This window comes from Lichenostomus cassidix, chromosome 3 (assembly GCF_008360975.1).
Source record: "Lichenostomus cassidix isolate B80296 chromosome 3, HeHo_3.0, whole genome shotgun sequence".
Taxonomy (NCBI): domain Eukaryota; kingdom Metazoa; phylum Chordata; class Aves; order Passeriformes; family Meliphagidae; genus Lichenostomus; species Lichenostomus cassidix.
In genome coordinates, this window is record NC_139483.1 from 69,328,335 (window position 1) to 69,459,147 (window position 130,813).

General features: G+C 39.2%; 1 protein-coding gene across 1 annotated transcript; it reads left to right on the top strand.

Moving 5' to 3' along the window:
• The first annotated feature begins 32,286 nt into the window (after positions 1 to 32,286).
• On the top strand, positions 32,287 to 117,773 carry PREP (prolyl endopeptidase). Its single transcript, XM_085056256.1, has 15 exons — positions 32,287 to 32,531; positions 33,811 to 33,885; positions 40,236 to 40,369; positions 43,220 to 43,350; positions 44,949 to 45,158; positions 46,396 to 46,517; positions 56,151 to 56,256; positions 70,481 to 70,672; positions 78,750 to 78,947; positions 82,538 to 82,641; positions 102,780 to 102,916; positions 107,432 to 107,526; positions 110,639 to 110,770; positions 114,976 to 115,132; positions 115,918 to 117,773. Exons 1-15 carry the CDS (start codon positions 32,313 to 32,315, stop codon positions 116,210 to 116,212), a joined length of 2,307 nt encoding a protein of 768 aa, XP_084912382.1. The 5' UTR covers positions 32,287 to 32,312; the 3' UTR covers positions 116,213 to 117,773.
• The last annotated feature ends 13,040 nt before the right edge of the window (positions 117,774 to 130,813 follow it).

The following is a 130,813-nucleotide window of genomic DNA, read 5'->3' on the forward strand; positions in this document are numbered from 1 at the left end:
CCTTACGGCATGCATTTACCTGAAGAAACTTTGGTTTGATCTGGTCGGACATACTATACCTGGCTAAACAGCAGCTGTCAAAATAAATGCAACTTCTTCTGAAGGATTTGGTGAAATTAGGGGTGAAATTTGTTGCCAAGCTGTCAAACAGAGACTAAACACTAGCTTATTTGTACGTAGCTGGGTCAAAGATTTATTAGCTTAGCCCCCTGGGCTATGTTCCTCACTGTCCTTTCAAACCTGGGTGAACAAATGTCTGAGGGCAAGAAGAGCAGTGTGGAGAGTTACACCATTTTAAATGACATGAAATTGTATTCTTTGACTTACGTAATCCTACTGTAGTGATCCCTATGACATTTACTTGTGATACTGATGAAGAGTTGTTCAAAAACTGCAAGACTGCTATTAAAAAGTCGGGCAGGTCCAGGGTACATAAAGTGGCCTTAGGAGAGAGAATTAATGAAGGGAAAACATGTATCCTATACAGAAAAGAGTTTCTGCTAAGTAGCCTTAGGTTAAAGTGTAGAAGTTGCATGTAGTGCTTAGAGTCCTTCTTACTGTGCATTGTCAGTCTGAAAAGCCTGGGGTATTTTTAAAAATGCTATCCCTCTTCATCAGGAAAATAACCTGCTGTTTGCATTAAGAGACTGAATTGTGAGCACTTTGAAAAATCTTTCCACAGGTGAATGAAATAAATCAGAGGTAAGCAGGCTGCTGATTTGGACTCGATTACCTTTATGTGCACATATTCTGGTGGTGGTTATCCAGGAAGCCAAACAAGACAGGAGAGATTGTTGAATAATACACCTCATTCAAATTTATATGAATAAACTTCTTTGACCTCTATATATTGTAACGAGAAAGATTTATTAAACAGACTTTAACACTTGCAGATTAAAAGAGCCCCGACTTTGAAAGATGCTGGGTATTAGGATTGTCTGGTCACCAGTGAGCCTGAACAATTCCACCCCAAAAACTGTTTTCCAGGGAAAACAGGGAAATAAATTGAAAATTAAAGGGAAATAGGAGGTACCTTTACAACATGAAGGTATATCTAGAAATCAAATATACATCAAAGTGTTGCTGGCACCTTCTAAAGCCATCTATTTGTTTGTTCCCATGCAGCTGAGATCTGTTAAAAGTATTACCTCAGAATAAAATAAACCCCTCCTTCAGCAGATTTAGTCCTTAAAGATGCACTAGGTTAACTTGTCTGAACCACTGACAAAAACTGCTGTAGATCAAATGAATTTACTTAACAGGCTGTTTCACAGAAGAGATGTGCTAATTACCAGATATGGAACTATGCAGTGTGAACAGGCTTTTAAAATGTTTTTCTTGCAAACTCGGTGAGGAGTGTCTCACACATCACAATCAGCTTATTCATTTGGAAGGCTTACATCTCATAGCTGCTGAAAGCCTGCAAATGTTTTCTAACCTAAGGTTGTGCTAGCCATTTTCCTGCAAATGGTCTGATTAAGTAAGACATTGGCTGCTGACACAGCTGTCCTCCATTTCACTGGAGCTCCATGCAGGAAGAAGACCTCAGTATCTAGGACCTCTTCATCACCAAGAATATAATTTGCCTTTGCCATTACTCTCTCTCATTACCTTCATGACCAGTAACAGGACCTGAGGAAACAACACAAAGCTGAGTCAGGGGAGGTTTAGGTTGGATATCAGTAAAAGCTTTTCACCCAGAGGGTGGCTGAGCACTGGAACAGGCTCCCCAGGGGAGTAGTCACAGCACCAACATAATGATTTGATGCGTCTCAAAAAAAGAATTTTGTAGAAGTGTCCTTGAAAATACTAGGCTTTACGTTCCATGGGCACACATCTCCACTTTGTACCATGGCCGTAGCTCCACATGGCTATAGCATCTCTCTTCAACCAGTGCAACTTCCATGCATTCTCAAGCCCAAGCTGCAGCCATTTATGAGGGTGGCTGGAGATCACTCCACCTAAGTTTGCAAATCTGCACACGTAATTCTTCTGACTTTATACACACACCTGCAAATGAGAGGAACTGAACCCCAGATGTGCCTGTTTCTCTTTACTGCTTCTAAAAATAGCCTTGAGAACTACCTTGGGCATAGATGCCTACATGGTAGACCTCTAACTTTGGACCAGAAGTCCCAATGCAGCAGATTTCTGCATGGCTCCATTCTGAGCTAGCCAGACAGACACCAGGTCTACTTTGGAAGTCATGTGGCTGTGCTATCATGGCAGCAAGCCCAGGCTAATAAACCACATTGCTAGAAGAGTATGTGGCAATAATAAAGTGGCTACCTGACTTCTGGAACAGAGTGAGCTAGGTAGGGTGCTGTCTGCTCTAATTATAAACAGAGGGAAAAGGCAGCTGTCTGCACTTGTTTGTGTACCTTTTCTGCATTGTTTAGTCTTTATAAGAACTTGTGATTGGCACTGGATCTGTTATGGATGCAAAATTTTGATTTAAGCGTCTGAACTAAGTGCCTTCTTCAGTGTGCTCATTAGGTAAATTCTACTGTATCATCTTAGTGTAGAGCAAGTCAAGAAGCTTACACCTTGCCAACTAAAATGTTATCCAGCCTACGACTTAATAACCCTTAAAAGTCTTGCCAACTTTGCTATGATGTGTGAAAAATTCACCTGAAGCACATAGTCATGCCAAAAGCACTCTAATGTAGATATAATTATATCAACAAAAAAATATCCTTCAGCGAGTGTTGTTTATTTACGTCAATAAAAATTATAGTTGCTTATAGGTATATTTAATATGCATCCTTGTGTGCACACTCTTTTACATATCATACATACATCAGCTGCTGTGGTGTAGGTAGACACACAGCAGACTGTCATTAGTGAACTCTGAGATTCTGCTGAAGGAAGATTCCTGGGTATGCTTCTTTCCATGTTTGAAATGTGCATTGTGTCTATGGAAAGATTGTACACTTTTCCTATTCCTTCTTAACACAATGTAGGTATAGTGTTCCCAGGGCAGGTTTTTAACTGTTGGGGGCTTTTTATATAAACTAGTTCAGGTAAATTTTCCTAAATGAAAGGATCTCAGTCATTCATATCTTTTCTAACGTGGAATGAAAACAAAGTATGGTTTGACGCTCAACATACAACAATTTAAGTATTTGAGTTTATTGGTTTGTCCTAGACTAATTAAGACCTGATCCAAAGCCCATTTGTGGACAGTGGGAGTCTTTCCACTGGCTTTAGAAGATTTTGGATCAGGCTTTGAGTGCTATAGAAAAAAAAAAAGAATGTTGTCACAATTCAGCCAAATAAATGAAAGCATCTGTCACTTATCATGATTTGAAACTAATTGCATGGAAAATTAGATTTATGCTCCTTAGAGATCTGTTATTGCTTGAATCTGGGTTCCAGCATTTTCTTTCTCTTGTAGTTTAAAATATTTTATTTTCACTTTGTCTTCTCATTTTCAAGAAATTATCTTCACCCCTTCCTGTAAAAAGAACAGCTTTATCCTATACGAGCCAAAACCAGAGCTGATATTCAAGGTTTTCTAGAAAAGAAATTCAACTGCAGCTTTGTTGTTGTGATAATTGCAAGCTTGGGTTTGCGTGTGAAGAAAGAGAGAGGAGAGAGCTGAGTAAACAATGGGCGGGGGTGGGCTTTTGCTGCTCTTGCGTGCAGTGGCACAGCACTGGCCCTTCTGGCGCCTGTGTCTGAGCCCCTGTCCCCTCTTGCTGTGCCGTGGGCAGGGACCCTTCTGGTCTGGGGACACACGGCTGCTCTCTGCTGTCGAGGAGCACCCACATCGAGGGTCCCTTGCTGCTGCCTGCAGCCTCGACACGCTGGGGGCACAGGGGAAAGTACCTCCTCTGGATGCCACAGACCCCAGAACCCTGGCTTTGCTCATACTGACGCTGTTTAAACTACTTGCTAAGTGAATAAAATACGTTTTGGACCTGGCTTGGATATAATTGTTGAAGACAATGAAGGGATGGCATGTGCCTTTCTTAGGCAGCCTTAAGAAATGGTTTATAAAAAACAAGAAAATTAAAACTGGGGAGTCCTTTTAATTTTATTTTCTTGCTCAAGAAAACAAAGCTCTGTTTGGTTGTTTGGGATAGATTTTCAACTTGGGCCAAGAAGATTTGCCAACTAGTCTATTCATTACCCTAAAAAATTACTCCACTTGAGCAATCAACAAGACTCATCCTGCCATTTCCATGTGCTCACTATCAAAGAAGGTGAGCTGAAAAGCCTTGCATATGAGATGCGTGTGGGGAATCCAGGGTGTCCTTCTAACAAACCATGTTGCAACAGGCTTTTTGGTACCCAGCCACATTCCAGTGTTTCCCTTATGAAAGGGAGACATGCAGCAGCACATCCTTCTGCACACTAACCCAGGAGCAACAGCAAGCTGCTCATCAGGGTCCTAAACAAGGGATGGGTAAAATTGTTTTGTTTAATTTCCAACCCACTTGAATGTCATGGGTTTTAAAGTTCACCAGTCTTGAATGGTTATTTGGTTTGCATTCCTCTGAGGTGAGGCTGCAAGGGTGGGGTGAAGCAGAGAGAGGTCCTAGATGAAAAATGGGGCAGAGAAGACAAACAAAAACAGAGAGACAATGAAAACAGGAGCAGAGAAGAGGAAGGAAAACAGTTTTAAAAATGAAACATAGCCTATAGGTATCCTCTGTATGGCATCTTATTGTATGGGGCTGATGAGTGCTTCAAAGCCAAATGCAGTTGTATTTATGTTTATAAGACTCAGGGCCTTAGGGGCAGTTAGGGGGTGAGAGAGGGAAAGAAAAGAGGTGAAAGAGACTTAGAATAGAAACAGGGAATAATGGGCTTTTCCCACCTCAACAGATTAGGGTTTTTTAATATATGTAAACAATCTACAGCTGGGGTAAGGGAAAACTAAAACATAAAACCAGGGAGAGAAGTGATTAATGGATTTGGAACTTTGGTTCTTAGGATAGGGTTTAATTAGGAAGAGATTAGTTATGTAGAAAGACTACATAAGGGAGAATTAGTTATGTAGAAAGACTATACAAGGAAGGGAGAGGAATCAGAGGAGAAACTCCAAAGACAAGGGAAAGAATGGGAGGGAAGAAGGAGGTAAAAATAGTGAGGACACTGGCTGAAGGTGGATTGCCTGGACTGGCAGCAAATTGCCAATGAGCTGGACTAGTAATTAATTGACCGCCAGTCAATTACAGTGTCCCCATTTCTCCTGCAAATTCTACTGTTGCAAATTATTACTACTGTCATGTAATAATTGCTACCAGTTTGGGGGCAACATAAGGACTCTTCCATGGATGCTTTTTTGCTCTGGATCTTCTTCCTCATCTTCTGCAGAAGGAATGAAAGTCTGTGCTTAACCAGATGAACAAACATGGTCAATCTGTGCATGCAGAAATAGTTTCAAATTCTAGGAAAGAAAAGCTCTAACTCAGTTTCCTGAACAAGCCCCAAGAACTAGCTCCCAGTGGCTCTTGTTTTCCTGCCACCCTGACTGTGATTCTCCAGAAAAAAGCCTTGGAGAGCAGCAAAATGCATTTCTCCTGTTCCGGGGGGTCTCTGGAGAGCTCCGGCAGAGCTGGGGATATAACAGAGCTGTCCTATTGTCATCTTCCCCTTTGACTTTCGTGCTCTGGAAGACCCATGCAACCTGAGTGAGGGACACAGCTGCAGACCCTGTCAGGTCACCCTAGGCCCCTCCTGCAGCCCGGGAGTCTTGGGAGGATCCTCACTCACCTGTCTCTCTTCCCGGTGCCAGCATAGCTCTGCACCACCCTTGTTGTCAGCCCGTGTTTAATGAGTACATTGAGTTCCAAGGTATTAGAGAGGGGTCTGTGGGTGTTGTGTGTTCTCAGGGACACGTGCATCATGCTAAATCACTTTTAAATAGAAGAAGTGCCATTAGCAGCTGAATGGGAGGTGTGAGGCAATGAAACACTGGAAGAATGTACACTTTTTTGGTAGGACCCGAGCAGAGCTCTTGCATCACCGGCAGCATTTGGCTGTGCTGACAAGGACGTATCAGGCACCTCTGCAGCCTCACCTGCAGCGTGCACTTTTCCCTGGCATGTGACTGCCCTCACTGACATGGAGCCGTCAGCACCTTTCCTCACTCTGCAGGAGTGGCTGGCTACACAGAGGTGCTGGAGTCACCAGCTAGTCTGCAGCTTTCTGGTAGGATGCTAATGAGAACTGACAGCAAAGTGGGTGCAGTAACAGAACAAATGTTAATGGGATAATATCCTACTTTCATTATCTCCACCTGCCTTCTATATTCACTTACCTTCAGAGATAATCCCTAGCATTTAATTTAATGAGCTTTGGTGTACGCTTGGTAGATTTCCATTGTATTTTTAAAGCAGAAAAGCACGCTTATCAGGCAGGATTTTTCAGTCTCTTGCAGCTGCAGTTAAAATGTTTACAGAAAAAAAGAATAACCATGTGGTAAGTTTCTGATTATATAGTTGTGGTCTGCATTGTTTTCTGGATTCAAAAAAACCACCACTCTCACCTCACAGCATAAAACCTGACAGACAAGAATGCCTATACACAATATCTCCCATAAATTCTCCAGAGCAGAGGTTTGAAAGCACTTCATTGTTTCTTTATTTAGCCTTTTGAATGAAAGTTTTTAGATTACCTTCACCTACTTGAAACATTTTAGGAGGCACAAAAAATGACACTAGAGGAACTCTTTCTTATCTTTGTCCTTCTTATCAATGGATATTTGGGTAATATATCTGTTGGGCTCCTGGCACTTTCCGTTTGTGACGTTTCCGTGCCATCAACAAAGGCCTTTGTTTTCTTAATCATTACCTTTCAACTAGACATCAGAGAGCCTGAAAAATCTCTGTCACTAAAAATGAAACTGATTATTTTACTGATCTAGGTTTTGATAGATAAGTTCATTAATTAGCAGTAAGGCAGATGGATTCATGATTCTCTGTTGTTGTTATGGTAGTGTGAAACCTATCATTGCTGTGCCATGTGAAGTATTAACACCCAATGTGTGACGGTGCCTGCCACAAACCCCTTGAGCTGAATGTATCATTCAAAGGACAAGGAGAAAACAAAAATTGTTGTCACAGGTGGAAAGCTGAGCATTCCAAGGATGCAGTCAGTGTAATTGTGTCAACACAAAAACCAGGATAAGTTGTCTAAGTTCCCAGTTGGTGCATTTGGCTTAAGGTCATGTCTCTTTTGTTCCCCACCAATTAATATTGCTTTAATGATTTGGGGGTATGGCAGCAAGAGTACTATCAAACACTTTGACATCCTGAAAGCAGACCTGGGCAACCATGAAGGTTATCTGACAATGTTTTCTGCAGTCCATGATCCCTCCTGGAGTTATTTTTTGACCAAAGGCGTTGCCTCAGACAACCCAGAGAGAGGAAAGTGCTTGCTGCTCCTCAAAGGAGCAAATGTCACTTACTGCTGCCCTCTTTGCCTGCTTCCGATTTCTCACAGCAACTGCGGAGGATTGCTCCTGACCTATCAGGATGTGTCTGTGGCACTGTTCCAGGCAAGTAAACAACACTGGACAGTTTGGGAATATCAGACCGGGAAGGGTTTAGAAGTACCATCACGGGCTGTCTCCTTCATTGTGTTAGCGACTGAACCACCCAGTGCTTGTTTCCTCCAAATAGCAGCCCTATAATTGTTTCCTCTTGTCTAGTTCATTTTTAGAACTGTTTTAATTTCGCCTATTGTTGACCCTCCTAGTTTAGTCTATTAAGCTTTACATACACATGGAAAAAAATAACTGCACCTAACTTCCTGCCTTCCACTAGCCTCAAGAGTAACTCTCAGGGTAGCAAACATAAGGAACAGGGAAGTATATATTTTAAGCTGTGATATGACCATTGTGGCAATTTAAAAGGTTGAGATGGGCAGGATTTAAGGTATGAAAAGGCAGCTCACCACGTGTGTTGTTGACTTGTGTCACACATTCTTGTGGGGTAATGCACCTGGGCTCAGTAACTGCAATTGTAGATGCTGCCCAAAGATTGGCTTGCTGCAGCATTATATTACAGATTTTTCAGTTTGCTATAGGTTTTTTTCACACTTCCTTTTTCCCCAAGACAAAAACATCCAGGGTCTTGGTGAAATTCTTGGAAGATGCTGCCTATTTCAAAATGTTACAATTCTCAATATTTTATCCAAGCTCTCTTAAAATTTCCCATAATATGTATTCTTATCTCTAGTGTAGTGTAGAAATTTCTAAAGATTTTCTTTTGATTTCCCAATAATCTTCATGTTAGTCTGTTCTAAAGTTTTAACAGTGAAGTGGCTTAATGTTGCTTTTGCAGAGATGGCCTGTGCTGGAAAGAAGAGTTCAGTTTTTTCATGCTCCTTCATGGTGAAAATAGCAATATCTGTTTTGACTCCTATAGGCTTTGGGTTGGATTCTGATTGCTACAGATCTGAGATTGTCTCTTGATAGAACTCTGTGACCAAATGCATCCATGCCTGGACTCATCCATACCCGAATGCCCTTCTGGGTGACCTGCTGGTGACCTTCAGCTCTTGATGGCATGCGTTGTCCATGATAGAACGAGAATGTACTGAAGCAGCTGGCTCCACCAATGCTGAGTGTCTATTACTCAAGAAGAACCTTGTTAAGGCCAAGGTGCCAGAAGGAATTTTGGCCTTGCAATAACCCACACCACAGGCTGGAACGCCTGGCTGTGGACGGGGATTTCTGGGTGAGGTACCTAGCAGGCTGAATGGAGAGGGGTGAGCACCCAAGAAGTCCTGTCTGAGTGTTTTACTCATCATTATAGGACTTTCAAAACAAACTACAGTGAGCCCTGAAAAAGAGAGGTATTAGGAATATTCTTCCCTTGCTTGCATTTGGCACCCTTGTGAAATGGCTTCAGAGATTCAAATGCTTTTCTGTGCTCGGGGAAGCAATGTTTCACCCTATATTTACTTAAGCTTGGATGAAGAAGAAAGTACCCATGCTCACATTGTGCATGATGCCATAGTCCCTTCATCCAGGAAGCAGGAAATCTGGCTTGTATCTTCAGCCTCAGAGAGTTTGGCTCCAGAATTCCCACATCCCAAAAGAACCATGTAACCACCGGATCCATTCTTCTGGGACAGATAAACCTTCAGCCTTCCTGCTGGAGGTGAGTTAGGGTGAGCAATGGCAGGTCAAGCCAAAGGTCCAAAAGGAGAGTAAATAAGCAAACACCTGATGCTGTGCTCTCCTGAAGAGGACATGCACAACTGACAGGGGGTGTTCCCATCTGCCAAAGAGCCTTATGTACAGAGTCCCACAGCAGAGAGACCCAGCAGCAGTGGTTCACTGAGAACCTTCACTGTTCAGAGAACTGATTCCAAAGCAGAAGCATTTCAGCTGCAGACATTATAGTGGGTTTTGTTTCCTTTTCCCAAGTAAAATCTGTTTTCAGTTAACTTCACATAAAAATCCTAGAAGAAGCTGTAAATTTTAGTGGTTTATTATACTCAAATGAGCAAGCATATAATATATAGACAGAAAGAGCAGGAGATGAAATATGATACATTAATATACTTAGCCCTTTTGTTGTCAAAGCAATTTTATCATCAAGAAGAACTCTCATGACTTGTAACTGTAATGACTTTCTTTTTGTATACAGTAGGGTGACAAGAAATATACACAAACCCCTGACTTTGGTTTTTTATGTATGTTTCTCTTTTTATCATTTAATGTCTTGTTGCTTTCCCAAAACCAGAAAGTGAAGTCTCCAGTTGTTTTTAACTTCATTTTCCTGATTCAAATTTAATTTCTGATTTTATTTTTAAAAGCCATCACAAAAAAAAGGACCATAAATGTATAAAAGTAATCGAGGTCAAATTAAGGTGCACTCTGTGAGCAAAGGCACAGACAGAAAAGAGAGACATGTCTCTCTTTCCTCTGACATACCCAGTGCTGGAAGTGTGGTTCAGGGGCAGTGGGAAGGAGGCTTAGCACCATTAACTGGCAAGAGGAACAGAGAAAATATTGTGTCACTGCTTTGATTAGGAAATGCAGCAAGTTTCATTCATGGCTATATTAGCTACCTAGCACAGTTTGGTTTGCTGCAGCTACTACAGTAGTTTCAAAGCTCTACAGTAGTTTCACAGCTCTACAGTAGTTTCAAAGCACAGTTCCAAAAATATTCATGTAGAAGAAAAAAGGACACTTTTTTCTTGTGTTCCATTGGTATTGATGCCAAAATCTGATTCAACAGTAATACAGGCACATTTCTGAGAACTGGAGCCCTGTTTATTTCTATTTCAGGGTGCTGCATTAATTATCATAAAATATGAATCATATGACACCAACATTTACTTGAAGTTTAATAGTTCCCAAGTGCATTGAGCTATCTTCTCTTTTCTTTTTTCCTGTGTTTATCTCACAAAATACTTCTAAATGCTACTGAATACTTCTTCCACAATTTTGACTTGAATGAAACATAGCACTCAATATAACAATGAATTCTAAGCCATATTCTCTGATACATATTTTGCTGTTATTAAACCACATGCTAGCAACAATAGCAAAGCATCTAAAAAATTAAATAAAAACCTGGAACTTTGAAGTGTTTTAAAACTTAATTCATGAGGCCTTACATTAAAATAGGGACATATGGTTTCTCTACTCACCAAGAATGCTTTTAGCTTCATTGTAACTACATAGCTCCTAAGAAATCAAGGCCTCTTGATCTCATCGTAAAGACAGTTTATAATAGGTAGATACTTCATCTGTTTGAAAAATTGCAAACACTTGCAAACGCTAACTGAATTGCAACTTGTTAGCACTTCTGAAACTCCAGTGCCTTATCTATTACCCTGAAAAATGTGAGTGATGTATCAACAGTGACAGTGTTTGCTGACATTCCCATTTGTAGAAAGCAAGAGGAAACCTAATCCTAAAAAGATCCTGACAATACAGGTTGCCACACTTCTTAATTTTCAAGGAAGGGAGAGCTAGGAGGTGTTAAATTGCACATGCCTGCATGCTGCTCCTTAGAGAGTAATGCATGGGAGAAAATCCATTTATCAAGACTCCAGCTGCAGGTTGGTGTGCCCTGAAAATAAATACATGACAGCTTGTCTCTGCTCTCTGTGCCAGTTGGTACAACTACAATACTGTTTATCCATCTGCACGTGGCTCAGCATGTTATATAGCCTATGCCATGGTATCATAGCTGGTGCTGTGTCACTTGAATGGCTTTCAGTGCATTAAATGACACAATGAAGTGAAGCAGAAAGACTGATGTGACATTTCTCAATAGGAAGTGTTTATCTCTGTTCCATCAGTGATTTAATTGACTTGCAAACCACTCAGGACTCTACAAACATTTAGTGAAGAGATCTTTAGCACACAGTAACACTTTACACTAAAGTGTCTTTAAGTACACTTATTCATAGTACAAATGGTCAACAAATAACATATTTTAGATACACATGCTGTGAATATTAACAATTATATTTACCTTTGAGTTCCCCTATCTATGCAATTGAAGGTAATTTATGCTTAGCATGCTAAAAATGCTTATGGTGTTATACAGTGAAATCTCTGCTTGTCCATCTTACTTTCCCTTACTTAATTCCAATCTGTGCTTTAGAGTCTTACAGCTCAATCACCAGAAGTTTGCCAGTAATGGTTATTAATGCATTAAGTAGCACAGGTAGTGTCCTTCGTATATGCATAAAATGTTTGTTTTCTTGTCCTCTTCCCAAGAGGAGAGGCACACAGTGCATTGCTTGGGTTTGGTACAGACTCCTGGGCTTCTTTTACCTTCCATTCTTTTTTTTTTTTCCTTCTTTTTAATATACTGTGGAATCTAAGACTATCACACAGACTGGGGCCCAGAGAGCAGGCCTAAAAGGATGCTGAGCACATGTATTCCACATGTCTCCATCTACAAGAAGTCGTGTAATTCCCAGCATACCACAGAGAAAAGATTAGTGAAGATTCTTGCAGGACTGTGTAGTACCATGAGAAGGGAGCAAGAGAAATCAATATAGCTGGCAGTGTCCTCTTTATGTTTACTGTTTGTTTTGCTCATTGATTTATGTGCACCTTTGTAGAGAAGCCCTCACTGCCTTCCAGACACCTATGGGCGTCACCAACTGGGCATGAAGGAAAATGTGGTCCTGATCCCAAATCTGGTGATTACTTTATGCACCCAAGAGTGCAGATAGGAGCCCCAGCACATCCTATGTGATATCCTTGTTCTTACTGTAGGCAGTTTATTGCTGCAGAAGGAAGCAAGAAGAAATTGTCTTCAAACAAGAAATTGTCTTCAAAATCTGGAGTCAAGTTTAATGTCAAGAGGAAAAAAAATCTTTGGTCTCTTCTAGTGGCCAGCAGAAATGTGAAACCTTTCATTAATGTGACACAACTCATCTCATGAGATGAGAGCACATCTACTTTTAGTGCTGATCAGAAAGTCCAGACATGAAACTAACAAAGCCTCATGGCTTAAACATTAATGCCCATGCTTAGAGATCATCATATCTTGCTATTTAATCCAATTAATTAATAGTTGTAATTTTGTATTCTTTCTCCATCAACTCTGGCAACTATTTCAAAACCTGCTGTTTCAATGATTGAAAAATGTGTTCTGATTTCTGTTCTAAATATGATTATGTAAGGCAAGCAAGTCCAAAAAATTGGCCCCAGGGTGCCAGGCCCTAGGAAGGCAAGTTGATGGAATTTATGATATTCTTTAGACAGGAGTTCATTCATGAATCTGATCATTTGTCTTCTGCAAAGATCATAACCCTTATTACACTTAGTTTCATTACAGCAGAAGAAGGCTTTTGCTGCCCATGGTCTTCACCCAAGAGCATGGAGATCTCTTGGTTTGCACATGTAAGGGTTCGTAGAAGCTGAAAAGGAAAATAGCTTGCCATTTGAAGTTTTTTCAGCTTCAAAAGCCTGTATATATCACATTGCTGTACCCCAGCAAAAGGACATAAATAAGCAAAGCCAGGTCATCATCTACTGAGATTAAATAGAAATGCTTCACTGGCAAGAGATGACAGAAAAGTAGCAGCTGTGACGCCATGTAGGATGAGTAGGACTTATAACAATATTTCTAGATTGCACTCTAAATCAACCAATCAAAGCCAAGAGAATTATTTGCTATGGCTACAAAACCATCAAGTACTTTCTACCATTCACTCACACAATTTCTGTCATGACTTTATTTCAAATGAATTGCTCTTTACTGTAATTTTACCTGTCAAATAAATGGACTATTCTGGTAGTAATAGTGCAAAAAAAAGGTGGAAGACATGCAAAGACTAGGACTTTCTCTAGTGAGTTACTAGTTTAATAAATTACCCTGAAATCCTACCATTTATCTTAATGGAGACAACAATGTATTGGCCATCATTTTAAAAAAATAAACACAGGGTTTGGGGGACAGAAATGTATGTATTTTCCTATAAGTATGTCTGTTCACTGGAGTTATGGAATAATCCATAATTTTAAGAAATTGCCATTTGAAAAAGTTTTTTTCTGGATCTAAAATATTACTTTTCAGTAGATGTTCTTGTAAATGGCATATAATTCCACCAGATTTATGAAAGGGGCATTTATCTAATGGCATTTGATGATAGTATAGTCAGATGTCGATGCATGTGTTAGGGGCAAGGAATACTTGTTGTCTGTGGGAAAACTGACAGTTTCCTTTCAGAGGTCTCCCAGTGAAACTTTCAGGAAGGATACACCACATCTGTAAGTCTTGATCTTAGATTTGCCTTGGGTGTTAGGAGCTTCAAAAGTAAATTGAATTGAACAAACAATTAAAAAAACCCCACTGATTGATAGGTACCATGTTGTTTGAGAAGGCAACATGTACATGTATAGCATTATTTACAAATATGCTTATATATGTGTTCAGAGCACTCCTTCAATGCTCGGTCCTGAAATAGGCTGCCGGTACTTGGGGTTGAGGAAGACATTTGTTATCCTCAGTAGAATGGATATAAGGATGATCCTAAATTGTAATGTAGCTTCAGCAATCAGAGTTTATTTTGATTCCTCTGTCTGTACAAGCTGATATGTCTCTTTAAAACCAGGAACAGCATTGTGGCAAAGTGCATGGAAGTTTTCAGAAATGATCTGTTATTCTTAGGAACATTTTCAAGCTATTTTACTACAAATATATTCCTTTTAAATAGGCCTTACTGTCTTTTTTACTTAGTCATAACTGAATTTCCCTGGAGAGTCTGGTCAAATATTTCAGCAGGCACTGGGGAACAATTAATGACAAAGTCTGTTAAATTCTGTGCACTTCTCATCATTATTTCTATTGTGCTGAGAATCTTCACTTGGTTTGCTTGCTTTTTTTCAAATGAGAAATGTTCTTCAGGTAGGAAAATTATTTGGATGTCACACACTGTTCTTTGTGTTCATGCTATATTGCAGCAAAACAATTTAGCAATGCAAGGAAGAGAAGAGATTGCTATTACTCCTCAATACCATCAGTGTGGTGGTGTGACAGTACACAGGATACTTTCTCTGTTACATGTACCGTAGAGAGAAGGGACTCAGGTACTCACCAATGTATCTCTCTGCAGACAGCTGTTTAATTTGCACAGGATTGATGTCTGTGAACAGCAAAGCCTGTCTCCCCCTCCCGTGCCAGTTACCAGAAGACCCACTGCTGGTACTCTGTGAGAAACACGTGGGGAAAAGGAGCCGCAGGTGACCCCGCAGCCTCAAGCAGAGCTCTTGCCGCAGGGACAGTTTCTTAATTTCAGAAGAAAATTTAAGCAAGCCTTTATGTCTTAAAAGGACATAAGAAATTAATTTTCTACCCAAAGTTCCAGTTCCAGGTTAGTAAAGATTCTTAGTACAGTATATGTATTTTTAGTTCCTGATCTATTGCATGTTAAAGAAGCAATCTTATTGTTTCAAATACACGTCACTCTGAAATAATTTGCACTGTAAACTTAAACAATTACTTTCTTATTGCTTAAAACACCCTTTTCCACTTTCATTGTCACCAAGGCAAAATGGCTTCAATCAAAAAAATCCCTTTAAAACAAACAAACTAATGAAGGGTCACAAATACTCAAAAATAACAATGCAGGTCTATTTCGGTAATCCTCTTGGCAGAGTAGTATGGAAGCTTCTCTCAAATGAACTGCTTCCAAGTTTCAAGGGTACAGATCATAAATAGATTGTTCAGGAAATTCACAAAGTTTGGGTATGACAAGGAGAGAGTAGATAATTAAGGGCAATTTTTGAATTTACCTATGTAACTAAATAACAGAGAGTGGATGTGTCCCCAAAACAGGACACCAGCATGTTTCTTTCTCTTAACCCTTTATGTTGTTTTTCTTTCCAAATTAAATCTCCATCTTTTTCTTAGTGGAGCCTTTATCTCCAAAGCCAGAGATAGCCTTTGAGCCAGGCAACGAGAGGACACAGTACAATAAAGGACACAGAGGTCTTTGTGATGACAACAGGAAAAGCTCAAGGAAGAAAAGAGAGCTGCGCTGAAGGATGTGTGCCAGAGAAGGACTGGGGAGGGAAGGGGTGCCGGGGCCAGAGAGGGAAGAAGGTGAAGGAGTCCTGGAAGTCGCTGTTATTTCAAGAGATGGCACAGATAGGCAGAAAGCAGACTACAGAGCGCGGCGCTGACCTTTCCCGAGCTTCATGTTACAGCAGCCGTGGGCTGCGAACAGCGACAGCGCAGGTCCGTCTTCAGCCCCTCGCTCCGCTCTCCCTGCAGGACACTCGCCCTCTAAAGCAGCCTGAGCTACACCCCTGTGAACCTCCCGATTTTCATGCAGGTTGCGTTTGCTCAGCATAGAGATGGCAAAAAATTTGACACCACAGGATAAGAGGAGGAAAGGACGTTTTGATTCCTTTACCAAAACATTCCAGTTTAGCTTTAAACATTGTCAAAGAAATAACAATGGATATCCGAAGCACTTCCAACTTTTCTTATCAAGGTGAAAACACACATAGAAATTATTCCATCCTCAGTGAATAACATAAAATGGACAGAAATTATTTGGGAATACTTTCCCTTTTTCAAGACATTTTTTCTGCTGAGGAAAAGTCTACAGGGATTTTTTTTTGTTTGTTTTTTTTTGGGGTAAAATCCAGAAAATAGGCATTGCTTTATTTCTCTGCTTTAACTAACTAACTAACTAACTTTCTTTTGGCCATTTCTCCCTATATAGGCATATTAAATTGGGAACATACACAACATGATTTGCATTGTAAAAATGTTTTCATTAGTAATAAAAAGAAAAGGGCAGATTCAAACTTGTCATTTTATTAATAAAGAAAAAAAGTTACATAAACCAACCCACTTTCTCCTAAAGGATCCTAAACCATTTTAGAAAAAAATCTTTAAAGGAAAAAGGATGTGCTATTGATAGTCAATCATTCTTCTGTTGAAAGTCAGCACCTTGTTGGCAGCAGTACTACCCAGTTATTTAAGACAGGAAGTGAAATATATTTAATTTAATTGCAGGAACAATGTATGTGGCTAGAGCAGTACTTTGACATGGCATTTGGTCACGTCACACATTTAATAGCTGTGTTATTGTGACAAGTGCTGTGCCATTCTTCACAGCCCAAGTGGTCAACATCATTACATCTCAATGAAACAGTATGGCACTCCCCTAAACATCAGCTGGGACACTGATTCAGTGCTGACTCAGAGGGGATATGCTAACATGGCAAATTACAAACATTGTTCTCTGCACAGTGGTTACATGGATGTTTTCTCATTCAAGCAGAATCTTTGTTACACTTATTAGTTTTGAGAACTGAAAGGTATGTAGAGTATGAAAGCTTCCTTCAGAGAACTTGAGTTACCACTCAGTTTGCTCTTCTGATCAGGTAGGCTGCAAAACAAAACCTGAATAGAGGAAGAGTGCAAGTTCTGTGAGATTTCAGCATAGTTTTCACTGAGGTCTGGATAGATCCTCAAAACAACTTTCACTCTGTTTTCCAGAAATGAGTTATTTAGAGAACTTGCTTTCATCAAAAGTGGGATAAGCAGGAAGCTAAATCCTGCAGCTCAACTTGTTCAAACTTGCATGCAACTGATCATCTCCAATAAATACACACACCAGCACCACAGAAGGTATCACATCAAGAAGCTGCAGTACAGCTTCTTTTCTCAATAGAAAGCCTGTTGTGCTTGTTGTTAAGAAGCTTTTTGTGTCTTTTGGGAATCTCCTTGTCCTGGAACTGTTTTCCAGGTATGTGAAGAAGTATTGCCTCTTAGCTACTTCCCCCAGCCCATTTTGTGAGAGTAAGACAAGTTAATTGTGCTTGACGATATGGATGACCCTTTCAAGTCATGTAAAATGATACTGCTCTGCTTATCACAGGTAGATAACCATTATGTGTACTGTCTATGGGAAGAGAAAGGGTCTTGTTTGTTTTGAATGTTTTCAAAGGTGGGAAACAAAGGGTCCTGTGGGGATACAGCTCACAGCAGACAGTGCAGCCATACAAATCAAAGTTAAAAGACAGAAACCTGCAATAAAAAATAGGTGAAAGACAAAAATCTGGCTGTTTGTTTATAATAAAGCTAACTCATTTCACTGAGGTGTAAAGCAGTGAAGAACTAAAATATCATATTTAACTCAAGCAGAACTCCTAACTGGAGCTCACTCCTGGTCAGTCACCATTTTTACTGAATGAATTCCCCAGTTCTTACTGATTTTTAACCAGGTTCATGTGTGTTAATAAAATGCCTTAAAAAATGGGCATCTCTCAGACTATGGGTCAGAAAACACTTTGTCATTTTGTCCATACAGGACCCAAAGAAAAGGGGGTCTAGAGCCTGAAACCTTTGCATTATTGTATCATTAATCATTACAGCTTAGGAGCACAGGTCACAGTTCTTAAATCTAACTATAAACAACCTGCCTCAGTACAAACGTCTTTCTTTGCAAATATGGGTACCACTCAGCTTATATTCAATAGAAGGGCAAAGCAGGATGTGGAAGAATCTAGTCAGCTGGGTAAGTGATGGGTGTATTTATGCGCTGAATTCTCCCTTGGTGAAATATTTAATAGCTGTAGAACAGAATTTGCAGCTTGATTCAGCCTTCTGAGACCAGTGGACATTGGAGCTAGCCTTTAAACTGTTTGTTTAAAAAAACTCCAAATCACAACTCCCTAAAAAGCCTGAGAGTAAAGTGCATCTATTTCTTTGTAACACAGAACATGTATTGCACTCTGAGGAATCACATTTTTAAGTCAGTGGAAAATGTCTCATTAGCTTGAGCTGGCTTTGGATCAAGCTCCTGAAGGTTTCCAAAAAACATTGCCAACATCTGAGGGCTTTGGACAGCCTCAGTTTTGCAAGCAGAATATAATAGTTTCTAGAGCTATTTTAAAATTGTATACCATGCACTGCATCGTTTGTGGTAAAACAATATGATAACCAAGATCGAGTATATGTTTCATTTGACAGATTTTGTGTTATCTGTAAAACAAGAATGTAAAGTATAGAGTTGCTGGGCAGGCAAAGAGCTGATTGAGGAAAGGGATCTCTCAACAGAGCTCAGTGGAAACACCACATTTCAGAGAATAATGAAGATCCCAGATCCCCAGTGCCTCAGTAGTTTGGAATAATTAGGGGTTCACTTACTAAGGGTCAGATCATCTCATTGACCTCTAAACTTTCTGATCTTTAAGAACCTCCTCAAAAGAAGAAAAAAATCAAACAAGAAGGTACTCTCTGGCTTTTAAAAGGAGTTTTCAGGAAATCAAAAATATATGATTTCTCTGAAGTTAATTAAAACTATTCTAAATATTTTGGGTTTGAAGCCTTTCAAAAAGGCAACTATTGTCACAGCTGAGCGAAAACTTAATTTATTTCTTGTATGTTACAGAGGAGAAATGCATTTTTGAAATTACTCCAAATCAAAACTACCATTGCTAGATATAAAACATTTTTAGGACAATTGTTTTTTACATTTTGATACTTGTTTTTTACTGTGGATAAGCTGTTAATTTGAAATTTCTTGGAAAAGCAGAAATTTAGGGGAAAGCAATTAAATTATCTGGGCTGAAAATCCTGCTGTTTTGAAAATCCTGCTGAAATATCACAGTGCTAGTCAGTAGATTTGAAATAGTAGGCACATATGAAATGTATGGTTAATAAAATATGCCATATAATGAAAATGGATTAAGATGGTGTAGTGGGAACAAATGGGTGAGTCAAAAGATTCAGTACAACATTTCTCTTGCAAATACATTCATTTAAATGCTCTGAATCCCATTGATTTCAACAAAAGACCTACAATTTCTTTTTACCAATAACAGAAAACCTCAACATTGTGGTGATTGAAATACTTTAGTAGCATGTCTGTGAGCAAAGAGACCTAAAAAATTATGTTGTTGAATATGGATGTTTTGTTAATGCTACAAATGCATACAGAAAATTATGTACTAATTAATGAATAGTATGTGTTCACTTTATTTACATAAGGTTGCAAGAAGAAACTATCAAAAAGGATCTACAGGGCAATAAAATTCAATAGTGATACCACTGTGTTGTATTTGAGCATTAATTTACTACAATGGCCACACAATTTTAGTTCACTTGTAGCACGAGACACTAAAGATTTTAATTAGGAAGAAAATAATACCTCTGTGTGCCTATATTTTTTCCTGTGTTTCACAGAACAAGTTGATCTTCTGACTTTCATCTGACCCTTCATACTGCCATGAAACATCTCTTTAAAATATTGCATGAAAACTTCCTTCTTTTCAAAACAAATCTTACCATTTTACTAATTGCTGTAACAATGTGCTTACCTTCCTCTGCTGTTAAAACAGAATTTAAGCTACCAACTTCAGGCATATTAACAACTTCTCCGCTACTCAGAGAAAATCTCTCACAAAAAGGAGAAGTGTCAGAACCATCACAAAAACCTCTTGACCTTGCTACTGCCTTGATTTTATGTAGAGGACAGTATGATTTCAAAGATGCTCATGTACCCAGTCTCTTTGGAATCACAATACTTGTCAGGTACTTAAATACTTTGAAGTATTCAGACTTTACACTGCAGTGATAGGCTGTAGTGTGCAATTCTTAGGCAAACAGCACTGCTCTTCCAGATTCAATTCAACAGTGACAGGAATAATTGATCACTTTGGTATTCTGAAGGAAAACTCCTCCTTATAGGAGTTTTCATGTAAGGTTTCATTTTATCTACATGACAATCATCAGATATTTTGCTGAATTCTTTAGGAAAGGCTCTATTGACCTACATGGAAAATAATTTGCAAGAAAACAGTGCAAGCATAAGTTTTAGAGCTCTCATAAAACATCATGCATGGGACAAGTGAGGCCATGCTACATAGAAGAGTGGACTCTGTCCATAGAGTTATCAGTTAGGTTAGTGGTTAATGTGTAATCTTCAGTCTACAAAACCTGAAAACTAACTCTCTGCACTCCATATCAGCTCAAAAAATGTGTGGGTATAGTCACTTTCCATGATCTCATAACTTAATTACTGATTTTGTTAACTTCATGCTATTAAGCAGAGCCAAAGTTCTCCTTACATATATTTTTCTGCCCCAGAGAAAATTTTCATGTTGAAAAGCTACTTTAAAATGCTCCTGATAGATGTAGTTTTTTTATAGAATTTTTTACCTAGACAGACCATTAAAACTATTTTAGGTTTTCCTAAGTTATATGATCCAGATCTGTAACACATAACTATATAAACATCTAGAAGAGGCATTTTAATTAGCTCATTCAAGGATCTACTACACCATTTCATATAAGACCTTTGCCATTCTAATAAAATTGATCAAGCAAGGTGCCACTAACTTTAAAATTTGAATGTTTTTGTGAGCATCTTTTAAAAATCTGTGTTATTCCAGCCAAGCTTCTATGTCAAGTAAATGCAGATTTTTTTTTTACTGCATTCTCTTCTCACAAGCTATGAGATAGGCACAGAGTGCAGAGTTATAAAGATACCTTTGTTACTATTTTATTTGTTGCTACTGCACACTAGAACTAGAAATCCCACAGAAATACTATTTGTGCAAGGCAAGAAAGGATTTGGCTGTGTTATTTTCCTTTAGTGTCATCCATACCCAGAGGAAACCTACTCAAATAGACATGAGATTCAGGGGGACAGTGTGTTTCCTAAAAACCCTAAATAAAGTAATTTTCCCTAAATTAAGAACCTGTTCCCTAAATAAAAATCCAGCCTTCGGAAGTGACTGAACTTTTATTGAACCCCAAAGTTTTGGCTTATCTCTTAGGCAATGGCCAGGCTGGTCCTTATTTATATCCCTATTTAAAACAAGCTGGTTAATTCTTGGGTTTGCTTTCAAATTTAGTCACACATGGAATGTCTTAATTGTTTGTTAAAGGAACAGCAGGTTGTGGTCAGGGTCAAATGCCCTTGTGCTCAACAGATTTTAACTTTGCATAGTACTTACTCTCGAGACTGCGATAAGCAAACCTAGAGGCAGATCACACTTTATGTGAGGGAAGTGCTGAGTGTGCAGGTATGCAAGGGCAGGGGAAAGGAGTGGGGGACCTGAGTTCATGGGACTGGGCATTTTTTACCATACCAGACAGCATAGTAAACAGCATACTGGTAAATGAGCTTTCAGAGCATGCTTTTGGACAGCACTGGATTCTGCAAGATCAGTAGCAAAACAGTGCAAGATGTCTCCACTGCACAGTTAACTTGGATGTTGGCAGAAAGATTTGGGTATATGGGCTGGAGAGTCGGCTATGAGTTCACTCCTGATAGCTACTCATCACCTGCTTTGTAGGTGCAAGCTGGACACCACACCTGCTGATGGTCCTCCAGTGGTGCCATTCCAGAATTCCCTGTTTTCTTAGACCAGACCTCAGGGGTCCTCCCTGAGTCAATGCAGAAGTATCTTCAAGTAGTTTAGTCAACACAGCATGAGATAAAATGAGATTTCTGCTCAGAGATGGTGAAGATGTCCTTCGATGTACTTGAGGTAAGGTGAGGACCTGGTGGAGTGACAGAACTATGAGGTTCCACAGAAGAGCTGCCTAAAATCATGAGCCCAACAATTTGACTAGTGCAGCCGTGAGCTGTGGGCCAGTCGAGAGATTTCTAATGCAGACTCACAGGGAACCAAGGAATTAAAGTTCTCCTCATTTCCTTCCTGTCCTTCCAAACCTGATCTTGCCCACCTAGGGACTGATTATGAGATGGATTAGAGTGGTTGAATGGCAATGGGGAAGACATGGATAAATCTCTTTAATGTGACTTGTGAAGTGTCAGGCTCAGGTGCACCCTCTGATCATAGAGTGTCTCTTCCCAGTAGTGAGCAAATGCTCCTGAAAAGGAGAAGTTAAGTGGAATAAATCAGGGGGAGTTGACCTCCCCTGGCTATGGTGGAAGTGGATGGCTCAGCAGGCAAGCCACCTGCTCCAGGCTGGTGGTTGGCGTAGTGTCTATTTTGCATATCAGGCAGCCTCCAGGGAATAAAAACGGTTAACACAGACAACCATGGTTTCAGCTGTGTTTTCTGCAAAGAGAAAAGGGATGGCTACCCTGTGTTTGCAACCAAGTGACTAGTTTTGTTTGGTTTCCCTTGGTGAAAACTAATTGCCAAATTTTCCCCTCCCTGGAATAAGGGGTCTGGCTGAATTTATTTTCAGCACCCTCCAGGAAATGAGGCTGTTAGGTTTATTATCCTGAAACTAGAAGACAAATTCAGTTTCTTTAGTAGGTGTAGGGGCACGGTTACTAAATTTACTGTGCTTTTTCCGAAGCTTTGAGTCTTGGAGCAAATCTGTTATTCCATAACTACCTGATGCCCCAATGTGTCTTTGGCTGAAACCACCCAGCTCAGAGCTGCCAGCATGAGCAAAGATCTTGCGTAGGCAGCTGCTTTCAGTTAGCTCTGGTAAAAGAGAAATCCTAAGAGCTGTGTGGAAATATGTGTTTCTCCATGTGAGTGGTATCAGTAAAAGGGCAGTGAGTGTACAAGTGATTAAGAAGGCTGGTTTACAGCAACATGCCAGTCTCCCACAAGACAAAAAGAAAATCCAGGTGTCATTACACAAGAGAAAGGTACATTTCTTTCTCTGATCTCTTTAGTGCTTACAAGGTCTAGATAACGTGCTTATCATGAAGCAAACGGAGATATTTTGCAAGTTTTACTTGGTGTGGTAACAACTGTTACCCTTTATACCTTCGTAAATACCCTGAAGTTCGCAAGAGTAAGCGCATAAGTAAAGTGAACAAACACAACCTAACTCCAAATAGCTCTTGGCTTTTCACATACATCTCTAATTAAGTGATGAGGATGAATTTTTGTGAGGCAGTAATAAAATAAAATTATTTAAATAAATAACTGACAAAATAGTCATACGGTCAGAATAAATTACCATGATATTTTTAATTACTAAAGTAAGTTTTGGTAGGAGGGAATGAATAATATTAAAAGATTTAATTAGTGAATTCAGAGAGGTATTATTTAGAGCACTAACATCAACAACATAACATCTAACATAATTAGAGATCAAAGAAAGTCTACCAGGCAAGCAAGACCCTTCTTGCAGAAGATGTGGTGTCTTAATCTTTAATTCTTGTTTTTCTCTTATTTAGGTTTCTTTCCCAAGTACTTTTATTTCCTCTAGAATATTTAACTGTAGATAATTGAATAATATCTGTAAAGGATCAAATAACCTGCAGCGGCTGTCTGTTGGTTCTAGAGAAGCTAAACATCAGACATGGCTGAAGAATATTGACTTCACAATTCCACTACATGTGAGAGGAGCAGGGAAAAAGGGAGCTAAATAACATCACTGTTATTTAGAACAAATGCTTGTTTAAATTTTTTTCTTAAGATTCATAAAGGGTTCTTCTGACCTGGGTAATTTCAGCAGTGCTTTGGAATAGTTGGTCTATGAAATTATAGGGCAGAGGTCTTCTTTTACCTTGGCCCTGTCCTGTGCATTTTGATGACTCTCAGGCATGTGCAGAGTTTAGAATGTGAGACCTGCCAAGAGGGAAAAATTAATTAGATTAATTAGATGCACTGAATTAGAGGGAAGTTAGTCAGGATTTTTCTGGTGGAATTTTCTTCCACCCAAATGTCCCATACTTATTTCTGCAATTTTTCTGATTTGCTCTATGTTTTCTGGCTGTACTCAGTAACCAGTTCCAGTCACTGAAAATGGTATCTCCTCTATCTAGACTGAAGGCAAAGGGAGAACAACTAACAAAAATATTCAGAAGAGGAATTTATTTCCATGAAATTTGCCTCAATTTCTCCTTACCCACATTTTCTGCCAGAACTTGAAACCATAGGGATAGAAGACCTAAAAAAAATTTGTAAAAATTTTATCAAAATTTCCAGTTGAAGAAAAATGTTTAACTTGTTCTTATATGTATTGGATCATTGAAATTCCCACACATTTGTCCAAGAAAAGGCAATAACAAAATTCATGAAAGACATTCATTTTCAGTAATATTGTTGTAACTTGACAAACTTCAAATCCTTCTACAAAAGTGACTATTTACTGAATAAATCACATAGGGCTTCTGTACCAGTCCCACACTTACATTAGAATGTGTCTCTTTAAAAGTTTTGGTGGTAGGGTTTAAAATTAGATATTAAAAGCTTTTCTTTTCAATAAATCACATATTGGAACAGGAGAATAACATGCCCTCCTTTTTCTCCAGCTTTCTGTGGGCTCCAAAGGGCTCTGTCCTTGGTCGGCTTCCCTCCTCCCACTGGAAAGGGCACCTCCTCTCCAGGGAAGGTCGTCTGTAAACACAAGCCCAACTGCTCACACTGATGACTCAAATCCACCCGTCTGCTCCCTTCTGTCCAAGCCCAAAGCTCAGCCTGCTTCTCTCTGAATGTCTCGCCATCGGCTCAAGCTCAGTATGGCTCACCAGAGATCTTAATCTGTCTTCTAAGCTCTCTTTGCTACTACTTTTTCCAGTCACTGTGGTTAACATCACTGGCTGTTCTGGTGCTTGGGCCTTGAGCTTGTCCAATACCTTCAGTCTAGGACTCTAGAGGCTCTCTGTAAATTTTGATTCACAAAACTTCAAAGCTTTGACCTTCCTCATACTTCCACACAGCTAAAATTACCAGTCCAGCTTTCATCCTTTCACCACAAGATGTTTCTCCCTGATTTTGACAGACCCCATTTCCTGCTCATTCCTCCATGCCCACAGCTGTAAGCAGGTTTCCCCTCTCCTCCCATGTTCTCATCCATTCCCCTGACATCAAGCACAACATAATTCTCCTCCGTGCAGATTGCAGCCACGCTGCCCTCTTGAACAACCCATGGCACCAGCTGTCATCACACATTCGGGAATACTTCACATCAGTAATGTCCTCTTTCTACATGGCTCTGCCAGTCAAGGTGAAGCTCTCTGTAAAAACATACATAATTTTGTCATTATGCACCTTCAGCACTTCCCCAGGAGCTTTCCTTTCTCACAGGCTGCAAAACACCAGATTGTGAGCATGCTGCAAGTGTTACATGCACGATGACATGTAACATCATACCATTTTCCTCCATGTCTCTGAATGCAAGCTACCTGTTTTTTGTGTTCTTCACTTTGATTGAAAGCAGTAGATCATAAATGCATCGAGCATCTCTATCACCTGGCCATGTATGGAAAATGGGACAGTGAAGCCCTGGTCCACATCTGAATTACACAGAGTCTGCAGTACTCAAAATACAGAGAGTTAATATTCAGGATCTTCGGAATGTGTTATTCAGTTTCAGGACTAGCTTTGAGTCACAATCCTTTAGAGAAGAGGCTAAAGTTTTCCCTAAATGTTAAAAAAATGAATTATAATTATTATTATTATTTAGCATCTACTGAAATCTGGTGCTTTTTTAAAAGGCACTTCTGTAATTGAATTTTTTTCATTCTTCTGATTTTTTTCTTCATTGTGGAATTGTACTGGCAATATTTTAAATGAATTGCTATACAGGGTGGCTAAAGCACTACTGTGTTTGATAACTTTTCCCAGTGTCCAATTTAGTTTGAAATTCAGATTTGGAGGTCACTGAATTGCATATAGTTTTCCTTCTTTTTCTTTCCCACATATTGAGAAATTCTTCTCAAAAGCATGTGCAAGTCTGTCTTGGAATCACATTTCTGGTGCTCTGACTCCAAAGTTTATTCTTTATGCAAGGATCTATACTTTCTATAGTATTATAGCCCAAGCCAAATATTTTATGAGGCATAACAGAAAGCTTCATTTCTAAGCCATTTAAACACATGCATTCAAAATGTATTAAACACGGGTAGATGATGACTGCAGAAGAAGATATTTCTAGATGTGGAGTATTTTAAAAGGAGCTAAAACTGCTTTCCTTTCCAAGAAAAATAGATCAGATTCCCTATGTTTAGTGTATTTAAAATTCTGTCAACATGTCATAATCTGTTAACAGGAAGCTGCCTTCTGGTTTGCTCACTGCCAAGATGAGGAGTGACATTCCTACACTCTTGAAATCAGTGACAAAACTTCCTTTGACTTCAATAGGCAGAAGATTTCATCCAAAGCAAGAAAATTTTTATCCTTACATTTTCAGAATGGAAAAGAATGAAAAGTCTTCTTCCAATTCATACTTATCTCCATTTTCAGATACTACCATGTAAGAATTATTTATACTGTCATCCTTTTCAATATAAAGGTTATCTCAGTTGCTTTTGATGCTGAAAGCAGGAGTTTGCATATTAAGTCTTTTTGCAGCACACAATAACAAAAACAACAAAAGATAATTCAGAAAGGCAAAAGCAAACACTGAAAATTAACACTTATATTTCCATTTTACTAATATGGATTTGCTACCTTTCCACACAAAATAATTAATAGAATTTCTTTAGATAGAAAATGATATTTATGAAGATAGTTCTTTTTTCAGAGTGATGTTGGGTGGGAGAAGGTGGAGGAAAGGCTGATTCAAGATTCAGTGAAATAAGCAGAAAAGTAGACACAAAAGTTTCTATTGACTTTTTAGACTTTATGTCACACTCTTCTCCCCTGTTAAATACTGTGTAGCAAGAAAAGTTCAACTCCTTCTACATTCTTCTGCAAGAGCCTTCTTAAGAAGAATTTGGCAAAATCCTTGAGCCACAAGTCCCAGCTCAATTGTAGAAGATTAGGATTCATTTCCAGAAATGCTAAAATAAGTATAATCTAGGTGTCAGGAACACACAGTGATTTGGTGCATAAGTAGGCACCAGATATACAAACCTGGCAAACACTGAAGGTCTCTGTGAAAACTTATTAAATGACACAAGCACACCACATGCAGTGAGACCTGTGTATTGACTATCCACCCAGGGACACAAGGGCAGAGATTTTACTGTGTGATATCTGGTTTTCAGTAAATCCTTATTTTAATGGCAAATTATATGTTAAAATTTAATAACTAAAAAAAAAAGTTAATTAAAAATTTTGGTCATCAGCCTTGGTCATCATTCTACAATTAGAATTTTGTTCATTCCTCACCTCAGGTCACTGCACAAGGAAAAGATGAACCTAAAACACCTTAACTTTCATGTGTCTGAAAAAGTTCCTTCAAAGAAAAGTTATTTTTGATTGGGTGTAGTTATACTGTGATCTGTCTGTTTTTCCTCCTACATCAGTTTAGATCTGTTGCTTTAGATTGCCTACCTGATTAAATACTTTTTGATACTACTCTGTAATTGCAATGCCATAATAATGCTTTGTGGACATCACTACATCACTGAATTTACTTCACAGAACCAGCAGTGTAAGCACATGTAAACACATCAATGCACAAGCCCAGGGCAAGCTAGAATATGATTCTGCAGCATGACACTGACTTCAATGCACCCATCCTGTCCCATGGTGTACAGAGAAGTTTACCACAATGACATATTGTTTTGCTTGATTGTACACTCAAATATTCACCAGACCTATGTCATGTAGAAGTATCTGTAATTGAGATAATAAAACCATATTTTGTTATGTAAGCCACTTCATAATTCAGCTCAAAAGCAAGCAATCTTTCAATTACCCACAAACAATACACCATGACCATAATTAACATTTAGAGTAGATGAATATAATTTAGGAATCAAAGAATCACTGAAAATCAACAGGACTTAGGCTCGAGTCAGTGCTTCCAAAACAGAGACCCATCAGGGCAGACACTTTGAGAGTCACAATCTGCAGGAACTGGAGATATTTGTATACCTCAGCATAGGCGCATCATAGCACAAGACTGAGCTTCTGCTGACACCTGTTGGTAAACGTCTGAACAGCAGAATTCATGTCACACAATTAAGTAAATGAAATAAAAAGCATATATAAGAAAACAGGAGTAAAGGTACAGACGTGTCTTCATTCTGTAACAGAAAAGTTTCCAGTTATTGCTAAGTCATAATGTGAGTGAGGTTGGGGAAAGGGCGACAAAGAAAGGTAAAAACAAAATTTGCTGCTAGATTTTTTGTCAGATCTTCCCTAACCAGGATGATGAGTTCACTTCCTACTGAGTCAATATACTACTTGCAGTGAGTCATTGTGGAGATGCTGACTAAGCTGAAAGAGATTTGCTAATGACTGGATGATCAGCAGAATTATAATTAATATCAGCAGAGACCAGTATCTGTTTTGCAAATTATCAGAATCGTGCTAACATGGGAGTGTGATAAGATGACAAAGACTACTTAGAGATTTTCAAACTTTTTGTTTTAATTATAGGAAGATAATTTTTTGCTTACTCAGCAATTTATCGTCAAAACACAGCAAATATCAAGGCTGAACTCTGCTGGTGTTGGTTAGGCCCAAGAAAAGCTAAAAAAGCTTTAGTAGAAATTTACTTTTTGCTACAACACTAAACAATTGTTACATGCTTCAGATTTTCAGTCATGGCACAGTCCTAATGTGAATCACTTTTTATTTTGTGTTAAGTGAACATACTGAAAAAGGGAGAAGATTACTACACCTTTCATTATAACGATATCTGTGAGCAGACTGCACACTGCGCTTCCTTTCTTTTGTGCAGGGGGTGCATGGTGTCGCTGTTGGGCAGCTAGCAGAGTAATGAAGGCACTAGTTTTCAGTGGCAAGAAGGAATGATTTTTATTATTTTGATTTCATAATATATATAGAGTATTCAAAAGTCACCCAGATTGGTCGGTTAGAAGCCTTCCCCCAGGCCTGATTGGCCAGGTTTGCACTGTCCAAGTTCTGGGACACTGTTCCAATAACATCCAAACTTTATTTATAAAACACAAGAAAAATTCTCATAGGAAAAACCTGTGCTAGCCACAGCATGGTGTCAGGTAAGAAAGACATATTTTGGGCATTGTTTTAGACACTATGTAAACCTGTATTAACACTGCTTTTCTGATAAGAAAAGATCGGACAGTGTAGATTTGCTCCTCCTCCTGTTGATCACTTCCTTTTCCCCCACTACCACCGAAAAACAAGGGAGAAATTTACAGAAAAGAGAAAATTCACTTTCTGTCCCTGGTGCTCATCTTTGAAAGAAAATTACTGCTTGTAAAATTACAGGTACAAAGATCTTATCTTGGACAACTATGTACTCGGGGGGGGGCGGGGCGGTTTGTATATTCCCACCTTCTCTGTATCCAAGACGAATTGAAAGGTATTGTGATGCATAATTGCTGTGCTTCCTGGATGCTTGCCAGCCCGTTCAGGAATTACCCTGCCCTGCTCTGAAAGGAGCCTGTGGAACTACGGAGCAGCCGTGTGGCCAGACTGCCCTCTCCCGCCAGCTCAGGGAGCTCCAGCTGTGTGGAGGAAGCACAGCTACGCAAAACTTCCACTATACCTTATACTGGCTGCTTTTACAGCATGAAGCTGCTCTTCAGAGATGCTGTGGAAATGCCCAGGATATTGGGATATATGGCTGCTCAATCAGAGGTACTCACAAGCCTCGCTTGAGCTGCTAAACATTCAAGCGTTCTGGACAAACATAAATACATGCATCCTGGACAACTCCTGTGGGCTGAAAAAGACATTTTCACAAGGCAAACTGCAGCTCTGAATCATGCATGGCCTCTGCTGCCTGTGAAATGAACTTGCAGTCGGCTGCTCAAAACTCTCAAACTGCTCATGTACAGCTTGTTTGTTTTGCATATAGGCGAGCCAAAAGCTTGATAGATGTATTGAGCTAATAATTCTCCCCATTATGCAAATTTGTGTGCATATACAATTCTGTCTGGGAAGCTTTGGACAGAAACAGCCTCAGCTTGCCACTATTTACCTGAGCAAGTTGCTCAGACAATTAGCAAGCTTTTATCAGCATAGGGCATGTCAAGGCATTGCCATTACCTCCTTGCTTGTGGCATGTTCTTTAGCTCTAGAACAAAAGGAGTAGTCGTAGTCAGCAGCTGTCCTACCACCTTTCAAGGGGAGGAGATTGACAAAGAAATAACATAAGAAGGAAAAATAACCGAAAGAGAAGGGATGAGAGAAAAGAAGGCACATAGGTGGAAAAATAACCGAAAGAGAAGGGATGAGAGAAAAGAAGGCACATAGGTGTTCGGGATGTAAGCAAAGATGATGAACATGGTTATGTCACTTAGTAACGGTGACCATTATGGGGCCAGCATAGTTCATATGCACACAACCCTCAGCCTCCATACATGATGTCCAACTAGAGATGGTAACTCTTTCTACTAAGAGAAGGCAATCAAGACACAGTTCTGAGATGGTAACTGTAAAGGTTTGATGCCATTTCTTTAATGTTTAGGTCTTTGTCATTCTGGTTAGGTGGTTACTACATTAACAACCATGAGCATTCTTTGGGCTGACCGGACCTTTAAACACCAGCACTCACAAACCTTCATGTCTCCAGCGGGTGCCATTAACCACACACACACACACACACAAACACACACGCACGTTTACCCTGGATGAAGAGCTGCAGTAAAGTGCTCCCCAGGCTAAGAGAACAGCTTGGCAAAGGCTGCTGGCAGCAGCTTCATTTGGAAGAAAAGCAGCTCAGCCATGTTGCCAAACCACCTCCTGTCCCCTGCATGTTTCCATTGTGCAGGAAGAGCACACCAGGTCTCTCCCTGGAGGAAAAATGTTTGCAAGTTTTCTGACACAGGAAATACTATTGTAAAATAAACACCCCTGGATGAGCCTTAAGTCATCCACTTGAAACACCTTTTCTGGGTGCCCTTTCACGCAGACTGGCTGTGCAGGCCAGAGTCAGGGCTAGCATGGGACTACAGGCCATGACACTGTGGGTTAGGGGGACAAGCGCCAGCCAGCTGGGCTGGTGTGCTGGAGTGGCCACCTTCACTGGGACTGGGTGGCCAACTTGTCCTTTACTTTTAGGGCGAAGGGGAGTCTCTGGCAACTTGTAGAGGTGTGTTGGACGGAAACATGCTACACATTTGAGTGGACCATGCCAGGTTTAGTTGGGACAGAAGAAGGGTCAGGGGTGACCTTATCACTCTTTACAACTCCCTGAAAGGAGGCTCTATCCCGGTTAGGGTCAGTCTCTTCCTCCTGGTAACCAGTGACAGAATGAGAGGATGTAGTCTTAAGCTGAGCTAGGGAGATTTTAGGTTGGACATCAGGAGGAATTTTTTCATAAAAAGGGTCATTATACATCAGAATGGGCTGCCCAGGGAGGTGGTGGAGTTACTATCCCTGGAAGTGTTTAAGGAAAGGCTGGATGTAGCACTTAGTGCCATGGTGGTGTTCTGTCATAGGTTGATGATCTCAATGGTCTTTTCCAACCTAATCGATTCTGTGATTCCGTGACCTGGCTTCGAGGTGCCTGAGTCAGAGAATCAGAATCACAGAATCAACGCCACTCAGGAAGCAGCTCTGCTTTCGGGCCAGCGCGGAGGGGAACTGTGCGAGCCAGACCCGAGCCTCTTCCCGCGTAGTGTGTCAAGGCTGGGGAGCTGAGCGGGAAAAAAAAAAAAAAAAAAACCTTTTGATTTTATTTTGTTGCAAACATTTACTATAAGAAGGATGAAACCCGTGTGCTGCCGGCTCCATCACCCCGCCGGAGCGGGGTGAGCAGGAGCGAAGAGTAGACACCAAAGGCGGCGGGCGGCAGTGCCAACCTCTCAGCCAGCGCCTCTCAGCCAGCGCCTCTCAGCCAGCGCCTCTCAGCCAGCGCCTCTCAGCCAGCGCCTCTCAGCCACGGCCCCTCAGCCACCGCCCCTCAGCCACCTCCCCCCAGCCACCGCCCCCCAGTCACCGCCCCTCAGGCGCCGCCATCGCGCCCCGCCCCGCTGCGGCCTGCGCGGCGGGAGCCTGCAGGGGGCGCTGCGCTGCATGGCGCGGCGCGGCGCGGCCCGGAGGGTGCCGTGCCGGGGAGGTGCCGGCAGGGGGCGGCCTTATGGCGGCGGCGCTTCGCGTGTGCCGCCCTGCGCGCCTGCTGCCGGCTGCTGCCGCCACGGCCCGAAACACGGCCCCAGCCCCGCGGCCGCCTGCGCGCCTCGCCTCTTCCTCCTCTTCCTCCTGCTCCTGCTCCTCCTCCTCTGCTTCCCGCCGCTCTCCGCTGCAGCCCGCCATGCAGGCCTTCCAGTACCCCGAGGTGTACCGGGACGAGACCGCCGTGAGTACGGCGCTGGCTGGGACGTGCGGCGGCCGCCGGGCCTGGGCGCGGGGCACCGGCTCGCTGTCCCCTGCGGGGCCGCCTCGGGGCGGGCGGTGCTGCCTCGGCTCTCGGCGCTTTGTTCGGCCGCGGCCGCGGAACGCCCGGCGTGCTCCGTGCGGGAGAGTCTCGGGTTTGTCACGGCCGCGGGCCGCGGCGGCTGCCGAACGCTTGTTAGGGCGGAACACCCTTTTGCCGGTGCCTCCGGGCACATCCCGCGTGTGCGGGGCCGGGAGCCGGTGTGGGGCGGGCAGCGGGGCCGCGGTGCGGGAGCAGCGGCCGCACGGCTCATCCCGGAGCTTCGGTACCGCGGAGCATGTCAGGAAAGCCCAGGCCTCCGCCCGGGCTGCGGTAGCGTCAGCAGAGGAACAAATAGTCTATTTATATAGGATGGCACATCTGTATCATAGTCCCATCTCCCCGTGTTCCCACCGTAACTGGATACACAAGGGATTACGGTGTAAATTTGGCTAATGTGGGTTTGATTTTCTTTCCCTTCCGCAAAGCACGGTGCATTGGGCACTGGCCCGGGAAGTATTTACATTGTATTTAAACCAAAATGTTTGCCGGCATGAGCCAAAGATGGAAAAAAACCTAAAGTATTTACTTTCGTAGTTGACTGAAAGGCTGAACTGTGCAAGCCCTAGCAGCAGGTATCTAGGTTTTTTTGTGTACTGGAGGAAGGAAGCAGGTAAATTCAACCACGTGGATTGATCTTTCGTGGTTTGTTTGTTTGTTTGTTCTTTTGGGGGTGGGCTTTTGATTTTTTTAAATTATTATTTCTGTATATACACACTATGCACATATTTGTGGGCAAGAGTAGTAGGGAGTGCTAAACCAGAGATTGTTTGTGTAACTGGGAACCATATTTTGGGAACATCCAGTAATCAAATTTTATAACTTGGCTTGAAAACCTTAGGGGTCTTAGTTTGGTTAATGGGATTGTTGGTTTTTTTGCTTACTAATCTATCACATGGAAAGAATTTATGTGCATTTCACCATTCTTCTCATGCTCTGTGTTTTTTTCTGAGGATTACTTTTCTGTTGTGTATCATCACCAAAGAGTGATAATGCTATTAACTCACCTGGGAGCAGTGTGTTGGTTCTCTCTTTCTTTGCACCTTAGCACTGTATGCTTTTGTGAAATTCCAAATGCCCTTCATCATGCTGTCATTCCTTGATGGATAGAGTTTGCTTGTGTGCATGTCTTTTTTTAAATTATTATCTTTTATAAATTCAGGTGTCAGATTACCATGGATGCAAAATCAGTGATCCATACTGCTGGCTTGAAGATCCCGATAGCGAACAGACAAAGGTAACCTTTCTTTGCGTGGGAATGGCTGTTTTCACATGGTTCTCTTTTATAGACCAGGTGCATTGGTACTCTGCTTTTGAAGAACCTACCAATACTTTTTGAAAACTTACATGGTGAATGAAGATGTAGTTCATGTGATATCTCATGGCACCAACAGCAATGCCATTATTTTGCCCCTGTGTTTTAATGGGAAAAAGCTTGGATGGGTCTTTGAGTAACCTGGGTTACTGACAAGTGTTCCTGCCCATGGCAATGGGGTCGAACTAGATGACTTTCCTACCCAAACCATTCTATGGTTTTATTAAAGTCTGGAACACTTGATATAACTTAGATTGCAGAATTTGCAAAATGAAACCCTTGTTTATCTTGCACCCATTTTTCCTGGCCAGTTTGAATGCTCAAGGTGATGGTGTCATACTGGAGAGAAACACTTAAATTTCAGACCAATTTGTCCACTGTCCTAAGTCTGGTATAGTGAGAGTGTTCTGCTGGAACCAGTCTTTTGCTGAGAGAGAATAATGAAAAATGATGACTGAGAGCCAGTTCCTCTGATATTCATGGCATATGGAGTTGCAGTCAGAGGGTGGCCAGAAAATCTTAGATGACAATGTGGAGGGGGTTTCCTCTGCACTGGCCACTGACTTTGTGATAATTGTAGTTCCAGATCTGAAACGCTGGCATCTACCCAGTATGCATGATTGTGTCAGGAAGATGATGAAGGGCAGGATCTCTGTTCAAAAATATCCAACAGTGTGGCTTTCCATTAGTGAGATTCCTTCTAGGTTCTTCTGCTTATGTGCTTGCCTTATGCATTTTCAGGAGCCTGAGGTTGGTCAAATAGAGCTTAGAGTGACTGTCAAAAGCAAGATAAAATATGTACAGTTAGGAACTGATTCCCTACCTGCAAATCTGTCAAGCATGTATAAGTACTCACATGGATTTAAAAGGTTGATTTGGGATCAGGTTTTAGTGAAAAACTCTGCCATGAACAGTAATACTGAAAGTGAGATATTTAGAAAGTTGAGAAAATTTTGATTTTTTAATTCTGGTACCTTTAAGAAACGGTAAACACAGTATAAGTTTGTGCCACATTGAGAGGGATGTATGTGTGGGAGGTATGGTTATGTCTTTATTTTAGAGATACCTTACACACACCTATTAAAGTTGGTTTTGGGATTCTGTGAAAGATAGGGAATTGAGAAAATGCAAAGACCTGATTTCTTGTGTCCCTGTATTCAGTACTGTAGCCACATACTGTGAACATGTTGGGTGAGCACAGTTGGAGGACAGTGAATCACATTCTCCAGAGCTTGTAGTTTATATAGGAGGCAGAATAAGGAATAGGGAATTATAACATCCTCACAAAAATGCAGCAGCCCCAACACAAGTTATCATATTGGTGGAGTGAAGGTCTTGTTACATCTTACTTGCCTACACTTGAAAAACCTTGCACCTTGGCAGAATTTTGCAGTGCAAAATTGCATTAGTAGTATGGCAAAAGGAATGGATAGAGCTCCTGTGTAAGTAAGTATGCAAGTATATAATCTTATTCCAGAGTTTCAGGAGTTACTTAACAAAGGGAATTAAAGTATTTTGCTGATTTACCTCTTTTGTAGAAGAGGTCAGAAAAAATGCTGTCAAATAGATACACAGGTATGTGGGAATTCTGCTTTTCTAAGGGTAGCAGAAATAGACATGTCAAACAGAGGTGTGCTCACAGAAAATAAATTGGTAGGCTTCACTTAGTTTCTGTATTGAGTCAGCGCAACGTAAAGTTTGCTATTCCCTGAAGCATGGAGAAAGAAGCAAAGGTGTGTGAGATTGGATTTAACTCTGAAATGTTCGTGGTGGTTTCACCTTACGTCCTCTGTAGAGTTAAATGAAGGAATTACAACAGCTATGAGTGTAAAAAAATTATATTTGTTTTCTGTGACTAGTCCAAATGATCATGTGGAATCTTGATAGCTAGCAGTTTACAAACAAGTGAACATAGTAGGGAGGAATTTCTTTTTTATGATTGACTTAATGAGGTATTTTTGCAGTGAGTGTAGAGTGCAAATGGTGCTGTACCTGATCCAGTATAGTTTGCAGGTTTCCATTAAGTTAAGTAGTTGTGTGGTTCTCCCTGCCTTCCCTCTCCTTCTTGCACTGACATGAATGCTTCTGTCCCTCCCTTGCATGGGTATAACCATCACGAGGTGATGTTCTGGGGGGTAGAACTTTTGTGGGTTAGTTTTCTATTGACATGTGTGCTTAATCTAGGTCACCCCAAGGCCACATGATAGTTGGATCTAAGATGGTCCAAGAATGGGATCTTTCCTTTTTTAGCCACCCACAGGCTACTTTTAATTAGCTGAAAGTCAAATAGATCTAGAAATTTTTTCAGCCAGGTCACAAAGGTGATCTTATTATGTATGTAGTGTATCTGCGACAAAAAAGAAGGTTATTGCAATCTGCAGGTGGCTAAGCAGGACCAATGTACAGTCTTAGAGCTGATAAAGCCAGTCATTAAGTCACATCTGCAATATCTTGTGGAAAAGCTATTACTCAAGAAGTATGCACTTCCATGTTGACAGTCTATGTACTTTGCTGTATCACTTTTTTTCCCCTGTGGATGCTTTGTTGGAGCAGTCAAAGGCAGCTGTAAGCATACAAACTCCCTTCTCCAGATGCGTAAATAAAAATGAACCCCTTGTCAGATGGGGAAGTTCCTATCTCACTTTGGAGAAAGGAAGTGCAGAATGTGAGAATTCAAGCTCTGCTGCTGTTTGGCCACTGACTTCTAAGACAGATTAAAGAAACATCCCTGGCATAGTTGGAATGTGCTGCACTGGTAAAACACCTCTGGTAATGACATGGGCCACAACTACAAAGCCACACTTTCACTGTTGTCTTGCCTTTGGCTTAGTTGGACTTTCAACTTTTTTGTTTAACACTTTGTGGGAAATATGCTCCTTTTTAGACTACAGCAAAGTCTTTTGCTGCTGTGTCAGTCATATACAGTACCTTAACTCACTGACAGTGTAGGCAGTAATGCTGAGCTTGTTCCAGACATGCGGGATGGACAAGTGATGGAAAAGCAGGGATCATGTGGGGTTGGGTTGTACTATTCTGAACATGTGTATGTTTGAATTAGGACTAGAACTGAAACTCTCAAATCTACAATTAAATGGATTTGTAGTTATAATAGGCCAGTGTTTTGTTCACGTTTTGATCTATTTTCCAATTGCACTTTGAATATTTTTTTGTTAAATATCAAAAAAGTAAATGCTAAGGGGCAAGTCACAAGAAGTCTGATTAATTTTACTTTGTAATACTTAGGAAAGGTACGTGCTCTCTTGTAGGAGTTACAGTGAACTAGCCTTGGCTGAATATATATATATATACACATATATGAACTGTAGATACTATGCAGGCTAATAACAAAGACTGGTAATGTTAAAACAGTTTCTATTCTGAGACTTCTTCTTGGAAAGTATACTGTCAGTGGAATAATTATCTTGAAAGAATTGCTTAGTAGAATGTAGAAAGCTGATAGGTTGTAAAAAAGCATGATTTAAAAGAATTTCTTAGATGAAATTTAGTTAAACGATTTTTTTAAAATAACAATTCACCTATTTAAGTAATGGCCAGACACTTCAGCCTCAAGTGGACCATCTCTACTCTTAGTACAATGCTTTAGAAATTGTTTTGCTTTTCAAATTAGCTTTTTTTCTGAAATAGCCGTAAGGAGTGGCCTTACTTGGACCCTTATTCTGTTCTTTCTTCTGCTGGCAAAATCTGTCCTGGTTCAAAGCTTGTGATACATTGTCTGATGCAGATATCCACAGGTACAATAAAAATCTTTCTCTCTAGGTTCATGAAGGTGTACAGTGACTCTTAGCCCTGTAGCCTGGGTGGCATCTGTTTAGCTCAGTGAGGTGGATGGAGTTGTTTACCATGAGAGTTTCTGCTGACATAAGTTCCTGTACTTTACCTAGAGCAATATTTCAATTATGTATTGCTTTTTAAACATGAATGCAACCTCATGCTCAGAAGTGTGGAAATACAAAGTTTTCAAACTGGACTGTGTTCTTCACCATAGAACTCTTTGAAAAATCTGTAATTCCTTCCTCCTTTTTTAGACAGCAGTGGCATTCCTCTTACAAATAATCTTGGTATCTTTAGTGCATACAAACTGGAAATGAGAAAAATACATTAAGTTCCTGTAAAAGCAGAATTACTAGTGATATAGTTGTGAGTGTAAAAATTAGTATGTAAGCATGCTCTTGTGCAACAAATGCTTGTAAGGAATAGTCTTGTTAGAAGGCGAGAGAGAACAAGCGACACGGCTCAATATGAGTAATAAAGCAAGCTTCATTTATTTCACAGTATGCATGGCTTATATACTGTTATAATGTTTATATTTATTGATTATTAATCTACTGGTTAATTACACAGCTTACAGTTTACATTCTATTGTGTTCTATTCTCACACATTTAGGGCTCCTCCTCAGTTCCTCCTCATTTTTCTCATGACATTCTTTCACAGCGCAAGGGCACAGCTGTGCCTCTCAGGTATCTTTCTCATGGCACCTTCCCAGGGCACTGCTGCAGCCTGTTAGCTAATGCAGGCTTTGCTCGCACCTGGAAGCCTTATTTTGCAACATAGTCTGTCTTTCTTCTTCGAATATCACTAATGAAAGCAGATGTGGCAAGATGTGTCTGTGCAGTTAAAAGTGAGTAACATGCAGTTCCGGTATTTGTTATGTTATTGATGGATGAAACACAGATGTGTGCCAGTTTCTGTTCTCTACATGCAACTGGAAAGTGCTTTTGCCCATCCAGTACAATGGATGGTCTTACACGTGTTTTTATAAGCCATTGTTTCTCTGAAAGTGTCACAGCTCTGGGAGAAGTTAATTTATTTGTGTAGGATCCACCATCTAGATTTTTGTGTATGTGGTTTTTGAAATTCATGTGTTTCCATTTAGAGAAAACCAGGTACACATTAATTCTTGGGTAGATTTGATTAAATTCTTTCACCATCTGATGAGGGAACAATTATAGCAGTACAGTGTGGCAGCTGAGTGACTTAGCCACCAGGATGTGCTGCTGTGCACGTATTAATTCTTCACCTGAAAAATTAATACATGACTAAACACTGATAGCAGCTAGTTAAGTGTGTGCCAGGTACTCTGCCTGTACAGCAGCTGGCTTTTCTGAAGGTCTGTGAAACACAAGTTGTGCCCTGTTGTTCCTGTGGGTCATGCCCTGCAATGAAGTGTAACTCAGATGTGACAGTATGTTGATCCGATTGCTGTGTGACAGATTCAGGACAGGTAGAAAACAGTAGGCTCTTTCAAAGCCTCTTCTGGGAAAGAGCCCCGTGTAAGCAAGAGATGAGTGGACAGGATTTCATGCTGGAGGTGAGAGGCTGGAGTCTGAGGTTGACATGCAGCTGTCACTGCGGCATTTGGCTGTGAATTACAGCCACACATGGTGTCCTGTCCTACCTACTTCATGTTAGAGACAGAAAAGCCTGCACATCTGCTTGTTAGCAGCTATGATTCACCTTAAGATGCTGAGGTATTAATTTTATGTTAATGTACAATACTATAAATAGGGATGATGAAACACCAGCAGAGCACCAGGTTTTCCATGCATTCAACAAATAGCTGGAGTGGTAATGGTTTTGATCACTTCTTAAGTCTTTGTGAGAGGGAGCTGGAGTGTTTTAAAGAAACCAGACTTCTCAAAGTTTTCAGAGATTAGGTATTTTTGCCATTTGTAACTAACAACTAATCTCTGAACAATACTTTGGGCTTCTCATGAAATAATGGCAGGGACTAATTCTGTGTGTTATGTTGATAATATGAACAGATGATGCACATGACATTTTGTATTATCTTAGAGCCCTTCCCAGCCCTGAAATAATAGTGCAGTCTGTGGGCAATATTTGTAATTTAGGCAACTATGAGGAGAGCTTTTAAAAGCACGGTGTTCTTTTTGGGGTTGTTACTTTGGTTTTGGGGTTTTTTTATGTGTTTATTTAGGGTTTTTTGTTTGTTTAAGGTTTCTTTGGTTGTTGGTGTTTCGTTTTGTTTTTTTTAAGGGGGAATTGTGAAAATATCATGCCTTTTGGCTGGTTACCCCAGTGTATGCCCTAGAGAGTCATTATTCAAGATAGAAGTTTAATCTTATTACAGGATTGTGGCACAATGCAAATAAGCATATGCGATTCTTCATATGCGACACTGCATAATCTCTATGGAGGAAAGATGTCTGTGATGCATTGCTTCCGAAAATGTCTTCTGTGGAAAATATGCATTTCTGCTTGAGTTCATATTTTTTTTATTGTTTTCTTTCAGGCATTTGTGGAGGCTCAGAACAAGCTTACAGTACCATTTCTTGAGCAGTGTCCTGTCAGAGGACTATTCAAGGAACGAATGACTGAACTCTATGATTATCCTAAGTACAGCTGCCACTTCAAGAAAGGAAAAAGGTATGTGAGGAATGTGTTTGTAGGTGAGGAATGTGTTTGTAGGTGGTGATGAATGTGAAGCAAGTCAGAAGCAACTACTAATTAAAAAAATGAATTACAGATTATATTTGTGTTTATTTTTTCATAGTTGGGAAGTAGGAAAAGTAAGGCAATATTAACATGTGTTGTTGCATGATGCAGAGCACGAGGTACTTGACTGTCTTCAGTTCCCAGTCATATTTTCTTCTTTTGCTGTCTTTTCTTTTTATAGGAAGAAGAAACTGTGAATTTATCAGAATTCAGGCAATTTTGTAGAATAATTGTTGTAAAAGTAAAGCTTTGAGGAGTTCCTTTCAGAAAGGCTTGGTCACTGTCAGTATAGTTAGAGGCATATCATCTGAAAACAGCATGTCTGTCATGTCCATTTTGTTCCAAATATTTGCTGGAATACTGCTCTTATGCTGGTCGTTCTTTGAGTAGCTGGTAGACTTTTTTTTGTTTAGTCATAACCAGTGAAAAGCAGTGGGAATTCTTTTGTGAAAAACTGTTCCTGTAGCTGCAGGGGATAAGGGAAAAATCATTCTGAGTACTTAAAGCAACTGATGCAAAAAGATCTGTCTTCTTAAAAACAAAGAACTCCTGCTGTAGTCCAGTGCCTAGCATACTTGTATCTGTGTTTAATTCTGTGGCTAGGTGAAAAGATGGCGTTTCTGTGTTTTACCCAAGGTCTGGAGACTGCAGCTGCTGCTGAATTTTATGTGACCTCCTTTAAAAACACTAGCAAGCTTCTAGAGAAAGAGAGTAAAGGGATGAAACTGCTTATTAACTTAATAACATCTAGAGATTGTTTTAGAAGTTGAAAAAGTGGTAGTACAACCAGCCACTCTTAATCATGGGAAACACAGATAATCTTTTTCAATATTTTCAATGTGTTTGATCCTTGTTGAGTGGGCACCCAGATATGCCAGGTTCACCATCATCCACAGGTGATGAGAAAGAGCAGAGGATATCTTGTTGCCTTAAGATTTCTACACAGATACTGAGAGGGATTTGTTATAGTGATCTATGCTGTGAAGATGACACAGATACTTGTTACTAAGGGAGGGAAATCCCGTGCTGTGTGGGGTTTTCTGAAAGTATAGGGTGGGGAGTGAACCCAAAATTGATGTGGATTTAAATTGTCATGGATGTGGCACAACCTGTCAGTGTATAGAGGTGTGCGGTTTAAGCCCAGAAGCAGTGGAGCTGTTTAGGACAATGCTGCATCTGGGGAAGTGTGCCTTGTTGAGTGAGCCAGGCAAAGCTTGTTAGTTTGTATGTGGTGCTCATGCAGATGTAGCAGGTGACCAGCTGGTCAGCGACTGCTCTGGATTGTCTGACCCATTCTCCCTGCTCAGTGCAAACATGTCTAGGTGTTGTTACCTTCAGTGCTATTAAGGCTTAATGTTGTGGAAGTGCTCATGGCAGTGATAAATAGAGTCTGTGCTGAGACACAAATACTTAATTTGATGCAGCTAACTGTCCTCCAAGAAGAACTTTTGTGCCAGGAGCTTAATGGGCTTGTAATTTGACACTTTACTTTGATTTTAATAGATGTCTTTTTAGTCTTTCTGAGTGATACTCTACTTCTTGGCATGTGCTGGGCTAAGAGCAGTTCAAAAATAATACAGAAAAGCCCTATATTGTGGTGTTTGAGGTGATAAAGAGGTCTCTACCAAGTTAAGTAACACTAAGTAAAGTGTGGGGAACGGAACTATTCTATTTGAAGAATTTTCTAAACTTCCCATGACGCTTAGAAATTCTTAAATTTAACTACTCCAGTTTTCTGATGAAGCATGGCTGCTAAAAGGCTGTGTCCGAGGAATTTTTCTGTAGAGTCTGCAGAGAGGAACGGTGCCCAGGGAGGTGCTGTGTCTGTCTCTTTGTTTTAGCTTTGCTTCCCAGCTTGTTGGCCAGCATTGTAGAGGTGAAATTGGCAAGAAAATGCATGGTCAAATGGAAAATTACTTTTCTTTTTCTTCTACTTATTTTAATCTATCAGTTTTACACTTGCTGAACATTACTGTTATTACTTGAACATATTACTAGCTGATATTGTTAACCAGGCCTTTGTGAGTATATTTTCCCCTTCTGGTTTTACCAAGTTCCTGTGTTTGTACCCAAGTACTGGACAGTCCCAGGGAGTATATGAACTTACTTTTGGATTTGAATGTTCCTCCATAAATTCCCCTGTTCCCACAGCAGCAGGTGAAGCTGCTGTCTGGTTTGTTAAGTCCCATGTTTGTGTAGTAAAGTTCTATGAAGGAAGAAAAATGTGGTACCTCTGACTTGCATAGAATATGGGTGTTAATTTCTTTGAGCTCTGTAGTGTCTTAGGATATGAAGAGTATCACTCACTAAAGACAACTCTGCAATTACCTGTTCCTACAGCTTTTTCAAACGCATGCATGTAAATGCAGATGAAACAGTTTTCATTCTGTTGCATTTGAACATAAGTGTGTCATCCAGTATGGATTGAAAACAGCTATGTGAATGACAAAGCTGAGAACATAAGGGATGGGAGCCTCTGCCAGTACTTGTAGCAGAGAAATGCTGCAGCTGCCAGAGATGTTTAACATAGACAGTTATGTGGAGTTTATAGTATACTTAGAATTCTCAAAAATGTACTGTGGCAAATGCAGCTTTTATTTTTAAAGGGTATTTTGGAGGCATCCTAGCCAAGATTCTTACTCTACTATGAAATTTGTGCTTCCCTAACCTATTTATCTGTCTTTTATTCATTTCATGACAATCTCATAGGATGTTTTTGTTCTTGCCTAACTGAAAATCAGAGTTCTTCCTTCCTAATTTTTCCCTCTTGTGTTCTTTTAGGTATTTTCACTTCTATAATACTGGGCTCCAGAATCAGCGAGTTTTATATGTACAAGACTCCTTGGATGCCGAAGCCAAAGTTTTTCTTGATCCAAATAAGCTTTCTGATGATGGCACTGTGGCCTTACGAGGTTAGTGAGATAGTTAGTGAGTTAGGTCTGCTGAGTAAGTCTCAATTTTCAGCAGAAGTTGAAGATTTAATCAAAGTAATCACAATAGCCATATAGTGTTTGTACAGTGTTTCAGGAGAACACTTCTAAATATGCTTTGTATCCACAATTAACTCGGTTGAGTTTCCCAATGCTTTTTTTTCACAACTCTGTAGCAGGTTTCCAATGAAATATGAGCAGCTCTCGAGGCTGTCCATAGCAAGGAAAAAAAATATGTATTTATATTGTTTATTGTGAGGGTGGAGTGAGTGCAGAGCAGGGCCATGAAGAAGATTAGGGGGCTGGAGCACTTCTGTGACAAAAAGCTGAGAGAGTTGAGATTCCACAGCCTGGAAAAGAGAAAGCCGTGGGATGACCCCATAGTAGCTGTCTTGTACTTAAAGGGGACCTACAAGAAAGCTGGAGAGTGACTTTTTACAAGGGCATGTAGTGATAGGACAAGGGGGAATGGATTTAAACTGAAAGAGAATAGGTTTAGATTAGATATTACAAAAAAATTCTTTACTGTGAAGGCGGTGAGACACTGGAACAGGTTGCCCAGAGAATTTGTGGATGCTTCATCCCTAGAAGTGTACCAGGCCAGGTTGGACAGAGCTTTGAGCAACCTTTGTCTAGTGGAAGGTTCTCCTGTCTACAGCAGGAGGGTAGGAACTAGATGATCTTTAAAATCCCTTCCAATCCAAACAGTTCCATGACTATATCGTTGTTCTTATTTGTGTAGGCCTCACATTGTGGTTACTCCTGAGTACAGTTAGATGGAATTGTGTTCTGAATCAGAATGACCACTCTTAGGTTCTTACAGGGGAGAATATATTGGTGTGGCACAGTGGTGCCTCTCAAAACTACCATGTCTACGAAATGTAACTTTTTCTTAGGCTGTTTTTTGGTAGATACTTTCAGGTCTGTACAGGCCTATGATAATTCTGTCTCTTCACTTGACTTGATTTGCAAGCATTAATTTAATCCTTATCAATTATGATGAACTCCTTATTCCTCATGGTTTGGATAAGGTGAAATATATATCACAGGTCTCAGCTGAGAATACTGGTAATTAACTATTTGCATGCTAGTGGCAAAGTTTCCCAGTTACTTCAGTTTTCAGGCTTTTAAAGGGTCTGATTTTCAGTGACTCCATTTTTTAAGTGGTATTTACATTATTTCAGGATACATGGCTTGCATCTCTGTTGGCTTCTCTGTTACTATTTCTCTCTTAAAACTTCACTCTTAGGTTCTCTACCTGTGTGCATTTTCATTTTCCAGCTCTTCCTGCCAAACTCAGGGAAGTAGAAGAAATATTATTCAAACCATAATTCAGATGTTGGGCATAAGTTATGCTACTGAACATACATGCTTAGTGCGTATCCATGCCTAAACTTGGATCTGTGAACTGAGAAGTCCACAGAGACTGAAAAAGTGCTTTGAATCCCAAGTGATAGCAGATGTAGTTGCTTGCACTATTTTTTAGAAAATAAACCTTCTCTTAGTGTTTGGTGAACATTTCCTTTAACTAGTATCCCAGTTTAACCTCTCTTCATTCTTGTTTGTTTCCAATTCCCTAGGTTATGCATTCAGTGAAGATGGTGAATACTTTGCATATGGCCTGAGTTCGAGTGGCTCTGATTGGGTTACTATCAAGTTTATGAAAGTAGAAGGTCCTGAGGATCTCCCAGATACATTGGAAAGAGTCAAATTCAGTTGCATGGCATGGACCCATGATGGAAAAGGCATGTTCTATAACTGCTACCCAAAACAAGATGGGAAAAGTGATGGTAGGTATGACTACTAATTGCATGCTACGTTGAAGCAAAATCACTTTTGCAGTAAATTGGTGCAACAAATAATTAACTCTACAAATTTATCCTGAAATAAGTAGCTGTATTAGTTATGCAATTAGAGATCAAATTATGTCTTGTATGGCCAAAGCCTATGCTCAGTTAGTGTGAGTCACTTCTTGTCTGCCTGCCCCGCTTTTTCTCTTAAAAATTTGCCTCTCCTTTTCTTTTTCTCTGGAATTATTTACTTAGGATCCATAGTGTCGGTGGTGTTGGCTAGAATTTGATGTCTGGTGACAGCTTACTTAGATGTTTCCCCTTATGCATTTGTGTGGGCATAGATGAACTGGTTTGGGAGATTGACCTGATGAATAGCAATGTGGGGCGTAAGGCTTTTATTGTTCAACCAGATTAATTCTTCTGTGGTTCACAGCAAAGCAACACAAAATGTTTATGCTAGCAAAATTCAAGGAGCACCACACAAAGTGGAATAAATTGCTGAGGAGCATCAGCAGAGAAGGAATTTAGCAGCTTTTATTATAAGACAGAGCTGCTGAAAAGTTTCTTCTGGAGATGTGCTCTTTGTTAAACTGGACTGATCCTGAATTTTTCCTCTGTATTTGCTTTTGAAGCCTGTAATTTTGCCAGGCTTGCAAGATGGATACCAGCCTTGTTTCGTTGAGCTCTTTTTTAATCTCCTGTTTGTAGTTCAAAAAAGTATTGGAAAATGTTGCAAGAATTAAACAATGACAACAAAAAAGTGGCACCTTACGCAGTGCTTTAAAATACATCACTTTTATATTTTCAGCAAATGGAAGTATGGAGGTTTCTAGGAATGTTAATTAGCAATAAATCTCTGCTTAGTTGCTCGGGGTGAAATGGAAATTAAAACATTATTAGCGGGTGGCAAGGATACTTGTTTTTCTTTGCTTTGCTTGTTTGCATTTCTAGAAAGCAAAGCTTGAAATGGTAAATCTTCAAATTGGAAGAAGGTATTATCAACAATAAAAGGAAAAGGTTACTGTTTGAACAGGTTTCAAGTGTGAAGTTTTATCTTGTTTTGTAGGAAGGTCTTTGTTTGGAGTGGAATGGTTGTAGCTTGGAACATTTCCTAGTTCTTTCTTCTGAGTTTCTCTTTTATATGCAAAGGGATACAGAAGTTTCTAAGGGTTTCATATGATTGTTGTTGGATTTCTTTGAGAGCTTACTGGTTTAAATACCTGCATTTCACTAGGCACTGAGACCTCCACTAATCTGCACCAAAAGCTGCATTATCACGTATTAGGAACTAACCAGTCAGAAGATATCCTATGTGCTGAATTTCCTGATGAACCAAAATGGATGGGTGGAGCTGAGGTATGGTAAACTTCCTGCAGTTTATCATTATCGTGTTCATTTTTTCAGATTCTAGCAACTGGTAGTAGATACTAATTTGAAAACATTTTGTTAAAAGAACACTTTTTATTAGTGTTGTAGAGTTGGCAATTGAACTAAGAATCATTGATTAAGAATTCCTGAAAATGAGACTGCCTAGTTTGCTTTAAATCACTCTTCCAGCCTGCAATGACACAATCATACATCCTTTTTCTTCCTTGTGGTCATTCTGCCTGATACACATTCCAAGACAGAGAAGGATCATTTGTTGGACGTGTCACTGTTCTTGTTTCTTCTTGGTCAGTGTTTAGCCCCAGCTTCTACTTCCTGTCAAAAAGCTTATTCTGATAGTCAGCATATCTGGATATTTCCTGCCATGTATTTATTTGGTTATGTTTATTTTTGCAACGTCTTCTATGAAAAATAAATATATCTGTTCTGTCTAACTGAGGAATGGAGATATACAAGTTGAAATCTGTTAATTGTACTGTGTGTACAATTGGAGAATTCTAGGTTTCCCTAGAAGTTTTCTCAGCACACATATGGTACAGACTGTGTTATTGGAAATTGAACCAGTGACTGCTGCAAGAATTGATTTCTTAAGCTTATTTTGTTGAACTAATATGTTGTGCAAAGTCCCAGTGAACCTTCTGTAATTGTGTATCTTATTCTCCATATTATATTTAGCAGTGTGCAGTTGAGTGCACTGTTTCAAAGTGCTGCTGGAATGCAGTGATGGTCATTCCATTTATCAGGGATCTGATGTTTTTCAATGGATAAATACCTGTTGTAATACTCTGTACTCTCCTGCCTTCTATGTTTGATCAGTACATTTTGTTTCATAATGTTCTCTTTTGGTCTGACACTTTAGATAAATATGAAGTATTTTTACCCTGGCTTGGGGCATTCAGTTTGTAGAAATACTTTTCTTTGCAAGTACCTCTTTTGAGAAATTTGATCATCATTCTGTGTTACTTTTCAACACATTAACCCATGAAAATGTTAGGGGTGTCTTTTCTGTAGGCTGCCAGAAAACAAAGTTCTTTCAAAGTGGGATTTAAAATGTGACAGTGAGTGGGAATGTGAAGGGCTTCCCAACAAAGTGATGACACTGAGCTTTCTCTAACAAATCAGACTTATCTGCAGGTTCTGCAAATAACCACAGCATTTTTTACACAATCTCATGTGTACATGAAACATGTCTTTAACAACTGACCTGAGTATCAATGGAAAATTGAAATGGGACTTGAGATTTTTTTTTTTACTGTTTAAAAACTAGTCAGTTCCGTTAAGTTTAACTGGCAATAAAATGGAATTTGGAAATCGTTATCCTTATTTTTCCCTAGTTCCATAAATAAATGGGCTTTCTTTTGGTGACAGATGTCTTGTAATGATGCATCCACTGCTTCACATGAGTGACGCATATTATTATTATTATTCCTTTCCAGTATCGTGAGCTAAAATACACATGTTGTGAAGGCAAATTCATTTTCCGTGGGGAATGACTGTTGCAGTCTGAGTAACTAGGCTTTTGCTGTGGAACAGGGAGGTAAAGGAATGTAACACACATACAAGTTCTGAAACCGCTGGAGTTGGAACAGCCCCATAGCTGTTGTGGAAGTGAGGAGGATGATACATAGAGAAATATCTGCCTACTATGGGCTCTTGTTTAATAAATTTATGTCATTGGATGGAATGGCTGCTTATGGTGGTTTTCTTGACCTCTAGGAAGCATAAACTTCCACAGATATTGGTATTTAAGAAGAAATGCTGTTTTAAGGAGGAGTGGAAAAGCAGAGATCCACCTCTAAATAATCATTAACTTCTCTAAGTGAGAGTACTTTAAAACAGCTTATATTCTGGGGTTGTGCTGTGGGCTCCAGAAATAAAACATGGCTGTGTTGTGCTGATACTAATGAAAAAATGGTTTTTAATGGTTGGGAGAAAAATACTCTGGAATTAAAAAAAAAAAAACCAACAAAACCAAACCAAAGCAGTGCAATTGCAAAATGTGGTTTCATCCTGGTGCAATGGGTCAAAATCTTCTTTTCAGGCCATTCCAACAAGTTTTCTGGTCAGTTTTTCGAAGTGTTTGAGAAAGTGGAAGACCACAAAGTAATGGGGAAAAATTAAAATACCATTAGTCAAAATCAAATTATATAGCTTTTTAGTGCTGTCCTGAACATGCTTCCATGGTGCTAATATGCTGCTATAGGTTTTAAAATACAGCTTTGCAGAGCTCAACGTGTTATAAAATGCATGCTTTCATGTGTTCCTGTGAGATAATAAAAAAAGGTTTTTATTTTACCGGCTTTGCTAGTCCTACTAGGTAGAGACATTCTCTGTGTTTTACACAAGCTTTAGTGAAGGCAGTTGGGTTGTGGTGTGGGTGTTCTAGTCTTAAATACCAAACCTTTCTCTATGGTGGGGGCAGAGTTGAGCTTCCATACTCAGGTTTGAACAGAACTTGTAGCTCTTGCAAACAAGGTCCGGGAGGAGAAATACCTGGCTTGCAAGTGAAAAGCATCTGACAAGGAGATCCTTCAGAGACTGCAAAAGTTATAATGTTGCCATGATGCTTCAGAAAAAATAATCTGAGGTGCACTGTAGGGAGTCAGAGTGGTGTGTATTCTCTCAATGGAGATAGGAAACTAGGTCACTCATAAGGACAAAAGAGGGTTGTATAAAATTTTGTTAGCTTAATATATTTACAAGACAATATGCAAGAAGATAGCTTCAGAGTTTTTTTCCTCATTATACATTCAACACCAGCCGCAAGTATGCTTGATTTAAACAAAATTTGTGGTGCTGAAACTGGTGTTGGCAGAGAAACACAGATGCATTTCCAGCTCTTTACTTGAATGGATTGTTTGTGAGGAAAAAGTCTGTTTATTGTAAGTCAGATATATAAGTTTTGAAAAAGAGACTATTAAACCTTTTCATTAGTCTAGAAAAAAGCATATGCATTTCTGGTACAGATTCTAGAATGGTGGGAGAGTTGTGAAGAGCAGGGATAGAGTTTAATTGAATAACACCCCAGCAGAGGGCAGTCTGGTACGAAGATTTTTAAAACCTTGGCAATGTCATAGGTACTCAGGGAAAGCAGGAGCTTGCTATGCGTCTCTGTTTAAGTGGCATTTTCTTGCTTCTTCTCCAGACTGACTGAGCATATCTCTCTTCCACAGACAGACTGTTACTCTCAAAGTTAAACAATAAGTTATGTAACAGTCTTTCACAGTTGGTAGTGCTAGAAGTCCCTCTGGTGCCTGCAGGAAAGTAAACAGAAGAGAAAGGAGCGAGTGAGGGGAACACTCCTATCCCAATTCTGCCAGCAGTAAAATAAGTACAATTTTTCATGTTGTCTAACAAACCCTGTGCACTGTCTCCGAATTGACTTTTAAAAAAAAAAAATCTATATTTAGAGCTGCCGGTGGTTCTAAACCAGAAAAATTAAATTCAGAGCACAGAGAAGTAAGCTGTGCCAGATGTGTGCTGGCTATAGCGTTTTCACAGCAGCAGCATTGAAGCATCCACAGGGGAAGAGTGAGCAGCATGAAGGGGAAGGGCTGAAAACATTGTCAGTTTGCTCAAGTGAAGCACACTGCTGGGTGAAACAGGGCTGTGGGAATTATCCTAAAGTCTTACACTTAGTCAAGGCTGAATCTGGAATAGAAGCCTAGTAGGAATATCTTCCTACAGCCCTGGCAACAGTAATAGTACTATTAAGAAAGAGGCAGGGAATCGTGGCTGCACATGGGACAATGGTAGATGATAATCTCTTACATAGCTAGGTTCCAGATGCTTTGGTGCTTTCATTGCTCAATAACAAGTTGAAAGTCACAGTAAAAATTGTGTGTATTATGTTTGTTACCCCAGAAGGCTACTGATTTTATTCTGTGCTAGACTTAGGAAAGAGAATGCATGTAAATATGCATGTACATATTGCTGTGTTCCTCTTCTAAACAAGGCTGCCTGTTGTCTTGTTGGAATTGAAATAGTCATAAGCACAATGATCTAGGGTCAAAATCCCAGTTCTCTGGCTTTGATAGGGCTCCTTCACCCCCAAACTTAGCGGAGGTTCAAAAGGATGTGGTCAGAATAGAAGTGCTCTTTATATCAGCACATTGTATCTAAAATTCAAGAATAAAAATCTAGCTGGAAGAAGGAATTTGAATTAATACCCAGAGCAAGCTTTCTGATCGGGGGAGTGGGTGGATTAGAACACATCAGAATGTTGTTTGCATATAACCATGTCCATGTCCTGCATAAAGTGTGTCAGGCCTGCGCCTCAGAATGTAGGAAGTGGATTCTGTTGGACCTGATCCTGAAATTATGCATTCCTGTGATCACCCATCATTAGGGCTTCTGAAATCTAGCTGATTCTGAAACCAGTACTCTGCAAATGGAAAACAAAACAAAGCCTTTACAGCCTGAGAGTAGCAGCTTCAGGTAGCTTACATTGTGCAGACAGTCCCAAGGGGCTGCTTCGTGAGAGGGAGTTCTTGCCCCAGTCCTCAACGTCTCAGAAGACTGCGAGACCATAAAATGTGATAGGAGCTATTTGCAAGCTTCAGTGAGTTTCTGGCACCACTGCAAAGATAATATCAGATCATAGCTTTATGTTCCTTTCATTAAAAAAAAAAAAAACAACAAAAAAACAACAAATCAGTACCACACCCCACAACTCCCATAAAAAAACCGACAAAAACCCACAACCCTTTACAATCATTTAATGAAAAAACTGTTTCCTATTCTAGGGAAGAAAATAGCTTTGATTTTTCTAATAAAAAGTGAGAAAATAAAAGTGGAATGAGAGGCTGGGAGACTACAGTGGGGGTTCTTTGTCGTTGTGCAAGCAGATCTTTGTGGCACAGGCGCATGTGCACATCTGTGATGTTAGAGCATTTGAGGCTGTTCAGACAGTGTTATTGCTCTTTACTTGCCAGATGTTTCAGCAAATTCCACAGTATTATTTTTCTTTTTTCTCTATAGAAGCCATGTGCTTTGTGGATTTTTGTGCTTAATATTTTCCTTTGTTCATCTGATAGAAAGCTTTAAACTACTCATAAATAACAAAATATGTAATTTCTGCATCAAGTGAAAGGTTTCTTGCATGTACAGTGTTCCTAGTCGAGTCATATCCAGGGTCATTGGTGTTATGCAAAAGTCTTTGTGCAGCATATATCTAAAGTTCAGGAAGTTACTACTGTCATGAGTCTGTTTTACGGTGGTGACTAGGTACATTCCTAAATAAGTATTTAAAAAAAATCTAGTCAGTCACTCTGGATGGTTTTAAGGTGTTACATCCATAGCATATAGCAAAAATTGTAACAATGTTAAAATGCAGCTTATTGATGCAGTGAGTTTTTAGTTCCTAGTTATTAATGCCATGCATTGCATGTTTGCGTCTTTATTGCGACTCATCTTTCTTTTTCTGGATGACCTGATCTTTCATGGCTGGATACATGGAGTTCAGTTAGTAATTTTACCTTTTAGCTCTGTTGTAAAGCTTTGATTCTGTCTGTGATTTTTGCAAACTTTGATTTTTTTTTTTTTTTTTTTTGTACGTAATTCATTTGCTGTGCTTCATTGGAAATGCATTAGATAGCAATGACAGTGCTCTGTTTCATATGCAAAGGGCACCAGTGCATGAAGAGCAGTAGTCTGAAATAACTGCAGATGCAGATCAGGTTGTAGATTATCATAGTGTTAATGCCTGCAGCTAAGAAGAGAGTTTATCTTTTTCTAAACACAGGTGTAGGATCTGATAACTGAATTTTATTTATTTTATTTTTATTTATTTTATTTTTAGTAGCATCTGGTTTTAGTATTTTAGTCTCCGTGTTGCACAGAAACAAGTTATACAGTGATTAGGTTTTTTCCACCTTGGTAATAAAAACGGACAAAGGTAGTAAAACTTTAAATTTATTGTAAAGGAATGGCGTGTGTATATAGTTGCCTTAATACAATACCGTGCGCGCTAAGGGCCACTATATGTGAAGTAACTATGGAGAGCTCTTCGTTATCCTGAATCTGGCAGTGGTGACTGTTCAGCTAGTGTTCACAGAACTTGCATTAGTATTCACTGTTGGCGTGCACATAACTTGAAAGCAGGGCACTCTAATATCTCTCATATTGATATTTTAGTTGAATGATACATAAAGCCAGGAAGTCTAAAAACCTGATGGCTTTCTCCTGTTCATGCTTTTTATTGTTGTTTGTTTAATGATATATGAATTTTTGGTCTGAAATGTGCTGCTGCTAGGCAAAATACTTAACTTTGCTTTTGCTGTGGATCTTCGTAACACTTTGGGGTTCCTTATATGGCTTGTATAATGAATTAATTGTATTTTGTAATGAAAGAAAAGATTTAAGTGGCTAGAAGATTCTTTTTACTAATTAGGCTTTAAATATTTTTTCTTATTTTGGTGCTCATTGATATATTGAAACTACAGGTAAACCATTTCATCTAATGTTAGTCTAAGCAGTGGTTACTTTTCATCAAAATGGAGAAAACAGGTAACATTGAAACAAAATTGCTAGGAAAAAAACTATCCACAAAAATATTCCACTATAAACCAAAACTCTTCTATAAAGGAGGATTTAAAGATTTTGATGCTTGAAAGACTAAATAAAATAGTACTTGGGAGTACAGCTGTCTTAGTGATACTGTTGTGTATGTTGGTATGGTGTAATGATGGTCACAACAAATATTTAAGAAATAATAGATCTAACAGGCTCAGAATTGTCAACTGACTGAATGACAGTAGTAGCAAAACTAAAAGCTACATACCAACATCAGGTCTTTGAAATGGTCCTTCCTTTACTGGTGCTGAATTAGGGATTAGTGCTGTGTTAAGCCACTAAAATCATTGTTACGCTGAAGGTTTTTTAAAGCTCCAGTGGAAAGGCTGCAGGATTTCTTCTGTCCTGTTTTGACAGATACTAAATGTTTTAAGAGTTGCAATTGCTTTATAGCCTGCTTACTTTTTACCAGTGGGTGTTGTTTGAAATGATAGTAATTATTTTAATGACAGAAATGTGCACTGACTGGCATTCCAGATCTCTCTCAGAAATTCTTGAGATATGTTTCCTTTTCATCTTAAATGTGGGAAACCAGGTCTGACATTGCAGCTGTTCCCGTTACACTGAACCATGAATGCATTCTGAGATTTGGGTGAGGTACTAGTATGAAATTTCAGTTCATAAATTTGTGAGCCAAGAACAAGGATTGCAATTCAGCTCATGAAGATGATGTAGCAGTATAAGAGTAATCCAGATGATAGTTGGTAAATCCTATTTCTTTTTGCCATCCTGAAGCCCAGACCCTTGTCTGTTTACAGTGTAGAGTCAGTGGCATTTGGGCCGCGATTACACATTTCCCAGTGCTGCAATCTGAGCTGCCTTGAGCGATTTCTGCCCCTTTTATTCATGTTTCCAGCTGCTTTGTGCAGTGTGTTAGCTTGGCCATTTGTGCAACTGAACAGTGAACTGATTGAGATACTAATCTGGCAGAGGGCCTTCTTTTATTCTCCTTTTTTTATTGTGGATTGTTTGGGTTTTTTACCTTTTCCCTTCTCCTTCCCCTCCTGGATTCTTTGTTTTGTTTGTTTGGGTGGTTTTTTTCCTCTGGATTCTTTTTTCTTTTCTGTATTTGGGGGGTTTTAATTTTTTTTTTTTCAAATGTGCCATTTTTTCAGCTGGATCACTTCCCCAAACTGGTTTACTTCACAAATGGTAGACGCTTGTGCTGGCATGACGTGGGCAATGAACTTACATGGACACAAACAGCAATAGCGTAGGAAGAGCTAGATGGGGAGACTGCATAAGCTGATGCTGCTGCCAAGATTGCTCATCAAACTGTAACTTTGCAATTTGGATGTCTAAATCTGCAGTATAATGCTTAACATTTTAGGATGTTGGAGACAACTGTCTTGTCCTGTTTCTGTCACATTCCTTTGAGTTGTAGAGCTCACTGGTATAAGAATAGCTTCAGTGATAGAGACTGTCATAATTGGTATCCCACAGCAAGATGCTTTGGGAATTCTTACTTCAAATTAAACATAAACTGGTATCAACTCTTAACTAGTCCAGCTGAAAATATGGAAGGAAAAATGAGATGTACTCAGATTCATTGTCGACAGAGGTTCTGAATTGCTTTTGCAACAACATCAGAAATTTGCAAATCTCTGTTCTTTCTTGGGTAAAGTGATCAGTCTTCTCTTAACTGTTTAACTCACAACATCAAAGAATATATTTATGTGGGTTCTGACCATGACTGAAAGAATTTGGTGTGTCATGTTCTTGAGTTTCAACTGGAATTCATATTTTTATCTGACTTGAAATTATTTGATATGTTTTTTTAGTTGGTGAGGAGGGGAAGGAAACTTGGTGCTTTCACAAGTATGGACAGATGTTTAAGCAGCATATTACAGTCATTTTCTTAATTAAAATTGACACCTGCAATTACTGCTTATCTAAAAACACTGAAGATACATCTTTCGAGAAAGATCACCAAATCTTGGTTTCCATTTCTGGATATACTTGTTTCTAGGAAGGAGGAGGCAAAATATCTCAGTTTTGCAGGCTGCCCTGTTAAAGGTGTCTTTGCTGTTTCATACAACGGATTTTTTGGGGGGTAGGTAGGAATCTTGGGTGTTCTTTTCTATTTGTCTTGTGAACTTTCGGGTGTATGGATTTTTCTCGTGGTATAATTAGCTCTTAATAAAATGCCTGCAAAAGTGTGATTTGGAAACACTCATTTGAGTATTGCTTTTGTTTTGAGGAGTGTTTGATTATTGGGGTTTTTTGTTAACTTTCATACACTGAGATTTGTTTCTGATCTACTAGGTCCCCTTCTTGTGTCTTCAAAATTGTGGATCTGTTGGAATAGCAGTATAATTAGAACCTAATTCTTTTGAAATTTATTTTGCATAATTCATTCTACAGATACTTTGCATAAATAACGTTACAAATATAAACCGAAATATATCTAAGAAGTGCTTTTAATAATTTTAATAGTATTGTAAAATGTACATAATTTACAATATATTTATAAGAATTCTTTTGAAGATGTGTATAGTGCCAAGTGGAAAATTTCCAGAACCCAGATTCATATTTTGTGACTAGGGGTTTAAATTTCCATTAGATATGGTCATATAAGAATGTGGGCAGGAAACTACCTCCTCTGTCAGCTCTGTTAATAAAACATCTAGATATGGTAATTTTGGAATATGCTCAAAGAAGGTCAGTGAGGAGAGGGAAACTAAGTTGATGACTTCCTGTTACTTCCTGCCTTTCCATGTTGTACTTGCACTTTCAAAACCTTTGTCAAGAAATGGAATATGTTTTCAAAGCCTGAGTAGCAAGAAGGATTAATTGATGACTTTCTATACGAACAGAGACCATTTCAGAAATTCTGTTGTGGATGTGCATACACATGCAAAAGTGAACCAAGAAGCTTCAACAGATAAATTTATAAGGTGGTTGTAGCTCATAATGTTCATTTAACAGCAGCATTAGATTTGTGTGTGTGTGTGTGTACTCAGTTTTCAAGTTGGACTTTTCTTTTTCTAGTGGATGGATTTTCTTAGATTTTTCTGCAACTTCTTACAGGTGTCAGATGATGGTCGCTACGTCTTGCTGTCTATCAGAGAAGGCTGTGATCCAGTGAATAGACTGTGGTACTGTGATCTACAGAAAGAGTCTCAGGGTATATCAGGTATGTGTTTCTTTGTAGGTTTTGCTTCCTTTTAAGACGATACAAGATTTGAAATACTTTATGTTTGAATGAATATATATATATATATGTATTTAAATATGTGTATTGCTTAGCTACCTTAATGGAGAAATTATGATAAAATAAGCACTGCTAGCGTTCCATTTTCTGCTGTGTATCAGTAGATGGAAAACTCCATTCTTAGTTCTGTAGTTTGTTTAAAAGGTCACAAGGAAAAATTGTTATAATATAAGCAGCCTTACCCAGTGCATGTTCCATTTAATTCTATAACACTAGTACTTTTCCATGTTTAAACTTTTTTTGTATTTTAAATTTTTATGTCTTTCCCTTTAAGTGCTGATAATACTTTTTTGAAAAAAAAGTAACTGGCTTAAAGTTTTTTCTATGCATAGTACTAGGAAATAAAAATCCTCCGGTGTTATTTGGTATAACTGAGTTAGAATATCAAATCGCTTTATACAAACCCATACACCTCGAGGTTCCACTAGTTCCAGTGTTCAGAGACTTTGTTGCATACAAGACTCTGTTTTTGTGTTGTACTGTTTTAAGAGGACTTCTAAGATGCACCCTTCCTGTGGGTTTGTTTACTTGGATCATTATGGTGTTCACGGCTTTGTCATCCCTGGGAGGTTGTGGTGACCTGAAATGATGAAGTTTCAGAACCTGTCGATGGATTAGAAGGAGCAGTTACAAGTACAGTTACATTTCTAGAGAGCTCTTTAAACAAGCTGTTGTCTATTCTGACTTCTCCCAGAAGTGACAACTGTAAGTCATAGATCAATTCCTAGTGGGTTAGACAAGTGTGTTCTCAGAGCTGAAATAAAATCTGATAGCTGTAACTGGGAAAATGCACTGGAATATCATAGGCAAGTATTACTGTCTGAAAGGGATGTGTATTATTTAAAGGACCTATAGGGCGGACAAATGGGGTAATTCTGTTTGGTTTTAAATTTGTAAACCGGTTTCCTTGAATGGGCTATTAGCAGGGTTAGGTGTGTGATAACAAGGCAAAGTTGCTCTAAGCCACATGTTCATCCAACAGCTGTTACATCATTGACTGCTTTGAGATCCAAAGAAGTTGAGATGATTAATGAATTTTCTTACCTTATGCTGTAATGAAGGACTTTGGTGGCTGCCAAATTCTGTGTTGGAGATAAAGTGAGAATCATCTCCAGACTGTAGATGTGATAAGATGATGGACTAAATGTACCTGTTCAGACCGTCAGCTGAGGCTCCTGCTTCTACTGTGCTCCCTGAGATTCAGTCCATGTGAAATACAAGTATCTCTCTGGACATATTTGGACCCCCATGCTGATTGCAAAAGGTGCCCATGGCATGTAGCTCACATGCTTCTAAGATTAAAGGGAGGGAAAGAAGAGAGAAATACCACAAAGCTGAAAGCAACTTGAAAAAATTAAAGCAGGAACATTTCTCTTGTGGCATCTGGAAAAAAATGCAAAGTTGAGGGGAGAGAGAAAATGATCTGATTAAGACACAATTTTGTGAAGAAGATGTCAGAATAAAAACAGAACTAGTTGCAGGCCTATTTGAGTGAATATTAGTTATTTCAGAAATTGTACTGACTGACAAAGAGGGAATGAGGGAAATTGAAAAATGAAAGAAAATGGGTGATATTATGGCTAGCCTAGGATCTAGCAGATAATGCATCTGATGTAGATGCTCTTTTAAGGACAGAGAGATTTGACCATGAAACTCCAATTTGGTGACCATAAAAAAGAGGTGAAGTAATACTGGAGAGGCTCTGATTATTTCAGTCAAAATGCTTTTACATCCTGGTGATGCTTGCTGAAGACAGATGTGCAAATAAGTCTGAATTTGCAACTGAAAGCTGAAAATTACTGTTGAATTCTTATTGATTTATGTTTTTAACACCTTATTAAGGTGTTATTGACTAAATGACTTACTGGATTGTTGAAATTGATTAACCAAAGAAAGCTTCTGTCAAGGGACAGGACTATGGTTTTGTAATGAACAGAAAAAAAAGTAACAGAGCTAGTAATTAAGGGAAAGGACCTAATATATGGAGTGGACCTCAGAAGTGAAGGGACACAGCCAGCGTTATAAAGGGGCTTGTAGTAATTTTGTACTTAGGTTGTTCTGTCCCCATCTTTTTTTTCCTCCTCCTGTAATAGACCACTTACATCCCTAATCCTTTTATCATGTCCAGTGTTTGGACCTGTCCTTTAAAATCCCCCAGGGGCTGGTTATTGATGTGTCCTTTATACTGTTTAATTTCTCTGAAGTATGTCAGAATTTAAGTCCTTTTTGAGCAGTAGGTCAAGATAAATGCACGTGTGTGTATTTATGGACTAAAGCCGCACTATGGTTGTAGAAGCTCCTGTGCTCAGTGTGCTGACTGTGTCGTTGTGCAGCAGCATCCTGGCTGTAGCAGCAAGGATGGATAGGCAGACCTGACTTCCCTTGTCTAGATGAAGCAAAACAAAGGTTAGGACTTCCCTCAACTGCAGAGGGATCAGGAGAATAAACTATTCCTGTCATAGACATTTTATAGGCTTGTTACCTGTTACTAACGGTGCTTGTACAGAATAGCTGTATTGTGGTTTCTAGGTTGAGTCCCTTGTATTCAGTGAAAGCCATTTGTGTTTCCATGAAATGATTCATAGTTTGGGTCCCTTTGATGGTATCTTGAACAGCTTGTTTAGAAACAGTGATTGTTTTTATAATTTTTCTCATTTCACTGAAACCTTAAGGAAAATAATTGGAAAATTTCATGCAATCTGGCAATATTGCACTGGATATACAGAGGTTGGGAGGTGGCAGATTTAATATGATCACATACAAGTTTAAGTCTTCTCTGTCATGTACAGGCTTTATTGATAAAGTTCTTCATTATTCATTTTGAGGGACTTCTTTGATTTAGCTGAACTAGTCTACTTAAGCACACAGCTGGACATATGAAATGAAATACTCCTTAAATATTTCAAGTCCGGTGTCAACAAGTTTCTCTTAGTCCTGAATTTATTTGTATTGCAAAGTCCTAGTTTAGAAAGAGGACTTAGGGGTTAGAATTAAGGTTGACTAGCTCAATTGTGGGCGTTGTTTCTAACTTACTGTAGATTAGAAACATTGCACAACTTTTAAAAAATATTTTTACCTCTTTGTTAAGAGACCTTCTTGCTCAGAATAAAGTTTATTTTGTTTTTCTGAGAGACAAAGAAAATCCTTTTCCCTCAAAGAGCACAGTAGCTAGTTGAATTGTTTTGCTTAAATTTGCAGGGTGGAGTGGGGAAGCAGAGTGAAAAGGGGGGTATCCATCTTGGGAGAAGAAAGAAGAGTGCAAAATTAAACAGTGTGCTTCATGTGTGGAAACAGAAAATGGTTAATAAATATCTGCCTGATAGAACTTGGAAGATATCAGTGAATTGAGGGATGAGTCAGCTACTGTGGGAATCATCAAGCAACACAATATAGCCCATAACAAGCTTACAGGAGCTCAGATATTTCTTTCCCCAGTAGGTGAAAGGAACGTGTAGTCTTCCCTTTTTACCTTTATTTATTTATGGTTTGTTTTTATAGCAAGAAAGTATTTCTTTTTTAAATTTCAAATTAAATTCAAGAGTTTCTGGCTGTTTTGAAGATTAATCCAACCAGATAAGCACATTCAATCGAAAAAACAAAGCTGTAAAACCCTTTTTTGCCTTCTTAAATTGTGGACTTCTTCCATATTTGTGCTCAATTTCATGCTTATCCCATTTTTGCTGTCTGTCTAGACAATGCAAATAAAAAAGTAAATTTGCACCATTTCAATCTGAGACGCTTAAAGGGAAGATCCAGATTGTTCCACAAGAATCATCAAGAAATGGAACTGAATTATTTTGCTAACAATCCAAAGTAAATTGCTTTGATGAAGAGGAAACCTCTGGTTTAACTTTCTCACCAAGTTATCTTTTTAGGTAACATGGTTTGCCCAATATTTGCCACTTAATTATTGCTTTAGTAGTCTTGAGTTAATGCATTTCATTACCTTCTTGTACAGTATGAGTTGCTACTTTTTGCATATACTCCCTTTAAATAATAAGTGAGATGATAATGAAATCATCAAAGACTCTCCAGAAGCAAGACATTTTATCAGTTCTGTTTTACTGAAGAAAGTTGTGTCCTGTGCATTCATTGATTCTTGATGTATTTCTCAGGCTGTGATTCAGTGGAAGTTAACTTGGCCTGTGTTGAGTGGGAAGTCATCTTGTTTCTGAATGGAGATCACATCTAATAAGTGAGAGTAGACTATTTCTAAATGTTTAGGAAACTTAAAAGGATTTAACTTGTCTATTTCTACATCTGAAAACTTAAGCGTGTCAATAGGTTTTCCCCCTTTACTGTATGTTATTAGTCATGATATTTTTATCAACAGCTGTAGATTAATCAAATTTGCAGTGCAGTCTCCTGTGATAATCCTTGTCAGATAGTTTTCCCCAGAAGACAATCTACACAGTAGTGTTTCTGTTTCTTTCTATGAACAGTCCAGGGAGCATCTGAACATCTTTTCTGCCTCCCAGATTAGCTAAAATGTTCTTCATGCTTTCCTTCCCCCCTTCACAGCATTTCTGCTGTATACAGACTGAGTTATTTTCCTCTTCAAATGTTCAGGTTGTTGGCTAGGTTTTTAAGTGGGCCATTGTGAACTACTTGTGCCAAGATTGCTCCTTTTGAGAACAGAAAATTACTGTGGTAGGCAACCTATGACAGGTACACCATAGCTTCATTTTTAATGGAGGTTTTAAATGAGTCTGAAAAGATAAGAGACCTGGGGAGGTATTGTTTCCCCTCCTCCCCTACTGTCTTGTGATATCTTGTGCCTCTTGTGAATCCCACCAGGTTAACCCAGTTTGTGGCATAGTTTTTGTGACAAAACTCTTTGTGTTAGAAGTGGCCAGGTTTACTGATTGGAATTACATGTTTACAACTAATTTAGCCAAACACACTTTTAAAAAAATTTTTTATTATCTCCTATCAGTGTTTTACAAGTACTCCATTTCTTTCACCCCGTGGTCATAATTCACAGTGTTGTGGCAAAACGATGCTGTAAGAAGACCCCACTGGGGGAAGACAGCTGGCTGCTCTTTGAACTTTTGGGGTAACTCGGTTGCTGTACTCTGTTTCAAGTAACTGTGGGTATGGGAGCTACTCCCTTTGTGCTTGCCTCTTTAGCTGCTTGTGGGATGAGTTTTAGAAAGATCAGGGACAATTAAAATGATGGGATTCTTGTCAGGATTTGACCACTCTGTCAGCCAACTCATATAGTTGAATTTTGCTTTGTGAATCAGTAGCAGGAGTGCAATCCCTGTTGGGTCAGGAAGAACAGCACTGTGGGTTCCTGTCCAGAAGGTTTTCCCTCATTCAAGACTCCAGATCTTCCTACTTATCTTACTAAGCTGCTAGTAAGCTTTTCAACTCTCGACTCCTACAGGAAACATTTAAAAGTGATCTAATGCTAAGTATTTCTTTAAAAAACATTCATATTTATCCGGTAGCTGAGCACTGTAAGGCACAATTTTTGATAGCTGTTTTATCAAACTTGTCTTCCAGAATGCGGACAGCACTCAGATTTGCTTGTTTGTTGAAAGAGTCAAACAAGAAAACTTCTCTCATTAATCACTTTGCTTAACTGTTCTTTGTATACCTGAAAACGCCTTATAGTAGCCAAACATCTGGATACATAGTAATCAAGCAATTATATGTTAGCAAATCTTGTTGTACACCTTACAAAAAAATAAACAAAACCAAAAAACCCAACCAACCAAAAAATACCAAAGACCAAACCAAAAACCACCCAACAAAACCACAAAAACAGTGGGTTTTTTTCTGTAGCATGTCTCTTCATGCTTCTGTGCCTGTGTTGTTTTTCCTTTTTCTTGAAAAATGAGATTGTTTCTTTTTGATTAGATTGTCAGCCTTGACTGTTTACTCTTTTGAAGATGTGATTTGGTGCTGTGAAGAAGGAATTTAGCATCAATCTGTTCATGTGCAACAAGAAATAAATGAAAGCTATTTAATCACCCTTGGCTATGAACTTAAACCAGCATGACATGGCCTATTGGTCTTGTTGACATTGTCTTTAATATTGACCTTTTTCTTTATTTTGTGGTAGCAGCTATAAAGCCTAATAAAAATACCAGGTTCCTCTTGCTGTGAGCACTGTAGAATTGTTTTTAGTCATTGACTCAGAGGTCTGGGTGGAGCCCCAGTTTGCTCTTCCCGGGGGACCTGAAGCATGAGAACAGCGGAGGAAAAGAAGGGATGTAAGCCAGCATGGGGAGCAGAAGAGGTGGTTCTTCTTATAACCTCTGGGCACATAGAAACAGCCATAGTGAAAGGCTACAGTGACCTCTGGAATGGAAAAATCTGAGAGGGTTGGCTAATCGGAAAGCACACCTGAGCTGTTGGATTGGAAGGGAAGATAAACACAGGTTTGTCTCAAATAGGAGGTACAGAGGCTTTCCAGAGAGAAAGGGGTGCCTATGCTTGGGTACTGGTCTGCTTGGAGATTGGTACTTTGTGACTGGTTGGAACAGTGTGAGGTGGTGAGAGGACACATGTAGGGGAATAGCAGCTGGTGAAAAATACTTGAGAAACACTGACTTGAAAAGATGTGATAAAAATTGAGCAAAAACAGAAGTTCACAGCTTGCTGGATGCTTAGTCATTGTCAGCTGGAACTGCTTTGTACTAGACTGGCAGAGAAAGGTCGCAAGAAAGAATTTAAGAGCAAGGCTATCAGTCAGAGGTTATTTTATTTTGTTTCTTTATTTAAAAGGTTGTTCTTTTTTTCCCGACACTGAAGAAAGCATGTATGTGACTTGAGGGCAAGTGGAAGAAGGTAATGTTTGTCCGCTTCTTGTTGAAAGTAGGATTGTTTGGCCTTTTGTGTTTTAGTTTAGTCTTGCAGTTTATCAGGCTCTCTTAATAAATAAATAAGCAATGAACAGTGCTATATACAATAACATCAAAGGGATGAGTCAGTATGTGCTGTGTAGCCTGAAAAAGTGTATCAAAACCTGTGTAATGAAAATGAACAAAAGATAGTGAGGAGACAGTAGACATCAGCTATAAAGTGGAATGTGGTGGGAGGGAGAATACTCTTCCATGTTTTGAAAAGCTTTTCTGCGATTGAAGTAGCTTAAGAAAAAAGTTCCAAAAATGAACATCAAAATAAGGCCATTGTATCCTAACAAATGGGGAGAAAAAATTAGTTGTCTTGAAAAATATGTGGAAGGATCAACAATAGAGTGTTTAAGGAAAATGTTTCATATCCCTTAAATGTCAGTTTCAAAGAGTTTTGCTTTCACTGTAGTTTTTTATTGTATGTATACATAAATATAAGTATAAATACATTTTTTATATGTATTTATTTTTTGAGGCAAATTATTAGCAATAAAAATAAATAAAATTGCCAACAATAAAAGCACTACGGGATGTCATCTATTTGGATTTCTGTAAGGCCTTTGATGTGATCCCCTCCAACATCCTTCTCTCTAAATTGCAGAGATACGAATTGATGGGGGGACTGTTGGGTGGATGAGGAATTGTCTGGATGATCACATCCAGAGGGTAGTGGTCAACAGCTCAGTGTCCCAATGGACATGGATGACTACTGTCTATGGTCTGATGGGACCATACGTACTCAGGGGTCCCATACTGGGAGCAGTGCTGTGTAGATGATGGGACTGAGTGCACCCTCAGCAAGTCTGCAGACATCACCAAGCTGAATGGTGCTTCACACCTGAAGGACAGGATACCCTATAGATGGACCCATGGGAACGTCATGAAGTTCAGTAGGGTCAAGTGCAAGGTGCTGCACCTGTGTTGGGGTAACCTCCTTTATCAATGCAAGCTGCAGGATGAAGGGGTTGAGCACAGCACTGCTGGGGCTGAGAAGGACTTGGTATTGGTGGATGACAGGCTGGACATGACCTGGCAATGTGTGCTTGCAGCCCAGATAGCTAATTGTATCCTGAGCTGCATCCAAAGCAGCATGACCAGCAGGGCAAGAGAGAGGATTCTGTGCCTCTGCCATGCTCTCATGAGACCCCACCTGGAGTACTGCATCCAGCTCTGAGGTCCCCAGCACAGAGAGGATGGTGACCTGTTGGAGCAGGTGCAGAGGAAGACCATGACGAAGATCAGAAGACTGGAGCAGCTCTCCTATAGGAAAGGCTGAAAGAGCTGTGGTTGTTCAGCGTGGAGAAGAGATGGCTTCAGGGCAACCTTGCTCCTGACTCGCAATTTAATGGGAGTCTGTAAGAAAGATAGGGTAAAACTTTTTAGCAGGGCCTATAGCCATACAAAAATGGTAATGGTTTTAAACTAATAAAAGGGTAGGTTTAGATTAAATATAAAGAAGAAGATTTTTACAGTGAGTGTGTTAAAACATTTGAACAGGTTGTCCAGAGAGGTGATGGATGCCCCATTCCTGAAAACAATTAAATTCAGGTTAGATGGGACTTTGAGCAACCAGATCTAGTTGAAGATGTCCCTTCTCATTGCAAGGGGGTTGGCATAGATGACCTTTAAAGAGCCTTTCAAACCCAAACTCTTCTATGAAATTAAATGGTTTGCTGTTAACTTGAGCAAGGACATCTTCATGCTGCTACTGTCTGACTGGATATAACATTTATAAATGACAGGATCATAAAATGTTGAGGGCTTGGAATGGACCTTAAAGATCATCCAGTCTCAACCCCACCTGCCATGGGCAGGGATATCTCTGATTAGACTGGGTTGCTCAAAGCCATATTCAGCCTGGCTTTGAACACCACCAGGGTAAATAGTATTCATAATGAAGTTCTTTTTTAAATGAGGTATTCATCTTATTTGTTTGTATTAGAGAAAATGTAGTGTGAGGGAGAGAGATTACTTTTGATGCCTACTTTTCTGTTGCTATGTTCTGCTGTCTGAGGGCATAAGCTATAACTCTCTCAAAATGAATCATATATATTCTCCTGTCTTTTGAGTGATTATCCCAGTGGAAGTAAAATTGGAGCCTTGAAACTGCTTGAGAAATGTCTGCCCATAAAAGTGCTTGATTTCTTCTGGATTAATCTTTGATTATATCTTGACATGTCTGAACTTTTTAACTCAAATGAATGAATATTGCTTCCTTCCATCTAGTTATATTTTAGATGGCAAATCCATGATCATTGAGTAGTTTTCATCCATCATCTGCAGAATGAGAGAATGAGTGCTACCCTCTCAATACAAACACAAAAATTGCATTCCTTTCAGGGACATCTTAATACCTCCTTTCCAGTATTCCCTCCCTCAGATGTTCGTAAGTGAAGTTGGGGACCGAGACAGAGAGACATCTTGCTTTTAAAGAGAGTCCAGATTTCTCTTGCCTTTGCAGACCAGAGTGAGACAATTAAATATTTGTGGCTTTGAAGAAAAAAGAAATAAAAAAACTTTGAGTTCTTTTCTGTATCTGCCTGGCTTAGAACAAGGACTTGAGAGCAAGCTGAGTATTGCATGATTCAAAAAGCAATTAGATTCTGATGTGCAAGTGGATGTCTGAGTGAAGGACTTTGCTCTGCCATTCAGTTCCCAGAATATGTTATGAACATGCCTCAGGGGCCCTGAAACAGTCTCTTCCAATTTGATGTTGCTGTGTACCATGAGATTATCTGTCCTCTATTGAACATAAAACCTAGTGTGGATTAGTACCGTGAAACACAATAGGTGTTTCTTTCCTTCAGTAGAAGTTTATTTACTTAATGTGTGTACATAATAAAATGTGGCATCACATTTTGGTTTAGAAAACCTGTTCCACTGTTATGAGCCAAACCTTCTTGTTCATTTCCTGAGCTTTCTCAGCACTGCCCCATATCTAGAAAAACTGTCTTGCAAAAAATGACAAGACAGAATGGAATTTATGGAGATAAACATTTACTTTACCTGATAATTTTGACTGTTGGAGCACATGAAAAAAGCCAAATGCATTTGCCTTTTAAAAACTTTTTTTCACAGTGTCGGATAACCCTGCCATTAAACCCTGTCTCTCCAGCAGGCACAGACAAGAGGTTATTTGGCATGAATTCATTGTTTGGCCTTTCCATGAAACATCAAATACGGAAGTATTGAGAACACTTTTTGAAGTTATTAACAGTGACTCTCAGCCACTCTATCCTTTCTGTCTAAAGAGGGTTGGTAACAAGACCTTGTGATAATTCATGCTGTTATCAGTTTGTTCAAATTAGCTTTTCCTTCTCCTGTACTTGTCATCATTCAGTTACAGTTCTGCTTTATCACACAGAGCTCTCAGCAGACCAAGGAATGTTTTACTATTTCAGAGGCCAGTACAAGATTGAGGGCTTATTCTGTGATGCTTACTGATGCAATTTTTCTCTTGATCTTCTATGAGTCAAAGAACTTTGTTTAAAAGTTCAGTCTGTAACACTGGATGTTGCTTTTGTCCTTTGCAGAAGCCTAGCTCTGGAGGATTATGATTTTCTGTTGTGGGACATGGCTTTATTGTCCCCTGAATTCTACCTGCCGTTCCTATTGTGGTGCAGTTATGTGATGATGAATAACTGACTGGTGTAAAGTATATAGGCAAAACCATCTGTATCTTTTCAGCAATGTGTTTTAATGCAGGGAAAAGGATTAGGGTGTAGCGGCAGTATACAGGAAACTGTCATGCTTTTCTTATATAATAAATTGGTCTCATTGTTTGCTTATGTGGATTAAACTGAAGTCTTCAGTGGTTCATGTGTTAAGAGTAGCCTGGACTACAAATGCCACTTCCCAGTGATTCTCCTCAAAGATCCATGTTCTCAGAAGACTGCTGGTTAAACCCCTAAATGTCTTATCAAGATCCCATTCTTCAACTCCTCCCTCTCCTCCTTTCTTTTAATGAAAAATGGACTGAATGCCTGTCCTTCACCTTGTTTTTCAAGTACTTTTTGAAGTCATAGCTTACAGACATACTGTTCTTTTTGTTATTGAGAGGTAAGGCCAGAGTGCTTGGCAGCGGGCAGTGCCGCACTAGTGAGCTCTATGGGCCTTGTCTCTTCCTTGTGTTGCCACTGGCATGACCTGGGGGGAAATGGTGAGTTCCCCCCATCACTTTTCAGCCATATTAGTGCCTGCAAACTGTCTGTGTTTGTCATCAGGTTGTTATTCCTAGCCCAAAGCTGAGAGCTAGGCAGGAGGATCTGAGGAAATGCTAGAACATCCTTTCCAGTCACAGCCACAGCTAGGTCACCTGCAACCAGCCGTAAAGAAGCATCCTCTTATGTCTGATGTCTGTGTCATTGCAAAGGGTTTCTTCTTCTCACTGGAGAACTGCAGCACATACCCTGTGCACTAGTGATGGGTCTGATGTAAGGACTGCCTGTAGTCACCTCATTACTTCCTCTGATCCTGGATTAGATGTTGGTGTATTTAACCACTTCAGTGAGACAGTGGTTTAGAGGTAATTAATGTGCAATATGATGCCTTTTTCAACTGAGAAATGAAACTAGAGATCATTTTAGTATAGGATGTAGTATAAAAGCAGATTTTTATTGGAGCTCCATGGGCAGTTATGGAAGAATGTCCTCAGAAGCCCACCCCCACAGGGATGAATACAGTTCTATAGGTTTTAGGAAATTAATGTAATTGATAAAAAGCACCAATGAGGAAGACAAGTGGTGATGCAATTCCCCCCAGCTTAAGCCCCTTCTCTGGAGGCACCCCACCCCCCACCCCTTGCTATTAGCTGTACTTTTTAATGAAAATATGTCTTAAAGACCTTGTTCTCAACCTTGGTTCCAAGGAATAACTGAGGTAGGGTAGGGGCCTTTTACCCCCTTTCAGGGCTTGGAGCTCTGGAATTTAGTTTGTCTTCCTGCCTAGGGAAAGAGCATGGAAAATTACTGGGAAAACTAGCTATGAATGCCATAATAAGCTATGGAGCTCAAATTATGTGTAAAGAATACAGAGAATATACAAAAGAAAAAAGGGAAAAATCATACTGGCATCAATATCTGTCTTCTAGGGACTATATAACAGCCACTTTAATAAGATGGATGCTCTTGTTTTTATATAATAACAGCTAAGTGTACCCCTGTAGAACAGTCAACCCCTCTCACTTTTTTACTAGCTGTTCATTTGGGAGTGGATGAATGAATTGCAAGGAAGCAATGTAGATCCCTAATGTCACATTATTGTCCTTTTTCTTCACGGAGTGCAAGTTCTGTTGCACTCATGGAGGCTACAACTATTGTGCACATTTGCCATTAAAAAAGTGGGATTTTTCAAGAGTCTGGCAATTCTTTTTTATGAGGTCTTGTTCTTCGGTTAGGATGGTTTCATTCTGTCGGATGGCAGTATTGTTATGGTGTTACTCTGTAGTTAAAGTTTTTATTTACTAAAATGCCTGTGCATGTGAGTTGGGGTCTTGAAATGGTTTCACTGGTGTTTATCAGAGTTTGCTGTAGGCTGGATTTGCTTTGTTTTACTGGGCATCAAAGCAGGTTTTCTTTGTAGAACTCACAGCAACTGGAGACTTAGCAGTATTTTTCTTCAACATGAATTCTCTTGAGAAGGTTAGAACTTTGGATCTCAGCAAAAATCAAAGTTGAAGGGGCAGTGTATTCACTCAGGATACTAAGTTGACTGGATTGTCTGGAAAGTTTGTGTTACAGCAGTATGCAAAGTAGAATTTAATTGGCTAATCTATCACTTTGTATGAAGAGACAGGGAAGTTTCCCTTAAACCAAAATGGCAATTAAGAGATACAAACTTTATGAATGTATTGGGCCTGACTGTACTCTGCTATTACATCTAATGGGTTTAAAATGACCTTAGTCATCTCACTGCTTCCTCAATTATTCTTTTCTTTTTTAAAATTTACACTAATTAAAGCTCAGCTATGATCTACTTGCATTATTCTGCTCAGCTTTTATTATTATGAAATAAGCTGAAATGCTTTTTTATTGACACAAACATTGTATTATAGAGTTTCACAAACAGATTTATGAACACTTTATTTGTTGATGGTTAAAAGCAAAGACCCAACCTGTAGTTTTAGGAAAGGGGCAGACAGTGCACTAAATCTTATTTTAAGATATAAGAGCTTTAGTTTCACGTATCAATATGGATTCTGATTTTTCAGCATAGCTAATGTATGTTACTTAAAATAGTAAGTTTGGATAATAGGTTGGGTTGTAGATAGAACAAAGATATCACATATCTTACTAGCCTTTCTGCTAGCTTCTCAACCTATTGCAAAACAGGAAAATGTAAATAAAAAGCAGTGGAGTCTTAAAATCCCATCTCCAGGCTGAGTCAATACCACCCACTCTGTACCACTGTCTGAAACGGAAGCAATTCATGTTTGAGAGAAGTCTGCTTCTTTTACTGAATGTCATATTCTGGGTGCTTGATAGGGAAAACGCAATTTCATTCTTCCCAAACCAGATGTTTTAGCTAACTAGTTGTCGTTCAGTGGTGATGAGCTTCTGCAGAACAGCATTTCAGGAACGTTGTTTCTGAGTTGAAAGGGAAATTCCTCATGTTGAAGTTTATTGTACTCATTCCAATAGCATAATTTCTATTCTGTGGGAAGTTCTGGGCTTTTAAGGAGAATGGAAAACTTTCCATTCAAAGTAAAATTTTTTGCAGGAACTAAATTCCCCTAACATTTCCTTATAATTAAATAGTAATTTTAGAAAAGCTGTTAAAAATGAAATTGAGCTTTAAAGCTTAGTGCAGTCTTTCAACTCAGCTGCAGCCCTTCATTCTAAGTCTGTGGAAGGGGGGACTTGTGAACTCCCTTGACAAGAACCTGATGTGCTCAATGACATTGGCTTCACAGCAACCACTGTGGTAAAAGCATTTCTGTGGCAAACATCTGAGGTCTCCCTCAGCTCCTTAGGAGAGCTGGTGGAAACACAAGCCATAATTCTGTCAGCATTCTGTGTGTATTTTGCTAGAAATTCCTCAAAACCGGTTATGTTAACATGTCCATGAACTGGCATTTTTCCACTGCAGCTTATCAGTCTGGAGCATTCTTTGGAAGTTCTTAACATTTCGTACACATTTTGGCCTTTCCATAGCTGTACTACTTCTGGTCTCCACTGTTGTTCAAGAAAGAGCTTGCAGCAATTGTCAGGAAGGCCTTGCCCTTAGGTGTTAAAAGATTTTGTTTCAGGAGGTGAAGAATTTACATTCTGTGTTTGATCTTGCAGGAGTTCTTCAGTGGGTGAAGCTGATAGATAATTTTGAGGCTGAGTACGAGTATGTCACCAATGAAGGAACGGTGTTCACTTTCAAGACAAACCGCCATTCTCCAAATTATCGGTTAATCAACATTGACTTTAGTGATCCAGAGGAATCCAAATGGAAAGTTCTCATCCCTGAACACGAGAAAGATGTTCTAGGTAAGAGTTAACGTCAAGTTAAAGACCTTCTGTTCTACTGAATCTACTGAATGATCTTTTACAGACCTTCTTGCATTTTCCTGTGTTTAAACTTTGTATAGGATTTGCAATTAAAAGATTTACTGAGATGCAAGCAATTCAGAATATCTCTTTCTCTCCAACGTCCTGTGTGGCCCTAGTGAAGTTGCTTCATCTGTCCTTGTTTAAATTCTGTGTTTGTAGAAAATGAGGGGAAAGTATTTTCCTGCTTCATATCAGCATAATAAATGTTTACTAGACAGTCAGGGATTACAACAAGAGGGTCTTTGTAAGCAGAAAGGAGGGAAAGAGAAAATCTGGCAGTACTGCAGTATGCTTTGAACAGAATTGGTCAGAATTTGAGACAGGATTTTCTTTTGTTCCTGGAATAAGAGGAGTAAAAAATACTTGAAAAAAAAGCCTCAGGAGAGTTGAAGGACATGGAATTCTTAAAGTATAAAAGCAAGTTCAAAGCATAAATCTTTGGTATTGGTATAATTAAAACAAAGATCTATTTTTAATCCCATCATTTTGCAGAAAGTTCTATGAAAGTTTAGAATTAGTTTCAGATAGTGCAGAAGAATCTCTGAGCTGTTTTTTGACAGATGCTTAGTGTACATTTATGCAGTTTGCCCTCCATACAGTACAAAATACAGTTATGATTTATCTGACTAGTGTAATTATTCAAAAATATTTTGCATTTTTATTAATCAATTTTTATACAAATTCCTTCATATTAGTTGCTTTTCCAGTGAAGACCTGCTTTGTAGAATTCTCTTTGTATATATGATTTGATACATGCATATACAGTAATTTCTGTCTTTCCTCACTAAGACAAACCTATTTTAGTACTACTTCAAAGTCATTACCATCTATGGATTTACCTGAAAAGTGGTCTTGGCAGCCAAAGGAGCTTTGATCAGTGGCTCTGTAGGCACTGATTATCTATTCCTTCCTCGTAAGATAAGTGCCAGATTTGCTCTTCTGCTACACTGTGGTATTTAGCTCAACTCCATTTTGGTTTCATTCTAAAGGCAAAGTCATGATGAGTTCACGTTCATGCACAAACAAAAAAAAATTAATGCATGCAACATTCCTTTAATGGCTTATACATGACAGCCTTGACTGTACAGACTTAACAAGAACTGCACTTATAAAACTGAAAGCTCAGATGAATGGGTTTGCTGAGGACATTGGCCTTTAAGACTGTAAACCCAACAGGCATTCAGCTCTTAAACACTTGAAAGCAAACATAATCTGTCATATAAAATAATCAGGGTGACTTTCAGAAGTATGTTGTGTGTCATTAATCTTTTACTGTGTTTGAATGTGAAGCCAGAATAGGCAATCGTGTGTCTACTTCTCTCTCTGGCTTTTGGGAGTGGTATGTAAAGAAATTGTATTAAACTAACAAATAAAAGTGTCTCCATAAGAAGATTTATTTTGAGTAGATCTTAATAAACCTATAGTAGATCCTAAAGTAAATTTTAATTGTTCGGTTGCTTCTTTGTGACAGACACTTGCAGGTTAGTGTTGTATCCTTACCACCAAGATATGGGAGTTTTATCACGTTCAGGAAGTTGTAGTCCTGAATAAATAAAACCCCCCCACTCCTTCACTTGATGTAGCCAGCAAGCAAGCCAGTCTCCATGTGAGGCTTTTTAAATCATTCCAAGATTTGTTAAGGAAGATGTAATTGTAGAAAAGGCAGTTAATAATTCATTCTTGAAAACTTTGCAGTCTAGTGAATTTGATTTGTGATGCAGAGATGACAATGTAAAGAAGCTCCTTCTGTAAAAGCTAAGACAGCAGTGATTCCGAGGGTAAATGGTCATTGCTGCTTGTCCAGTTTTACTTGTGCGTGGGAGTGACTTTAACAAGATGTAATTTAGCTGTATTAGTATTTCTTTATAAGCATTACAGTTAGAGATACCTAGGTCACAAATGTGTTTTATTGGGCTTTATGGATCCTAGTCTGGTGTGACCTGCCTGGAGGCCATAGCCTGTTCATTTCTGTGTGTTCACCTAGATTTGATTTTGTAAAAGCTGGAGTTACACATACAGAATTAGATTTATTTACAAATAATAAATTCAGCGTTGAGAATTATGAATCTCTGCTAGTGTCCATCACTGGCATAAGGAGATGTTCCACAAAGTATCATTGTATTCTTAGAAAGCTGCGAGAGCTAATACAATCTAACCAAGAAATAAATGCACATGCCTACATGGTGGCCTGAATGTAATTTGGTTTCCTCAACATATTCTTTAAGATAGACTTTTCTTTTGGCTTTGACCCTCTTTTTTCAAGAACTCTTTTTATAAATGAGATATGTTGGGAAATAAAGGGAAAAAACCAAGCACATTCCTGCAGTGAGGTTGTATACACACTTCATTTTACAACTGTCAGCAGGGATTTCACACAGAGAGGAGGTAAGTTTAGATCTCTACTCTCTGAACTGAGGGGAAGAAATAAATGACAGCTATTTTAAAATGAAATTGAAGAGGGTGCCTCAGAGCATATTGTAGTGTGATGAGACTCATTTCCTCCCCTTTGGAGTTTGTTTATAAAGTGTTAGTTTTAATTTTCAGGGAGTCTGAAATAAAGCTACAGGAGAGATTCACATCTAACATTGAACTTGTGCTTTAAATGACTACATAGCTGCAAGAAGCATGCTGAATTGAAAGGCAGCTATGAAACCATAAATGAAGACTGACCGTTACAGACACTGCAACCCTAGTTGTAAGGCACAGGATAAGCCTGCTGGATTTAAAACGTTAATTGATTGATTTTGAGAACTGTGAGACCCTCCCCCACCACACCCAAAGTGCTCAATACTGGTAGAGCAGGGCAACTGGAGAGCAGCAGTTAGTATCCAGCCCTTTCCTTGTGACGATGAAAAGTATAATAAATCTTGCGTAAGGGGGGCTGAGAAATAAGACATACTCCTGAATGTGTTGTAGATGTGGAGGGGGATCTTGAACAGTTCCTTGAATCTCAGTTAGCAATTTACCAGGCACAGGCAAAGCTAGCAGTGCTCCCTGTACCTTGTACTCATCTGCACACCTAAACTCAGTGCATGTAAAATGCTTCCCTTCCCTCAGCTACAAAGTGTACTCTCAAGTTAAAAACAGTATTTTTCTTTGTACCTTTAACATGCTAGCTAATTCATAAATGCTTAGGAAATGGGGAGGGGAGTTACTGCAGCTGAAAGTTTTCTTGCAGCACTGTATTGAAGCCAGTAGGTAATGTCTGGAAGGAGCACCAAATCCTTGACTTGTTGAAATTGGTTGAAGCTTTTCCATTAACTTTAACATGGCAGGCTGCCACTCAGGATGGTGTCTCCATGAGAAGACATGCGCTTTACATTGTGACAACTCATCAACATTTACTTACATCTTTCAGAATTATTCATGTTTTATTCTGTAAATTGCTCATGCTTTACCTGCAAGCCTACTGGTAAGTAGCCTTGAGTGGTGGTTACAGGTCATTTTAGTTGAGATCAGCATTGGTACCTGTTAATCTGCAGAGATACTGAAGTTTATGGTCACTGTCTGTGATGACCAGAAAAACCAGCATGACCTTCCAGGTCTGTCTTGCAGCTACAGCTTTGCCAGTCCATTGAAATACATTAATTATTCGTTGAGTGGATGCGTAAGCACAGTGTACAGCAAGTAACTCAGCAATCCCTGCTGAAGCTCTGTGGCTGTCTGGCTCTCTCTTCTGGTGTGGTATGTTCTTTTCCATCAGCATTTCAGCCTGCATCTCTCAAAGCATGTTTGTACATTTAGACACTTAACATGCTGTAGCTACTGCAACAGAATGGAAAGGTCAAAACTGTTTTAAGTCATTAAGGTTAGTGGCACAGATATTTAGTGTGAGGATTGAACCCTTTTTTTTCCCTGAAACTATTTTGAAAAGTTGTTCATAGCAGCATTGCAGGTGCCAAGTTAGTGGTTTTGTGACTAATGAAAGCTGTCAAAATAAAAAAAGTTTTTGGAAAGTAACAGTATATGAATTTCTGAAATGTTGAACTAGAAGTTCTAGACATGGTTGAACTCAGTTTTCTAGACATTGTTAAGAACTGTATCTCCTCTAGCCCAAATTCAGCTATTGAAGAATTGCGTGTAAAAAGAAAGTGGTTGCTGTAATCTTCAGGGAGAGCTGGCCAGTACCAAGGATAATTCTTCATACCTGCTTTCAGTACTTAAGACTGCCTCCAAGTGTGTTCATCTCTCTCCAATGCCTGAAGCAAGATGGTCAGGTTGGAGGAGAAAATCTCTTTGTGTTTATTGTGTAGTAATATAAAACCTGTGCTTGATGGGTGTTGTTAGTAGGTAGGTTGATAAATTCAGCTGTAAGCAGGAGAGTAACTACTCTGTTCATTGCTATTAACTGAAAATAAACTGACCTATACACTGGAGAGATTTCGGGCAGTTAACTTCTGAAAAATACCACTTGTGTGAGTGAAACTGCTCAGCAAACAATTCACAGCATCCCAGAACAGGTAACCAAAATAAATGGTTCAACTGCACTCTAAAGGTGTTTATTTCTCCCCATTGTCTAGAAAGGGTGCTTACAGCAATGGTATCAGGCTTAGCATTTAGACAGGAGATTTGAAAGCACACAGTCTTAAAAGTTTCTAGCAAGTACAGAGGCATGCAGGATGCATCCTGCAATGCACAAGTAAAACCTAAAGGTTGACTGCTGATGCAACACACAGTAATGCCAACTAATATCAGCAATATCTGTGGTTCTCAGTGCTGACCATGGAAATAACAGAGACTCAGCTTGAATCTTGCAGTCAAAAATAGCTCTCATTAATAATTTAGCATTGGTTTAGCTTGCTGTGTGTACAAGTGTTGGTTCTTAGTGTCTTTTTTTTCTTCTGGTCTTTCAAGTTTGCTTCAGCGTTTTGCTCTATTTTGGTTTTTGCATTTTTTTGTAGCTTCTATTACTGTAAGTTTTGGAGGCAGTTAGCAATGCACCAAAACCAGTTATAATACAGGTACTGTACTCAGAAGCTGTGTTCCTAAATCTCATGGAATGTTATAAAAACATTTTGCATTGTCTTTTCATGTGTCATCTTCAGCTTGCTGAGAGCATCTGATTTGTAAACCAAAGAGTGATGGAGAGTTAATGTTGCTGCTTCCTAGGCAAGTTCCTCAGTGGCAGGAATCCCCACATAAGCCAGCAGCCTTACTCCTTGGCAATTGAGTCTTTTTAATAAAAAGAGTAATATCTCTTCATAATATATATAAGTCAAAGTAATAATGTACTTCAGCTTTTAATGAAAAAATTCATTAAAATGAGCTGCATAATCAAATAATTAGTGAGGAATTATAGCATCATCACAACATAATTTTGAAATAAAAATCCCTTAATTTTATTTGTTGAGGCAAAGCTATACTTTATGTACATTTGAAGTTGATCTGAGAGTGTCTGTAATCCATTTAATGAATTTTTTTTCAAGAAATTTTGAGTGTAAAACTGGACATTTTAATTATAGATGTTGCTGAGAATACCAGTGGAGTTCATGGGATCTCATACTCATTGCAGAGCCATTAATTCTGCATGCAAAAAAGGTGTGTTACTGTTGGGATGCTAACTTTTTAATTCATATTTTATGTTAATAAACCACTTTAAAATGTTGGTGAATTTGTGCAGTGACAATGTAAAAAATATTTTCAATTACTACATATTCTCCTTCTTTATACAGCCAAGAATGATTCTGTCTTCCAAAATATGTAATTGAATAGAACTATTAACTTACAAAGTTTGATATGTTCTCCAGCCTCACTTAAGAAATATTAGCCACTGTAGGGCTAAAATTACACATCAATTACTAATTCATAAACAGTGTTATGTTATGCTGTACCTTATTATTTCAGGTCATGGCTTCATGGCTGAAATTTCAATTAATGTTCTCTGGGGCATTGGCTAGAAAATTTGCAAATCTAGGCTAGAAAAGCTCATGAGACAGAAAGTTTGAGGGTAAAAAAGTATGAGTGGCGTTGTTTGGAAAGAGGGAAGTAGTAAAGCTTTATTTAGGTGTTTATAAAACATGAATTCATATTTCTAGAAAGTCAGACAAGTCTTATATGTCACTGGTCCTTCAGAAAAAAACTAAAAGGATTTAAAGGTCTTATAGCTGTAGGGGCTCATGACAGATGTGAACTCTGTATGAAAGCACAGATTGTTAAAGAGCTTAATTTGACAGAATAATGAGTTTTGACCTTCAGTTCAGAAAAAACTTGTTACCTTAATGTGGAAGGGGCACATCATACAACTTAGAACTTTTGTTCTGGAATCTGAATATGCAAAGATGCCTTTATAAGACTGTCTTCTTTACAACTCTGTGAATTCAAATTATTTGGTGTTGTAGGACTTCGAGGGAACTAGAAAGAGCTGTTAAAATGTGAATAACATAAATTAGCATAAAATTGAAATTCTGTCAATTTTTACATGTTTGTGTTTTGATATTTTTTCCTCCAATGTTGTCATATTAAACTCTCCACCTCACCAGTGCTACTTTGGCATTACAGTGTGCCCTGTCAGTCCTACCTCAGTTTTCTTGCCCATTTGGTTCCATCCCCTCATTCTTTGCTTCCAGCACATGAAAAAAAAGCATCCAACGCTGGTACCTTGCCCATGATTTAGAGTTCCAGTCTGACTTGTCAGAGAAGAAGTTGTGCATACATAGCTGGAAGATAATAAGAATCACCTCCTCACCTAGTCTTACAAACAAATGAAAATGTCCCACATTACCTCCTTCAGGATACTTTCTTTAATTTTTACCTTGTTTGTATTTTGTCTGGCTTGTATTCAATTTATGAATTAATGAAAAGTTAAAATACTTTTCTTGCAAAGTAATTTCTTAAATGACAGAAATATTGAGCAAGATTTAGATGTTTCCGTCTTTCTCCTGTCTGTATGAGTACATAAATAGACTTGTCACTAGAGATCTAAAGCCAATGGCACAGAGGCAGAGAGAATATGTTACATGATGTATCCTTGGTGAACTGGAGCTCCAAAGAGTTTCTACACTTTGCAGGCTATAGAGATGGAGATTGAAGTGAGATAGTCAGTAGAACGACAGAGATTTTTAGGAATCGCCAGGCCAGATATTTTATTTTAATTTGTTTTAATTTTCCAAAGTCCAGTTAAACAATTAGCATGCCATGAAGAAAAGGTTCATGTATGTCAAGTAATTATTCCAAGGAGCAAACTCAGGATGGGGAAAGTTCTGTGGAGCAGAAGCTCTCATTCCTGCACAGCTGCACAGACAAGGTGGGACTAGGACTAGGACTGCCGGCCGGGAGAGGCATAAAGGCAACCTCTGCAGAGTGATTTGTTCCTGGGTCCTTTCACTGGACTGAGCTCACTGCACTGTATCCTGCTCCTATTATCTTACAGTCTCAAGAATGCTGTTTAGCAACATTAGCTTCTGAATAAGCATGTGGGTGTTTTTTTAATGGCATGATGAGAATATCACCCCAGAATAGCCTTTCCATAAACCCAGTAAGGCTTGCTTACAAGGATAGTCTCCTGATTACTTAAGCAATAGAACCAAGACAAATACTAATGTCTAGGTTCTAAACTTCAATGTGCAATACAGGGTCACATGTCTTTTTTCCTTATGAGTTCACTTTGAGTATAAGTCATAATGATTGTTTTGATTTTCATTACTTTACATAAGTATTGCTGGCACAGATAAATGTTTTGCTTGGGTTATGCATTGAAATATGTGATATTTAAGAGCAGTATTGATCTATAAATATCCCAAATGCATAAGCATATTGATTAAGCAATTCTTTATTCCCATGTCTGCATAAAGTAACTTTAAACTGCATGGTTAAGGCTTTTTCAGAGAATGTCAGACTTTATTTTGTATTCATTTACAAAGATTTAAGAGTTAAAGGCAGTGCATGTCAGAAATTTTGCTGCATGCATTTAGGTATGCTGAAGAATTTTAGGACCAGAATATGTCTGATTGTTTTCTTTCCTACATTTTTTAATTGTATTTTCCATGACTTTGTTTTTCTTTTCCATGTTGTGCAGAATGGGTTGCTTGTGTGAGGTCCAATTTCCTGGTTTTGTGCTACCTGCATGATGTGAAGAATGTCCTGCAGCTTCATGACCTAGCCACTGGTGCACATCTCAAGACTTTTCCCCTAGAAGTTGGCAGTATTGTAGGATATAGTGGCCAAAAGAAGGACACTGAAATATTCTATCAGTTTACTTCCTTTTTATCTCCAGGTAAGATTTTTTCTCTCATGTTATTCTTCCTTTTCCTTAGAACAGTGTCTTCCTCATTTTCTGTAGTTTAGTAGTTATTTGGTATGTCTGAGATGCAGGTAAAACTGCTTCCACCGATGTAAGCAGTGATTGTGCACATCAAAATGTATCAGTCCTTGATCCATCAAGCCTAAATAATTTACCTACTAGTATTTGAGAGACCTGCATTAAGACTCAAGACTAACTTGCAATGGAGATAAAACCGTAGCATTCTCGCAAGTCTTGCTTCATACAGCAAGATAGAAGGTGAAAAACTCCGTCAAAGGTAATTGTTAATGTGTTTAATGGGACTTTTACCACAATTTTAAAGAACATTAATAAAAGTCACAGAAGTTGTTTCTCTGATCATTTTGTGATTCATTTATGCATAGCCTTACTTGAGCATCCTTAATATCTGTCCTTACAGTACTTGGTGTAGTTGGATGGCTGTAGGAATCTTCTTTGTACAGTCCTGCAAAGCCAGAGCTGTCCAAGGCATTACATAATACAGGTGTGGCACAACAGTAATTATTCTAGGATTTTGCATAGGAAAGGAGTTTCTACACAATCGTCAATCTATTATATGACAAGAAACGTATTTACTGTTCACTCTTTTTTTTTTTTCCTTCTTTCTTTATGGCCCAAACAATCGATAGATATTACAAGACAGGATTCAAATATGCAGGGGCAGACAGGCTTCAGGATCTTTTATCTTCTTCCAAGGTTGTGTATCGTAAGGTGACAAAAAATGTTCTTATAGCATCCAAACTATGTTTTTGCTCTGTTTCAGTTAGACCACAGCAACACTATGTTGCAAAATGGCTGGTTTTTTTTTTTATATATAGGTTTGCTGGTTTTACTAGAAAGGATTATGTCAAATTATCAAAATCAGGTTTCAGTCTTAGCAGACAAGAAGTGTGATGAATTTCCTAATATTTTAGTGTTTACATAAACAGAAATATGATATGTTATGTTTTCATATCCTCTTTTGAACAACTCTCAGGTTATTGAAGCCATTGCAACTGGAGAGTGGCTTGAGGACACTCTTGGGCTTATCTCTAACTCCATCCAGCTTAAAGGTTCATAGTTCATTTGCCCACATCATGGGCCACAAGTTGCTGGTTTTACAAGCATGTGCCATTCATCTCAGCTGAGCCAGTAGAGTCTCAGCAGCTGTTAAAAATGTGTAGGGGAAGAGCCCAGATCTGTTTTAGCCCATGGCTTTCCAGCTGGCCAGCAGTGGCTGCTCTCACTGCCTTCTGGTTGCTTAGGCAGATTATTTTTCTTCTTTTCATTCATTTGCTTAGCATCCACAAAGAATTCACTATGGCATAGCTCTGTTAACTGAGACAGAGTGATCTGGAATCTGTAAGAAAAAGGGAAGGTAAGAAATGTAGGTAGACTGTATGGGGATAAGGAAAGAATGAAGAAAGCAGAGCAGAGAAGTAATTTTTAGGTAAGTTTATGGATCCTTTTTAGTTTGTGTGCAACCTCCATTCACCTCATCAGTGGAATAATCGTACAAAAGCTATGGGGCTGATCCTTGGTTAACCTAGATATTCCTACTTTACTATTGGAAATCAATACAATTTGCACTTTTATTAAGTTGGACTGTAATGAGAAACAAATTAACATACTTGTGTTTAATACCTACAACAAAAGTAATAGTAAACATATATATGAAATAATGAATAAAGCACTTCTAAACCCATATATGTTGACACCATAAAATAATTTTTTGTAATTCCCTGAAAAATACGGTTATCCCTGCTCTCCACTCTAGTCAGATTCTTAGGTGAACCACTGGCGTTTTGCGTTTATTTAGCACCCAGCAAAACAGTGCAGGCCACAGTTTACAATATTATAATGGTTTTGATATTAACTGCTGTGACACTAAAAATATAACAGAACAAGAGATACAGTACCCAGGGTTGAGTTGCATGTCACTGAAACACATTAGGTTGAATGGCTGCAGAAATGTAGTCTGTGATTGTGCTTATCCTTTGTCATGTGATTTTCTAAGACGTGGCAGTTCTGCCTGCTCTGTGTGCAGTGTTTGCCAATACATTACCCAGCCCGGGCAGCTGCCTGTGTGTCAGACGACTGCTCTGTCTGTTACTCCTGGAGGGCTTTACACTGCACTTTCACATCATTTTCTGGATCTTAATCTTTAAGGGAAGTGCTGCCTTAATGCTTGTTTGCACCTATCAACATGATCAAGCTTGTTAGTCATTTTGTGATAAATGAAGAAAAAAATCCCAGCAAATTAGGGTAGTCCTCATTTTAGCCCTCTCTTAATACACTGCTATGGAAAAAGGCTTTATCAGTTGCTAAAAATGTTAGTTTACATCTGCATTTGTTTGCCAATCTGTCTTTCTGATTTGTATTGTATCGGCTATGTTTTCTCATTATCTCATGTTTTAGTCTGTATGAATTTTTATAGTTATAACCCCTGTAATAATTTCTTCTGTTTCCTGAGTGTATCTATAATACACACAATACAGCAGTATTTCAATCAAGTCCTGTCCATCTTTGTTAATTTTATTACATTGAGAATCCCAGTAAAGTGCTAACTGCTGTACCTTTTAGTATTCTTTTCCCTATCATATGTTTCAAATTTTGCAGGGACCAGCTTGTTATAAAGGAGAAAAACAGAATAATTAACATTCAAGTTAGTTTATGTATCATATGTATCCATAGTACAGGCATGAATATTAGGATTTTTTAGTGTGTTAACCAGTGTGCAAACATGATAGTCACATTGTGTGACACATACTCAAATGTTATTAGGGTTCAATGACAGGAAATATGATCTATAGTTTAAATGCAACATTATTCTTGGCTAATGACACATCTGTGTAGTGCCTAGATAGCTGCAGTCCTTGTTACTCGGCCTCTGCTGCAACCTAGAAGTTTTATATTATTTATAGACATAGGTTTTCTCATGTGCACAATCCTTTGGAAGTCACAGGTACAAGTCAAGTAAAGTTGTCATCCAACCTGCAGCATCAGGATGTAAAAGAAATTACATGAGACCAGATTTTGTTCAGTTCCATAGGTAACCTGTGCTAGCCTGCCACAATTTCAAGTGGATGTTTAGCTCTCTCTGTCATCTGGAGTCCATTTGAATTTTAATTTCAAATATTTTATCATAAACAGAAAAATGTTTATCTGAGTGAAATTCTTGATATATTTATTCTCAGTCTGGCAAATCTAAAGGGACTGTTTTAAAATTGACTTTATATTTCTTTCTTTCAATGTTATCATTCTCAATAAGTGCTTTTCAACTTTATGAAAAAAATTTTTCCCTATTTTGCTTGACCCTCTTGGCTTTGTGTGAATGGTGAGAAGTACTCTTTCTGTACAGAAAGCCTTTGCACCCTCTCTAGATGAAATGCATATATGTAAGTGTTAATCTATATAACAAATGAAAAACTGTGTCCAGAACTACTGTTTTTCACCATGCTGAGTTCCTTAACCACTCATTACTCCATCACAGTGCCTAAACTGGCATCCTTTTAATGATGGATATATACTAAGCTGACAGACTTGCACTGAATTCTGTATTTTAGGTATTATATATCACTGTGATCTCACCAAAGAGGAACTGGAGCCAAGAGTTTTCCGAGAAGTGACTGTTAAAGGATTTGATCCTTCGGTTTACCAGACAATTCAGGTAAAAAACATGAACCATGCTGTCATGCTCTAATCACCCACCCAAGAGCTCCACAAAATTGGATTTGGCTTTTTGTGAGGAGACTTGTTTTAGAGCCATGCATTTGCTTTGAGCTGAAATGCTGTTCTGGGTGCTCTAAAGGCTCAGACAAGTATCTCAGTGTAGTAGTGTGGAGGCTCCTTTGGAGGTGCCTATTACACATAGTGAAAGAGTATAAGTGTTAACTAAATTTAAGGTTTATAAAGTTAAGAGAAGTTACTTCTATGGAAAAGAGTGTAAACTACGGACCATGTGGAACAGATTCAGGAGAATACAGGGCTCTTCATAGACAACTGCTTTGACCTCATAACAAGTATTGTGACTAAAAAGATTATGCAAAATATACATTTTAAGTATGAAGTAGTCTTTCCACTAAACACAGCTTTGGTAGCACCCTGATAAAGTACTATAAGCTGGTCAGGATATTGAATGCAGATACGGAACTTCTAGGAGTTCATGGAAATTTGTTGAAATTATAGAATCATTTAGGTTGGAAAAGACCTTTTAAAATCGAGTCCAACTGTAAACTTAGTATTGCCAAGTCTGTCACTAAGCATGTCCTTAAGTGCCACATCTGCTTGTCTTTTAAAAACTTCCAGGGATGGTGACTCAACCAAAATCATTAGGGGTCTGGAAAAACAGTCATGATATTGCGATGCTTAGGATATTTAAGACCTGCAATTTACAGAAGAAATATTGGAGGGTGGATTCATTATTTTATATGCAGGATTTTTCATCTTCACAGTGAGAGTAAGAATGGAATAGAGGCTTCTTCTTTCTACAGACAAAGGCATAACAAGATCTAGTGCCAAATGTGGAACTTGAATAAGCTTAGCCTGGAAAAAGGTGAAATTATGTAGATGATAAGCAACAATGTGAAAGCATGGCTTGGAGTCTTTGAAAAGGTGTTAGATACTTTTCTTCATGTCTTATTTTTAATTTTGCCTCTCACACATGCACAGAGCAGATTCTCTAAAAGCATAAGGACAGTAGTATGTATGTATGAGGTGGTTGTAAACAGCCCCATCTGTTTGTCTCTGCATCTTCAGACAGAAATAAGAGTGTGTTAGAGGACAATTTGCTGGAAATGTTGTCACAGAGACCATGGTTTTGCTGCTTCACTCAAATTCATTAAGGGACTTCTGCAGGATAATTTTAGGGCAGAGTGAGCTGGATAAGAGAAAGAAAACTGCATTCTCTTTAGGAAAAAACTTGGTACAATTATAATGCTGCCATTAAACCCAGAAGGATAATAATGAAACACAAACACCCATGTAATTAAAAAGGGTATAGAAGAGGTTGCTGTAAATTAGAAATAATGTATTTTTCTAGTAAATCACATTTTATAAAATAAATGTCTGGAAAAATAAAATCTCGTTTTACACTTAAATCAATTACATGCTAAATTAAGGTAAAGTAGAGCAGTAATACAAATAGTTTCAAGCAGGAAGCGTGCTGTTGCTATGCCCTTGGAAACCTTCACTTTGTAAAGCACTGGCAGAGATTCATTGCTAGGCTGTAATGTGGTGCAAGTCAGTATCACTGTTTCTGGTTTTCTCCTTACTCAGCTCCTGCACAGTTCCAGCTCTAGGGAAATGGGACCTGTGTAGTTACACTGGGATGAGTGCTTACAAAGAGCACTCTTGGCTCACCAGTCATTCAGTTCTGACTTTTTACCAGCAAATGATCTCCGTATGGCAACATCTTGGAAATTAGTTTTTGATACCTTTCGTTCAAATCCATGGAGAAATCTGACCTGAGCTTTGAAAAAGGCTGTTAGTCAGGGCCCGGGCTGGGACTGCCTGCTCAAGTTTGTAGTAACTCAGCCTGCCAGTACTGTACACATCAGATGGACTCCAGTCCTCATTTCCATTTGTGGGGTCCCACTTAGAGCCTTGATGGTGCTTCTGCTTGGAGGAGGGAAATGGAAATGGAAGCTTATCAAAGCAGAGTAGAAATGGCTGTCAACCTACATGAATGCATAGCAATTTGAAAACTCAGGCAACATTGCAGGGAACTGTGAAAAAAATATTAAAAATACGAATGCAAGAAATATACTGAAAGTAGGCAAAACCTGATAGGAGAATAAACAATGCTGCAGAAATTATTTAATAATGTTAATTTTCATCAGAATTACTAAGTAGTAAAGAATAATGTTGCTGACTTTGTCCTAATCCATGTCCTTAATGAAAGGCAGATCTCCTGCCAAGGTTCTTTCTTTATTCTCATATACCTGAAGAAATGCCTACTAATACTGGCAATCTTCCCAGCTTTGGTGTGTAGCATATATGAAACTTTAATGAGTTGTTCTTTAACAATCTTTGAATATAACTGGGTCAAGATTTGAACTGAAATGTAAGGTGTCATGTGTATATGAAACCTGAATTAATGGCAGTTGGAAAATTGCCATAGTGCCTGCTTTTTGGTCTTTCAAATCCAACTTACAGTATTTGGCAGATGTTGTACAGTGCAAGGGAGGTCCAGAGATAAAGTTTACTACTCTAAGAAAATTAGTGATGGAGCTGCTGATTTTTTGTACCTAGTGTTAAGACCTTACCCTTTGACAGCCCAAACTAAGAACAAATAAACCAACTTACCTTGCAATGAAGGGAGAGCTGTTTCAACATACCTGACTTTTGGATCAAAGTAAGACCTGTTTGTAAGTTGTTGACTCCATGTGACAGCCTGCAAGTACATAGTCTAATTTATTGTGCTGTAGCTTGTGCTTATGCCCTTACCTTGAAAGACTCTGTGACCTTCATGAAAAAGTCAAACTGTTTAAAATGCTTGCCACACATCAAAAATTTATCCTGGCTATTCATGTTAAATGGTACATTAAGTTGCATTAATAATTCTGCCAAGCACTTCTTGAAATTTGGCTTTGCTTCCCTGCATACTTCCATCTATCACAATGACAGACTTTTTCAAGTAATAGCCTGGGGTGGGTTTTACAAAAGGAAAAAAACACTTCTACAGTAACTTAAAAACAGCACTTACCCTAAGATGTTTACTGTGTTAATAACTCAATTGCTGCTTTAAATAAAAAGCTTTTATTTTATCTTTGTAAAGTTGCCAACTAAGTTCTTATATGCCTCTCCATGTTAGCACCTCACAGTGACACTTAATCATGGATAAACAGTCTTCTGGTGTGGCTCACAGCTCACCTACTTTTCAGCTGATGTATAGACTTTTAAGTGTTAAAATTGCAACAATAAAAATGTTTGGCTCCTTTTACCATTCTTTGAATACCCTCCAGTACTCAAAATAGTTTGAGATTACCCAAAAATAGATGTTGCTATTGACAGATGCACTTTGGATTAGCTCTTGCAGAAGAAAGGTGAAATTCGTAACAGAACTTGGTTTTACAGCTTAGTTTTATTTAAAAGCAGCTGATGTTTAGATACTGCTGCAGAGATGCAAGAAGCATAAGTCTTTAAAAGGGTATTTCTCTCCAGGCTGGAATGAATTTCCTTCTCTTTCTTTTGCCGAAATTATTTCTGTTGGTATTTCTTCTTTTCATGAGAAGTTTATTCTTTTCTTGCTCAGTCTTTCACTCCCATCTTCAAGCCCTTGCAGTACTGATTTCAAGTTATGAGGCATTGATAGAGGAAATTTGTCTACTGTCATTCTCATTCCAAGTGGAACTTCACACCATACAGTTTGGCTAAGTGATTAATTTCTGCTTCAGGAAAATACAACACTGAGAGAAGATGAGTCAGGCTTGAGGTTGATTGGCAGAGTTGTGGGAGAAATTTGCGCACAGCACCTGCCCATGCTATTCCTGGATCTTGCTGTTGTCAGTGGTATCATTCCATGAGCATTAGATTCCCTCATTAATATAAAAATAACAGAGAAAAATAGTGTCCTCTGAAAACAGTGGTAATCTCAACCTGCTAAGCAATGCAAGAGCTGATATTATAATAAGCTCTGTTTTTTCAGTGAGGTTATAGAGATGGTATGGCTAGCACAGGCTTTTCCCATGAGAATTCCTTTTGTGTTTTACAAATAAAGATAAAGTTTGGATGTTATTAAAAACAGTGTCCCAAGATCTGGACGGTGCAGGCCTGGCCAATCAGGCCTAGGGGGAGGCTTCTGGCCAACCAATCTGGGTGACTTTTGAAAACTCTATATATATGACGAAATCAAAACAATAAAGGTCTTTCCTTCTTGCCACTGAGAACTGACCTCTTTACTCTGCTAGCTGCTCAACAGCGACAAGATGGTATTAATGTTGTTTCTTCCCCATATCCACATATATATAATACAATCAAAGAATGGTTTGAGTTGGAAGGGATTTCAAAGATCATCTAGTTCCAGCCCCACTGCCATGGGCAGAGGCATCTTCCACTAGACCAGGTTGCTCAAAGTCCCACCCATCCTGGCCTTGAGCACTTCTAGGGATGGGGCATCCACAGCTTCTCTGGGCAACCTGTTCCAGTGCCTCACAGTAAAGAATTTCTTCTTAGTATCTAATCTAAACCTTCCCTCTTGCAGTTTAAACCCATTTCCCCTTGTTCTGTTGCAGCATGCCCTTGTAAAAAGTCCCTCTCCAGCTCTCTGATAGGCCCCTGTTAGGAACTGGAAGGCCACAGTTAGGCTACCCTAGAGCCTTCCCTTCTTCAGGCTGAACAACCCCAGCTCTCTCAGCCTGTCTTCATAGGAGAGGTGCTCCAGCCCTCTGATGATCTTCATGTCCCTGCTCTGGACCTGCTCTGATAGATTGATGTCCTGCATATGTAGGGCACCCCAGAGCTGCATGCAGTGCTCCAGGTGGGGCCTCACCAGAGTGGTGATGTGCTCACCGTGCTTCTTTGGTTGCAGCTCCACACACAGTTGGCTTTCTGGACTGTAAGTGCACATTGCGGGGACACATTGAGCTTCTTGTCAACCAGCACCCCCAGGTCCTTCTCCTCAGGGCTGCTCTCAGTCCATTCTCTGCCCAGCCTGTAATTGTGCTTGGGATCGTCCTGATCCAAGTGCAGGACCTTGCACTTGGCCTTGTTGAACTTCATGAGGTTCATACAGTCCCACCTCTCAAGCCTGCCAAGGTCTCTCTGGATGACATCCCTTCCCTCCTATGCGTCCGCTGCACTGCACAGCTTGGTGTCAGCAAACTTGCTGAGGGATACTCCCAGTCCCACTGTCCATGTTGCTGACAAAGGTGTTAGGCAGCACTGGCCCAAATACCAACCCCATTGACCAGAACTCTGGGTGTGACTTTCTATATGAATAGATCATGGGAAGTTGGAGAAAAGTTCCGTAGCTTTGAATCTATCTGCTGAGACAAAGCACTCTTATACCAGAGAGCTAAAGGCATGTACTTTACACTGATTCTGAGCAGAGACAGATACTTCTCTCCTTTTCTTCAGAGGAGTAAGTAATTTTGTCATCATTTTCATCCTTCTACTAAGAATCCATCACAATCAGAAAGGGGTTGGTTTTTGAAGAGTTGGACTTTCCTTCTTCTCATGGTATTTGGGTTGAATCCTGCCATGATCTCATGGGATAAAAGGATAGAATTAATGCTTGGGGGAAATAAGTTGCTTATTGTTGTTTGTCTCTGTTTTATTCCTTTTATTTCCTTGAGTTTTTGTGTTGCAGTAAGGAAGAAAATGGGTTCAAGAAGCATTTCGACAATACCTCCAGGCACATGGTGTGACTTCTGGGGATGTCCTGTGCAGGACTAGGAGTTGGACTCGATGATGCTTGTGGGTCCCTTCCAACTCAGCATATTCTGTAATTTGGTGAAATACTGGGGGAAGAAGGAATGTGACGACAGTTGTAGTGCTTGCCACAGTATGGCAGACACCTGCTCTCTTGCAGGTGAAATTAGGGGTGAAATTAGCTTTGAGCTACTTCTTTCAGCGCTCACAGGAAGGCACTTGAAGGCTTTGGCTCTGATCTCACCTAGTGTTCTGGCAGCAAGGCACCAGTCTCGCTCTGGAGGATATCAACAAAATCACAGTGACAGCTGTGACAGCACTGGCGATGTGCCTGTGTGAATGTAGTATCTTACACCCTTGGCATGTGGTTGTTACAAACACCACATTAGTCTGCCATTACCTCTTTAATTAGAGGTCAGTGAAGAAACACAACTGAAAATGTAGTGCTCTAGTGTAAAGGCCCTTGTAGTTCTTGAAAGCCAAGAGAATGTATATTAAATGTTACATATTTGCAGCTACATTACACTCCTTTTTAAGGGAGGAACTTGTCGGAATCAAGGACTTTACATCGAGATAGAGTATCAAGAGATGGATTTCCTGTGATGACCTTAAATGCTCTTGAACTTTGAAACCCATATGCCCGAGTAGCAGATGGCTCTACATCCATTATGTTTAAGTAGGGCCATCCAATGCAGTTCACATATTCCTTAGGTATCTGGAGTAGGAACCAGATCTCTCTATTACAAGTAAGAGGATGAAGTGACAGAACGGTACATTGCTTTCTTTACCAATCCAGTTCAAATCCTGTTTTAAGGTCTAAATGTCTGGATTTGCTCTATGCCCTTCTTAGACACTACAGAGGATTGATGCACAGTTTAGGAAGTTGGGAGCTTTTGTTCAGCAGAATGCAGAACAATGGAAATGTGGTTTGGTATGCAGGAATGCACAACTGCTCTTAGGAAGAATTAACACACTACCAGACCGCACAATGTGGGGAGTAATACTAGAATATTAAAATAATACTCTCCATGTTCATTTGGAGTGTCATATAGGCTTTGTGATTCACTAGTTCCAAGCTTTTAATAATAAATTGTTTATTTTTCTGCTGAGTGTGCAGGAAGTTGAAGAGCTTCTTAAAATGGAAGCCTCTTTAGAACCTTCATGCTCTAAACTTTATGAAAACATTCATTTGTTTTAAGCCTACAAGAGATGTGATTGCTTAGTAGTTTAATTAAAGCTCATTAATAAATACTATTCTTATGCCATACTCAGTCAAACTTTTGTTTGAACTTGCAGTGGTTTGTTTTCCACTTTTCTAGAGAAGGAAGATGTTAGTTGGTTTACTCAATCCCAAGCTGCATTCCACACTCCATTTCTTTCTCAGAATTCTTCAAAACCCAAGGCGAAATAGTATGGACTAAAACAGACCTGTAACTATTAAACATAGTGTAGTGAATTTCTTTTTATACACAGGAGTTTTAAACAAGACCTTAAGCAATTATAGTGGATCTTAAAGAATTGCCTCACATGTCTTAAATGATTGCATTGTTGATTGTAAATAAAAAATCATTTTGATTTTTACAGTAAATGGGAAAACACATTTTACCATCAAAAAGATTTAAAAAGCCATTCACTCAGACATCTTAAATGAACGTGTGTTGAAGTCTTCAGGAATCTCAGCTGGTAGATTCTTCACTGATACAGAGGTATTAAAGGGATAATGTCATAGTGAAAATACTTCGGGTTTGTCCTCTTTCTAAACAAGTCACTGAAGAATTTCTTCCCTTCTATTTTTCCTCCAACTTTCATATTCACTCCTCTAATTGAACTCACCTCCAGTAATTAAGCATGAACACATTGCTATTTTAATTATCTCTCTTACTCACAAGATAAGTAAGAATTCTATTTAATGTTCCTCGGTGGGAATCTACTTCCAGCTTTTCTTCTCCCATTTGTATAGGCTTATCAGTGTTATTTCTCAAAGGTAGTGAATATTATTAGCTTCATTCTAAGAGCAGAAACATTCAGAATGAAATTTGTCCATGGCTTCACTTTGATGAGCTGTTGCTCTAGGGATATGGTTTGCTGTTCTTATGGCAGTGGTTTGCTGATCCTCAGAGTTGAGTTTTCAGATGTGGTTTGGAAACTTAATCAAGACAGTTATTAAAATCTTACACAAATAGCAGTTCAGAGAACGTCAGCATCAATAAAAAGTCCGCCTCACGATATGTCTGATAATAAAGGCTGACAAAACACAGTCTTTTGATAATTAGGGTATTTGTGTGTCTTGTAGTGCAGATTGAATGGCCAGTACGATCAATAGTGGAGGGTCAAACACAGAATGCTTCCACAAAAAAAAATGCTCTAAAGCCTCTTTATGGCTGTTTAATTCATGCTTAAACCAAGTAGTCATAAAAATGGGAAATTTCAGCATAGTACTCTACTGAAAGAAAAAAGTGATAGCTGCCCCTTTTGTCAGTCACTTTTGAGGATAAATGTCAAACTTTGGCATGCCAGCATTGTTCAGAGTGAGAGTTCTTCTCTGCAGAATAGGAATGTTTCTATCCATCTGCCCACCCATCACTTTGCCTCATGAAGCCTGGCTAGGGGTGGTGGGGTTTAATTTTGATGATAATGCTGCATTGAGGACGGATTGCTCTGGGACCACAATCATGAGTTTTATTCACACAGCTGGCAAAAGATCAATAGATGATTGCAGTTGTCAGTCATCACTGGTGTGGGCCAGCACTTGAGCCACTGACCTAGCAGGGAGACACATTGACTTCTTTTGCTGAGTTACCAAGATAATCAGACTTTTCTGGTTGTATTTTTCCGTACTGAGCTAGCAGTATCATGTAAGTATATTTAATAGTCGTTACATTTCCGAAGAAGGGGATTTACTTTTAGAAAGAGTTATATACACTGGTATGTATATGTCTCTGCCACATGACAATTTTTAAATTTTAACAAATTTCCAGAACAGTAGTAATTATAGTCATTTATTTATTAGTGAAGCTCATATTACTTGAAAATAAAATGTTGGGCACTCTGTTAATAGGTGTTTGCACATCTGCAGTATATATATATGCAAGTTTTAAAAATGTTTTCTTTGGTTTTAAAATGTGAATGTTCACTATTTAAATATTTAAACCATTTTCTGAAGTTTAACCAATAGGGATTCGTAATGCAAGTGGTGGATTTTTGAATATATCTCTGTTCTTACCAGCTGTTCCTGTAGATTTTGTTATATGTGTAAACTCCCTGGATAGCCTTCACATTTTTCAGTCATGGTTTTATGAAAGGCAAAAGGCAGTGAGAAGGGAAGTATTTGTTCTGTTTTAGAGTCTGTCTTCTCCACTTCTACTTTTGAAGCTTCTCTTCTTGAAATCATATAAAATCTGTATGAGAACAATCTCAAAAGCTCATCTAATCCATTGGAGTCCCAGGAGGTAGGATATTGGTTTTTCATGCAAGAAGAGAGGAATAACCTTCTACTCCCCAACATGCGGCTGCAGCTGTGAACAGGAAAACCTGTAGCAGAGCTTCTGTAATAAACAAGGAGCAAAAGGACTGGGAAAGGGAAGAGACTACAGTGCCTGAATGTGTTTGGGGGTGGTGATAACATGGGCATGCACTCAGGTCCCAAAGCTAGCCATTGTGGCTACCAAGGCTAGAATATGCTGATCTGTCCTGGGCACTGTGGCAGGTCACTTCTGCCTCTACCATTCCTGACTGGTTTCTGTCTGCCTTGTGCTTAAAAGCCTTCACAGTCCCAAAACAATCTATCCCATGTTCTCACTGAGTTTACTGTTGAAAAGGTTTTGCAGGGAATAGGGAGTACATCACCAAGGTCTTACCTAAATTCACTTCTTGCATTTGAAATGCGATGCTTTGTGTCCTTCACTGACATGAAAAAGAGTTAGTTCTCTTCTAGTTACAGCAAACTTCTGCATAGTTAGAGACCTGTCACCATGTGTCCCTCAATTTTATCTTCTTTTATATTAAAAACAAAAATCTGGACGATGTTCAGTTTTTCTAGTGGATTGTATATCCTGGGCCTCCTATCAGTCTGCTTTCTCTTCCTGGAATCTGTTTAGATGCTCAGCATGTGGTGTGCCATGGTTTCAGCTGAGTACAGCATTCTAGCTGAGGCTTTGCAAATGCTGAATGCAGCAGGAGGGGTTACTTCATAACATCTTGTGGATGATATTTTGGTTTATATGTCCCTACATAGGGTTTGCCTATTCCCTAACAATCTGTTTTTCAGCTTCAGTTTGGCATGTCTACAACTCCAAGATACTTTTCTAAATTACTTTTTAGTCAGTTGTCCACTATTCTGTGTGTGATTGCATCTATCAGGGTATAGTATATTGTAATTTTGGCCTTGTTGGATTGTGTTTTACTGCTTCAGACAGTTATGCTTTCTGTTTGTTGCTCCTTCCAAAAAGCACTCCCTTGTCCCCTCTTCTGCAGTGTCTCAGTGTTTCCTGTTAGCAGTTTAGCTTCACCACAGCTCCATACCCCCATTTAAATACTTTACAGTGGATGCATCTCTCAATCTGAATAGTGTCCCTGTAGGCTACCAGGGAACTGGAGTGTTTTCAGAATAGAAGTGGCTCTGGCAGAGCTGGGAGGTTTTTGTTTCAGAGTTGTAGGCCTCCAGGCACACACAAGCTCATAACTAGTTTATGCAGTTATTTATTAGGCTTGGCATTCAACTGTTATGAAGAGGTTTAAGGAGGTAGGGCAGCCTGCAGAGGACGAATTAGAAGGTTGTTGCTCCTTTATTTGCTTTCATTATTGCAGGACTTAAGAGTCTTAATCATGGACCACGTTCAACAGCGTGCTGGATAGCATGGAAATGCAGACCATCACAGGGCCCTTACCAGCCACAGCCTGAAGCAGAACAGAGAAATAAATGGCGTTTGGAAGATTAATAGTGATAGCTATGTGTTAACTACATAAAGGAGACAAAATCAAATTAGAATTGGTAAAATAATGCAGATAAACTCTTGAGATATTTTTTCTTAAATTCGATTCACTGCTGAAGAGAGAGGACAAGCTAATCACAAAAGTGCTTTGATAAGTATCCAGAGATGCAGTTGTGAACTTGTGTAAGTGGAACACATATGAGTGGGATTGTTCTGCAGACCTCTGCTATTTGTCCTCAGTATAAGAACAGAAGTAGTAAAAACTTAAAAAACACAAAATCTTGGGACATTCTGAAAGAACATTTTTTTGAAGGAAAAGAAAGGAAGATAGTTCTTTTTCAGTTCACTTTCTACCCACAAACAGTTCAGTCACTAATTTTCTGTGGGCTTTTGTCTGCTTATGATGCAGCACAAATCCATCAGTGTGCAATTTTATTAATGGTAATCTAGTTTGCATCTTCATTTAGCAGTTGATTTGATTTTATCAATGCTGCTTAGAGGTACTGATAAAATAGTATCTTTCCTTAGATTAATTAGTTCTGCTCTGTCCTTGAGACATCTCCCAGGAGATTTATGGGACAAGGGAAGCCTCTAAGAACTACCATTATTATTCACAGTAACTAGTGTTTCAACTGTATAGATGAATGATATAAAGAAATATATGATTTCCTTAGTTCCAGCTTCTATTCTCACAGACAGGGAAAAATTGCTACATAAATTCTCCCTGACAACTCCCTGAACTGCTTGCTTTTCATCCAATTTGTCAATTATTTTTGAAAGTAACAGTGCACAGAGATCCCTGCTAACAGCTAAAAATAGCTGCTCTGGAAGCGAAGAAGCTTCAAAGCAAAATGGTAGAATGCCTGAAATCAGGGAGTCTTTTACCAGTAGGAACATCCCTGACTTTTTCTTCCTGCCTACTGGTGGTTTTTGAGCTGTTAGCACTCATTCTGGCAGCATTAGACGTTTCATCTGTTGATTTATTAATAGTTGAGTATTAGTTGTGGATTACCTAATGTCTGATACAAGTTTGTTAACTTTTTCTGTCTTGTTCATGCCTGGAAAAGGGAAGATTGCTGTAAGCTGTCCTTAGGGCTTTTTTTTAAAAAATGTGTTCCTTTTTTGTTACTCATTTTCCTCTGCCTTATTCCAAGAGTGTTACAAGGGTCCTTCAGCACTCTCCTTGTGTTCCTGGTATGAAGTATCTTCAAAGTCTTGGTTTTGACATCTGTCTGGAAAGTACACCATCAGTTGAAATTTTTGCTGGGTTGCTTTATACTAGATTTCATGTAATGTTTTTTCCTAAGTATTGTTACAACAGTGCATGAAAACTCATTCTCGTAATTCTTGTCTGCTTCTTGCTACTCACTGAGTGATTTTTCTTCATTGTCCAAATGACTACTTCAAATCCAAAAACAGTAGTACTGTCTCCACAGCAAACTGTTGAAATCAATAGCATCTGAATCTTAGAATTATTTTTTCTAAAATAGCACCCCAGGTATTTTCCAGGACTTTAGTTTTGCCTTGACCATTCTCAAGGGATTTTTTTTCCCCTTCTGCTACCATTTTGGTGTTTTTTTAATCCTGTAGGGGCACAAATGAGTAAATTAAAATTCATGTTTATCTCAGAAAGTAAATTATATGTAGCTGTCATTTGAGAGAGAAAATGCACTAAGAACTGCTTCACAATACTTTAAATGATGTGTTTATTTCAGTAAGTACTTCAGAATAAATATTCACAGGAAAGGTGATTTGGAACTGATTTTGAAACATGCATGCACTGTCTGGTGTAGATGATCTCTATTTCCTTTCAAACCAACATGCATTAATGAATCTTTAATATTGTACTAGCCACATGCAGAATTTTAAACATGTAGGTGTTTAGTGATTTATAGCACTTCTGATTTTGGGTAGCCAACTTGACATCTTATGAACGTGGTGTGATTCTCTAAGGAAGAGAGAGCAGAGCCCTCTGAAATTGCCTGGCTGTTCAAAGTCATGAACAAAGCTTCTTGGCCATGTAAGCAAATGCATAGATCTCTTGAGGCTTTGTCACAAGCTGGCACTTGATATCCCCATTGTCAAGATTGAATTTTCTCTGTACAAGAGTGTTTGGGTACAGGTTTATAGGTGATATTTGAGCACCCTGGACTGTGTAGATTCCTCTGTGTTAGGGAGAAAATCCAGCAGTAATTATGTCATCTTCCTGAAGCTTGTAAACTCTCAACAATAAAGCTGTGTTGAGATGGCCGAGCAAGTTTGGAGCAAGATGGAGTCAGAAACAGAAAAGCTGAATTAGCTAGTTACTGTTTGAGTGAATTTATCTCTTTCTCAGCATGTTGGATTAGGTGTGTGCACCTACCACATCATAAAACCATAAATAATATTTATTGTGAAGTAGCTTGCAGAAAGTAAGTTCTCTCCCTTGCTTACCCCATGGTAAATTGCCTCTACATTTTTATTTCTATGGTGTTTCTCATTACAACTTGAACTGATTTCCAGCATGGTAAAAATGAGTAGTGTTTACATTCTCATGCCTACACACTGTTGCAGTGAGTTGTCTCTTGTCAGAGCAGTTTACTCAGTGAAGTAAAGCTTGTGATTTAATGAAAAAAAAATGGACTAGCTAGCAGCTGTTATTTATGTTTTTATTTGTAACCGTGTGCGACTTCCATTGAGACATCTCTTTGCTTGTCTTATGCTATATTACTTCATAGAAGTACATTTCCTGAATGCATAAGCGCAGAGGTAATTCAGAAGAGGGACTGTAACTTACAAAGGCCCCTGGGACATTTTTCTGTTTAACATGACCACAATGTATATTTAAATGAAAAGGTAAATTTATCTATCTGATATCTGTCTTTCTCTAGACAGTACACTGTCATCTTCGAGACAAATTGATGAAAGAAAAAAAATAACTGTACATGGCAGATTCTAATCATTCTGCTGCAGGAAGGTCTGAGATTGCACTGAAAGGGGCAAGGGATAAACAGAAGAGGCAAGAAGCCTCTCTCATTGCAGAAGTAGAGTCTGTGTGTGGGGGTCTCATTGGATCCCATTGGATCCCACTAAGGCTTTATGTAAGTGGGATGATGCCTTTTAACTAATTGAGAAAAGTGTAATTTAAAAGCAAGTTCTGCCATGTCAGTCTTGCAGGATTTCTGATCTTTCACCTGTATTTTTCTCTCGTCTTCCCCTACATCCTCCCACCATCCTGTGAGATACCTCCCTGCAGTCAGTTGCAGCTAGGCAGCTGAACCTAGTAGCAAGGAGGCATTTCTTGTAAAAGACCATCTCCTGGCACTTTGCCTCTGTCAGCATGAGTCTGCTTTTTATGCCACTGGATGGGTGGGTGGTGAAACAATTTCTTCTGAGCAGTTTCTTGATTATTTTCATAGTGCTTTTGCAAATATCTGTGGTGGGTGTTCTTCTTTCTGAGTTTTACCTGCATGATTTTTCACTGTACTGAGTTACTTTGGCCCCTTTCCAGCTCTGAGTTAAGCAGACTTTGCAACCCACATAGAATTGCTTTGAAGCTAATTTAAGAGGCTTAAAGAAGATTGATGAGGATTCCCCTCTGAAGTTAGGAAACCTCAGATCCTGTGGATTTTCTCTGTAGTGGTAGCAGTTCTCTGTTATTTTTCTTGACTTCTGATTCATGCTCTGTAAGAACACAAAAACTGGTGGCTAGTAAGAGCTGCTCTTATGAGTGGCTGTTGGCTGGCTGCCAGAGTTGGCCATGGGGCCACTGGTGATCTTATACTTGGGTCCATGCCGCTGCTGCAATAGGTAGGGTGTTTGGCTTGTGATGTGCTTTAGCCCCAGACTGGTGTCAGGTTTTTCGAGAGGTTAGAGGCGATGAGGGATGGAATGGGCGATGGACAGGTGGTGTGGAAAGCAGCACATGATTCTGTTTGAATCAATGAGCTTTCTGCCCTGGCATCTCAAGAGCAGACTTTTTCCTGCCTGTCAGTGCTGTGGTGTTCAGACCTGCTGGTGTGAGGGCAGGGCTCTTTGTGACTTGCCTTCCTGAAGCACTGAGCGTTAGGACTTGTCAGTGGGAGGTCTTGCTGTGTGGCATTGTTCAGCCTCAGGCACTGTTATATCTGTACCTGGATATAGGTTTGAAAACCTTGATGCCACCATCTGTGCAGGAAAACTTTCTCCGGGGACTACTCCTTTAAGCTTACTGTTCCGGTCATCTTTCAAAGATGCTGGTGTGGGATTTTTAAAACAGTGAACCTTTAACCAAGCATTTGTGACATTTTGGGAAATGTGGGCAATGTTATGTGATTTATTACAAATTCCTTATGCTTTACTTCCCCAAATCCCAAAATGCAAATGTTGGTGTTAGTGTGATGAGAAATCTTCATCTCTCACTTAATGAAGGAAATACTGTATATGAAACTAGATGCTTGAAACATAGTTCCAAGAAATAAAAACTGAAGTAGTCATTCCCTATAGCCCCTGTGCCGCGGTTTGCTGGGACTGAAGAAGGCGTTTTGCCTCCCCAGTGCTGTCTGTAACTTTGTGGTGGTTGCAGCAGTTTGTGAGGGTAGCTGCAGCAGTTTGTGAGGGTAGCTGCTCTTATCTAGGAGAAGAAAACAATTGCTATATTTCACAAAACTGCGAAATCATGTGTTCGTTTCAAATGAAAACAAATTATTTCAGAAAAACTATATGGGAGACATTGGAAAAAAGTATTTTAAAGGCATTTTTGTGGTGTTACTAAACCTAAATTATTGAACATGAATGTTTAATAAGGAGCATTCCAGCTTCATTTATATGCCGTTCTAGTTGCTCTTTGTAAAATTTTTTGGCATTTCCCACAATGGATGTCAATCTAATGACAAGTGTAATTCTTACCTGGTTTTGATCAAGCACACATAGACATGAAAACAATTGCTATTTCTGGTATGTAATACCTAATCTTGAAAGAGAGTTTGGGAGAGACATCATTAGAATAACTACTGGCTTCCTAAGAATAATTAGCCTACTGTGACTTAGGGGGTGTTTTCAAGTCTCAGAAATCAAAGTTTCTTTTCATGTATAAAATTCATGTTTTATCTGCAGGAAATAATTCTTTCTGTCAAGACAAACTAATCACTTTTTAACTGGATTTTAATGCTTTGCCATTAATGAGCAAGTCAGGCAAATGATAAAAGATTTCTGAACATTCAGATACTGTTCACAGTTCAAAAAATATACACATTAGACCCATATAGACAAGATTATTTTGGATTTGTGTTTTACAGCAGTATTTCAAAACTTGTGTTTAATCTTACCTTAGAAGGTTAATTTTAAACATATACAGGTTTGGAGTTGGTTTTTGTGTAGAAAGATTTTAGGTTTTGTAAAAGCAAGATGATTTCAGGTGCACTTTTCTTACCCAAACAATTATAATTACATACATCTTTTGATCTCTCCATTATATAAACAGATGAAATAGTTCTGAAAGGGAGAAAAAGTGAAATTAAATATTCAGAAGCTGCTGAGGTTTTAATTTTTAAAAATCGAAGTTTCTATTCAATGTCAGTAATTTTATGTATTTTTAGTTATGTTGCCCAATGTGAGTATGCAGACAGTTTGGTTTTACTTATTTGTTGAGATGATTGTGTTGCTTTAATATTGAAAGATACTGATTTCATATTAGCTCACCAGAGAAGTGCATATTGGATGATTGCCAAAATTATTTCTAGTCTTGTCTGTAAGTATCAATGTCTGGCTGTGTTATCTCTGTAGATTAAGAAAAATTTCATCTGCAGCCTCTGTTTTTCAAATCCTTTTGCTTTTCTAAAATACTTAGTTTTGCCTCCTGGTGACTTGAGATGGAGAGGATGCTTCTTGTCACTGCAGAGGTAGAGGTGGATAAATACAGAGTCGTTCTGAATTTAGGTCTGTGTCTACAATGCCAGCTGATAGCTTCCCTCTTCCCTAAGTGAAGATTCACCTAACATAAATTCTGCACGTTTAAAGCATATAATAATTAAGAGGACAAATACCTCTCCAGGAATGAATGTATAGAACTTCTTTTATCCTGCTTAACTCCTAAGTAAATTTACAAGCCCAATCACAGAGCCATTAACTGTATTTGCTAGTAAAATTTACTCTGTAAACTGTCTTGGAAGTAAACTTCCATTGACTTTTTCAGGTAAAAATGGAGTGTAAATAGCTTTCAAATGCTAAGTTTAAAAACCAACACAAAATAACACACCACTCTATAAATATATATGTATGCACTAAAGAAGGATGATTAATGTTGGGCTTTGTGTAGCTTATATAGCTTAATCCTCTCGTAGTTTATAGTAATGAGTAACTGCAAACAGTGTTGCCTTCTCCTTGTGTCACAGTAAGTAGACTAGAGGCTATAAATGTATGCCTCAGGTTCTAGTATCTAAATTGAAAGTAATTCTGGCACTGAGACCCCTCTGCCATGTGACATATAGGGACATTAGTGTGAGACAAAGTAAGCTACGACTATTCCAGGGCTGCTGTACTGCTCCAGCACTGTGGTCCTAGAATAGCACCTAGGGTTGCATGCAGCAGGAGAGCCCTGTCAACCACATAGCATTGCTGTTGCATTCCTAAAGGCTGAATATGTTTATTTTTAGCACGTCCGTCCTTGAATGGTGAGTCCCAGCATTCATAATAATATTTCTGAAGTGTTTTTCTCCATCCTTTTCCCTCCAAAATAATTTTCCTAACTTGTCCTCTTATATATGCTGACTTTAGTGACATGAGACTTTGTGGGAAAATATATGACCAATGAGTAACATAATGTGACTGGCACAAGTGGGTCACTCCTATCTATGATAAAGCAGAAAATAGTAGTACCCTTTTATGAGCATTTGCTACTGTAAAAGCTGACAGCATCTAAAATTAGACTTGAAACACCATCTTGGGAAATCCTTCTTCAGGCTTGCCTTTTGCAGTTTACCTTAATCTTTGAGATAGAAGGATGTCCCTTTATGGTTTACATGAATAAACCATTGGACTCTGGTTCAGAGATAACAGCTAATTTAAAGGTGAGATTGAATCAGTTGTTGAAAATAGTCTATTTGGAGAAGCTTAAATAGCTTTGAATATCTTAGTGTCTCGCTGAATTGATTTCCACCCCCCCCCGCCTTGTGTGTTCTTCATGGAGAGAGAGATAATCATTATTTTAGCAAAGATAGGAGTGAAAACTCTTAAATTGCAAATGTCAGCTTGACATGCATCTTTTTTTTCTGTTGAGTTTTCATTTAATTGTATGTTATTTTGTCTTAGCTGATGACAATAAAAGCCCTACAGAAGTCAGTTTTCAAGGAGTTGTTATAAAAAAGATAAAGGCCTCATTCAGACAGCAGCAGTAAAATTAGTGGCATACTTTAATCATCAGGAAAGGACTGGCCAATGGCAGTAAGTTTCTGGAAATGCAGAAAGGCCGGGTGCTCACTTCCTGACAATTGCCAGCAACAGCTAAAGTTGATGGATGGTTTTTTAGGGGAAGAGTCTCTGGAACTCGTCATTATCAGCCTCAGCAGTTCTGCTCCTCATCAGTTATTTTATTTGTTTATAATGTTCAAGTAACTATTTTAAGTGAAAATGCTTTATACTCTGCTGGTCTGACAAGCACTTTGTCAGTAAATATACAGTTATGGCAGAAGCTGGAAATTGTGATTTCATCTGTGTAAGAATGCCCTTAGGCTTTTGTTTTGATTTTTTTTTCCCCATCTGCTGGGCACTGTGAAATACTGAATTTTTATCTGTAATATGTCTAGAGGTTTTGGTAAAGCCTTTGGAGGTAGATGTGATTTCGTTTGAAATTTCACACATTTCCTTAGCAATGATTAAACTAAAATTAAAAGTGATTACTTTGTTTTCAGCATGCCATGTGGATTTACATGTTTCACATTACAGGCACTGCCCAGAATAAATGTGTTGCATAGGTTCATATTACTGGTGAGGTTCACGTGTTGTAAAAACAGAATCTGTTGATCATGTGCTCTATAAATCACAGTAGGACTGTTTCCTTTAGAAGCAGAGACTGTAAACGTGCAACTAAATTAAAAGAATGTGTCATTCTTCATTTGCTACATTTTTGGTCTAATTAGAGTAGAAGCTGTAATGATGTTAAAGCAAGGCTGTGAAAAGGAATCAGCCAGAATTTTAGAAAAAGCAGTAATCTGCATTCACAGCCACGTGTTTTGCTTGACTGGCAAAATATGACACACTGGATCCCAAATTAGAGTATGCAGGCAGAGACAGGCATCAAAACAAGAAGATGTGGGAACTGTGTTAAACAATTACAGTCTCTGTGTACATGGCGTTCAGCTTGTAACTTCACGCGGTGCTGTGGCAGCAATAGAAAGACAGGAAAACATGTGCCATGTGGATACTTGGTGTTTTGGGAGCTGGTTTTCTGAAAGCCAATGGGCAGTTCAGTTGTCTTCCCTGATGGACTGGGGATTCTGCAAGGTTGGATCTCCTGATTGTTGCTAGGCAATGTCTGAAAATGCACCAAGTGCTATAAAAGTTTGTCATGGCTTGTGTTACCACCCTGACAAGGTGAAGTGTCCCTGAGACAACCTTGAAAAACTGAGCAGTGCATAGTCTGCTTCTGCTGGATACAGACTTGCTTCGGTGAATTCATGCTGCAGGTGCAAGTGTTGAGTAGTCAGCTTTTTGCTGTTTTTACAAGGAGAAAGAAACACTGCCTTCAGCTCTTCAGAATTTTCTCTTTACCACTGAGTCTGGTGTGTGGCATGCTTCCATTGAGAAATGTTAATGCTAATGTATAAGTAAGAAAAACAAAATACTGTGACTTTTAAAATATCTTTGGTCTTCTGCTGGTGGTGAATTTTATAAGATTGCTTGTAAAATTTTCAGTGATTTCATAAGTACAAAACCAGATCTTCAGAGAGTTACTACAAATCTATTTATTTGTAGTAACAGCTCTCTGTTGTCTAAAACTTTGTAATATTCAGTGGGTTCTCACCAAGTCACCACCTTACCATGAGTTTCTCCTCTGTCCACTGTTTCTGTCTGTTCTCTAGTGTCTGAAGTTTGAATTTTTAAAAAGGAGACATTTTTAGAAATCATAAATTTAGATGGGAAATCTGGTTTTAGTTCTGTTTGTTCTCTGTGCTAGCTCAGTCTTTGCTCCTTTCACATGTGATGGACCATGCAGCCCTTTGTGTTTTCAGTCTTCCCTTGCAGAGAGTTGTATTGCTTTTGTAATGTTTTCTTAATCCCTCTTGTATGTAGAATTGATGGTTAAGATACCTAAACGGGAAACCGTGATACCTTGTGTGTTGTCTCATTTTGATACATTTTCCAGAGCTATTAAGCAACCAAGCAGGTGGTGCCCATTACTGAGCCTGACCTGGGCAATGGTGCAAGTTGTTCAGAAGGTTTTACCCATCAGACACCACAGACATGATCACCTCTGATTCATGTTAATAGCACTTGTGGAGAGTTGTTACAGCATTTAGAGCATTTTGTGTTTCTTTTTCTCTTGTCTTAGGTTTTCTACCCTAGCAAAGATGGTACTAAGATCCCAATGTTTATTATTCACAAGAAAGGAATTAAATTAGATGGTTCTCATCCTGCCTTCTTGTATGGATATGGAGGCTTCAACATATCAATTACACCGAGCTACAGGTAAGAAGGGTGATTCATACATTCTTCTGAAGTATCTCGTGTTAGCAACTGTCACAAACTGTGGGCAGGGTGGATGATGGATCTGACAGGATGCATTTGAAGTCCCTCAGGAGCAAGATGAGGGCCATAAGGGCTGCACATCCATGCCCAGGCATCATTTGTCTGCTTTGTTAGTTGTGAATTCAAGGGTTTTGCCCAGGCTCACAGAAGAAATGATATCAGAACAGAGAAGTGCTCTACGCTCCTGAGGTTTACAGCAGTCACCCTTCCCTTAGGATAACACCTTAACCTCTTCCTGCTCTGTCACTGAGTTCAACCAGAAAACATATGGACATATATATTAAGGAAATATTTGAGTCCTTTGCTGAACTAATAACATAGGAAGTTTTCTTTTTTCCAAGTTAAACAATTACCTATGTCTAAATATTATAGAAAATGAAATGTTTGGCTAAATTAATGTAAATAATTAAAATTTGGCTTCATTTTCATATTATACTTTTAAGATTACATCACAAGCAAAATCCTATGTCCCATATGATCAAGAAAGAGGAGAGAGGATTCTGTCTTGAGATGCAAATGATACTGTCTTTGCAAATGCAAAGCAACACATTCTAAACCAAAAATTCTGTGTGCAGAACAGGATTTGTAGTTCTCAAAAACCATAAGCTTTATTGCACAGATGATCTCTTTAAAGAAAAGGCTTATTTCCTAAGCAAGGCAATTTGAATAGACTTGCCAAGAGGCAGAGGTTGTCTGAATACCTAAGAAATGCTCCAAGGTAAGGCAGAGGAAAACAGAAATGGAAAGGGCTGGATAGAGAACAGTTTTTTAGATAGCAGAAGAGCAGCTCACCACAGAAAAATAATCTATTATGAAACAATCCTATTAAGTTTAGGTGCTACCAGTCTTGCTTTAGAGTTAGCACATTTCAAGAAATCCTTTGTATTACTTGCCTTTCTTGTTTGCTGTGATTGTGTTTCTGAATAGCATTTACAGTTTCTCATCCTTTCTGGCAAATACCTTGTCTAACAATGGACCTCCCATCTTGTGCTCTGTGATTATTTGTAAGCTTTTTATCTGTCTCTTAAAGCTACACTTTTAATTTCCTGTGGTTCTTGAGAGGCACAATTATATGACTATCATTGTTTTTAAATTCCTTTTTAGTTAGGTTCAACCACTGATTTATTACAGTTTATTGTAGATGCTGAAATCTATGATAAAACTTACCATGTTTTCTTTTTTAAAGAATGAAAAAAAAATACTACATACCTATTGATTTAAGGTAAAATTTCACATACTGGAGAGCTGACACGAGCTGGTTGCTCACAAAAGGAGAAGGTATTTCACAGTGCCTACTTCCACCGCCCATCCATTGGCCCTGGTGCTTGCTGGAGCCTTAGTTAAGCTGATTTACCTCGCAAGAATGACAGCAAACTATCCCAGCAAAACGGAGTGGGTGGTTTTCTGCCATTTTGGCAAGTTAAAAATTGATTCTCGTAGGAGTCCAGCAAACAGCAGCAAGAGGGTGCAGCTGACATTTAGAAGAGAGGAAGATGGGAGGTAGGAGCAGTGACCTATATTTTCCTGAACCCTATGAATCCCTCATTATGCAGTTCATAAGTTGAGAATATGAATCTGTAACAGTCCCTTAAAAGTAAATGCACAGAGAACTATCAGTGACCTCCACATCAAAATATATTATCCCACTGACAGTGTAAATAAAACGATTGTCCACACCTCCCTCCTTATTCTCTCCCTGTAATAGCAAGATATGATTTCTCAGCTGTCTCTTTCTAAAAGAAAAAAAAAGAAAAGCCAAAGCCTTCAAATACATGTTTATTGCTAATAAGTTGAGAATCGAGTACTTGGTGAGGGAATGTGTTCCAAAAGTAGGCAGGGAAAGAAAAAATCAGGGAAAGAAAATTGTAACAGAGAATTTATGCCAGAAAGACAAGATGTCCAGTTACTGTAAACTGCAGTATTCCACAAGGAGTTCCCAAGTCCAAGTGCTGTTCCAGCCACAGCCCAACACCACGATTTGGTCTTTTTTAATGACCACAGGCACGAGTGCTAGAAAGCAGGATGGCCAAGGCTGAGGCTTGGCACATCATTTACCTGATCATGAGCTGAGAATTGGCTATGGAAATGCAACCACGTAATAGCCAGCTTACCTTTAAAAAAACACAAACAAAAAATTCCTGCCTAAATACTCCTGGGTATTTTTATTTAAACGTAAGGCTCTTAGAACTTTGCACAAAGCGCTCCATCTTCTCCTTTCTGGTGGTTCAGTTCTGTCCTGCATGTCTTCCAGCCGGTACAGTCTTTTCTTACTAGTATTTCATGCCCATTAGCATGAGCCAGCTCTCTGGCTTGGGGAGCTTATTTCTGCTTAATTCAGAAACTGGTGTTCCTTTTCACATCAAAAATGAAAAAATATTTTTCACTGAAAGCAATAGAAACAAACCAACAGGTTACAGGATCCAGAAATGAGTTCAAGAATGATAGGCCAAAGTCATTAAGTCAGTTACAGTAGTGGTTTATTTTTGAATGCAAGCATGCATCTTTCATATGCTTCTCTGGACTGGAGAGCTGCATTTGGTGGCATTTTGAGATGGTGCTTGCTAGAGCACTGTCATTAATTATACAGCCCACATAGCAAGTGCAAGTGAAGGCTGATGAAACTGATACCAGTGGCTTGGCAGAGCTGCTGGGGAAATGCCATCACAAACCCACCACTAATGCCTCAGATTTGGCTAACTACACTAAAGGAACCAGCATGTTTCCCTTCACTGTTCTGTGTGTGCCTGCGTGGGTACAGGAGAAGCAATTCCTAACTCATCATGGAATACAGCTGGTTGTGCAGCAGACTGTGAAATTGCATTTCACTGGCAGGTTGTTCCCAGCCTTTAAGCAAAGAGGTGGTGGAGGGAAGACAGACTGTAAGCCTGGAGAAAGGTCAAGCAACAGTGCAGCTCTCAGTGCAGAGCGGAAGATTTCTCTTTTTGCTTATTCTGTTACCACTCCCTTCAGCTCCACAAAAGCTGAGAAAGCAACCAAGTCCAGTAACTCAGGACTTCTTCCCCATCACCTGTGCACTAGCCTGCATCTTTGTGTCAGCTCTAATGCCTGACAGCAGATCAGTAATTCTGGGAAAGTGTTCTTGCTCTTTGAAGCACAGCTCCTCACGTGGTTCTCTACTGTGAAAAAACAACATTTGATTTATTACCTTTTGTGTTATGTTCCTTAAGAGTTATAGAGGGTCTGGAAGCGGTTCTCCAGGGTGGGAACTATATTCTTATCCATCCACTGATTCCATCCTGACCTTGTTGCCATATCCTTTACCTTGCTTCCAGGAGAGAAGGAAGGACAGGGATAGTAAGCAAAAGGCTACAGAAGATTGTAGGGAAGAGCAGGGAGCCGGACTTTGCAGAATGAGGCATTTCATAACCATCCGGGTTGACTGGGCAGTTTGCTGTGACTCAGACACCAGGTTGACTTGCATTCAGATCTGGAAACAAGAATCCACCTGGAAAAACACAGGAGGCAGTAGTAGGGTGAAACTTGTGTGTGAAACTTGAGTTTTGTGCTGTCTGATTACTTGGAATTTTCACTATTTAAGAAGTTAGTATGTTCTGATGCTATACTTATAAAACATGGTTCCTTGAACTTAAAAGTACCTTTGAGTACTTTTTTAAACTTGTAAATATAATTTAAATTACTTTGGTCCGTTTGAAAAAAAAGATAGTAATAGCTTTGATACTTTTGCAATTCGGCATTTAAAAAAATACACTATTTTAGCTTTCAAGCAGGTTCAGCAGATAGTAGGGGAGGCAGAATCTGTAAATCTATGTTATACTATTTGTTTTGTATTTAGCAGTGCGAGAGGAAAGTTAGTAAGAATGAGATTGGCCAGCATTGATTGCTGACCACAGCACAACAGAATGGTAGGTACAGAATTTTTCTTTGCAAACACTATTACAAAGCTCCAAAATAAGTATATTAAGCAGAAGTTTGGTTGAAAATGCCTGCTCATAAACAAAGACCCAGTGCTGCTCTTAAGTCTTAATTCTTCGCTTTCTTCCTTTGGGCTAAGTCTTCCTTTCCTCTCTGAAGAAGTGGAGGTCCCATGAAAGAGGAACAGTTCAGAAAGCTATGGAGGCCCAGTGGTACTGCATAACTCTAGTCTGTACACTAATGGCTTTGAAGATAATTTTAAAAAATTATGACATGTCTTGAGTGGTCTTCTGTTAGACCACACTCCTTTGAAGATCAGAACTAAGGGAGGAAGAATGGACCAGCGCTGGTTCCTTCCTCTCCCAAAGCTGCAGGGAGTTTCATTGCCATGGATAACCATTAAAATAAGCCTGACTACTCACATTTGCTGTCAAGAGGGACTTCATTCACAATTTCATCATTGATTTTGGGAGAGACCTTTCCCTCAAAGTATTTTTGCAGAAGTGGTAGGTTTATAAAAATTGGAAAATAAAAATAATTCTCTATCTGTTGCTTTTTCAGTGTGTCAAGACTTATTTTTGTGCAACACCTGGGAGGTGTTCTAGCAGTCGCAAACATCAGGGGTGGTGGTGAATATGGAGAGACCTGGCACAAAGGTAAGTCAGTCAAAGCAGAGGAACAAAACTGCAGGCTTAGCAATGAAAATTTGCAACATTTTCTTTTCACTCCCTCTTCCATGCTCATATCTCCTTTTGCATTTTACTTATTCTGCAAAAAACTAGATTTTTTTTCTGTACTTACATGTTAGATCTGTATGTTGTCCAGTGTTAATCTGATGGTTTTCCTTAGATTCTTTTAATTTTTGCAGCCTGCTTAAAAAGAGTTTCCTACAAAGACAATATTTTCCAAGAAAAACATTGTGGTTTTTTAAGCAAGTTCAAGTTCCCTAGACTGGAACAATGTAGCTGGAGAATGTAGCTATTTATCTTGAACCGATCTTTCAGAAGATGTCTCTCTGTATTGCAAAAGACCTGGCTTGCTTTCACATACCTCTTTCATTATTTGCAGGTGCATAGGGTCCTACAATTCTAAATCTCCTCCAAGACAACAACACTGAGTATTTAGACTCTCTTGGTATCACACACACATAAAAAAAAATGATTCGCAGAACTTTACAGAAGGTGTGAACTTTTGAGTTCAGAACATACCTCTTCCATATTGTTTTTGCATAATTTATGAATATGCGCTTTTTTTTTTTTTTACTATTTGATGAATGTGCCTGGAAAAATTTCTTCACCAAAAGGGTTGTCGAGCACTTGGAACAGGCTGCCCAGGGAAGTGGTTGACTCACCATTCCTGGGGGTATTTAAAAGACACATAGGTGTGTCTTAGGAACATGGCAGTGCTGAGTTAACAGTTGAACTTAATGATCTTAAAGATCTTTTCCAAACTAAATGATTCTGTGATTCTGTGATTGAAGTTCATATGAAAACCACCAGCTCCAGAAGTGCGTTGACATCATCCCCTCCACATTCTTGGGGGATCCAACTTGTAGGCAACCATTTGACCTTCTAGGTTTTTTTAGGCTATTATGCCACAGGGAAACCAAGTCAAACACTGCAAAGATCTATCGTTCTCTCTTCCCCTTTTCTTAACACTTTTGATGTATTTCTGTTCATGTTTTCTCATGAAGTGCTTGTCTTAATCATTCAGTTGTCTTTGTCTACTTGCCTTATTGTTGACAACTGTCCACATTCTTCCAATGGTAAAAAAGCTTGAAAAAGTCCTTCTTATCTCTGTAACATACCCATCATTATTTAATGGTGATACTTTACTCATAGTCAAGAATCTGGTGGATAAGTTGCTGGAAATGTTGTCTGCAAGACACTGTACCAAAACAGTGGTGCTTATGATGTAGCAATTTTCCGTGACAGTAATCCATTATATCTTTTTATCAGACAAAATGGTATTTGCAGATCATTGGATCTTGATTTTACTATTTCATCTGTGGTAACTATTTGTCTGGGTCATTTCCTCATAATTGAGTTAATTATATAATAGTTTCATAAATAGAAGCTGTATGTGCTTGCAGATACAGGATGTTATTGCTAGAGATGAAGTATCCTTCATTAATTTTAATTTGCTGATTGATTTGTAATAGATTTTAATAAAATTCATCCTAATGTGGTAATGCTTCTTTGATCTACCTATTTCCTGCTTGATTTTGACCCATCTTTTATTGCAGTTTCAAATAAAATATATATCTGTTCTTTGTTAATTCCAGAAGCAATTACAGATTTTTTTTTGCTTACGTTTAATTGTATAGATAGGATTCTGACCTTACACCAGCCTAGTACTTTGAGCAGAGTAAGATTAATTTCTCCTTTATTGCCACATATTTGAAGACTTTTTTGTTGTCCCAGTATGTCTCTCTTCAATGGTCTTATTAATATGAGAATTATGTGTATTTGTTAGAAAAAACAAAACATGAAAAATCTACAGGTTTCAGTTCTACAAGATCTGTATGACTAAATGTCAGACTTATCTTGCTAAACTTCTGCAACATAGAAATGAAGCAACCATTTTAAACTGGTTGTCTAGGATCACTTGATGGACAGTGAAGATAAAGAGACACCTCCGGCTCATCCCACTTATTTTAGGGTAAAATTAATTGTCCTGGAGTTTCCCGGAGCATGGTGGGAACCGTAGGCAATCAGCTTAGAATAAAGATGCAGCTTTTAACGAAAGTAGAAGAAACAAGACTTCCATTTCTGCATCCTTTAAGCCCCACTTGCCTGGCTGGACCACAGCCTTTGCTGCAGGAATGCAAGGATTCTCTCCCTAGTTCCCATTTCTTACTAGCATTTAATTACCTGGGATTACCATGGTCTTTAGGTAGGATAACCTTTGAGGAGGAGCTAGTTTTAGTCTCTTGCCAAACAAGCAAGAAGATTATGAGATTTGGGCAACTGTAAGTTCTCTAAGCTGATACTCTTCTACTAAAATGATTGAAAGACAGTAGAGAAAACCATCCTTTTCCTTCCCTATCCCACCCTGCAGAATTTTTTGTTTTCAGACCTGGAAGTCTTATCAATGATGTCGGCTGGACCTACATCTTCTGTCATTATTTATTCCCTCACACATCTGATAACATTTGGAGTTTTGTTCAACATTATGGCAGTATCTTAAGCATTTCCATATTGGAAATTAATTAATAAAATTTCAAAGCAAGATGCAACTCTGAAGTCCCTTTTTGACCATAGCTATAAATCATCTGGTTTGAAAAATAACTAATAGAAAAAAAAGTAAATTACCAGCCACATATTATATATCCAGGAAATTAGAAGTGCTTATTTCATAATCTGAAGCCTTAAGAAACTATCACTGAGTTTAATGATGTTGCAGTCCCATTAGCTCAAACCTCAAGTGGATTGTATGTGGTCATTTAGTATATATTTTGCTGTGCAAAGCTTTTAGCTTTCCTTTCACTGGTTAGGAACATTACCTGGCACTCATTCTACAGTATAGGTATATAGGTATGTATTATTCAGAGTTTCTGAAAGCATCAGAGTTATTGACAGAACCATCTTATACCCTCTCTGCGTTGACAGAATCTTTCAATTTTGCTGTCTTTCTGAGCTGCATCAATAATTAAAATGTTCATGAAACTGGAATTGTTCCCAGGTATTTTTGCACACATGTTTTTCTGAAGAGATGGTATCAAAAGGATTCTGTGCTATCAACTAATTTGTTTTGTTCCCATGCTAGGTGGTATCTTGGCCAACAAACAAAATTGCTTTGATGACTTTCAGTGTGCTGCCAAATACCTCATCAAGGAAGGCTACACATCCCCAAAGAAGCTGACTATTAATGGAGGCTCAAATGGGGGTCTCTTAGTCGGTAAGAACTGCTCAACTATTTCCCACGTTTGGTGCTGGGCTTATTAAAGTAACCAGACAAAAGTTGAGGAGATGTGCCTGTTAAAAGTTGCCAGAATGTCAGTGCATTAATGTATACTGAATGCAAAATATGTACAGTAGTACTTAATTTGCTGTTTGCATAGGACATTGGGATTCTGCAGTCTCTGGCAAAGGCTGACTGTTAAAAGCCACGCTTACAGTCTTCTGTGGTACGACCTAACCCTGTGGTAGAATCACACAGAAAGTAAGAATGGTTTCAAAAACATTTGGGATTTTTTTTTGTTATTTTTCTGTCTTAAGGTTAACCATTACAAAATAACTACTGAACTATAAATTTGTTAGGTAGCATTGGGAAACTGTGTGTGGTCTGTTGCAAATACATCTTGTTCACTTAAAATTGGCTGCTGTGTTCTTAAATTCAAGGAAATTAATAGCCTCCTCTTAAACAGGAAGTCTTGTCACAGGAAGATCTCATATTCTGAGCAGTCTAAGAGCTATGAAATTTATTTCTGCAAAGATCCCTATCTGAGAGTGTCTGAAAGTAGCAGAAGAATAAAGAAGCTGATTCTGTGCAATTTTGAAAGGAAAAGGAAACACAAAGTAACAATATCGGGGTCAATTTGCCATTTTTGAAGCGTCATGATAGGCATGTGACAGTGTGACAGATTTGAGCTACTTGTGTGAGGAACAGGGGAAAAGAGGCACCTCAAGTTCATGAACCACTGGCTTATAGAAAATGAGCAGTTTTACCAGACCCACTCTTTGCTTGCTCTTCCTTTTGTATTTATCTGCTGCTGTATACTGGCTCTGTTGGTGTTATTCTATTTTTCAGTGAATTAGCATCAGCAGAAGAAACAGGATTTGGAATTATACAGATCTTTGGTCTAAGCTGTCCTGGCTTGACCTGCATTATTTTTTTTTTAAAAAGCGGTTGTTTTAAAGATCAAGTAACAAGTACATGTAAAGTTGTATTTTGGTTTCTTCTTATATGTTTCTCAATAACAAGTGGCAGGAGGTGTTAGTGCATTGAAAATAGAAATGGGTGAATATGATAAAGGATTAAAAGGTTTGCACTCCATTTGGGAGTGCAATCATTGCACAAGTCAATTTTATGTGAGCCTAAATATATATTTGGAAATGCAGTTGAACTTTGAATATATTACATAGCTTCTGAAAATACTGGTTTAATGTTACGTGGACTTCAGTTTCAGTCAGGATGAGGTTCATCCTACCCAGCTTCAGTCATAAAACCCCCTGGTTTACTGGCTGAACTATTCAGCTGGGCTCCTTGTGTCAATGAGGGGAAGCAAGTGACATTTGCAAGGGGGCACTCATTCTGGTAGGAGACAGGTGTTAGGAATCTAGTCCTTCCTGCTCCAAAACATCTTGTTAGAATCCTTCCCTTGCATTTACTGTTAGATTACAATCAAGCTGGATTTCCATGCTTTGTTGAGCCAGATGGAGATTTTCCTTGACTGGGTAGAACTAGGTGAATTTAGGAAATTCTTGTAAGGTCTTTTTCATCAAAGCAAGAATAAATTTTGCAATAGTTGTTGATGCAACACTAGAGATCATAACTCATCCTTTAGGTGCAAGGATCCACTGCCAGATTTTCTCTGTTCTTATTCATTAAAGAAAAAGCTGACAAGGAAGAGTATTGTCACTCTTCCAAAATACTGTTTCCTTTCGGTCAGACTAGCAGGAGGTGACTCTGAGGACTGCAGAGCCCTGAGCTCTTGCCTCATTCAACCACAAAACAAGTCTTCCTTGTCTTGCAGTGTGATCCCCAAGCTAAGCAGAGCAGCATAGCTGTGAGCTGAAAACGTTCCTGCAAACAGTGTTTGACCTCTCATGTTTGCTTAGACAAATCAAGTTCCGACATTTTGAAGGCTTACTTTTTTACTGAATTTTAAAGCAGTTATGTATAGAGGGATAAAATTCACTACTAAGTTGTTGTTCCAGATTACACTTTATTAATTCATATAACCAAGTATTATGGCTAATTAAAAAGGTTCAATGTGCATGGTTGGGTGTCTCCATAGTTGATTTCTTACTGAAGTAACTACTTAAGTAACTAGCAAGCAGCAATTTCTTACAAAATTCTGAGCAATACACAGGGCTTCAAGAGACGCTCTGAAATAGAGAGTATTAAAATGAAATGTTATGGTAGTTGTCAAAGATCTTTTACATAGCAACTCTTTAAGGCTCTGTATATACCTTATGGAAATGACTCATAAATAAGGAGGAGTTAGCATAGTTAAATATCAGAAATGACCAGAAGTAAAATTTTATCTTTCAGAAAATAGAAATCATGTTTAAATGAAGAAAATAGGGTAAAATATAAATTCTTGGCAAGGACTGATGAGCAAATTGCTTCCAATATTAAGATTAGCAATGAAATTTTTCTATGCACATCAGAGGCAGGAAGCTGGCCAGAGGATCTGTGTGACTTGCAGGTTAGTGAGATGTAAAAGCAGCATTAAAGAAAAATAATGGCAAAGAGGAACAACTAAATGGTCTGTTTGTATTGATGTTCCCTCCTGAGGAGCATGAGGGCTTCCCTGAGCCAGTCTGTCTTCATGGGGAGTATTCTGGAGAGCTGACTCCAGTTGAAGCATCAGCAGAAGAGGTTTTGGAATGAATCAATCCAATGAGAAATGGTCTGTTGCCAGGACCAGATGGTGCACATGCAGGATTCTGAGTGAACTCTGATATGAAATTGCAGGCTACTAAGCCTGAATGTCTGAGGAACAGAAGGGGGCAAGTGTAATGCCAACTTTTAAATGGTTCATGGTGATCCAGAAGCTGTAGATGAGTAAATCTGACTTTTATAATGGGCAAGCTAGTTGAAACCAATAAATAATAGCTGACAGAAAGATTTCTGGAGGCTGAAGTTGCTGCTTTCAAATGTATTAGAGCTCTCTGAAGGAGTCAGGCTGCATATGGACCTTGTAACGGTGATCTAGGTGAGGAGTTGTTCTTGGATTTTCAAAAGCTTATGACAAGGTTCCTCGTGAGGCTGTGAAAGAAAGTCCTTGCTGAGCTGGAAGGAAAGTCATGTTATAGAAATGTCAGGGTTAGCTGGAGGCAAAGAATGGCAATAGTCAATCCATTTTCTCAATGGACAAAAATGAGGAGATAAGAATAATTTGGGAAACGTTATACGTAATTCAGTACGGGATTCTAGGATCTATTGTAGTAGTTACGTAAAAATTTCAGTGCGCTTATTTCTTAAAATAAAAAAAAAGCATGGGAATTTGTAAAATCACCAGGCAACAGGTTTAAATCAAGAAACAGGAATTGGAGTTTAAGAACTGACTGCTACAGAATGTGATGAACACTGGATGAATAAACATTAAGAGAGGAAATAGTGTTTACAGAGGATGTGTGTTTTGATGGCTGTTTAATAGGATGGCTGGAGATAACTCCAATTCAGAGAAAATTTAAATAACTAGTTCATCAGATGATTATGTACAGGGGAGATCTCCCAGTATTTGTTAAACACCTTTTCCCAGAGCATCTGCCAGTTGCCACTCTTATAAATTGAGCACTGAGCTTGATGGGCTTACTGCAATTATTTTTAAAATATTTGAGGAAAGCATTATTCCTAAAGAAATTGCCCCTTCCAGTTGTAGGAAGATAAAAATCATAAAACAAGAAAATAAAGCAGTAATTCACTTTGTTTAGCTGAGGTTATTCCTCTGATTTTGTAGCAGTCTGATTGTATCAAAACTCTTTTTCATATGGGTTTACATAGTAATTATGAAAGAAAATTTGCATCAGTAAATGGAGGGCTTTTGATCCTTAATGCCTTTTTCTTTCTTGATACTAATATTGAAAGTTAATGGTTTAGGAACCTTTAGTTCAGTAGTCCAAAATCTCACACGCTTTAAAAGTTCATTTCTCCTTCAAACCCAATTTGGTTGTTTGAAAAGCAGTTTTCGTAGAACAGTATGTTTGGTGTCTGAAGAGCACAGAAATGTTTCTTAAGCTCTTTTGAACATACCATCTTTCAGAGTTATGTTTTTCATCTATTTGTGTATTTGCTTACAGTTTTGCTTGAAAGTCTATATGACTTCATATTCGTTGCCAGCCTTCTGCCAGTGGAATTTGGTAGTGAACTTTTTACTGCTGAGCTTCATTCTTTAAGATCTGAATACTAATGGAATTGTTTTCCTGTTAAAGCTGCCTGTGCTAATCAGCGCCCTGACCTATTTGGTTGTGCTATTGCCCAAGTGGGAGTGATGGACATGCTCAAATTCCACAAGTACACCATTGGCCATGCTTGGACCACTGACTATGGTTGCTCCGACAGTAAAGAGCAGTTTGAATGGCTGTGCAAGTAAGTGCCTTTCAGTACTCTCTGTGGTTATTAAAATGCGTGGTCTGGTCAATGATTTTAGGTTGTCACAATTATTATCTCTTCTGATGATTACTTCATCCTTTCCCACACTGAATTTGGGGAGTTCAGCGTTTCCTTACAAGTCAGTTTTGAATTAAAGACTTTCTTCAAAGCCCTGTTGTATCAAGTGGTCATATTTTCGAAGACCTTGTTCTCCTAGCAGCTTTTAACAGCTTGTAAGGTTTTCTTTCTGAATAGTGACTCTTTTAGGCTGTCACAACAGAATATTCTCAAGTGGACCACTACATAAATTGTATTTTTTACCATGAGGGAGAGACAGTCACCATTGTGAATTGTATTATACAAAGCATGTGGGATTTATTTGTAGGAATTGAATAGCACTAGACCATAATAGGATCTTAATTAATTTCTTAGTTCCTTGTTGAGAGTCTCAATTTCCCTGTTTCCAGAAGGATGGATCCTGCTATGGGCTTGTCAGCTTTTGCTGCAGTTTCTTTGGCCTATTCCTGATATTTTGGACATTTCTGTGAGATGTACATGTATGTCTCTCTGACATTAAAGAAATGTACTTGCTTCACATTTCAGAGCCAGAGATCTGTGGCCACTATGACGTGTCAGTTGCCATTAGTGCAGTTCTGATTTATGTAACTGAGAACTGTTCTATTCTGAGTGCTATCAAATGCCGCTGACCATTTCAGTAGCAGAGGACCTTCTTGTTGGGTCTTGAGGAAAAAGATGCTCAAACATGTGTGTGTTTTTCTCAGGTACTCTCCACTTCACAATGTCAAACTACCAGAAGAAGATGGCATCCAGTATCCCTCCACACTGCTTCTCACAGCAGACCACGATGACCGTGTGGTCCCTCTGCATTCGCTGAAGTTCATCGCTACCCTGCAGTACGTTGTGGGCCGAAGCAGTAAACAAACCAATCCGCTTCTCATCCATGTCGACACCAAGGCTGGGCATGGAGCAGGAAAACCAACTGCTAAAGTTATAGAAGAAGTGTCAGATATGTTTGCTTTTATAGCACGATGTCTAAATCTTGAGTGGATTGAATAGGCAAAATGCTTATTACTGTCTCCTTTAGAAAACAAGGGCTTTAACATTTAAGAACAGCCACACTACTACTTGGTGTAGTACTTACATTTAAGAACTACAATTTAATATTTTATTGATCCAACCTGCTATGGAGTTTTGATCTTCTGTGCTTCCCTCTTTTTGGCATTTCTTTGATTTTTTTTCTACTGCATTCCAAATTCCATTTTGAAAAGCATGTTCAAAAAACAGCTGAGCTACTTTCGGTACTGTTGTGAAAATTTAGATTTCAAAATTAGTGTTAGTTGAGCTTATTTCCTGTAAACAATTTTAATGTGTTTCACCTATAAACATATCCAGATCATTTGTAATTAAATGTAAGTACTGTTCACATACAAGAACTCTGAGCATATTTTATTCACACAGTAATTTATTTAAGAATGTAAATTGAAGGTGTTCAGTGATAACCATGAAAAACTGAAGAGACAGTAATCCAGTTAAGTCAAATATTATTAAAAAGCTTATATTACATGCTGTTCATAAACGTGTTACAGTCTATAATAATGATGTTGCTAAATTGTTCTTTCTTTATAAAGAGACTTCAAAATGTCACCAGGTTTCTCTTCTGCCATTTATTTCCACACAGAAGAGAAAACTGGAGGCTGGAAAACTTGAAGAAATCTTAGATTCTCACTGTAATCTCACTCAAGCTATACAGACACTCTCCAACAACCCATGTGAAGTTATTTCTTTAACTGTTTCTGAAGAGTAGACCAGATGCTGATTGAAATAAACAAACAAAAAATAAACTAACACAAAATTAAACAAAAAACCCACCCCAGCCTAAAGCCACAGCTTTATCCCGATTGTCCACGTTCAGTTTTTCTGATGCTTCTGACAGGATGTTCTCTAACAAGCCAAAGTCTGAACATGCATATATAACCTAGTTTTGGCTGCAACACAAGTGCTTGTAGTCAGACTCCCTAATGGTTTGACAGAGGCACATTATTTGAACTGCCATTTTTCCCATCTAGGCTGTAGAGCTATAAAGAGATTTGCCTACTGTCTAATCTCTGATGTACTGCAGCAATTAGAGTTTGATTTTGCAGACAAAAAAAAGTATTTTATCAACTATTATTAGTCTTGTTGCCCCTCCAGAAAACATCACTGTTTCTCAGTTTTGGATGAACTGATATAATCTTCCAGACTCATGCTTGTCATTATATTCATAGACCCTAAGGACTGTATTTTAACTCTGGGCTCAGGAGTTTTATCTCTAAGAAAACAGTGTCTCGGTGCAGGAAGAGGAGGGAGTGGTGTTTAAAAGAGGGGTATACTCTAAACAGCAGCAAAAATAAATTTGTACCAGAGTCACTCTGTGTTTCCCTTACGATCTGGACTTCTTTTGATTCCCTCTGGAGTCCAGGAAGGATCATCACCTCCAGGCCCTTGATATGTATACTGATTTGATTTTGGGAGAAAATAAAAAATTATTTCTGCTTTCATATGAAATACCACACCTAAAACCTGTATGTGATCCGGGGTTTATTTGGGATCCATGGGCATTACAGTTGTTTACAAGATACTCTGTGGACTGTTGTATTCTGATTACAGCAATTAATTAAACAATCAGAATTGGGAGTTGAAGGAGGGTTGGTTTTTTTCCTTCCACGCTGTGAAAACAGGGTGCAGGTTCAGCACCCCTCTTTTTCCAGAGGTATGTGAACTGTTTTCTTTGATCATCTGGAAATTTTCAACAGCTTCCCCATGAGGCAGAAGCAAAGCACATAAAGCAGCGCCATTTCCACTTGTAATATTCATAGTTGTGGCATGTGGCCTTCTGTTGAATTTATAGTTCTTGTCAAGAGGACAGAGCTTCACCTCTGATACAGAGCTTTGCAGGATAGGGTGTGTGGAAAATGTGGTCCTCAGACATTCAAGAAATAGAGCTGAACTGTGTTGGTACATTGAATTGCAAATCCTTGCGTACAGCCACCTCAGTCTTCTCTAGGTCTGTTCCTAAAAGTGCTTTTAGTACTTTTCCTTGTTCTCCAATTGCTCAAGCACAAAACTTTTGGCACAGGCTAAAAGTAACTCCTTTTCCCTCTGAAGCATTCTGCTGAAGCTGAGTTCCCTGAATGACTCGGTGTCGTGACAGATGACCCATAATCTGGGGAGGTTGGAAACAAACATTTCTCTTTGAGTGGCAATCAATAGTATTGAAGGTGGAGCTGGCTTACTGGAGACACTGCTCACAAAGTAAGTGTTCCAGAGCATCCCTTGTGGAATGCTGGTGTCAGTATTGGGATGGCATTGTGTTTCTGTAACAGGGTCTTCATGTCAGCATTTATTTGATCTTAATCAGCTGTGCCAAGTTCAGGATTCAGGTGCCAAAAAAATGATGTTGCAATGCTGTCCTGTTATCTGAGTTGCTGCTTTTTGGGGCAGACAGGGTCATGCTCCAGCTGGAATCTGTAAGTCTGAGTGAGTAATGTTCTTGTAATATAGTGGGATTTAAACCTTCAGGGGTTTGATTAAATAGACCGGGAGCCAAACCATTCCTCCTGTATAAAACATAATGAAATTTCTGTTAGTCTAGTTTCAAAGTTAAGTTCTTTTCTCTACAGTGAAAATGCAATTTTATGAAGGTGCTCTGGGTTTTATGGCTTTTATTTCCAGTATGTGAAGCAAAATTCACTAGCTGGGCAAGGTAGCCTTCTCACCACTATCTGCTTTTTCAAAACTGTGTTAGAAAAATAGATGTTAATGTTTTGTGCAAGGATCCAAACCAGAAAAAAAGTCTTGTAAGAGGCTTATGCTACATGAAGAAAAATCTGGTTTTATGTGGAAACAAATGAACTTTTTACATATTTCTCCTTCTAACACTCTTCACAACTGATGTCAAGATACCGTAGTTGTCTTTCCTCCCATGAGTGTACATTTGCATTAGAGTTGATTTATATGAAAAAGGTCAGAAGTATTTTTAAAAGCCGAGAGTCTTAATATTCTTTAGAGAGAGATACTTGAATTCCTTTGCATTGGAGTTAATTTACATTTTGGTAGCTGCAAAATTAGATAGATGATAGATTAGATAGATAGATAGATAGATAGATAAATAGATAGACAGACAGAAAAAAGGATATGTACAGATTTCAGCTGGGAGCTGCACTCTTTCGTTTAAGGGTGGAAGAGCACAGCTGGCCTGTGGGTATGTAAGAATAAAGGATGCTCGGGACAGAGTTTGGAGACACCTGTCCCTGGCACTTAGGGCTTCTTGACCAGGATTTTCTTCACTTGGCTCTACTTTGCCATATGTCTGTAGGAAGACAGAAATATGAGCAGCAGTACTTTCGCATTCAATACGGCAAGCAGCAGCTTTCAAAGATCAGTGTTGCCAGCTCATTTATTTATTTTTAGCCTGAGGTTGCCCCTCAGGATTGCCTTAAGATCTGCTTATAGACTTCTGACAGTCTCTCCTGTGAAAGGGGTTTTCCAAGCTGAGTAGGATTTAGGGGGAAGGCCAAGGGAGGGACTTGGAAGCCAGGCTAGTAAACAACCACACAATTTTCTGCCAAGCTCTTCTACTTCAAAAGTCTTTAGTAGACCACTTTTGTGTAATTGTCTCTTTGTCCAGACCTCTCAGAGTTTGGATAGGTCATGCTGGTTGAATAGCCAGGTTTGGCAACTGTTCATTTCTCTTTGTGTTAATTACTTCTGCTTTCATACATGGCATGCCAGAAAAAAAAAAGAAAAAAGCATTCCTCAGGCTTTTTTTAGCTTGCTCTTGCAGAAGGACGAGTTGGGGTAGCCTTCCAGTTCTCATGTCCCTGAAGATAACTATAGTGTGTCCTCAAAATAACATTATTCATTAATAGAAATTTCTGAACAAGCTCATGTCTTCAGTTTATTCATGGCAGAGCAATCCTTGTAACAGAGTCCCTCAGTGGAAGGTGGACTAGCTACTGGCACAGAAATTAACTGAAAGTCTGGACTAGGAGGACTGTGATTTGGCTGTTTCTCCTAATTTTCCATAAGAATAACTGAAAAATCAACATTTAAAACCAAAGCTAAGCAATAACCTGTTAGTGAAAATCTCTTTTCTGTAGTCATCCCCCTGCCTTGTCACCAGCAGTAATAGGCAAGGAACAAACTTGGTGCTCGTGCCCATACCCATCACAGTGGAACTTTAATGCTGAACGCCCGAATAGCAAGAGTCAGTGTGTGGTGATTTCACTAAGCATCTCCAGCTCCCACAGCAGATGGAGCAGGATGGCTGGAGTCACTGTATGCATGATATCCCTGCAAATGTGACAACATTAGCATATGCTGCTCAGAAGATTGCAGTTTGTATGTGTGCACTAATTTCAATGCCCCTCAGGCTTCTGTGTGCAAAAAGGAAGGAGATATTATTCTTGAAGCCCCTAAGGTGGGGAGACATGCTGTTTTAAGCAACATGCTTCCTAGGTAGGAACCTTATCTGAGCATTAAATTAGAAACTTCTCTGTAACCCATACAGGGCATTATTAGGCCCAAAATATTATCTATATTTTTTTTATCTTAGCCTCACTCTTAAAGTAGTGGGGAAATGATTAGAAGAAAAGCAGAAGTTTAGCAGTGTCACGTGAACTAATGGGAGGTGGTAATTTCATTTAATTCTTAGCACCATGGTTTTCATGCTGCTTTTCTTTCCCTGTGAAGAGCTGTACTTAATCTCTGACATCTCCTCAGCAGAACAGATGAATGTGAAGATATATTGCATCAAAGATGCCATCAAATACATTCTGGTGTGCTACACTGAAAGTGTCGGAAGACAAGAGCAGCAGAAAAGAAAATGTTTGCTTTGCCACCTAGCAGTTACTGAACAACCATGAACATACTAAGTAACAGAGGAGTTTATTCATTAGTTAGTTTTACACAGTTAATGCAATTTTTTAGACATTTGGAGAGTGCTTAGCTGGTGAAAAACTCTTACCCATTTGATTTGTTCTTTTAGGCCATTTCTTGTGTGCAACTTCAGCATGTCATTGTGACAGCAAGTGACAAAATGCTGTAACTTGGACTATTTTTTCCTTCCTGAGAAAGAGACTGAATAAGGGGCTTGAGCATTTCACAATTCAGAATCCTTTGGAACAGTAACAGAAGCAGATAAACAATACTTACTGTCTTCTGATTGTTTCAAATTAAACAGGGTCATTTCTCAACAAAATATGTTGTTTTCTGGTAGCGCTGCTATTTCAGACGAAGTTCTGCTGCAGTAGAACGAGTTTTGTAACATAGATATATGCAGGTATCTCTTTCAGTAGCTGGGCCAAGCTGTTAAATACTTCCTACTTCATACATTTAGTGTTAATAATTAGCATTCTGCTGCTGAAACTGCCTTTTGGTTTAGTTTAAAGCTTCTCAGCATTAAAACCATGTTTTCATTATAAATGGCATAAAGCTGCAGTCATAGCGGACCCAAGCTTCAGCTCCTGAGTGGTTTACCTTTAATTTTGTGTTTCACTGGGTAGACACAGGTAGAATCATTGAATGGTTTTGACTGGAAGGGACCTTAAAGATGATCTAGTTCCAGCTCCCCTGCTCTGGGCAGAGACACCTTTTACTGGGTCAGGGTGCTCAAAGTCCAGTATGGTCTTGAACACTTAAGGAATGGGGCATCCAGAACTTTTCTGGATGACCTGTTCTAGTGCCTCACCATCCTCATAGTGAAGAATTTATTCCTAGTATCTAATGTACACTTGCCCTCTTTCCATGAGAAGCCATTCCCCCTTGTCCTGTCACTATATGCCATGGTAAATAGTCTCTATCTCTCTCGTAAGCTTTCAACAGGTACTGAAAGGCCACAAGTAGGTAAGCCCAAAGCCTTCTTTTTTCCAGACTGAACTTGAAAAACTTAACATTACAATTAAAAAGTGAAATAACCATTCATGATCACTGCCTATAAATTGAAGAGCTCGAGAAACCTCTATGGTTGACTGTATGTAAACAAGCCTCCCACTGTATTTTTAAATTGAAGGGATTACTCTTCTTATTACAGATGCTCATCCCTTTTTGAGCTTCAAGGAAGTACAGATCCAAATCTGAACTTCATAAGAGCACTTATCACTCAAAATGCCTAAAAGCAAAAGTAGTTCTTGAAACTCCCTGTCTTTGCAATGTGGTTATCCTTCAGCAAAGCTTCAGCTGCCAAGGACAAACTGGAAAACATCCTCCTCTCACAGATGACAGTCACTCGCACAACAACCTAGTCATTAAACGGTTTGCTGCCATGGGCCTGCTGCCCATTCTTCCTGCCTGGTGAAGCCTTCCAGGGCTACTGAGATTGCCAGAGGAAGTCAAATGAGGGGGAGGGATATCAAACTTACAAAATCGTTTCCAGCTAATGAGTTAGACAGTTCCTGAGAGCATTTCATTAGAGATTTTGGACTCCTTTCATTGTTTTTGATACTTGTTCCCTGTTAGGATCCGATTAGCGAGAGGTGCCTCTCCTGAACTAAGGTGCAATCTTAGGTGCAAGAAGTTTGGTGTTAATAATTTTCGCCTGGCCGCCATGGTAAAATTCAGAGTTTCTGACCTCAAGCTGTGCCAAGGGAGGTTCAAAATGGACATCAGGAAGAATTTCTTGGCAGGGTTGTTAAGCATTGAAATGGACTGCCCACAGAAATGTTGGCGTCACCATCCTTGGAGGTGTTCAAGGAACAAATTAATTTACTTAATGCTGTGGTCTAGTTGACAAAGTGGTAATTGGCGAAAGGTTAGAGGTCTTTTCCAACCTAAGTGATTCTGTGATGCAGGTCTTGGAGAAAAATGGGCTTACAGAGGAACTCAGGAAATAGGAATTTGAGTTCTCCACCTGCCCTGCCCTAGCAGAGGGCCTGAATGCTTCCAAATTACAGAGGCTACCTTTCTCTTCCTTTAAACATGTCCTGCACTCAAAGCTATGTTTCTTTTCAAGTTTGTTAGCCTGCTCCTCTCATTTCTGGGTTTTCTCCACTCTTCAGGATGACAACAGACATCAAGGGAAGCTAATTACTCTTCTGTCAAGCCCTAGAAGGCTGTGCAAGCCTTTTGGGAGAACATGTCATCGTTATTAAGAGTACAAATTTTGATGAAAATACTGGTTTAGCTTAGAAGCCAGCTTCCCAGGGGTCTTCCTCCTTGCAACAGAAGCATGGAGCTGATCTCCCTGGCTTGCCAACCCAGGACCCACACAGACCTACAGATAAGGGAAATGCCCTGAGCAAGGAGGCCTCTTGAACCAGCAACAGCAGCCAAGGCAAGGAAAGCTGGGGAGCCCCAATCTCTTCAGGGCTTAACAAAATTCTACCACTGGCTCATTTGTTTGAGCTGTCTTGCTGTACTGTAAAGCATGAGGCTGGCAGGAAACTAACCCTGCTACTAAATAACTGAGGGCTGTCATTCAGTGCAGAGAAGTCCTGCTCAGGTCAGGCCTTTGGCACAGTAGGAGACCTCCAGCTACTAAGGGAGATTTCTGGCCTACATGAGAGGCATTTTTGAGGGAAGCAGTGAATTGACAGGGTTTTCTGAGTGACAGTTTCAGACTTAAAAGTCTAAAGCCTATCTTACATGGATCTTCCTATGAATGACTGAGCCCATATCTTACAGCAGCAGCTCCATTCTTCTCCTTCTCCCATCCAAATCTCTCTACACTGTACTGCATGTTACAGGAGTACCTAATTTTTTTTACCTGCTTTGAGCTCCAAAAGGTGTTCTCATCTTTCCTAATCACATAACACCTGCTCATTTTCATTCTTTGACCTTCTTGCTTTTTAACTTTGTCTACTCTTTGAATTACCTGGAGCTTCAGCATGTGGGAAATACTACAAAGCTCGTGGCAAAACAAACTGCAGGCTCTCACACACACACACACACACACACACACATGCAGAGAGACACCGTTCCTTGGGGTTGTGCTTCATTTTCTCTCTGCTTTTTTCTAGCTCGCTAATTAGAAATTCAGAAAACCCTTGAGACAGTTTCTGAAGACTAGCTGTTCTCTTTAGGTGCCCTATGGTTCCCACATACGTGTCCATCCTAAAGACTGTTTCACTCAAATCTTAATTCTGGGGTGCAACAGGGACTGCAACAGCATGCTTATTATCCATGGATGGCTGACTCTCACCTATCAGGAATGTTTGGTACTAGCATTACAATTCCCATTTTGCCCTCTGGTTGTAATCCCTGCTTTCACTGTGTTTTCACCATCTGTTGCAAGCTCCAGCTGTTGGCTTTTAAAGAAACATTTTTGGAACCTTAGCTGGGGCTCTAGTGCCTCTGTGAGAACTGGATGTCCTTAGCTGACAAACTAGTAAGGCCCAAGACATACTGCTGCTCTGAACTTCCTCCTGGTCTGTTTAATTAGCTCCTCTAGCTGGAACTAGCTGTAGTTTAGCTTCTGTTGTTTTTTCCTTTCCCTCATTATTTCACCAGGGCAAGCTGTCCCCACAGACTGCTGCCACCTCTTGTGCATCTCCTCTATCTCATTCCTTGAAATTGCCAGTGAAAAGATGTTGTCTGAGTCTGCTTTCCATGCTGAAAGATGGGGAGCTTGCAGAGCTTTCATCTCTGATGGTGATTTCTCCTCTACAGCAGCCACTTGTCTCAGTAATTGTCTGAGAGCCACAAGCCCCCCAAGATGATGTGGGCTTTTTCTCCTGCAGACTCCGTGCTGTTTTCCTTGCAGCATCTCCTGCAGACACACAAATAGTATGTCTGGCACTGCATTTCCCTATTCTTATTTCGGGAAAACACAGTCAGCAGGGTCTAAATCAAACAAAACCCAATAGAATGGAGGAGTCTGGGGATCCCTCAACATGAAACATCATTCCCCCAGCACAAGGTTTTCAGTGCTGGAAGCTGAAAAATGACTGGCAGCAGAAGGCAGTCCTCATTCAAAGCACAACACCCCATGTGAATCTTCCCATTTTGGCAATGAACTTTCAGATCAGACCCAAAAACAGCAGGGAAATTTTTATACTAGTGCAATCATGAAGTTGCAGCATAGATGGTACAAAAGAGCCCTTAAATACCTGTTGAGATATTTCAGTATACCTCACTAGGGTGGTTCTGCCACTGCTAATTTTGTGCCTATATTTAAATGAGTCCTCGAACAATCTGGGAGCTGCAGGTCATTAAGTATCACAGCCACCCTCAGTGATGGGGTAGGTGAGAACATGTTAGGGAATGGCCTGCAAAGGGAAGAGGCCCAGGAGCTGTGCCCTGTCCCCGGGAAGCCCTCCACATAGCTCCATGCCAGCAGCTCAACCTAGGGAGCCCTGCAGGCTTTCCTAACAGCATCTCCCTCAGCCCTGCCCCTGGGGGAAGCTCAGCATTAGAAATGTGGCAGCTTGAGACCCTAGTGCACCTGCTCACTCGAGTCCTGGGAAGGCTGAACCTTACCACAAAAGTGTGGACAATCCCTTCTGAACTGGAGCAAACCACTTTCATGTATAATTTACTGTTGAAATAGAAGGAAAAAAATTTAAAATGCTGGTGCTCAAGTCTCCATGTTGCATCCAGAAGATTGTTCAGGCTGGAGAGATGGTGGGAGAAAAGTGAGGAAGTGGTTGTAAAAATGAAACATTTTCCTTCATTCTTAAATCCTTTCCAGCCCTTGCAATCTGAAGCCATTTAAGATATAAAAAGAAGTAAGATTATAAGGACTAAGATCACATGTTCTTTGAATGTGACATACCACCACTGATGGGATTTTTCAACTGAAGGAATGCACTTCTGTGCTCAGTCCTGGTGTGTCTTCATGCCCTGTGACAATCTGAGGTGACTTTGACAGCCTGTGGCAAGGTGGAGCAACAGTGAAAGAGAGAAAGAGGTGAAAGAGCCATATATGGACCTGTGCATTATTGCACCCTTATTACTTGAATCCATGCAAGGGTTATCAAGGAGTTTCCTGAGCTCTTTTCTTTCTGATCAAAATGAAACGAAGCTTTTGGTGCCAGCTCATTACTAGAAATGCCTTTAAATACCTACACATCCTTTGCCCACACTTAATTATAAGCTGGCTTGACAACTGACAATTAGCCTGATTTCTTTTCATTCTTTTTCCTTCTCGCTTCTAACTGAACTGACTATGCTGTGGATGCTGACATGGATGACAATGGTCTCTGCCTTTTCACTTCCACTTTCCACCTCTGCTATTTGTGCAAAATTGGATTTTCAGTTTTCTGGTCAAATTCATATATAATGGGTTCAATGTCTTTCTGTTTGGTTTTTTTCTCACTGAAGTGCATGTCCTAAAATTCATATTTAATTGCAGAAAAATTGTCATTTGCCCAGGAAAAAGAAAATAAGCACATCTGTCACAAAAGGGAGGCAATTTGAAAATGGAATTACTTGATTTTGCCAACATTCTGTAAGACTCTTTTCCAACAATTCACTGAATGGGTCATGAACTCATCACTGTGTGGTCCTAAAATATGGAGTCCTATTTGAGCATATTGTTGTTGTACTGCACTGTCCTTCATGCTCCAAATAATCCTACATTACCATAAGACTTCCAAGCTTTTTCTAAAGCATTTGTAAGCCTGTGAGAGATTTTTGGAGGGGTTACACCTTTACCTTTATAAGGCTTTTTCAAAGAACAGGTCTGCTGCTGCTCTTCTCTATTTTTCTACCAGATTGCTGCTAAAAACATATAAGCTCTCAATAGGAACTAGAGCACAATAGCATCAATCAGTGCCTCCTGCCAAATCCCTGCCAGTTCAAAACAGCACTTGGGGGATTATTTCTCAGCCTCCATTCATAATCAGTGACCTCTTGCTTATTATTTTAACTGCAGTGACAGCTTTGCTGGATCAAGAGACTTTCCTATGTGTCTTCCATTGGATTTGTAGCAGTTACATTTTAGTCTTCTTAAATTCATAGTTGGCTGCAAGATTGTGCCCTAAGTCTTGTCTTCAAATGCTTCTGCCCAGTGGATGGGCACACTTCTTTTCCCCTTTCCATGTGCTTTGGTTTCCCTTTCTCTTACAGTCTCAGAGTCAGCAAGGAAAACTCAGATCCTCAAGGACAAGTCTGAAACAGTAGTGAGAAATCGTGGTTTTCAGCCTCCTTCATCATTTCCATTTTTCAGGAAACATAGCCTGACTCACAGCGACATGGGAGCCACCAGCCTCCCCGGGCTCTGTGGTCCCACTGTGGCAGCTGAGCCCTACTGTGCTCAGGCATTGTCCCGGGCCTGGGTACCTCACCTTCACTTTCCAACCTCACCAAGGAAAGGCTGCCTTTCCTGTCAGGAAGAGTGGTGATGCTGCAGGTGCCATGGACGTGCAGGGAAAAGCCAGAAATTATTCCAGCTGTAAAAAGGACAATGGGATGCTGTTTCCACCATGCTGTGCTTCCCATAACTTTACTGGGAGCCACATGTGCACTAAGATCTGTTTAAAGATGCTAAGTTATGAGGAGCCTACTGGAAGGTTGCTCTTAAGCCCTTCAGACAATTCAGGCAATACCATCCAATTTTTACTTCATTCTTGCCTGCTTACCCTAGTGCTGCAATGAATTTCATAGACACATCTTCAGAGGGAAATGGAAAATATCTTTTAGTTTGCCAGCTGCAAAAAATAATGTTAAGATTAACGGCTGTTGTCAGCTCTGTTAACAATGTCTTTTGCAGATTTGTCCAATCTTGGTATTATTTTCATGCACAGTGAATTATTAGCTATTGTCTCTGTCAAAAGCAAAAAATTCCATTTCTTTAGCAATGTGTTAAAACCTGGAAAAGAAAAATTGTGCTTCATAATTCCTGACAAGATTCCATTATGCTGAAAGGGAAAAGATTTCTTGTACTTTACGTACCCAAAGAAATGATGTCTTAAAGGCTGTGATGCGTCTGTTACACAAAGAATATTTTTCTACATCAGTACAGTTACTCTTAGACCACACATCCATTACTGCCCTCCAAGTCTTTATTTCAGCTAATATGGGAGTGTGTTCTGTGGAAGACACATGACGATTTTCACAGCACATTAAAATTAATCAAAATATCACAAAGAATTTTTTTCCTCCAAATCTTTAAACCTAATAAATTCTGAATAGGAATCTGCAATTTGTAATGAACAGATAAATCATAACCACCTGAATAAACTACATAATACCGTTTCATCATATAAGTTTTCACCCCTTGGGTTTTACAGTAAAGAGAGTTGGAGAAATCCATGCCAACTGAAGATGAAAAGGCAAAATCCTCCCCTAATACAAAGTATCCTCAAACTTCAGCAAATTCAAGCAAGCTACAATGATTTACACTTCTCCAGAATGTTTTCAGCACAGTTTCTTTCATAAATAGAGCAGGGGAAATGGGAATAGGTAGGATTATGGATAAACAAATCAGAGAAAGGAGACTGCATGAATTCTGCTAGGGCAGACTGTTAAAATGTAATTCAACTAGCAAGTGTGTGTGCTTTACAGTTCTGTGTTGCACAAAAAGAAAAATTTAAAGAAGGAGAAAACAAAAAAAAACCCCACAAAGACACATTTTCAAAAAGATCTTTAGAAAAGTAACCTACTAAGTCTCGCATAGCCCTTGTGTCAGATGAGCTCATGTGGGATTGCTAAGAAATGCCTGATCAATGGTGCATCACTTGGGAGCAGTTCTGTTGCTCACACATGTCTGGTGATATTTGAGATGCTCAACTATTTCCTCAGCCTCCAGAAGCTCTCCCAAAGGGTGCAGGTTTCCCAGGCCTTGGGAGGTATGTGCCAGCCCTGCAGAGACTTCACAGACAACCCCTGGGCATCTCAACCTGAACAACCTTCCTACCTCTAGGCATCTGGAACCTGCAGAATGCCAGCTCAAGGGTGACACATAAATTGAGATGCCTATATGTGCCATGGTTTAACCCCAGCAGTCACCTCAGCCCCACACAGCCACACTCTCACTGCCCTGGTGGGGTGTGGGAGAGACTCAGAGGGGTAAAAGTGAGAAAACTTGTGGGCTGAGACAAAGACTGTTTAAGAAGTACAGCAAAAACAGTACACAAGCAAAGCATAAGGAATCCATTCACCACTTCCCACAGGCAGGCAGGCATTCAGCCATCCCCAGGAGAGCAGGGCTCCACCACACATAACAGTGACTTGGGAAGACAAACACCATCACTCCAAATGTCCCCCTTTTCTCCTTCCTCCAGCTTTATATGCTGAGCATGACGCCATATGGTCTGGGATATCCCTGTGGTCAGTTGGAATATCCTTGTGGTCAGTTGGGTGCAGCTGTCCAGGCATCTAAGTGCATTTTATATCCACAACATGGACAGTATGGCTGATACATTTCTGAAGGAAATCTTGAGTCACCCAAGAATTAGCCACCCCCCTCCCCCCAATAAAAGTAGTTATTTTTACCTTCTTTGCCAGAGCAGGGCTTGGAAGTGGATGTCCAGTCACATCTCTGAGACCAATATCCCTGTTCTGAGGAGATTACTCATAACTTTACAATTCAAATGATTAAGTATGTTTCAGTACTACTGTGCTGCCACAAACACAGAATTTATACTCATTCACTTGGCTTCAAGAATAGAAACTGTCCAGCAACTACAAATATAAATACAGTCTTTATCAGGTGGCATTTTGTTATTTTCAAATGGGTTTTGTCCTGAGATAGCAAGGAATTAAAGTTAGATACCAAATTAACTCTTTTCAAGGGCAGGGTCTCAGCAGCTGAAGCTTTGTAGTGATTCACTCCACACCTGTTCTGATGTGCCCAATGGAGCCACAAAAGGCCTTTTGGCACCAAGCCTTGTCTCTGCAGACCCCCAAGGACAATGCTTAGACAGACTGGAGATCTTTACTTGGATTACTTCCAATTCTGTCATACAAGCATTTAGCCTTAAATGCACAATTTTCTTAAATGTCATCTTTTGGACATGCAAACACGTGTTCTCAATTTAACCCATACCTAAACTGCTGGGTCCTACAAGCCAGACACTCAATCCCTTGCAGGAAAACCCACCTGAGACATGGTACCAGAGCACAAACCTGCCCCATCCCAGGTGTAACATGGGTGAAGGCAGCTTCCCAGGCAGCATGCCAGGCTTTGCAGGTGGTTTTCACTCTTGCCTGTAGTACAGTGGGGACCCAAAGAATAAATTCCAGAACCAGAAAATTATGAAAAGAGTCTCAGTGGTTTGCTGCTTGGGATTGCTGCTTTACATAGCTGTTCTTCTGCTGGTATATGCAACAGTTATCCTAAAGAAGGCTTCCTAATTGTTTTCAAAGAGATTGTTCGACAGAGGAGTCACTGGTCTATTTAACAAATAGTGCAAAGAGCATGTGGTCTACAAAGAACAAAACGAGCTAATTATAAAAATTTTGTCTGTATCTCCTGTTCCGTATTTCTTTAATCTCATTCTAGTATTGTTTCAGGGAAATAAGATCATTGCTTTAAGTCTTCATTTGCTCTTGCTTGTCATAATTTAGAAGCTAATAATCCTCTTCATGACATCATACACTCGTTGAAACTCATTATGCCAAGGACAAAGTATGACAGTCTCAGGCCTGGGGAGTAGGAATAACAGATGAGAGACAGCAACAGATGTAAATTAACTGCTAAATCCAAAGAATTATATTGTACCCTTCCACAGGAAATCTCTG

Excerpts from the sequence above, each read along its gene's own strand:
- PREP (XM_085056256.1), top strand. The coding sequence starts at position 32,313 with ATGGCGGCGGCGCTTCGCGTGTGCCGCCCTGCGCGCCTGCTGCCGGCT. Across the intron at positions 82,642-102,779 it reads CGGTTTACCAGACAATTCAG|GTTTTCTACCCTAGCAAAGA; the intron begins GTAAAAAACATG and ends CTCTTGTCTTAG. Across the intron at positions 115,133-115,917 it reads CAGTTTGAATGGCTGTGCAA|GTACTCTCCACTTCACAATG; the intron begins GTAAGTGCCTTT and ends TGTTTTTCTCAG.